The sequence below is a fragment of the Aquarana catesbeiana genome, linkage group LG03 (assembly GCF_042186555.1).
Source record: "Aquarana catesbeiana isolate 2022-GZ linkage group LG03, ASM4218655v1, whole genome shotgun sequence".
Classification (NCBI taxonomy): domain Eukaryota; kingdom Metazoa; phylum Chordata; class Amphibia; order Anura; family Ranidae; genus Aquarana; species Aquarana catesbeiana.
In genome coordinates this window covers 331,054,201-331,176,096 of record NC_133326.1, presented here as the reverse complement: position 1 = coordinate 331,176,096, position 121,896 = coordinate 331,054,201, and the positions used below count along the sequence as shown (strand labels likewise).

Below are 121,896 nucleotides of genomic sequence, written 5' to 3'. Positions count from 1 at the left end.
AAGGTGGGAATAATTGATGGGCAGAAAGGTGCCACTGCAGCCAAGGTTGCCATAGGGAAAGAGATTTTCCATAGGAACCTCTTCTGGATGCAAGCATCATTTCACCGGGACCAGATGGCTTGCATCCGAGGGTACTTAGGGAACTCAGTCAAGTGATTGCCAGACCGTTGTTCCTAATTTTTACAGATAGTCTACTGACTGGAATGGTACCAGCTGATTGGAGAAAAGCCAATGTAGCATCAATATTTAAAAAGGGCCCAAAATACATCCCTGGGAATTACAGAACAGTTAGCCTAACATCAATAGTATGTAAGCTCTTGGAGGGGATGATAAGGGACTATATACAAGATTTTAGTAATAAGAACGGTATCATTAGCAGTAATCAGCATGGATTCATGAAGAATCGTTCTTGCCAAACCAATTTATTAACCTTCTATGAGGAGGTGAGTTGCCATCTAGATAAAGGAAGGCCCGTAGACGTGGTGTATCTGGATTTTGCAAAAGCATTTGACACAGTTCCCCATAAACGTTTACTGTACAAAATAAGGTCCGTTGGCATGGACCATAGGGTGAGTACATGGATTTAAAACTGGCTACAAGGGCGAGTTCAGAGGGTGGTGATAAATGGGGAGTACTCAGAATGGTCAGGGGTGGGTAGTGGGCTTCCCCAGGGTTCTGTGCTGGGACCAATCCTATTTAATTTGTTCATAAACGACCTGGAGGATGGGATAAACAGTTCAATCTCTGTATTTGCAGACGATACTAAGCTAAGCAGGGCAATAACTTCTCCGCAGGATGTGGAAACCTTGCAAAAAGACCTGAACAAATTAATGGGGTGGGCAACTACATGGCAAATGAGGTTCAATGTAGAAAAATGTAAAATAATGCATTTGGGTGGCAAAAATATGAATGCAATCTATACACTGGGGGGGAGAACCTCTGGGGGAATCTAGGATGGAAAAGGACCTGGGGGTCCTAGTAGATGATAGGCTCAGCAATGGCATGCAATGCCAAGCTGCTGCTAACAAAGCAAACAGAATATTGGCATGCATTAAAAGGGGATCAACGCCAGAGATAAAACGATAATTCTCCCACTCTACTAGGCTCTGGTCCGGCCGCACCTGGAGTATGCTGTCCAGTTCTAGGCACCAGTCCTCAGGAAGCATGTACTGGAAGTGGAGCGAGTACAACGAAGGGCAACAAAGCTAATAAATGGTCTGGAGGATCTTAGTTATGAGGAAAGGTTGCGAGCACTGAACTTATTCTGTCTGGAGAAGAGACGCTTGAGAGGGGATATGATTTCAATTTACAAATACTGTACTGGTGACCCCACAATAGGGATAAAACTTATTTGCAGAAGAGAGATTAATAAGACTCTTGGCCACTCATCACAATTAGAAGAAAAGAGGTTTAACCTTAAACTACGTAGAGGGTTCTTTACTGTAAGAGCGGCAAGGATGTGGAATTCCCTTCCACAGGCGGTGGTCTCAGCGGGGAGCATTGATAGCTTCAAGAAATTATTAGATAATCATCTGAATGACCGCAACATACAGGGATATACAATGTAATACTGACACATAATCACACACATAGGTTGGACTTGATGGACTTGTGTCTTTTTTCAACCTCACCTACTATGTAACTATATGAGCAGTGTTTGTGGATCAGATCCAGGGTATCTGCTGCAGAGGGAGGTTGCACTTTTTTCCAATGTCTAGTAATATTAAACCTGGCTGCCAGAAGGATGTGTGTTATGGAGTTGCGAACAGATGGTGCCAAGGTTTCTACTGTCAGATCTAGTAAAGCTAACTCAGGTGAGGGGGATATTTGAGGGTCACCATTGAGATAATTCGAAATATCTCTTGCCAGTAAGTTTGCCAGTAAGGACAAGGCACTCCCAGAGGATATGCAAGGTGTCACCTGCTTGTCCACAATTCCTCCAACATAGGTGAGATGCTTGCTTGTAAAATGTCGCCAGCTGATGGCGATTTTTTTTAGTTTGTTCCCATAGTGCGGAGCAGCTTGTAGATCTGTATGTATGCTGGAGGGCAGTGGTCCACTGACGTTCAGTAAACATGGCTTTCAAGTCTGTCTCCCACTGTAGAAAGGGTTTGGATTTTACAAAAGTCTTGTTTGAGCTGAAGGTAGAATAAATGAGTGAGATACCTTTTTTTGGATGTGCAATTATTTTATTTTTTTTTTTTTACAAAAAGGTAAACTTAGCCTTTAAGTTACTTAAAGCTGCATCTGAGACACCTTTTTTTTAGGGGCTAGAGCTTCTATTGAGGTTTTATTGTTATCTGGGTCCCCATCAGGCAGATTCACTTACTTAACTGTTGATGCATGTCTCCGGGAGGACAGGGAGTGAGTGTAAATCTGAGGGCAAAAATAAATTTGGTTTATCCATTCCAAACTGAAATGAATGCAAAGGAGAAAAGATTAGTATTAGTCTGCTCTCAATGTGACCCTAACGTCTAATAAAGCCTAATTTAAGTATAATATTACATAAGCAGTGTCAGGACAAGGTCATGTGACACCAAAAAAGAATATGCCAAATGCACCCCCCCAGAAGCTGAGATGGATGAAACGTGCATGTTTATGTGGTTATTGGCTGGGCTGAAGCAGAAATTACAGCCATAAGTTTACATGTTTTGTTCCATTGGAAACCATATAGGGGGGAATGTGTTGTGAGGTGGTGAAATTATTGTAATTTAGCCATAATAAGCATTGAGAAACAGAACCAGAATTTTACTAACATAAAGATAGCCAAAATCTGTTCTTCCATCTGAGAAGTAAGGTATCCTATAATTCATCCAAAGTGAAAATGTCAATGAAAGTTGAAGGGATAAAGTGAGTTTCGTGTTAACTGGGGTATTATCAGAGTGACCCAACAAAGGGGTTAATAAAAACCATTAGGGTTAAGGTGTTAAACATATTCATTTGTTTAGTTATTTTTAATATGTTTACAATTCACACAGAAAGTGAAAAAATCCCAGATTTTGAGTGGTCACCAGAACAGGAAGACACCAGCAGGGACACTAGTTCTGCTGACTCTGGTAACTACCATGGATTTCCCTTACTTTGGAGGGGTTTTTATTCACTTCCTGTTGTGGCTACAGGGAATCTCCCCATGGGCCAAAGTTAGCAAAACAATAATAATTTGATAGGGACTATAATCCTTCCTCTACATCTAAAATGGAAAAAATAGTGTTGCCTTCAGCTGCTTTAATGAGGAGCAGGACTGGGTTGACAATTTAGCACTGTAGATTACACTAGGAGATTGGCTGTCCCAGTATAATCAATTGGGCTCTGCTATTCATGAGAAAGCTATTTTCTCCACTCTGAGAATTTGATAAGTGCATGGACATCTCTCACACAGACAGCAGAGCCCTACTGATTACACTGGGAGAGCTGATCCCCCAGTGTAAAGAGTCAGGAGGGTTGACATGTATTTTGACAGATCGTTTTTTCAGAACGCAGGGGATGGCTGGAAAGCAGAGGCAAGAGAGGCTCCAACCCCAGTTGTGTCCTCTACAGCAGAGTACCCAAGCTGCATGCCCCTTCTGCCACTAAGTCGGCATAACCACTACTATAATTTTCTGTAGTTAAATGTTATCCAAATGCTTGCATCAAAGTCCTTTTTTAAATACAGGGGTAGCTCAATTTGTACTGATCTTCAAGTATTGATCTTCGCTACATTAAGTATGTCTTATGTCCACTTACTTGACAGTAACGTCCCAAAAACATTACATTTCATGTATTTTTTTTTTTTCTCTTGATGTAAAAAAAAAATTGACACTAGTCATTTTAGTTTTAATATAGAAAATGTATTTATTGCGGCCCTCTGCTTGCCTTTATCTGGCCCATAAGCCATTACTTCTGCCACTGACACCAACAAAAGGGCATAATTCCTGCCACTGACACCACCAATGGGGCACAATTCTTTTCACTGACACAGACTATGGAGCATAAATCCTGCCACTGACACCAACAATGGGGCAGTATTCCTCCCACTGAGACCAACTATTTCTCTACCTAATACCGAAGATCGGGTATTGTTTACTCCCACTGGGAACAGTCCAGCCCCCCTAAAGTCTGAAGGACAGTAAACTGGCCCTTTGACCAAGTTTGGAGACCCCTGGGCTAGGCTATCAAACATCCAGAACACAGAATGATACCTCTTCAGCACCCTCTGCTGAAGGAAGCTCATACAACATGTGGCAGGAAAAATACACTCTACATTTAGATAATCACTCCTCTTGAGGTACAGATAGACTGACCACAACCAATGCTGGCTACAGAATTCACTAAATTACAAAAATAGAATTTAGCAAAAACACTACTCCCTTGTCCAGAATACTGCCTGGGGTCTAGGCCTAAGTTGAGCATTAGGTCCCTAACATGTATGATAAACTGACTGCCGGTAAGGGGGTTGACTGGAAAAGGCAGTAAGGGGCTGGAGACTGGCTGGCTGAGTAGGTGAGAGAGCAGATGGTCAAGGATTGTTACTGGGCACCAGGCGTTGCTGGTCCTGAAGAAGTTGATATCTACTCTGGGTCTGGTTTGTTGCATTTTGGAGACCGTAAGATGAAGGACATAATGGTTTGGGAAGTGTGTCAGCAGGTGTCTTTACAGTACCTGACTACTGGTACTATGAGAGGTGAACTCGCTAGGTCGTAGGAAGCCATAGAAAGGCCAGGTAGATAGCCGCCTGGATGACAAGGCTGGGCAAGAACCCAAAGGGGAAATGTGTGAGGATTTCGGACATGCCCCTGAAGATAGCACTTGTGATGGGTAAGCGTTTGCCGTTGGTAGTGGGCTGCTTCTGAATTCCGCACAGCAGGGCTTTCACTGTATGGGCTGTGAACACAGATGGCTCTCCGAGATTCTGTAAGGACAGGAAATGCTGAATACCGGCTAGGTACAGCCTGATAGTGTTATAAGTGAAAGCCAGCTGTGTATGGCAATAAGATATGAAGGCTAGGACGTGAGTGACGTTGTCTGCTGTGGTTCCAGGACACGCGGCTAGGAACCTGCAGTAGGTGTTCCAGACCGTGCGGTAAGCCTTAGATGTGTTGTTAGACAGTGAGTGGTTGATGAGCCTGGTTGCAGTGGTAAGTTGTGGCTTCAATCCATTGTTAGTTGAGACCAAAGTGGGATAGGAGTGGATGATGGGTCGGCTCCGGATTCCTGCTGGAAGAATGAGACAAAATTGAAGTGAGACAGTGCATCTGCTGCAGCATTGCACTTGCCAGGGATATGCTCAGCAGAGTAAATGTTAAATTGGTGATGTAGTGATAATTGCACCAGCCTGTGGAGGAAGGACATGACGGGGAGCGACTTGGATCTACCCTTATTAATAATGTCGGCCGTAGCCTGGTTGTCTGTGGTGAAGAGTATTGTCTGACCTGTCCATGTGTGGCCCCAGGCTTGGGCTGCTGCCATGATGGGGTACAGTTCGAACAAAGATGAGGATCGAGTGAAACCAGGAATCAAGTAGATTTCTGGGGGCCAGGGACCGGTGAACTAGTGGTGGCCAAAAATAGTAGCAAAGCCTGTGGAGGCTGCAGCATCTTTGACTACTTCTGACAACTAGGCTGATACTGAGGGAATAAACATGGATATGCCATTCCAGTTGTTGAGAAACTTGTCCCACATAGTTAAGTCCGCTATGGCTGCTGGGTCTAGTCTGAGGACTTGGTCGGGGTCCTGTACTCGGGTGAGAAAGACGAAGAGCCGTGAGATGAGCGAGCGCCCCTGTGGAATAATCCTCATCGCAAAATTGAGCATCCCTATCAATGACTGCAGCTGTCTTATAGTACAGTGCTGTGATCAGGTAAAATCGTGAATGACCAACCTGACACGGGCTATGTCCAGGATGATGCCTAAGAAGGTGATGGAATGTGCCGGGTCTTCCACCTTGTTCGGCTATAGGCATATTGAGATTGTTGAAGATCACTCTTAGCTTGTCTAGGTCTACCGGGGGTATGTCTAGCAGAAAGTCGTCTAGATAATGGATAACCCTGTGGCATTGGACCTGGTGTGTTAGGATTTAAGTGAGGGACTGGGCGAAAACGTCAAACCGCCTTGGGCTGTCTTTAAACCCAAAGGTCAGTTTGGTGAAAAATAGTAGGAATCCATCAGTTTCATGCCATGCCACCGCCATAGGGGTGGCTCAATAGGCAAGAGCTAGAATGTGTCTGCGATATCCGCTTTGGATAGGCAGGCACCGGTGCTTATCTTAATGATGGCCAACTGATGCGTATTTGAGAGGAAACTCCTCGGAAGGGGTCAGAGACTTCAGACTAGGGATATGTGAGAAATGAGGCGCAGACAAGTCATAGACTATGAAGGGGCGTCCCGTGGCTGCCTGAGAGCACCAATTTGTTGTATGGGCGGAAGATTGGCAAATCTCACAGAATGGGGAACAAAGACCAGCAAAGTGGCAACAAAACAGTTGCGTGTCTGTGATGCTCCAGTCAGTACTGATCTGGAACTGGGCGAGTCTTGTCGATGCTTAGGCTGAGAACGACCGATGGTAGTCGTAAAAGGCAAAAGCACCATATTTGTAATCAAGATGTAACACTGCATGAAGGTATAAGTCCAGCTCCTCCCTCCTGCTGGGGGAGGCTGAACAAAAGGACGTCTCTGAAAATCCCGAAGGTCAGGGTGAACGCAGTGGCTGACAGCTTCCGACTGAGCCCGGGGTCATTCAACTTGACAAGCAATGAGACGTCCCCCTAGTGTACCTGCAGAAGGAGAAGCTGTCACCGGGACCAAGACCGGGTCAGGGAGGGTCGAGGGTGGGCGAACTTTCCAAAGTGTGACTCTGGTCTGGATGTCCGAACTGTTGCGGTTAAGGAGGAGACCAAAGAATACAGCTGAGAAATGGCCCCGGAGATGGATTGCAGGGATGTCTGCTGGTGCTGGGCCAGAACAGCTCTGGTGATCGGCCTGCTAACACTTGCACTGCCAGCAAGCCTACTGTTTAGCGACCTTGTCTGCGAGGTGAACGGTCACCCTTCGAAAAGAGAGTGTCATGTATAGACATATGTGACAGAAACTAACACCTGGAGAACATGTTCGATGATGCATGTGAAGTAACAGTATAGTGAAAGGGTGCTGCAGAATGATGTGATAGAGAAACCCGTGAACTATGCATCTGACTGACGCTCTAGTAGTGAGGTACTGGTTAGGATCGAACTCAGTCGACCAAGAACACCTACAGTAGGGGTAACATAAGTGCAACAAGACTCCTTACTCCCCCCTTTTTTTTTTTTCTTATTTGTTTGTCCCCCTTCTATGCGACTGGCCCTGGTAAAGATGCAATCATTGCGTTTTTTTTTTTTTTTTTTTTTTTAGGGGGGGGGGGGGAATACGTCCAACCTGGTAAAGGATAGAACCTGAACTCGACTGACCTGAGGGAGAAAGACAGACGGAAAATAAGGAGTGGCTCGTATGAATGCCACTGGAGACGAGCGGCCGATTAAGTGCCACTAAAATGAAGTGTGGCTGGGTGAGTGCCACTGAGTGTGCTTGCAGCAATAGCAAGGAGTTTACGCTGAGATGCATGTTTTGCAGCGATTGCAAATGGGTAAATGCTGAGATGTGTGTATTTGCAGCGATTGCAAATGGGTAATTCTGAGATGTGTGTACTTGCAGCGATTGCAAGGAGTTTAAGCTGAGATGCATGTTTGCAGCAATTGCAAAATGGGCAACTGCTGGGATGCGTGTATTTGTAGCGATCGCAAGGAGTTTATGCCGAGACACATGTTTGTAACAAATGCAATGGGTATATGCTGAGATGCGTGTTTTGGCAGCGATTGCAAGATGCCTAGGTTTGCAGCGTTTGCAAGAAAGGTAACCTACTGATAGGTGAAAATAAAAGTATAGCGGAAATTGTATGTGTAGGAATGAACTGTGAAAATGGCATACGTAACGAATCATAGATTCATGATAGGGAGTATAAGGAATTGAGTGTGGAATACTCGTGATGCGAACCATTGTGCTGCCGATGTGAATAGGTTCGGTTTGGAGTGTGATGTATGTAGCTGCTGACACGATCTGAATCGGTCAGAACAATGATATGAATAACGAATCGTGGGGTATAGTCTGAACTGCTACGAATTGGAGCGTGGGATGGGAGTGATGCGAACCGTTGTGCCCCCAAGATGACTAGGCTCGAATTGGAGTGATGGTATGGCATGAAAGCGATATGAATCGTAAGTATGATGGCATAACAGCGAATCTTTTGTAGGTCATGAGGGTGAGCGGTATGAATCGTGCAGGACTAGTCTGATGTGAACCGTTGTGCCACTGACGTGACTAGGTTCAAATCGGACTGTGGTAGGTATGCAGCGTATCTGATATGAATCTGTAGTAGGGTAAATGAAATTGGTTGAAAAGTGTAAAGTGAAAGCGATACAAATTGGTTGCAGAGTGTATGCCACCCCTTACTCTAAACCGAACCCATACCAACCACCCAACCCCCCAGGCTAATTAAGTTCATACAAGGCACCAGGTGGGTCTAATTACTACCTCAATCAGCCACAGAACCCGTGCAAACAATACATGCTCATCTCCAAATGGATGAGATGGCATCCCCATATACTGTGAATCCTATGAGCAACAAAGCCTGTATCGAGTGAAATCGAACAACGACCGACAGTGGCTCGGAGGCTTGGATCTACATATGAAATGTATGTTTGTGGCATGGGACGAAAAGCAAGGCCGAGGGGATATACAAATCTACTACACCTGTGCCGAATGATAGAGAAATACAAAATGTAGCGCTGACAAATATACACAAATGGTGAACACCGTGTGTAGAAAAAAGGGGGAAAAACCTCATAAGGGGAAATCCCCAATTCTCAGACCAGAAGCAGTCTAAAACTCCGGAAGTGGTCCCAAACCTTGTATGCAAAGGTCACAAAAGATGTCTCTAATATGTGACGTCAAAGGATAATAAAAAGAGGATAAAAATATACCTCAAATAAAACAAAATCAAAATATACATGGAGGATGGAAAACATGGAGAAAATACATCTGGAAACATGATATCAATATGGTAAAGACAATAAAAAAGATGGAAGAATATATGAAATTACTCATATGCAAATGTGTAGGAAAATAGAACGCCAGAACCCTAAGATCGATTAATAAAAGTTGAGGTCCCACTCCACGTTCAAACCAAACGGGAAGGAGGACTTGAGCTCATATATCCAATAAGTCTCTAAAGATCCAGCCCTGATGGTTCTGAGATCGGGAGTCATCCTTTGTCCTCTTGGATCCTTTTCTGGAGGCTTCAAAAACCTGGCTATCTACACACTTGCCCGATGTGGCACATTGCCTGTTTGACTCTATGCCGTCGGCATTAGAGTCCATCCTATCCGGTAAGAGCATCCACATCTCATTCAGTGTTTTGAGGGTTCTCCCATTTGATGTCTTGTTCACGGATAGAGTTGTGTCCCCGATTTACCTCACCAACACCAGTTCAATGGACTTTTTCTTTTCACTTTGGGACACTATTGATTTGATTTTATTCTCATTTGAGGTTTACCACATATATTGTTTTGTTTGCTGATGGACGTTTGCACACACCACTAATTTTTCTACACACGGTGTTCACCATTTGTGTATATTTGTCAGCACTACATTTTGTATTTCTCTGTATTTCACATGTTTGTCACATTTTTATGTAGCTGCTTTTCATTTTTCCTTTATTGTGTTTGGGGTTTAGCGCAGTAATTATTTTCCATTTACAATGTGCCGAATGATGTCCCGACACGACAAAAGGGATGCAGGATAGGAAACATAACGAATCGTAACATTGCATATAAACAAAAAGGTACGAACCCTACCTGCAACAGCGAGAACCGCCGATGAAGAACACGTACAAGGAAGCTGCAAGACATGTGTAATCGAACGAACAGACTCACGAACACGAGGTGAGCTGGGAAGAGGCAGCCCAGCGACGTGTAGTATCTCGCACTGGAACCGACAGAGAGCAAGGGCGAACAGCTAGCTTAAATACCCACTGGGCTCCTTCCATAAATTCAGGCCACCATAGTGGCCATATATATATATATATATATATATATATATATATATATATATATATATATATATATATATATATATATATATATATATATATATATATATATATACACAGTGCCTTGAAAAAGTATTCATAACCCTTGAAGTTTTCCACATTTGGTCATATTACAACCAAAACGTAAATGTATTTTATTTGGATTTTATGTGATAAACCAACACAAAGTGGCACATAATTGTGAAGTGGAAGGAAAAAGATAAATGGTTTTACATTTTTTTTTTACAAATAAATATGTGAAAATTGTGGGGTGCATTTGTATTTAGCCCCCTTTACTCTGAAACCCCTAACTAAAATCTGCTGGAACCAATTGCCTTCAGAAGTCAACTAATTAGTAAATAGAGTCCACCTGTGTGTAATTTAATCTCAGTATAAATACAGCTGTTCTGTGAAGCCCTCAGAGGTTTGTTAGAGAACCTTTGCGAACAAACAGCATCATGAAGGCCAAGGAACACACCAGACAGGTCAGGGATAAAGTTGTGGAGAAGTTTAAACCAGGGTTAGATTATAAAAATATATCCCAAGCTTTGAACATCTCACAGAGCACTATTTAATTCATCATCTGAAAATGGAAAGAGTATGGCACAGCTACAAACCTACCAAGACATGGCTGTCCTCCTAAACCTAAACTGACAGGCTGGGCAAGGAGAGCATTAATCAGAGAAGCAGCCAAGAGGTAATTCTGGAGGAGCTGCAGAGATCCAGGTGGGAGAATCTGTCTACAGGACAACTATTAGTCGTACACTCCGCAAATCTGGCCTTAATGGAAGAGTGGCAAGAAGAAAGACATTGTTGAAAACAAGCCATAAAAAGACTCTTTTGCAGTTTGCGGGAAGCCATGTGGGGGACACAGCAAACATGTAGAAGAAGGTGCTCTGGTCAGATGAGACCAAAATTGAACTTTTTAGCCTAAAAGCAAAACGCTACGTGTGGCAGAAAACTAACACCGCACATCACTCTAAACACACCATTCCCACCGTGAAACATGGTGGTGGCAGCATCATGTTTTGGGGAGGCTTTTCATCAGCACGGACAGTGAAGCTGGTCAGAGTTGTTGGGAAGTTGGATGAAGCCAAATATAGTACAATCTTAGAAGAAAACCTGTTGTAGTCTGCAAAAGACTCGAGACTGGGGTGGAGGTTCATCTTCCAGCAGGACAACGACCCTAAACATACATCCAGAGCTACCATAGAATGGTTTAGATCAAAGCATATTCATGTCTTAGAATGGCCCATTCAAAGTCCAGACCTAAATCCCATTGGGAATCTGTAGCAAGACTTGAAAATTGCTGTTCACAGATGCTCTCAATCCGATCTGACAGAACTTGAGCTATTTTGCAGAGAGAAGTGGGCAAAAATGTCACTCTCTAGATGTGCAAAGCTGGTAGAGTCATACCCAAAAAGACTTGCAGCTGTAATTGCAGCAAAAGGTGGTTCTACAAAGTATTGACTCAGGGGGCTGAATACAAATGCACGCCACACTTTGTAGATATTTATTTGTAAAAAATTTTGAAAAACATTTATCATTTTCCTTCCACTTTACAATTATGTGCCACTTTGTGTTGGTCTATCATATATCCCAATAAAATACATTTACATTTTTGGTTTTAACATTACATTTCAAGGGGTATAAATACTTTTTCAAGGTACTGTGTGTGTGTGTGTGTGTGTATGTGTATGTATATGTGTATGTATATATATATATATATATATATATATATATATATATATATAATGTGTGTGTATATATATATATATGTGTGTGTGTATGTGTGTATATATATATATATATATATATATATATATATATATATATATATATATATATATATATACACGTGTATATATATAGTTCAAGGGAGTTTCTGCCTAGAAATAATATATATCTTCTATAGCTGCTGTTTTGCAGGCACATTTTATAGAATATAAAGCAAAACGCAAACAACGCAATATCCCTCTGTGCACTCTCCACTTGCAAAATTGCTGCTGACACAATAAAGTGATTACACAACACTTACAAATATTATATCAATCTCCATATAACAAACAAAGTGATATAATCGTGAAGTGACAACACAAATAAAATTAAAAAAAGTCAGTTTGGAAAATGAATCCATTTGAGAAATTTAAATAGTCCACCGCCAACGCCAAGTGCTGTTGAAGTTCACAGCCCTTGGACGTAAGGCTATATGATATATGCGAGATGCATCTCTACATGTGTATCGGCTCACTTGGAAGTTGACACTGAGATAGAGGAGATTTGGAGGCTTGAAGAGGGGATATTCCCACCATTGGGAATAGAATAGATAAAAATAGAATTGGGAAAAGTATAGAAAACTATACAGTATAGCACAACCTCTAATAAGTCTTGTTAATAAATCTCACAATATAAACAATCTGCTAAAGATTGAAATAAATAAGCATCAATCTCCATATAACAAACAAAGTGATGTAATTGTGAAGTGACATTACAAATAAAATAAAAAAGTTAGCTTGGAAAATGAATCCATTTGAAAAATTTAAATAGTCCACCGCCAAGTGCTGCTGAAGTTCACACCCCTTGGATGTAAGGCTATATGATATTTGCGAGATGCATCTCTACATGTGTATCGGCTCACTTGGAAGTTGACACTGAGATAGAGGAGATTTGGAGGATTGAGGACAGGATATTCCCACCATTGAATCCCATAAAGGGAACCACTGCTTGTTGTGACCTGACTGATAATGCAGGGGTCATGACATTAAGGTGAGCGGCTAGTGGAGCATGAGTGGTGGTAGACACTGAATACTGCAAGCATAGATACTTAATGGTCGACTATTTACATTTCTCAAATGGATTCATTTTCCAAACTGACTTTTTAAAATTTTATTTATATTGTTTTTTCACAATTACTGTATATCACTTTGTTATATGGAGATTGATGCTTATCTATTTTAATCATTAGCACATTGTTTATATTGTGAGATTTATTCACAAGATGAATTAGAGGTTGCACTACACTGTATAGTTTTCTTTATATAACATTTTATGGAATGGAGTAAATGATATCACTGATCACAGACATCATACTGAAGTGTAGTACAGGCCAATCTCACACTGTTTTTCTTGCTATTCAATGCTATCTTTATCTGTGAGTCTGGCACCAAAAATTCCAAGACAGATGTCCTCTTTCGGAGCTTTAAAAGAATCAATTTTCAAAATCTGACTATGAAAACTGTCCCAGTTTGAGCACAGGAAAACCTGGGGGTGTAAGAAAATGAACAAATAATTTTAATACCCACTGTGAAACACCACTGTTTAAAAGAAACCTTTCCTGAAAGAAACATGCAGACTGCCATGACTGTATTTACATTCTGCAATGGTAGTTGCCTGGCTGTTGCTACTTTTTCTTCAAGCCAAGCCCGAACAATTTAGCGGCACACAGTAAATTGTTTTTTTTTTTTTAGTATACACTATAGTATTGTAACACACCTGGGACACGTTTTGGTACTTTGGCATAGTAATGAGGTGCACATAGTGCCCCTCCACCCTCCTGTTAAGCCCTGTTCCGAGCCACATTCCTGTCCGAATAATGTATCTGGGTTTCAGGTGGACTGAAACCTGGACACACAATTCAAAACCCGGACTGTCCGGGTGAATCCTGGACAGGTGGCAACCCTAGCTGTCATGCCGACCTTCAACATCTTGAGCCTCCATTCAATGTACAGATAAGGACTTCTGCCTTCCCTCTGACTTTTTAGATAGGCTTGTTTTTTTTCAGGTCAGTGGATTGAATGTATCGAAATCGGCTTATCAGTTAGGCAACTGACATGTTCAGAATGAGGTCTGCAATGACAGCCTCCATATTTCTCTTACTAAACCCATAGATAAACCCATAGATTTACAGTTTCAAAAAACAGTTACATTCCCAGCATGTGCCAGGAATGTAATTGTCACATTGGTTGTGCTCGCAACCAAACTGTCAGACCATCAAATGGCTGGTTTCATAACTGATCAGGATGTACGTGGAGAGGTGCAGTGTGGTGCCACTTGCAGAGACGTCCTGTTGCAGAGAACTGAATTTGTATTAATGCAGAATCCAGGAATTCACAACAAACCCAGCAGGAAGGCACCCGACCGAGAACACTCACGGCATGTAACAGCAATGTGTAGCAGAACAGGCATCAGATGTGTCGACAGTCTTGAGGGGTGCAATGCAGCCTGGCCTGTCCAAGCCCAAATGGGGAGGTCTCAAGAAGGATGGAAGGATCTCCTGCTTTGTGTGGAACCTCTCCTTGCCGATAATCACTGTCCCTGTCAGACGGGTGACCTGTCCCAACACTACCCACATGAAAAATGCTTGCCAAGCCAGAGAGCCAGGGCCTTAAAGTGTCACTAAACCCACATCATAAAAAAACTATCAAATGCTGTGTTACATGCTATTCTTCATACTCAGTCAGTCACTATAAGATTAGTCTTCTGTATTCTGCAGAAAACCTGGTTGATCCTGCTGCTCTCTATCTCCACCTTCTGTTCATGTCCCCAATTCAGCTAGAGATTTTGCAGCTGTGGTGGCAACTCTGCACATGCTCGGTTTTCAGTGAGTTTCTATGCTGAGCATTTCCTCCCTATCACATCTGAGCAGCCCATGTGACTATAGAGTCACACATGTGGGTGTATATACAGTGGTAAATGACAGCCCTCTCCCTCCCTCCTCCTCCATGTCCACTAACCAGCGAGACACAATCAGGGCAGGATATATGTAGATTAATGGAGGCTTCACCTCCCTCTTATTCTAAGGCTACTTTCACACTAAGGCGCTTTACAGGCGCTATAGCACTAAAAATAGCGCCTGTAAAGCACCTCTCCTGTCACTCCAGTGTGAAAGCCCAGTGCGCTGGCAGGACGCTAAAAAAAGTCCTGCAAGCAGCATCTTTGAGGCGCTTTATAAGCAGTGTATACAATGGGCAGCACTGCCGAAGCACCGGCAAAGAGACGATCTACAAGGGCTTTTAACCCTTTTTGGGCCGCTAGCAAAGATTTAAAGCACCCCGATAGCAGCCGAAAAGCGTCAGTAAAACGACGGTAAAACGCCGCTAAAAATGGCTTTACCGCCGATGGCCCCTGCCCCAGTGTGCAAGTGCCTTAAGACAGAGGCTGAAGGGGCACGACACAGCCTGTGACTGTCAGAAATCCACGCACATCATGGTATTTCCACAAAGATTGAATTTCAAATACATATTTATATGCCAATTAAAAACAGTTTATTGATTATTATTTATTTATTTATTTTTACTCTGTATTCCAATGGCTTTTTTGTATTTATTTTTTAACATGTCACCAGCAGCCGAGGACTAGAAGCTCCTCCTGTTTGTTTTCCTGTGGACAGGCTGGGAAAGAGCTGCGTCATGTGACAGCTGTATATCGACCAGGAAAAAAGTATTGAGGGTTTTTTTTTTTTCATTAAAATAAGGGAAAATGTAAACTAAAGTGTGTTTAGTATCACTTTACAGGCTCTGCCTGACCCAAGATTGTTGCTAGAGTCACATTGGGTGGCAACATCCAATCGGATAGCTTTCCCAGTGACCCCAGAAAACATAGAGTAACCATGTTCCTCTTGACCACCCAGTACCAGGTGCCCACGTCCTCAAAAATCTAGCTCATGTTTGGATTCAAATTCTGAAGTAGTGCTTTCTGATTAAGTCTCCATTTCTATAGCCACAAATCAATCTAGTGACTCTGAGACTGCTGAGAACACCAAACAACTAATATCCATGCTAGGTATTTCTGGTTAAGATCTGTTGGTAGTACTTAAACTCTGAAACCTCATCCCTTTTTAGAACATGCACTTTCTTTAAACATGCAGATAGCACAGATGGTCCAATATACAGTTTGTCTGTAACAGCTCCAAGCTCTTCAGCCTACATGTACAAAGAGCCCATAGAAATCCCTAATCCCAGCTAAGCATTTTTGGTGTGTGAGAAGTTCACAGAGACCCAAAACTCCATTGTATAAGCCATCATAAAAACATTTATTTATTTATAGACAGTGAGAAAGAATTACATTTTTCTACACTTTGTGTTCTGAAGACTGGTTTCACCTGGGGTAGGAAATGGGTGGAAATTAATATGGGCAGCAATAACACTTTTTTCCTAAAGTATATGTTCTGGATACAGTAAGGAAAGATTAAAACCTTTGCCAGTTAATTTTTGATGTTTCTGTCCCATTGGGAAAATTTCCCTTCATTTTCTGTCCCAGAGACACAACAGGAAGTCAGAGGAAATCTCCCAAAGCGTAAGAAATTCCCCTGTTAGATATAGCTCCCCTTACGTCTTGTTCTGGGGACAGCTCTAAAATTTTGAGGTACTCCTCACTTTCATTCTCGGTGACAATGGACACCAGTACAAATAGAGAGGGGAATTTCCGCAATTAGGGCACAGACTAAAATATAAGCTTGACAGAGGTTCTACCCCATCTCTATCCAAAAAATTAAAATGATTTTACCTTGTGAGACACTTTATACAGAGTACAGAAAGGTTAGAACTTCCAGTATTTTTCTCTTCTATTGATGTCTGTGACCCATTTTTCCTAGTTTCTGAGTGGCAGTGCTAATAGTCTTTTCATTTTCAAGTCATTTTCCTTCTTGTCCTACATAAACAACTGGGCACATTTTTTACAACAGTTTGCAAACCATGATCAGTACTAACTGCACTTGTGACATTCAATAGTCTTGCTATTGCTTACATCAATGGCCCATTCCCCAACAGGAATGTTTTTTTAATATTCTATTCTATTCTATTTAAAAAGTCTATTTTATTTCATTGGTAGGTGACCCTACTATTGGACTTTTGGCCAAAATGTATGGTGATGGTCCCATTGTACCCTTGGAAAAGTATCTTATAAAAAAAAGGAAAGATGTATTTTATTTAATTGTCCAATGTCCCGCTGTGTCATTGTCAAATGTACATAGTAGCTGTGCTCACTGTAGTGGTGCTACTGTTTCCCAAGAAATAATCCATAAAAAATAAATCTTTCTTAAATCAACAAATTGTGATTGAAGTTTCTTAGGTTCTAGTTGAGAGACTCCTTTCCTTCTAATTCCTTTTAATCGTTGTCCTCCCTGTCTGAAATTTAGTTCATGATGCTTTTGCTTATGGATAAATATATATGCCCCTTTGAGTGCTTAAAAGACAATGACAAAAATTATTCAGCAGTAAGAAACATATCACATATCACCCACTGAGGAAATCTGCTGCATTCATTATCTAGCTCATGTTTGGTTTTCCACTGGCCTTCATGTTGTTTCCAACAAACTGTACCTGTAACTGTTATGTAAAGTCACAGGCTCTTTCTACTTTAGGTGTTTTCCTTCCCTCTTTTGCATAATCATTAGGTCAGTTCCATCTGGGGTTGCCACCTGGTCAGGGAAAAAGCTCATACAACCAGTATACTGCATTTTTCAACATATTCTGTACCCCCATATGCTCAGTGCATGAGAATCTAATTTTCTTCATGTTTCTTCGGAGCGGTGTCCAGAAGGAAGGCTTGTGCAAAGAGGAGTTGCAAAAATTGCAGCTGGGATTATACCCATTAAGGCATAGGATGCCCAAGCTATGACTTCCTTGCTACTAAGATTGCCAATTTTCTGCCACTGCCTGAGCTCCATACAGTAAAACCCAGCCGTTTTCCAATCACCAAAACAGCAACCTCTGTTTTACCACCCAAAATGATTCTGCCTGAGATGGACTTCTCACCAAAAGTGTAACAATCGCTATATCACTAATGGTTATTATGGCAGTTAGGCCCAGGTCGAGAAACCTTCCATCAAACCATCCTAGGCTCTCCTATCATGTTACTACTAGTCCAATCATCAAGAAAGGTTTTATTAAATATTTTCTTCTATCTTCCTGTTGTAGTGCTACACCTGCAAGGCCACTGATTGATAAAAACTGATTATTTCCCAAACAATGCCACCAGTCACCCAAGCAACAGTCCATGCACACCAGCTTCAATGAGCAGTCTAGGGGTTGTTTTTTTGTGGTTTATTGCTTGAAGAAAAGCTTGCAACAGGAGGGGGATTGGGGGCATAGAATACTTCAAAACGATTTACAATTGGAGGACAATTTTCTCCTTAAATGTGCACCAGTGCTAAACAGGAGAGATAAAAGCTGCATTTAAAAAAATATCAAAAAAGCTAGTGAAGAGTGCAATGTTGATCTTGTTGTGCACCTTGGCACAAATGATTTGTTCCAGAATGATGTGCATTCTGTACAGAAAGATTTTCAGAATTTGAGCCAGGATCTTCAACAGTTTGGGTGTACTAAAAAATGAATTGAAAGGTTGGAGTAAAGTCACAGGAGCAAGAAATCACTGGGCACATTTATATGTCAGGCAAGTTAGGAAGAATAAACGGAAGAAAAAAACAATGTGGTTTATTAAAGAGTTAAGTAGGGTAGTAAAGGAAAAAAAAATCACCATATAGTAGATTCAAGGAAACAGGAGGTGTAGCTGACAGAGAAGAGTATAAAAATAGACAAAGGGAGGCCAAACACAGTATAAGTTCTGCCAAGGACAGAAAGAGGAGGGAATTGCTAAATATATTAAAAAAGGAAATAAAACCATTATTCAGATACATTAGTGATAGAAGGAAAAAATACAATGGGATCATTACAATGAATACTGGGTACAACACATGTTGAGGGAGACTTGGATATAGCAAACCATTTTAGCAATTACTTCTGTTCAGTCTTCTCAGAAATAAATTGTATTAACAATAACAAGTTGGGAATCATATTGGTTCGTTTTTAGGATTTCTGGAGACAGAGGTAGCAGAGGAACTGGCTCGGTTAAAATTTCATAAAGCAATGTGCCCTGATTGTATTAATCCCAGAGTTCTAAGAGAACTTTGAGGTATAGTTGTTGGGCCATTAATATGTACAGTCTGGAGGAAAGAAAGGAAAGTGGAGACACGATTGAAACCGTTAAATTCATCAAGAGGGTGAATAAGGTTCAGGAGGGCAGTTTTTTTCAATATGAAACCAAAATCAAGAACACGGGGACATGACCTCAAACTAAATGGAAGAAAGTTCAAAACTAATCTTAGAAAGTATTATTTTACTGAAAGGGTATTTGATGTTTGGGATAAACTTCTGGCAGAGGTAGTGAGATAATCAACAGTATATGGCTTCAAACATGCTTGAGACAAACATAGTTCTATACTCAGACATAAAAGTTAACGGAAAAAAAAATTAAAACAAAGGATCAAAAACAAACAAACAAACAAAAACAAAAAAAAACTGGCAGACTCGATGGACTACTTGGTCTTTTTTCTGTCATCACTTTCCTATGTTTCTATGTTGTGACAATCCAGGATGATTAAGCTCTAGTGGTGCAAGCAAATTGAAGAAATCGTTTCAGTCCCGACTGCATTTTCAAGGGCATGGCAGCCCATTTTTATTCAAAAGAAACAAAGTTTCAAAAACAGCAGATTCCCTCACAGGGGGCTAAAAACCCAGCACCCCTGCTCAGGCCTTACACCTTAGGCCTTGGTCTGTCTTCCCCAGACCTGACGCTCAGCACCTCTGTGCTTGCAGCTTCGTGCTGCACTGGCTCCCTCCTGACTCCTGGGCCAGAACTTCTGTCTGTCGGGCGGAGCTCTCTCCAAAGATAAGCACTGACCTCTATTCCTGGGATTATTATGAAGCCAGCACACAGGTGTACACTTAGCAAGCCTACCAAAATCAGGCATATACTGCTCATATGCACCTGTGACATGGGGTCGCATCTCCACAATGTACAGTCTAAAACCCCCACAGCTGAAGACCATGAGGTGACTTTCAGAATAGACTAATACTTCACAGCTGAAGACCATGAAGCAAAATTATCTGGCATAAAATAGAGAACAGTGGACAGTCCCAGTCCTCACAGCTTAATACCATTAAGTAATTCTTTAAAAGGTTAGGGCCTCACAGCTGGGGACCATAAGGCAAATCCCCTTGGCATAAATGCTTCTTAAAACTAGTAGAATACTGGACAGTCTTGTTCCTCACAGCTGAAGGCCATGAAGCAAGTCTCTTGGATGCCAGGCTACCTTGTGCCAAGCACAGCAATTGGTAACCAGTGCAGATTCCCAACACACATCCTCGAGGATCAACTTAGGGTCATTACTCACAAGTCAGCTGCAGGATTCAAGCTTCCTCTGTACACAAAACAGTGAGTCAGATGGTGCCTCTTAGGACCAGATCCCTAGTGGTGTGGTTCTCCGAGCAGTTTCAGTGAAGGCCATTTACTCTTGGAGCTTCTGAAGCCTACTAGAGCAGCTGCATGGTCCATGGACTGCTTGACATCAGCAGCCCTGCACCTCTGGATCCCTCCTGGGAGAAGGAACTCTGCCCTTCAGTGTCTCAGACTATTTATCTCCATTCCAGCCTCCTACTGGACACTTCTCTCTAAGTATTGCCAAATACCCAAAAAGTATTCAGGCTAGCTGATTTGAATCTCCCACGCTAAGCTCTGGAAACTTCTTTAATGGCAGGGGGCGCAATCAATCTCTTAGCACGCAAGACCCTGATCAGGCCAGAATAAACAATCACTTCTCCCCTGTTAACAGAAGGAGTCAAAAACTAAATTTGCCTAGCACCTACACTGTCCTCTAGAGCAATACTTGATACCTTTTTTTCTAGTGCCCAGGCAAACAAATGGTTGAATTATGATTAGCTGGTTTCATGATCAGTCAAAATTGGGAGTGTTTGCAGTGCAAAAGAGGAAAAAGATCGGGTGATGCTGCTTATTGACTCCCTTCTTACTAAAAAAAAACATTTTCTTCTAAAGGTAGGGCAGGCAGTAATAAATGTTTGAGGCCTCCCACCTTGTCACTTCCTTTTTAAGATATGTGTTGTATACAGCCAAGGCTTAAAGTGTTATTAAAGCCTCATTTAAAAAAAAATTAACATAACAAACATGTCTTTACCTACCTGCTCTGTGCAGTGGTTTTGCACAGAGCAGCCCTGATCCTCGTCTTCTGTGGTCCCCCGCCGGTGCTCCAGGCCCCTCTTCTTCAGCAGGCTCCCTCACGGAAAACCACTTTCCATGGAGGCACCGGTGCGTGCTTGCTCCTGAGTCCCGCTGCTATGTCCATTGACACAGACAGCTGGACTCGGCTCCACCCCCCCAGCTCCCATGTCACAGTCTGTCCAATGAGGGAGACAGCGGTGGGAGCCGCTGCACTCGTGGACATCGCTGGATCGGTTCAGGCTCATGTAAGAAAAAAGGGGGGTTGGGGGTCTGAGGGGGAGCTGCAGCGCAAAAGGTTTTTTCACCTTAAAGCGACGTTCACCCGTAATTTCATCCTTATATGAATCAGTTCCTTTCTATCGCGCATAACAACATTTGGCCAATTTTTTTTTCCCTTGCTGTGTCTGTTGTATTGCTAGGGTGTCCCTTCTAATCTGCCATTTTTGGGCCGTGGTGATGTACGTCATATCCTGCGACGCCTGAGATCCTGGGAGATGTGTGTCATCGTTCCCAGGGGTCAGTGGGCATCGCCGCAGGATTTGTTGCCATAACAATGGGGAGGGCCCTTCCTCCATTGCCGCCCGTTGTCTGCGCTTCGCCCTGTCTAGATTGCGCATGCGCGAAATTGGGAGGTGGATGTTGGGTAGCCAGCAGAACCTTATCCCGGAAGAGAGTCCTAGTGGGCTTCACATGCCCACAATCAAGATGGAAGCGCTCGGGAAGATGAAAACTAAGGTAAGTAAATTCTAAAAAAGACGTACTCAAACCGGGATTGCATTATAGAGATGATTTACTGTATATTATTTATAGAAGCAGAGGGGATGCCAAAAAAAAAATAAAAATATGTGGGCGGAACTCCGCTTTAATGCCTAGAATGGCTTTAGAAACACTTTAAGCAAGCAGTATCAGGGGTATTAGACAAGAATGTCTATTTATAGAAGCAGAGGTGATGCCGAAAAAATAAATAAAAATATGTGGGCGGAACACCGCTTTAATGCCTAGAATGACTTTAGAACAACTTTAAACAAGCAGTATCAGGGGTATTAGACAAGAATGTTGGAGTAGGATGACACAAGCTGAAGGGTGCCCTGTTATTATTTTGCTTTGGGGCCCCATTATTTGAAGTTATGCTTTTCTTTGCAAAGCCAAAGAAATGGACAACCTTACTGACAAATGAAAATAGCCCTAAAACGCCATCATAACAGGATCACTCATCTCATTTAGCTGCTGTAACTGGGAACACTCTAAAAATTAAATACACATAGATGTAAAAAAAAAATGCTAAGGATAATAAAAAAGTGATAGGATGCTTTACCTAGTAACAAAGATTTGCTATACATTAAAGAATGTAAAAGCTAATGTTTTACTTGTCTGAGGCATGACTGGATACTGAGATGCCCATATTGTCTTTAACATATGGGATATGCAACCATGTAACACTGGGCCTGACATGCAGTCTGAAAGAACGACTTGTTTCCGATGCTTTCTCATGCAGAAAACACAAGACCGGACACAAAGCTTTCCATCTCTCCGGTAGTCCACTTCCCCTCCCAGACTAATTTTCTGTATATAATAAGACCAGTTATTAAAGCACTTTTCCCCTCAACACCCCCAACTGCCTTTCCTAAAGCAGTGCTGACACATTGTGTGCCTGTGAGCGTCGTGATTTCCTGGATACTCTGTTACCATGACAACAGCTGGGAGCAGTGTAATGAATAGGAATTTGGCAACACATGCCAACACATATACATTGCACGTGTGCACACACAGAACAGCACAAGCAATCATTACACCCACACCGTCATACCGCATAGGCACCTACTGTGCTCGTTCTGTGCCCATTCGTTCGTCGTACATCGAGAGTTCGATTAAATCGAAGATTTTAATGTAATCAATTAAGCAAGATGCTCTCGGTGTACTAATGGGAAGAGCGGAAAAAAGGGAAATTATTGCTGGAGGAGGAGGTGGGTTAGGAGGAGTGTGAAAGAAGGGAACCCAGGCACTGGGGACACAGACAGTTCATCCCTCAAGGATAAAGGAAAGCGTGTGTGGATGCGTGTAATCCTAAAGACAGGGAGCGCTCTCTGGTGTGACAGAAAGGTAAAGAGACAGATAAAACTAGAGGATTTGCGAGAGTGGCAAACTGCAAAGCTGAGGGAGGGAAAATAAGAAAGAAGAAGAAAAAAAAAAAAAAAAGCTAGGCAGGAGTTATAGGGGGAAAAAAAATGGAAATCGCAAACGAGACCAGGAAATAGGAGACGCTGTAAAGCAAAAGGAAAATTATCTTGCCTGGATCAATGAAACGCAATTTTGAGATCATTGAGTGTAAAAATAAGAATAAAGGTAAGAAATAGAGACTAAAGGAGGAAAGGAAGAAAAAAAGGCACTTTAACAAAACAGAGTGATGTCTACAAGACAGACGTACAGAGGAAGCAAATAAGAACTGACATAAGGCACAGCGGAAAATGAGTGAAAATCATAAGGAGGGGGAGAGGAGGAATCACAGAAAGCAAGAGTGAGAGGAGACGTGGTGCTGGCAAACAGGGCTGATGATGATGATGATGACAACTAGGCAGGCACACAGAACAAGGGGCATTAAATCAGGTGAGGAAATGGAAGCAGAAGGGAATTCTCTCTTCGTCACTACTCAGTAGAGATAGGAACCCCCAGCCGCCTGCTGCAACCCTTCACAATGAACTGGTTTAACTGGTGCCTGCTGATTCTACAGCCTGTGGGTGGACTTTAAAACAAGGTTTTTGGTGCCTGAAAGATACTGCCAGACTCCCCAGCTGTGGGCACTGAATAAGATGTTGCATGTCCCTTGGAGTGTGCCACCAACACCACACATCAGAGGAGCTGCAATCGTTTACTGAGACAAGAACGCAGCCCAGGGAGGCTCAAACCTTCACAAGCCAAATCTGGGGGTGGGAGTTGTAGGAAGGAGGAAGACAGACTGTCAGCTCAGTGTACCAGGCAACAAAAGGCTGGCACCATTCTGTCTGCCTGTCTCCTGCAGAGCTTTGCTTCCAATCACAAGGCTACCCTACAACCTCAGGTACCAGGGAACCTCTGCAAAGGGAGGGGCAATAGGATAAGGGGTGATATATCATTGGGGACACAATAAGAGGTGAGTCTGATGTATAACAGGATGTGAGGGGGGGATTATACCTATGTGTCATGCATAGATGTAGAGCATTGCATTGCATGCTGCATGGAAGGGTAGCTCACAGTGTACAATGTATGCATGATTGTTATATATATATATATATATGTGTATATATATCTGTGTATGTGTGTGTGTATGTATATATATATATATATATATATATATATACACATTTTTGGAGAGATAGCAGAAGTGTACACAGTTTTCTGCTACCACCATATGGAGGCAATATTAACTGTGTGTGTATAATGGAAGCAGCATAGTATGTATTGGCATAGTCTGATTATTAAATTGGGTTGTCCATAATGTCTCTATTTGTTATTCTGTAGATTTGATGCATCTCCCTGTTGCTTCTACTCTGTTGCTAACGAATGTGCTATGGATGTGGATCCTAGAATAGAAGTAGCATACACCATATGAATTAAACATGGATTTTTACTGGTATTTCAATAAACACTACATTTAAACTCTTTTCTTCCAAATGCATATTTATTTAAACAAACTCTCAATATGTACATAATACCTAAATGATATGGGCCTTATGCCATGCTGAATATCTTGATTTTACTTCATTATTGCAAGCTTAACTGTGCAATTGCTGCGGATGGTAACTCACACGATAGGCATTGCCTATACTGTAGCACACTTAGCTGCACCGTAAAAGCCACATATGGACGTTTCGCATTTTTGGTATACACCAGACACCTATATGCTTCTCTGCAGTCTTCCAGACACAACTCTAGCTAACTACTACACAGCCATTTAATACACACAATAAATGCAACTGGAGTAAGAAACAGGAACTTAAAATTTTCTTTGGTACTGTGTGAAACTTTCCTGTATGGTTATAGGCTACGTACCAGGGCAAGTATATAATCTTGCTGCCACGTGACATGGTATTCATATTGTTACTTTTAAGTAGTATTTTCTAAAAAAAAATTTAAAAAATGTATATATATTTGATAAAGTTTCCATAAAAATTGGGATAAAAATAAGAAAAGCAGAATAATTATGCTAAATGTGGAAATTAATTCAAATCAATTGTCTTTCAGATGTTTTGTTGCCTACCAGTATTGCATGTAAATATTAGTAAAAAATCTGTCTAAAAATTAACAAATTGTTTTAGGAATCCAAAGAATTAAGCAAACCTCATCTTGGAGGAATGCAAATGTTCGATTCAACTGAGTTTGCGCATGCAACTATACAGAGAATCATGAATCTTGATTGCTTGATTCCCACTGACTGGACAAATCTGAATGTACATATTCAGGAGAACTAAAAATGTGACTTTGATTCATCGAATTTGCTAGATTACGTCTATTGACACATTGATTTGTTTATGTGTTTATGTCTATTAAAGTTACTACTTTAAGTTTTGCCTTCAACTGCTGACCTTCTAAAGACATACACACACATGGATGATAGGCTGGTGGGCCTTGGCAAGTTCATCCATTCAAGTTAGAGGTTGTTCTCTTTTCAAGCCTGCTTATATTTTAAAATCCAGGCATATAAAGCTGGGGAACTGAAGAGCTAAGTATGATTTAGAACACCTCTACATTTGTGATCAAGTTAATTAGCCTCTAATTTTATATACTCAGATTTAAAGCTAAACTCCAGTTTAAGCAAATATTGTCTAAATACAAGAGGCATGCAAATTATTATTTAAATCCTTGTGTTTTTTCTTCTAGATCTGTAGAAAAAGAGGCGAATGTGACACTCTGCCTCTGTGCAGGATATTCCTGTAATAAAGACCAATCACTGCTGCTCTCTCTACTTGTGCAGGGTGACTGGTCTCCACCCCCTCCTGTAGTTCTCTGTGGGCATCCTGTAGTGGGTGGAGCTGTTGGGCCCCTCCCACAGCTCTGGTCTCTACACAGGCTGTGTGCAACACAGTGATGATGTCACTGATATATTTATAAAGTAAAATCTCGATTTGTAAAAGCAATTGGTGTACACAATGTGGGTTTATATCCTTTGTGGCTATTAAGTAATGTATTTCAATTAAAGTTTTTGTTCTTGGAGTTTAAAGCTTTAAATACATACAAAATTAGACCAGAGCTATGGTTTCTTATTTATTGTCAACATTCATTAGGATTATCTACCATGAAGGTAAATTGTTTCAATGACTGGGTTTGAGTGCGTTTTACAAGTAGGTCTTTTTTAATTGTGCACTGCAAAAATGAGTGATTTCAGGCAAACTGGTCTGGTAAACTGTTTGTTAGAACAGTCTGTGTTGTACATATTCAGTGAAAGTTAAGTAATTTTTTATTTTTTATTTTTGAGATTTGGATTGGAGTGGTGTGGGGTTTGTGCTCTTGTTAGGGAGATTCGCTCTTTCCAATTGTAATGATCACCAATGTCATGGAGAATGAAAGTGAGAGCGAATCCAAAATTTTAAGTTGCTACATGAACAGGAATAGATGGGAATTTTTCCAGTGGGGACACTTTCCTTGAAAAATGTCTAATGCCACTTACACACGAGCAGAAGGTCCAACAGAAAAAGTCCGACGGGAGCTTTTCATTCTATATTCCGATCATGTGTATGCCTCATCGGACTTTTTTACGTTGAAAATTCTGACGGACCTAGAAATAGAACATGTTCTAAATATTTCCGACGGAACCAATTCCTATCGCGAAAACCGCTCGTCTGTATGCTGTTCCGACGTACCAAAAACGACGCTTGCTCTGAAGCAAGTACGAGACGGAAGCTATTGGCTACTGGCTATTGAATTTCCTTTTTCTAGTCCCGTCGTACGTGTTGTACGTCACCATGTTCTTGATGGTCGGATTTTGGTGTGATCGTGTGTACGCAAGACAGTTTCAGCGGATTTCCGTCGGTACTCCGTCGGAAAAACCTTCAGAGTTTATTCCGTGCGGAAAAACGTGTGTACAGGGCATAAGAAGAATTTCCCACACATTGAAAAGATATCCTCTTACTTCCTGTTGAGTCTACAGGACAGAAAGTGAAGGGAAATCTCCATAATAAGACACAGATGGCAAAGAACTACTTTAACCAAATTCTATCCAAAATGAAAAAAAGTACTTTGATTTTGGCTATTCTTTAACTGTAATTTTACAGTGCAGGTTTGAAAATGAAATTGACCATCTGACTATGGTCTGACTATAATTCTTTTAGACATTTTAATAAAAAAATTAAATTGACTTCATATACATTTCAGGTAGACATATGAGAAAATATTATGAGCAGCACAGATAGTTATTTTTTAACACTACATAATTGTACAGTCATTTAAAGTGGAACTATCGAAAAATAGTACTTCGCATAAATCAGTAAGGCACATGAAAGCATGACAAAATTACATTGCTGTTTTAGCTCTCAGCCTAGGTCACGGTCATTGGCTACCAATCATCACTGCTGTTTTCAGTCAGCGGTAAGATAAGAGCATAAGAAAGAGTACCCTTACATACATAATGCAAGGAAGCCCTATCCAGCTGGTTGTGTAAGCAATGGGGGGGGGGGGGCTTAAACTGCAGCACTTCATTGTGAGTGAATGTGGCCAACTGGGCTTTTATAAGCCAATGCAAATCTTCATGTTTCACACAAAGGTGTTATCATTGTCAGAGGCATCTTTATATTTTAGTTTCAGAGTATTTTTAGAAATGTAATCTATTCATTCAGGGATGGCATTTTTGTGATTCTGAAATGTCTAAAAATAATATGACCAATAGCATGGTTCCTTTTGGGGAGGTTTCTTTAATAGATGCTATATGTCCTGAAAGTATCAGTAAGAGAGCTAATTTTGGGGAGTTAAATGTACTGTCCCTAAATAATGTGCTATGTGTACTGTATGTGTAGATTAATGGGTCCCAGATGACTATAGTTGTGGAGCATCATCCGCAGTAAGAGGGTATAATATAATGGCATTCTTGAAGAGAGCCTTACAATCTGAAAAAGGTTAAATTGGTTGTAAACCCTTACATATATCCAGTGAGGTGACTATCCTAAGGTGATATACAGAGATGAAATAAATCCTCCTACATAAGTTGTATATGTTTATCTGCAGCCCTCTCTTCTCTATAGTTATCTAAAACAGACAGATTAAAGGTTATTTTTCAGCTTCAGCAGGTAGGGGGTGGGGATCTGACATCACACACTGTACAGAATAGAGAGGAGAGCTAAATGTAATCTGAGACATGAGTGGAGGGAAAGGACACACCTGCCCTCTATACAGTCTCATGCACAGCTGAGGGTGTCAATCACAGGCTGTGTGCTGGGGGAAGGGGGCTTCTCCTGAGATTCTGTGATGCTGGAATAACATGTCAGAAGTGACTAATGCAGATAGCAGAAGAAAGATAGAGAAAACAGAAACCACACTCTGTGCTTTAAATGGAGGCTAGTACACACTATAGAGGGATATGTTCTGGTCATTTTTCATTTCAGAGGTTTACAGTCACTTTAGAGTGGAGAAGAGACATCCCTGCCCAACTCTTGGGAGACTGTGTCCATCTGACAGAGGAAGCAGAAGCATGTTTAATCCAGCTACGTGTCAGGGTTGACTCCTGGTTCCTTCTTTACTGATGTAGGGAGGTTAGTGGAGAACTCTCACCCCATCAATCATGGATATTGGAAGCTAAGGTTCTTCCCAGGGAAGACCCCAGTTCCATCTGGAAAAGAAGACTTTGAAACGTGGATGGACCAGGCTTCACGAGAACTAGAAGAGTGAGACATCCCTGAGGCTTTAACAAAACAGAGAATTAGTGAGAGTCTCAGGGGCCCTGCTGCTAAAGTGATTTGCAACTTCAACTTGGGAAAGCAGGACTGTGTAGCCTCAGACTATATTAAGGTGTTGTATGTTGTGTTTAGACAAGTAGAGAAACTCCCAGATTTATTATAAAAGTTCAAACACATTCACCAGCGAAGAGGGGGGAAGCTTTCTAACTTCATAACTCAGATAGACAAGATCCTACATCAAATCCTTAAAAAAAATGTATAGATCCATGAGAGGACTACATGGTCTTACAAGTGCTTACAGGGCACCCAGATCTGCTCCCACCTATCTGCAACTAGTGAATAAAATTTGAGAGGAGGAGGGAATGTTAGACAAGAAGAGTCAAAATCAAGCTACTTCGAGCAAGTCCCAACTTAAGAAAGAGGAAGCTTAACAGCTGACCACATCTAATCCCAGAGTCTCAATGGAATCTGCAGCAAACGATTTGCTGACCCAGGAGGCACAGATGAAAATGCAACAAATCATGATGCAAGTAATGGAGGCCCATGCAAGCATGCAAAAGTCTCTAACAGATATGAAGCAGACTGTGTCCACTCTAACTTCAGAGATAGGAACCAAACAAGAAGACATGTTCTCATCCCCTGTATGAAGATGTTATCATTGCAGGGAAGCTGGGCATTTCAGGGCACAATGCCCTAACAGAGAGACTGTGTCTGACTTAACTGCTGAAGTTCTGAAAGCATTGCAGAAACTGTTCCCCAGGAAGCCGGAAGGGAAACTTCAAAGTGTACATGCTAAATGATGTTCATCTTAAAGAGGAACTGCAGTCTGCTCATGTCATTTGTAATAAAAACATCTTTGCCATTCTAAAGCTTCCCTCCAACCACTTTGCATATTATTTTATATATACTGTGATTCTGTACTTGCCAAATATGCTGCAGAAATCTCCCTCCAGTGACTGGCTGCAACCATTTTAACCATTTTAACTGTGGGCAGCTGAAGCTGCTGCCTGTTTGCTTCCTGGATTTATACAGACACACAGAGGCACACCTCCAGCTCTGCAGTCCTCATTGGCCCTCCTATGACTCATCCCCTCTCCCTTCCTGGCAAACTCTCACGAGAGTGAGAGAGAGAGCTATGCATGATGTCAAAAGCCTAGGCTTTTTTACCCGACAAGAAACAGGAAGTGGGCTGTATAAGGTATTTACTGGCAGAAAAAAAAAAATGTTTTACTATCCAAAGTTAAAACAAGGGCCGAAGATTTAATAGATGGAAAGTTGAAAAAATGACTAAAGGTCCACTTTCAGTTACTTGTTCCAGTTAAGTTGATGTTATGGATGCAATGTGCTTTAAGGGCTTCGACCCATCTTTGGGGACCAAATAGTTTTAGTGGGGGGAGTATGTAGCCAAGTGCTGGGCTACAGCAATATGGAGAAGGAGACATTGCAGTTTTATTAATCTCTTCCTTTACTGAGATACTGATGCTATGCTGCACCATTATCCTCTGACCAGCAGGAAGAGAACTTAAGTCAAGCAAGCATATAGACTTCTATGCAGAGTGCTGGGAGTCCTGAGAGTTGTAGTTTAAGGCGGCAGCCATGTATTGGGATAAATAGACCCCTTACACTACAGATCCCAATAGGCACTGTGCAGTAGGAGGAGTAGAGAGATGATTTTAAATAAACTGGAAATGTTCCTCCTCTTGGCACCATGAGAGTGAGAGAGCACCTCTGTCTGGATATTTGCCTGCCAGCGGGAGACCATCCCAGTGGAGATCCAAGCCTGAGACTGGGAGTGAGGACACCTGGGGCAGCGCAGCACCATGTCACATACCTGGTTGGAGGTCAATCTGATGAGAGAGCTTCCCTTGCGTCTAAGCGACAAACACCCCTGGAGGTGAGAACAGGGAGCACTAGGCTCAAAGAAGCATGAGTGCCATATAGGTTGATGTGCTGGAAGTTGCTTGCAGTGAAGACCACAGGGTAACTGTCAGTTGGACTGGTAGGATTAATGACAGAAACAAGGTCAGGCTAGCAGGATCAGACTGAGGAGGCGTAGTCAGGATGGTAGCTGAGGTCATACACGGGAAGATATCCAGGGAGTAGGCAGAAGTGTGGTCACAAACGGAGACGAGGTCATACACAGGAAAGCAGAGAAGCAGGCGGGAGAGTAGTCAGAGAAACAAGCCAGAGTCATACAGGGTTGGACAAGAGAAGCAGAGTCCTTAGATCAAGCCAGGGTCAAAACCAGGAATCAGACAGCAGGAAAGTCCAGAGGCCAGCTGGGTCAGTAACAGGTAATCCAAAGAATACAGGATACACAGGAACAAGGAGTATTGATAGCTGAAGATCATCCTACAATCTCTGGAGTGCAGTCACTGACCACTATATAGGGCATTTAGCACCAATTCTGTCAGCAGATGCATGAGCCAATGGCAATGTGGCCTGCTCTGCCCCCCCCCCCCAATACTTAACTTAACCTGTGCTTGAGAGCAGCAACTCTCTGTCCTCATTAGCTGAGAGATAGCAGTGGAAGCCATTGGCTCCTGCTGCTGTCAATCACAGCCAGTAAGGCGAGAGAGGGGGCAGGCTGAGCCATGCACGGTGTGTCAATGACAGAGCAGGGCTCGACAGTGAACCCACACAAGTGCCCCAATAGCAAGCCGCTTGCTAGGGGGGCATTTGGCAGGGGAGAGGAGCCAGGAGCACCACCGGGGGACCCAAGAAGAGGAGGATCGGGACTGCTCTGTGCAAAACCATAGCACAAAGCAGGTAGGTATAATATGTTTGTTATTTAAAAAAAATGAAAATCCTAGGTTTACAATCACTTTAATCCATGTTATGCTTGTCTAGTTACAAACCATACTGGGTGACAGGAGTCAGGAGTGCCAAATGCACAGAGCACCGGAATCACAAGTGTAGTACCAGTATAGATCCCCCTCCTTAGTAGACATGTGCGGTTCGTTTTGTTCACAATAGGAACCAATTTAAACAAATCCAAAATAAACGATATTGAAATGAAATGTTGTTCGAATTCGAAATTAAAATTAATTCTAATTCGACAACTAATTTTCTAACTATTGCTGACTATTACTTTACATTCGATCACACCTGCCTAAAACGTTTGCAAAGTACTGTACATAGAGACAGCAAAATGTTGAAGTCAGATATTTCTTTTATAACTTAGAAAACTTCACATAATCTGAATAAACTTTATTAATACAAAGAAGATTAACATGTCAAAAATCAAACTATATCAATATTTCTGATGAATGAATAATTTTTGCATCATTGTGTCCAGCTCAACATATACTGTATTCCCTTTATAACCTAGGACCTTTCAATTTTTTCTGTTTTAATCCTTTTATTAAAGGTTTAAGCCTGTCATAGATGGTGTAATTTCCTTTTCTGCAACCACGGGTCACAGTCAGTGTTAATGGGGGAATTCCTCCCGCGAAGCTAATGTGTTCTCCCAGTGGGGGGTGCGAGGAGCCATCCCTACCAGGGAACTCTCAGTGATTATTGCTACCAGCTATAGCCACTGGTAATAATAGCCCAGTGGCTGTATATCCGTGTGAAACAAGCGCTGTATATCCGTGTGAAACGCGTCAACTATCTGTACCCTGCATATATGACTGGCATACGGCAATAAATGACTTCTTTTCAAGCATCTGATGGTCTGGTGTGCAACCAATTCCTTCTTTCCTATGTCTGGCTTTACTGTAAGTACAAATAGAGAACAGTATAGCCATAGAACTTTTATAGTAAAAGTAGGTAGAACTTGCAAGCAATGTGGGCAAGACACAGTTTGAGAATAACAAACAACAGTGGCGTACATACATAGTAAGTACAGCAAACTCTTAAGGATCAAACTAGACAATCAAAACCAAACAGGGATGGTCAAAAAAACAAAAAATATATTGGGTGCACTAATTCCAAGAGTGCTGGTCAAATAGGATAGAACCTATTTTCTGCTTCATACTGCTCCGTAGATCAACAGAAACAAGAAGACTAACATGTTGCTGCATGACTTTCACAATTAATAAAAGGAAATTGTGTGACATATTGTCATATACATATTTTTATACATTATTATTATTATTATGCCTATGATATTTTCTTCATGGTTATGAATAGCTGAATGGCTGCATATTCTGTGTTGTAATTTTTTTATTTTTTGCGAACATGCGCAATATTTCTCAAATGTGTATACACTATATGAAAATCTTATGATCATTCCAAATTAAGAATTTTCCCTCTGATTATCATATAATGTGTAGGCCCTTTTAGTGATTGACAAATCTTTTACAGGGTAGACTTACCATTCCACAGATATGGTCATACACAGTTAGGAGAAAATTGTGCCATTTTGGGCCAAATGTGACATTTCCAACTTGTTGTTGGAAATGTTGTTCCCTTTTGGCCACAGGGGAGGGGACAATGTTAATTGACAAGGCTTCCTCAGCTATTTTATAATCACCAAAAACATTATTTTTTGGGGGACATATGCAAATAGCAAGAATCAGTTATGATATACGAATTAAAGGTAATCCTATTCATATTAAACTTGAAATAACCATCCACTAATCTCTAATGAAAAATGAATGTAATGATTTGGCATGGGTTAGGGTTACTATTACGGCACTTTGTATGCTCATCTTATCTCTTGCACTAACTTACCTAATAAAACTGGCACCTTTATTTTCATAGATTACATTACTTGATGATGAGAATGCGAGCAGCCTTTAAATGCAGCGGAACAGATCTACTGTGCGTAAATTGTACCAAATATAAAATAGGTATCTTTTGTACAGTGCCTATTCCATCCATTGCCATTACCAGTATATAACTCATTGGATCTTCCTTAAATGGCATTGTATATGTATAGAATATTCATTTGAATGCTTCTTGACCCCCCCCCCAACCCTATTCTTGCAACAGTGGATAGTGTGCACAAGTGAAGGCATAACATACTTGTAATGACTATACTCAACTTAATTGTTATGCATGTGTGTGTTAAGGTATACAAAAAGATAGTATATTTGATCACGTGATATTCATGTTAGTAATAGTAATTACATTTTTATACAACTCCTAAAGTTGCCGCCATAGTTTCCAATAGACGAATTTGTGGTATTTCATGAATAGCATTAAGGTGTTTGAGGTCCAGCACACGTGGATACTAGTTCAACAATTTTTATAAATTATAATGATGATAACTTACCTATAATTTCATGTTACATATTCTGTTGGGCCCATAATGGATGTTTAAATGTTGTGAAAATGTATTTTTATCTGACCACAAATATTTAAACAGACTATGAGCACGTAGTACCTAACTAAGTTTCAGATATTCGATTCAAATCAATATTGAGTCAAATTCGAATCAAATTCAATTAGAATATAGACATAAAAATTTGAATTGAATCAAAAACAAAAACAAATCAAATTACAAAAACGAATCATTCTAACACAACAAATGTAACTAAACAAAATTTTAAACTTAAGAAATCCATACAAAACTAAACAATTTTTTTCATTCTGCACATGTCTACTCCTTATTACAGCTTCCCCCAGCACAGGTCTCCCTTCTCGCCTTAGTACACCTGCCTATCAGCACAGCTCCCCCTGTTTAGATCTCCCCCAGTACATACTGTATCTCTCCTGCCTGTACAAATCATCTGTACTAAGTACAGATCCTTCATTAAACACTTACCAGTCAAACCAAGCAGTTCAGAGTGAGGGGAAGCCCTCCCTCAGCTATGTAATGCCGAAAATCAGCTGAAAATGGTGGGCTCTACAGTTGCCAGCCAACTTTCAGCCGTGGGTTGAACGAAAAAAAAAAAATTCCTGTGTGTACTAGGCTTAATGTCACTGGAGTCGTGGAGAAGATAAGGGACTCTGCCCTCACTGTGAACTGTAGTTGCCTGTGTCAGACCTGACAGACCACTGGAGCTGTGGCTTATTCAGATTCAGAAGTGGCGCCCCGTCCATTAGGGGTGCAGGGGCGCCGCCCCCCCCATCCATGAGTTCGGCCTGCCTAATCTACATGCAGGGCGCCAGACACATGGATTCCAATGGGGTTTTTTTTTGAAGCATGTGATTAGAGCCAGAGGCTGTAATAGGCTTCAAAAAAGGGTGGGCTCGGGGTGCAGAGCACTGCGCCCTGATCCCACCCAGTTGTGTGACAATAGCAAATGAATATTCGCTATTGTTACACTAATTCTCCTCCCGGCCAATCGGGAAGCAGGTCTGAGACCTATTTCCTGATTGGCCGAGAGGAGAAGCAGTCCAATTGGTCTAGAAGTAGGAGGGAAGAGACGCATGGCAGAAGCTGCCGTGATGCTTGCGGAGGAGAGCAGGGGAAGGGGAAGCAGTCGATGTGATGCCTGTGGAGGAGAGCAGGGGAGGGGGAAGCCCCTGCCCATGATGCCGAGGAGGAGAACAGGGGAAGGGAAAACTGCCGCCCGTCGCCCGGTTGAAGCGTTGCCCGCCATAGATAGGGTAAGTGCCGGTGCTCCTGATGAGGAATGCCTTTGTCATTACCTTCCTCCTATCCTGTACTTTTCAACATAGACACTAAGGATTCCCAAAATAACAATTAAGAGGCTAGTTAGCCTCATTGAGGTAACTCAGGAAGTCTGCACAGGAGAAAGGACAGCTCTGAATTTCAAGACCTGATCATCAAGTGTTTTATGCACTTAACAGATGAAAGAAAAAAACTTCTATTCCTTTCTCATATTTTGGATGGGTAGCTGGGTCTGCTCCCTGAATCTACGATGTGTAACTCTCAAGGCAGGTTAGAATCTGTTTGGGAGCAGCAATGAAGCAGCTATGTAGAAGTGGTTGTAAACCCTCACATACAGTGCCTTACAAAAGTATTCACATGGATTGTTTGAGGATTTGCATCATTTCATTTACAGAACATGCCCACAACTTTGAAGATTTTTTTTTTATTTTGAAGCAAACAACAAATAGGACAAAATAACAGAAAAAGTCAATGTGCATAACTATTCACCTCCCTAAAGTCAATACTTTGTAGAGCCACCTTTTGCGGCTATCACAGCTCCAAGTTGCTTTGGATAAGTCTCTATGAGCTTGCCACATCTTACCACTGGGATTTTTGCCCATTCCTCCTTGCAAAACTGCTCCAGCTCCTTTAGATTGGATGGTTTGTGCTTGTGAACAGCAATCTTTAAGTCTGACCACAGATTTTCTATTGGATTGGGGTCTGGGCGTTGACTAGGCCATTCCAACACATTTACATGTTTCCCTTTAAACCACTCAATTGTTGCTTTAGCAGTGTGTTTGGGGTCATTGTCCTGCTGGAAGGTGAACCTCCATCCTAGCCTCAAATCACACACAGAGTGGTACAGGTTTTGCTCAAGAATATCCCTGTATTTTGCACCATCCATCGTTCCCTCAACCCTGACCAGTTTCCCAGTCCTGACTGCTGAAAAACTTGGATGGTGTTCTTTGGGTGATGCAATGTGTTGGGTTTGCGCCAGACATGGCGTTTTCCTTGGCCAAAAAGTTCAATTCTAGTCTCATCTAACCAGAGCACCTTCCTTCATACATTTTGGGAGTCTCCCACATGTCTTTTCGCAAACTCAAAACGTGCCATTTTGTTTTTTGCTGAAAGTAATGGCTTCTTCTGGCCACTCTGCCATAAAACCCAACTCTATAGAGCGTACGGCTTATTGTCGTCCTATGTACAGATACTCCAGTCTCTGCTGTGGAATGCTGCAGCTCCTCCAGGGTTACTTTAGGTCTCTGTGCTGCCTCTCTGATTAATGCCCTCCTTGCCCAGTCCGTGAATTTTGGTGTGCCATGTTCTTTCCATTTGGTTATGATAGATTTGATGGTGCTCCTAGGGATCATCAAACATTTGGATATTTTTTTATAACCTAACCCTGACTTGTACTTCTCAACAACATTGTCCCTTACTTGTTTGGAGAGTTCCTTGGTCTTCATGGCAGTGTTTGGTTAGTGGTGCCTCTTGCTTAGGTGTTGCAGCCTCTGGGGCCTTTCAAAAAGGTGTGTATATGTAATGACAGATCATGTGACACTTAGATTGCACACAGGTGGACATCATTTCACTAATTATGTGACTTCTGAAGGTAATTGGTTGCACCAGAGCTTTTTATGGGCTTCATAACAAAGGGGGTGAATACATACGCACATGCCAATTATCAGTTTTTAATTTCTGAAAAATAGTTTTATGTATATATTTTTCTAATTTTACTTCACCAACTTAGACTATTGTGTTCTGACCCATCACATATAATTCAGAAAAAAACATTGTACTAAAGGCTGTAATGTAACAAAATAGGCAAAAAAACAGGGGGGTGAAAACTTTTGTAAGGCACTGTATACCCAGTGAAGTGACTAGATTCAGGTGGTACACAGAGGTGAAACATATCCTCCTCAGGGCAGGATTCAAGTAGGGTCTATTGGAGCTGCAGCACCAGGCCCCTACCTTAATATAGGCCCGGGTTGGCCAGATTCACTGTCACCGCGCTTTACTGTCACTTGTAAACAAAGAAGCCTGGCTTCTGTGCTACTAGTGACAGCACACTTCTCCCAGCGGCTCCCTCAGAACCTCCCTGCACAGCACACAGGGCAGACACAGAGGGAGAGCTGCAGATGCATGGATGTGTTATGGGCTTCATAGAAGGTTTGCTGGCTGAACGATCCTGCTGGACGATCTTACTGCTGCTGCCCAGTGAGAGAGAGGCAGAACAACAGATGCACTGTGTGGGAGGCTGAGAATGGTGGCTTCTGAGTTGAGCAGATGGGGGGTTGTTTGTGCACAGGTGTGAGAGGCAATAGGGGAGCAGGGGTCAAAGCTGAAGCAGCTGCATGGAGAGATGGAAAGTTTAGCTGTTGTGGGGGAAGGACTAAGAGGTGGCTGCAAAGATCTGTGAGAGAAGAGTGCAGAGGTGAGCTTTGGATGGGGGGCAGAAGTGTCCTCTGTGCATAGCAAACCTCTGAACCCAGCGCTCTGTGTATTATGTAGTCCTGGACCCAGCGCTCTGTGTATTATGTATTCCTGTGTCCAGCGCTCTGTGTATTATGTATTCCTGTGCCCAGTGCACAGTGTTTTATGTATTCATGTGCCCAGCACTCTGTGTATTATGTATTCCTATACCCAGCACTCTGTGTATTATGCAGTCCTGTGCCCAGCGCTCTGTGTGTTATGTATTCCTGTGCCTAGCGCTCTGTGTATTCTGTATTCCTGTGCCCAGCGCTCTGTGTATTATGTATTCCTGTGTCCAGCGCTCTGTGTATTATGTATTCCTGTGCCCAGCGCTCTGTGTATTATGTATTCCTGTGCCCAGTGCATGGTGTTTTATGTATTCATGTGCCCAGCACTCTGTGTATTATGTATTCCTATACCCAGCACTCTGTGTATTATGCAGTCCTGTGCCCAGCGCTCTGTGTGTTATGTATTCCTGTGCCTAGCGCTCTGTGTATTCTGTATTCCTGTGCCCAGCACTCTGTGTATATTATGTACTCCTGTGCTCAGTGCACTGTGTTTTATGTATTCATGTGCCCAGCACTCTGTGTATTATGTATTCCTATACCCAGCACTCTGTGTATTATGTATTCCTGCGCCCAGTGCTCTGTGTATTATGTATTCCTGTGCCTAGCGCTCTGTTTATTATGTATTCCTGTGCCCAGCACACTGTGTTTTATGTATTCCTGTGCCTAGCACTCTGTGTATTATGTATTTCTGTGCCCAGCGCTCTGTGTATTATATATTCATGTGCCCAGCACTTTGTGTATTATGTATTCCTGTGCCCAGCACTCTGTGTATTATGTATTCGTGTGCCCAGCGCTCTGTGTATTATGTACTGCACCTATTCTCTGAGAAGAAAAGCCCTGGGCCAAGCGGTCCAAAAATAACAGGCCACGCACAGAAAGCAATGGGCTGACGGGGAGAGATCTCCCCTGGCCTGACCATCCGTGAATTCCGCATGAACCGCCTGGTCACAGCTGGATGGTGGGATTAATAACGGGCGCTTGGTGGGCAGTTCTAACGGAAGCCTGGTATTCTGCTTCCATAGTGTGGTATTATCCCTGCGTCGCTGCACCCTTCTACCTCAGGGTGCATGCCGACATATGAACCTTAAGGCCCACCAAAATGCTCAGCACCAGGCCCATGATGCTCTTAATCCAGCCCTGATCCTCCTAAATAAGTTGTACCTGTTTATCAGCAGTCATTTTTTCTGTAGATCATTCTAAAAAACAAACGCAGATCAAAGGATCTTTTCTCAGTTCTAGCAGCAGGGTGCGGGGATCTGAAGTTAGTTTTGCAGTGCAGATCTCAGTGAGGAAAGCTCTGAGCACCCCCCCCCCCCCCTTCACACAGTACAGAAGAACAAGCATTGACTTATGCTGGTAACAGAGAAACAAAAATCACACTCAGTGCCGTGGATAGAGGCAAATACACAGTATAGAAGGCTATACTTTGTTCATATTTCATGTCTGAGGTTTACAACCACCTGAAGTGGTTCTAAAGGCAGACGGTTTTTTTTTATCTTAATGTATTCTATCAGTGGTGTGTCACAGACCCAACTGGAACAGGAACTTTTGGAGAGGACTGCAGGGTAGCCTCTTGCCTACTGTCTATGGGCCCTGGCATTTGAGGGAGCTACAAGCATTCAGGAAGATGTCCTGTTATATAATGCAAGATGATATTACCACATTTAACAGTCAAGGAAGCCATGATGGCCTCTGCCAACTTAAAACTCAGTGAGAAGATGTATGTGAAAAGAAAGCTGATCAATGAGATTTGGATAGCCCTGGATCTTCTTGGATACTGGTGCTGAACTGTCTGGGTGGGCACTGACCCTAGTTACCTAGACTTGTCTAGGTGACTAGTTGTTAGTCTACTGTTTAATTAGATTACTGTTTATGTTTATGTTGGCTGTTCCTTAGATGTGCTAATGATATAACTGTTTACAGTTTGCATTGTTTACGATAATGTGATCAAGCTCTTACCTGATCTTGTGTGGTATATATTCTGTGTGAATTTACAGTAAAGTCAGTTCCAGCTTGCACCTAAGCTAATGTCGTCTAGTTCTTGGGTGCAATGCATAGCTATAATACCTGGTTCCTGGTTCCAGAGTGGAGGAAGCTGTAACCTGGCGGAGACACCCGGGCTGGGTGCCAGGCGGTCCGTCACAGGGCATATAATGAAATCAGTGGGCCCATGTGCAAGATCAAAAGTGGGCCCTAGGCATCAAGAAAGATAAAAATGCAACGCGCTGCCGCAAACAGTGGGCATGGTTTAAATTCTGCTAAATGTTGGGCGTGGCTTAAAGAGGGTGTGGTTAAATACATATAGATTTAGTGTTGTTCAGCCTGCAGGCTTCAATGAAAGTCATCTAACAGATTCCTCTAACCTGGCTATATAGAAGGGATGAACAAATCTGCTGTGGTTAATGTATTTTGACATCAGGCCTAGCCAGTTGTAAAAATACACAAACAGTGCATATGGTTGGATGTAGATGCTGTTTGGCCAACATTTTTCTGGCCTGGCTCCTTTGAATTTTTGCTCTGTGTATGGCCAGCTTTAGACAGATGTCACTAAAAGAGTTGTCCAATTGAAAGTATTCCCTTAAGACAGATCCAAACTGTTGCATTTTCCCTTACTTTCCTTTTCTGTAAGAATAGTCACCAGTACAAATAGAGTATTAAATCTCTCAAATGAATCACAAATGCATTGCATTTTGAACACAGTTCAGGAAACGTGCACAGAACAACAGATTTCCCACTCCGTGTTCTAGTGTGGCCCTAAATGTGCATTTTTGCTAGCTCCCAAACACAAGTGTAAACAGCCTCTAAGAATAATCATCTCACTTAACACCTGTGACCATCCATTATCATGATGATGATGAACACACAGTACAGGCCGTACTGTTTGATCATCATGATAATAATGATAATCACAGGTGCTGAGTGAGCTGTGGATACAGATAGTGTTTGCACTATATACTACCCCTATCAGGAGCAGTAATAGTATACAATGAATTAAAGGCCCTCAAAGAACACTATCTGCAGCCTGTGTACTGCAAGTGCCTCCTTCTCTAACAGAAGTGCCACCTGAGCACTATATTCCCGCTCTGAACCCTCCAAGACACTGCCGGCTACAACCCCGCCTTCTATCTGCCGATAGTGAGTGAGGCAGCTACAGTATCATTGTGCCAGGGCTGCAAGTCTGTGTACTGTAGATTCCTTCAACTTACCTAACAGAAGTGCTATCGCTGCCACCTGCACACTATATTCCTGCTCTGAACCCCCTGAGACAGTGCTGGCTACAACCCTACCTTCCATCTGCCGATAATGAGTGAGGCAGCTACAGTATCACTCTGCCAGGGCTAAAAGGAGTCTGCGGGATAGCTGGACCTTCGATCCAGGCATGGGCTAATGCAACGCAGGTGCCTCTGCCTCTTGGCTGAAAATTAAAAAAAGTACATCCTTGTTACCACCTCTTGGGCTCCTCTGGTAGAAATTATGGGGCCCAAGGACATATTTATGACTAACTGCTATTTACTCCGAGCCAATGTGCACTGGACACCCTACACACATGGATGATACACCACTGCATTCTATGCATTAAGGTAAAAAACCTTCTGGGTGCATCCTCCTTATATTTATCTGGGCCCCATATCGATCTAGCGATGTGCATAAGAGCTGCAGCGTTCCTGGTCTCTCCCTCCTCATTGGCTTACACAGCAGTGGAAGCCATCGACTCCTGCTGTTGTCAGCCACAGCCAGTGAGCCAATGAGGAGAGAGCAGGGTACAAAGCACAAATAAAGGTCTATAAAGACATGGATGAGCGAGTTTGGGGTGGAGGAACTTGACTGGCCTGCACAGAGTCCTGACCTCAACCTGATAGAACACCTTTGGGGTGAATTAAAGTGGAGACTGCGGGCCAGGCCTTCTCCAACATCAGTGCCTGACCTCACAAATGCACTTCTGGAAAAATGGTCAAACATTCCCATAGACACATTCTTAAACCTTGTGGATAGGCTTCCCAGAAGAGTTGAAGCTGTTATAGCTGCAAAGGGTGGACCAACTCAATATTGAACCCTACGAGCTAGAACTGGGATGCCATTAAAGCGGAGTTCCAGCCGTATCTGTGTTTATTAAAAGTCAGCAGCTACAAAAAGTGTAGCTGCTGACTTTTAATAAACACACACTCACTTGTCCCACGATCCAGCGATGCGGCCGCCTTAAGCCTCGGTTCTCTCCCCCGCCTCTCTCTGGCGCTGGCATCACTAGTGTGGGCACCTGGCTGTGACAGCTTGCGGCTTCACAGCTAGGTGCGCATTGCGCATGCGCGAATCGCGCTGCACGTCCTAAATGGCTGGGCAATCTTCTGGGACCTGTGACATGTCCCAGAAGATTGCAGGGAGGGAGCGGAAGTGAGAGCTGGGTACCTGTAAATATTTTATTATATCTTTTCATGTGACAACACTGAAGAAATTACGCTTTTCTACAATGTAAAGTAGTGAGTGTACAGCTTGTATATCAGTGTAAATTTGCTGTCCCCTCAAAATAACTCAACACACAGCCATTAATGTCTAAACCACTGGCAACAAAAGTGAGTACACCTCTAAGTGAAAATGTCCAAATTGGGCCCAAAGTGTCAATATTTTGTGTGGCCACCATTATTTTTCAGCACTGTCTTAACCTTCTTGGGCATGGAGTTCATCAGAGCTTCACAGGTTGCCACTGGAGTCCTCTTCCACTCCTCCATGAGGACATCAAGGAGCTGGTGGATGTTAGAGACCTTGCGCTCCTCCACCTTCCGTTTGAGAATGCCCCACAGATGCTAAATAGGGTTTAGGTCTGGAGACATGCTTGGCCAGTCCATCGCCTTTACCCTCAGCTTCCTTAGCAAGGCAGTGGTCGTCTTGGAGGTGTGTTTGGGGTCGTTATGTTGGAATACTGCCCTATGGCCCAGTCTCTGAAGGAAGGGGTTCATGCTCTAATTGAGTATGTCACAGTAAATGTTGGCATTCATGGTTCCCTCAATGAACTGTAGCTCCTTAGTGCCGACAGCACTCATGCAGCCCCAGACCATGAGACTCCAAACCACCATGCTTGACATGTAGGCAAGACACACTTGTCTTTGTACTCCTCACCTGGTTGCCACCACACACGCTTGACACCATCTGAACCAATAAGTTTATCTTGCAGACCTTAGAAACTTATTTATCTTACAGCCATGCAGACCAATTTGATGCAGTGTCCAGTGTATGGTCTGAGCACTGACAGGCTGACCCTCCACCCCTTCAACCTCTGCAGCAATGATGGCTGCACTCGTACGTCTATTTCCCAAAGATGACCTCTGGATATGATGCCAAGCACGTGAACTCAACTCCCTTGGTCGACCATGGCAAAGCCTGTTCTGAGTGGAGCCTGTCCTGTTAAACCACTGTATGGTCTTGGCCACCATGCTGCAGCTCAGTTTCAGGGTCTTGGCAATCTTTTTATAGCCTAGGCCAGGGATATGCAATTAGTGGACCTCCAGCTGTTGCAGAACTACAATTCCCATGAGGCATAGCAAGACTCTGAGAGCCACAAGCATGACACCCAGAGGCAGAGGCATGATGGGACTTGTAGTTTAGCAACAGCTGGAGGTCCGCTAATTGCATATGCCTGGCCTAGGCCATCTTTATGTAGAGCAACAATTCTTATTTTTCAGATCCTCAGAGAGTTCTTTTCCATGAGGTGCCATATTGAACTTCCAGTGACCAGTATGAGAGAGTGAGAGCGATAACACCTGCTCCCCATTCACACCTAAGACCTTGTAACACTAACGAGTCACATAACACCGGGGAGGGAAAATGGCTAATGGGCCCAATTTGGACATTTTCACTTAGGGGTGTACTCACTTTTGTTGCCAGCGGTTTAGACATTAATGGCTGTGTGTTGAGTTATTTTGAGGGGACAGCAAATTTACACTGTTATACAAGCTGTACACTCACTACTTTACATTGTAACAAAGTGTCATTTCTTCAGTGTTGTCACTACTGTAGTGTATATGGGATTTATTTTGACTGTCATAGTATTTTATATATTTATTCATACAGTCCTGCAAGTTACAAAACCCTGCCAGACGGGATATTGTCTGCCTGGACAATAAAAAACAGCAGATTGATGTGCTCATACTTTTGCTTTCTCCACCTGTCAGCATGTTCCCAGTCAGCACATGTAAAAGCAGCACACCTCATTGGCTCATAGTGCTGCCCCTCCCTCTCCGAATGCTGCTGTGCGTAGGATTTGATCTCTTATCAAGTCAAATTCATGTACTCACTCCTTTTTAATGAACATGTTACTGCATTCATTTGTGTTTTAATATCTGCCTGGGGTTAAGCTTTAGGAGTTTAATGCCAAACTGAAAATAAAATTCCAGTGTATACCACAGATTCTTGAATAGATCTAAATGGTCATATACTGTGTAATGTAATGCAATAGCACTTTTGAAAGAAAAAGGTACTGGGCCTGTAGCAAGAAACACATTCTGTCTGCAAAATGATCCTGCTCCTGAGCGTTGTAGATACAAATCAGTACTTACATAAATGGGGCAGCCGCATGATAGTCCCACATTTTCACTACAGAAGGCTCATTCCATCACAAAGACACGATTGAAAGTTATACACATTGCTACCCTGCACTGCACCTATAAGACAGCTAAAAAGATGTTCTTACTTAAGGTATAACTAAAGGCAAAACTTTTTTTTGTTTTGGATAGAATTAGAAAGCTTGTCAGTTTTTATTGCTGTCTGTGCACCCATTATAGAGGTTCACCCTCTCTATTTGTCCTGTTTACCATTATCATGATCATTATCATTGAACATGAAAATAAAATAAAATCACAAATTTTGGATTATCCCTAGAAAAGTGATAGAGGGGAAATCTTCCAATAGGGACACTAGTTCTGGTGACCTGGACTCTTAATTGGCAGGGATTTCCTCTCACTTCCTGTTTGGCTATGTGACAGGATGTGAAGGGAAATCTCTGCAATGGGGCACAAACGGCGAAAAAAAATCTGACAGGGGTTATAACCCTCCTATGCTTTATCCAAAATGAAAAAAAAAAAAACTTTTGGCTACAGTTCTACTTTACTGTCATGCACTGCTTGAAATCATTTTTTACATGTGAACTAGAATATATTTTATATAAGCAACAATGCAATCAATATGGCTTTCATAGTCTAATAGTAAATTAATACAAGTATTTAAAGTACTGTATAACTATAAAAGGATAGCTATCCCCCTGTTATCATTGAAAAAAAACTAGGAATGAATTAACAGACTGGTGATCACCAACCCATATAAAAAGGACATACTCGATGAACCTTTTCCATAAGATTAACTCTGGACATCTGTTACAAAGAACAATATGGTATACCTTCTGGTATACTAACCAAGGACACCTGAGAGAACATCCAGGTTTCCCTTCAGTGGATCATAGATCCAGTCAAGCATTGTATGACCTCCCTGAGTAAGGGGGGTCACCGGCTTTCTGATAAGCCTCCATTTCAGCTTTTTGGTGATGGGTGTCACACCGTTGGGTGTTTGATCATCTTTTCAACACACTTTTCTCTATGGACTTTGCACATGGACTTTAGTTTTATATGAATTTTTGCAGGGAACTGCACTTCTTTTTATACCACACCGTTATATATGCTTGAGACTCATCCTCAGCCTATATATCTTTTTGTTATGCACAATTGATGGCACAGCATTGGGTGGCACTGATGGGCACTCATAAGTGGCACTGATGGCCAATCATAGGTGACACTGATAGATGGCACTGATGGGCACTTATAGGCGGCACTGATGGGCACTGATGAGCGACACTGATAGGCAGCACTGATTAGAAGGCACTGGCAGGCGTCATTGACGGACAGAGAGTGCCATCCTAATGGGCACTGATTGGCACCCCTGGTGGGCTCACCTTGTGGTCTGAATTGGGCATCCCTGGTGGTCTGAAGTGGGCATCCTCGTTGGGTCTGCACTGATAATCAATGCGCAGATTATCCCAGCGCAGACCCCCCGTCAGGAGAGCAGCCGATTGGCTCTCCTCTACTCACGCCTGTCAGTGCGAGTGGAGGAAAAGCCGATAAACCGTTCTTCCTGTTTACACTATGATCAGCTGTGATTGGACACAGCTGGTCACATGGTAAAGAACATTCGTAAGCTCTTTACCTAGATCAGAGATGCTGCTGGATGCCATATGGCGCCCAGTCAGGATAATGAAACTACTTTCTGGCTGTCATTTTGCTATATGGTGGGTGGGAAGTGGTTAAGTATACCCTTAAAGCGGTTGTAATCCTCTGAGATAAAAAATGAACAAGACATATCCTCATATAGTGTGTACTTGCCTCAGTTCATAGCACGTAGTGTGCATCCTGTCTGCTCTCTCCTCCTTCTTGCATGAGTCATTTCTGACAGTTTTTCCAGACACCAGGCAATTCTTGGAGAAGGCAGGAGTGTCCATTCCCTTCACTCAGGTCTCAGATTACACTCAGCTCTGTGTTGTGCAGTGTGTAACATCAGATCCCTGCCCCTGCCTCCTGAAAGATGAGAAACACCATTGAATTTGTGTACTTTGGAAGACTGTAGAGGAGAGAGGGCTGCAGATAAACAGGTGCAGCTTGAGTAGAAGGATTTCATTCATTACTATGTATCACCTGAGGCTAGTCACTTCCGTGTGCTTATGTAAGGTTTAAATATAACTTTAACAATAATCTTTTCTTTAAATAATTTTGTTATATCTGATTAAAAACAATTAGCCCCCCCAACCTGTTTCGTCCAAAGGACCTGGTCAGGGAAACCTTTGGACGAAACGTGTCAGAAGCAGCTTGAGCTGTTATCCACCTTGTTAGTTATCCACCTTGTCAAAATTCCTCCTAAGGAGTGCTTTAAAATTAAAGTAGTTTTAAATGGTACATCTCTATCTGGGGCGTTTGTCTTATTTTATGCAATGTATTAAACCAGTGGTTCTCAACTCCAGTCCTCGGGACCCACCAACAGGCCAGATTTTAAGTATTACCTTGGGGAGTTGCAGACTAGAATACTGCAATCACTGAACAGCAAGTGATATCACCTGTGATGTATTTCAGCTATCTTGCAAACCTGGCCTGTTGGTGGGTCCTGAGGACTGGAGTTGAGAACCACTGTATTAAACTAATGAAATTAGGAAAAGTCTGTGGAAATGGCAGGAAGGACGATCTTTTAATATCAAAATTGCTTGAGGCATTTTCTAAAACACATTCACCTCTAGTGAGTTATATATGGAAACACTGGTCTGGGGGGAACATTTCAGGCCTTTGGAATGATCTTCATACTGTGGTGCTTTGAAATATAAAAAAAAAGGCAGAGCACTTGAAAAATTCTTTATTTGTATATTTTTGTACTAGTTTCAAACAGCATCTGTTGTTTTTTTTGCCAATTTTCTTTGTGTGTTTTTCTTTTAGTATAGAACCAAATATTTTGTTCTAATTTTGTTATACCTGTACAAAAAATACTTGTTGCTCCTGCACAGGGCTTTTTTTTCCGCTGGAACTTGGTGGAACTCAGTTCCACCACCTCTGGCTCAGGCCCTCTACTCCCTGCTCAGCACTGTCACTTGCAAACACAGAAGTCTGGATTCTGTGTTTACAAGTGACAGCTTGTCTCCCACAGATTTGATCTCCTGAGTGGCTCCCACCGAGTGCAGGATGGGGACAAGGGGGATGCAAGTGCCCAGAGTGCAGTGCAGATCCCGACACCCCCACTGGATTATCTCCCTGCAAGTGAGGAGACAGAGCCACCTACAGTGTGCGGGGAGGTACTAGAGCAGGCTGGGTGCTTCAGTGTAATAGAGCAACACAAGTAAGGCTTGTGGAAGATGGTGGAGCTTTTAGGGAGGGAAGGAGGGAGGGAGAAGATAAGGGCATTGGAAGGGGAGTTGCATATAAAGGTCATAGCTGAAGGGGGGTGAAAGAGAGATGTGGATGGGGGATGCAGAGGTAATGCCACACTACACTCAATATAGTTATCAAACAAATCCAAAGAAATTTCCCAGCTCAACCTACCGACCTGCTTGCAACCAACCAAATTATCCTGTCTAACAGTATGCATTAAAACAGGGGTTTATCTGTCTAGATCTTTATAGAACCAATTTTATAAAGATCTAGGGGTTTCGTTTTCACACATTTGCAAATACATGCGTAAGCTGCAGAGCCACTTCACAGTCTCCCAATATTATCTGCATTCCTAACTCTTAATTTTAAGACCCTTTTTAGCAGAAGCACATGGATTATAATGGATAGGCAGGTGAGCCTGGAGGGAGCCCACCCCTCATTAAAAGCACATAGGCACACTGGACACCCAGAATATAGCAAAATGGCAGCAAAGGTGTCCAGTGCATCCCCTCACCAGTATTCCAACAGTACAAACAAATGGCCACTGCCCCCACCTATAACTGGATTGCAAAATCACTTATACAAATGATGAAATGATGGTGAACACAATGTATGAAAGAACATCCCACGAAAATTGGTTAAAAACATGCCACACTGTGTATTCCCGTCGCAGCCAAATGGAAGGAAGGAACTGCTTGCACATGCAGAGATCCTGAAGGTGATGAAATAACATAAAGACAAAATAATAGATGGAAAAAAACAAAAAACAAACATGCCTCAACAGGAAGTGGAGGTGCCTGTGTTCTGACAAAATGTCGAAGCTGGCAGAATGAGCAACCAGCGTCACTTCCGTTTTCTTTAACCACTTCAATACAGGGCATTTTCACCCCCTTCCTGCCCAGGCTAATTTTCAGTTTTCAGTGCTGTCGCATTTTGAATGACAATTGTGCGGTCATGCAACACTGTACCCATATGAAATTTTTATAGTTTTTTCCCGACAAATAGAGCTTTCTTTTGGTGGTAGTTGATCACCTCTGTGGTTTTTATTTCTTGTGCTATAAACAAAAGAAGAGTGACAAGTTTGAAAAAAAAACACAATATTTTTTACTTTTCCTATAATAAATTTGCCAATTTAAAAAAAAAAAAATCCTAAGTTTAAGCTGATATATATTCTCCTACAAAAAAAAAAATCGCAAAAAGCGTATATTGATTGGTTTGCGCAAAACTTATAGCGTCTACAAAATAGGGGATAGATTTATGGCATTTTTATTATTATTTTTTTTTACTAGTAATGGCGGCAATCTGCGATTTTTATGGTGACTGTGACATTGCGGCGGACACATTGAACACTTTTGACACTATTTTGGGACCATTCACATTTATACAGCGACCAGTGCTATAAAAATGCACTGATTACTGTATAAATGTCACTGGCAGGGAAGGGGTTAACACCAGGGGGCGATCAAGGGGTTAAATGTGTTACATAGGAAGTGATTCTAACTGTAGGGGGAGGGGACTCACAAGGGGAGGAGACCGATCAGTATTCCTCTGTACTGGGAACACACGATCGGTCTCCTCTCCCCTGACAGGACATGGATCTGTGTGTTTACACACACAGATCCACGTCCCGCTCTGTTACCGGCAATCGCTGGTGTCCGGCGGACATAGCGGCTGCCGTGCACACACACCAGCTCCCGAATGACGCGGCAGGCGTGCGCCCCCTAGATGGCCAGGAAGCCCAGGACGTCATATGACGCCTGCCCAGGATTTATTTTATTTATTTATTTTTTAAAATGCTTAACCTACGCAGTCTTACCCGAAGGCCTCGATGCGCAAAAACAAAAGGACATTGACATTAAAAAACTTTAAGAGAACCAACAAACCAGCATAGCAAGATACAGAATAAAAGCCAGGGAGTCTGTACATCACACCCCAATTAAAAATTAGGTGACTCCAAAAGCTTGTACAAAAAGTACGGTTTTCAATTTCTTTCGAAATTTCAAAAAGTCATTCTCAAGTCTCAGTTTCAGAGGCAAGGAGTTCCAAAATTCAGCTCCTTGTACTTTACTCGTTCTCCCTCATGTTTTCTTTTTAAATTTTGGAATCTTCAGTATGGCCAAGTTCGCCGATCTCAGGGATCGGGTAGGCACATACTTGACACATTTTTCCTTCAGATACTCTGGGACATATCCATGCAGTGCCTTATGGACAAGACATCCGGTTTTAATCAGAACCCGTTCTTTCACGGGCAGCCAATGCAGGGCACTAAGGGATGGAGTGATGTGGTCACGGCGACCAACACCTGTCAGTAACCTTGCTGCGGCATTCTGAATCAACTGGAGATGGGGACATCATTTGAGGGTAGGAAGTGGTTAAACCATCATGAATTGCAGATTTTGATGAATTGCTGTTTATTTTCACAAATTGGTGTTTGGACACAACATCAGCAACCGAACAGAGTCCGATACACGATATTATGAGCCCAAACTAACCAAGAAAATGGCCGTCTCTGAGGCGGCGACAAATTTGTCCTAGTTAGCCGTTGTTCTGTGAAAACAGCAAAATCTTCCTGTACCGGATTGTATTCGGTAGCCAGTGTTGTGTCCAAACACCAATTCGTCCAAATCAGCAATTGCTGTTGGTTTAAAGAAAGCGGAAGTGGCATGGTTTGATTTTCTGCTGAGTTGCCTATTTTGTCAGGACACAGAAGCAGAAGCAGAAGCTGTGCAACCATATAGTCATGGACTGACAGCACACCTGACCACAATGCACACTGAAATCCCAAAACTCCAGGCTTTAATCTTTTAAAAGAGGGTACTTTCCTACATGATCTATTCACGTCTGGCATCCCCAGTGGTTACTAGAATACTCTAGTTCCAGTGGGGTAGCACTTTGTTTTTAAGCCTTGGATACCTCCAGCTCTTTTTCTGGAATACCAAAGTGACCATGGACTTCACTGAGTGAAATGCTGTCTATAATGAAAGGGCAAGTCGATATTTATGATTTGTACTGTTTTACTGAAGTAGTGATTCTCATCTTGACTCTCTGTTGCTATAGAGTCTTATAGAACCTACGATAAACATCCACATGTTACCTTGATTGAGCTAGAGACATTTCTGTGAAGAGTCCATGTTTGTGCAGCTTTCATAATCTGTTTTGCATTAATCTACAGTGTATGTTTGCCATTCTGACCCTGTTTTGCATAATTGATCCTATCTTTACTCATGTTTAGTAACTGCAAGTTACATTTACTCTCTGTCTGATCATTCCAAAGATGACGCATCCTGTTGCACTTACAGTCAGGGGTGTAAGTACAGATCATAGAACCCAATAGCAAAATTTTGATAGAGCCCTCCTTTGCAACCTATATACTGTCATTGATCTTTGGTTGTTGAAAAGTTTATCTATTTTAGGAACAGGTAGCAGGGTAGCTGTCAGCATAGTCAGCACCCTATATGGGACCAGACAGTGTCAGGTATATAGTAGAAAAAGTGCAGGAAATTAACCTTTAGCAATTTTTTTTTTAGTTAATCACCAGTGTAGTGCACCCTGGAGGAGCTGCCTTGTAACCTGCACCCTGTAGAGAGCATAACCCTGAAACCTGCACCCTGTACATAGTGCACTCCTGAACCCTGCACTCTTTATGTAGTGCACCCCTAAACCCTGCACTCTGTATGTAGCACATCCCTGAACCCTGCTCTCTGTACAAAGCTCATTCCTGAACTCTGCACTTTGGACAGAGCACACTCCTGGTATTTAATGTCCCTTTAAGGCCCTCCCACTCTTAGTGCAATTTGGCCAAACCCATAATTTGCTATAGCAAACTCTTCTGCTCCCCCACCCGGGAAAAAGTAGGGGGCATGGTTGAGTTCCTGCACCTATTCTCCAAGTAAAAAAAAGACAAATTTTGACGTGATTTTGTACAGGTCAAAAGGTCACTGAAGTAATCGGTGAGTCACCAATGTAAAAAGCAGAAAAACGCCCAAATCTGCCTAAAAAAAAAAGTTCCAGAACTTGTTTGAGCTTCAGGCGTTTTGGAGCTTCTGGCTTCAGGCGTTTTGGAGTGGTGATGTAAACCATCTCCATAGAGAATAATTGATTTTTTTTCCCCCTCCAGCGCTTTGTAGCTTGAGACTTCAAGCTACAAATCGCTCAGGTGTGAATGGGGCCTATTGCAATTGGCTGTGCACACCTGTGCACATGGTGGCTCTGGACAGAGAGGGGGACATCTAGGACCGAGAGAAGATGGGCCCAGACTGTAGCCAGGAGGTGATGGAGGAGATGAGGAGCCCAGATGGTGCAGGATGAGGAGCCCAGTTGCAGGGAGGAGGAGGAAATGTAAACCACTGTTCACTCATCACTGATCTACCATCCCTGATCACCGCCCAGGCATGGAGGGGATGAGGCGTTCAGGGATCTATCCTGTCCATCCTGCCCAGTGATTGCTGTCATGGACAGACCCAGGCCTCACACACCGGACTACCTGTCATATCTGTGTAGCGATGGCTGTCATAGATCTGTGTCAGTGATCACAGGAGACTGCCCTGGATAATAAGAAATCTAAACTTCAAGGCAAACTGCTTTAGGCTCCATTTATACTAGGCATAGTGGAAACGTGCATTCCCACCTTGTGCCAGAGGTTTATTTTTATTTTTTTACATGTTTTGCAGGAAGCACATGGGGCAACCCATTCACTTGAATAAGCTGCCCTACGTGTGACAAACGCGTCAAAGAAGCTCCCACACCTTTGGCACTAGACAAGACATACATCTTCTAGCTGCATTTGGGATGCAATAAAGAATTAAAAAATTAAGGGGGTGGGGGTTAGCAAGTTGCACTTTCACTTGTGTAGAAAAAAACCCTTGCATCAGCCCTGCAGCCCAGCGCAGGGCCTACAGTCTACTTTTATTGTAGGATAAATTCATGGTTTTACAGAGACATTTGTTTTATTAATCTAAGCATATTTTGAGGTACAAGAATGCTTTTGTTTTTTTTCAACCATGCCCTTTTATGCCTCTCCCACTGTTAATGCTAAGCGTGCCACATTACTATTCTACTTAGGGCACCCAAAGGCATCCTAGATCTTTTACAATCCTATAACATTCCTATAGTTTCAAGCCTCACCTCTGCAGTAGATTAGGAAAGGCATCACTGGGAAGGAAGAAGAGCGCACAGAAGCAAGCCTTGCCTTGGCTCACTTTTTTCCAATGACCCCCCTCCTAATCTGCTTTGGAAGTGAAGCTTGAAATTGCTCAAACCTCACCTATGCAGTGGTTGTGTAGGTCTTCTCTCTCAGGTGGGGGTGGGGGGTGCCAAACTGAGTTTTTGCCCCGGATGAACAAATGTCTAGCTTCACCTCTGCCTCTGACATACCAGGTTAAGCAAATAGAGATTGCAATACTGTTGAGAGTACAAAGAAGAATATTCTGCACACAGCTATAATCCAATATCAGAAAGTAGATACCAGACTGATTAGTGGAAAGTGAACCTAATATAATGGTACAAAATAGTAAGTTCATAAGTGAGCAAATAGAGAGTTCAATTTATCACATACTGTATCACTAGACTGTAGCAGTTTGGTGAGGAGTTCTTTATAGTTGATCTATACCTAGTAACCTACAAATCAGCATAGAACAATGGCTTAGATAATATTATCTGCAATGGTAAATGGTGCTGTAATAACTTCCCTACAACCAGTGTAGTATACTGCTGGAGTGCACTCTAGGAATGACTATTTTAAACCCCAATTCTGGCTACAGGGATACCAGAATTGCAAATGAACATAGCAAATGAAATCCTTGTAGAGCAGCTATCTAGAGAGAAAGTAATTTGCCATGTTTCTTTCACTTTGTTTTTATCGAAAGAGAGCAAAAAGTATGACACATAAAAAATATAGTGGTTTGCTTACAAAAATGCCCTATACGAACTCTCAACCCTCATCCGAATAGGATGATGTGCACAAAGGAAAATTTTGTTTAGTTTTGTTTCAGATTTGTTCGTTAAGTTATTAATTTCATTTGGTCATATTCGTTATGTTAGATTCATTTGTTTTCGGAATTTGTTTTATATATTCGGATTAATTTCTTATATTCGTTATTTTCTAATTGAATTCAAATTTGAAAATGAATTTGAATTTGAAATGGAAACATGTTAAATAAATACAGTAAGGTGTAAACGTGAATTAAGATGATGAATCCTACTAAGGCTGCTTTATAGAATGTAATAGAAAAGACTAGAATAGAAAAGACTAGAATAGAAAATAAAGGAATAGAAGAAAATAGAATAGAATAGCAAATATTTATTTTTTTATTTTATTATATTCTATTACTTTATTTTCTATTCTATTCCTTTATTTTCTATTCTATTCCTTTATTTTTCTATCCCACGCTATTTAAATTCTATTATATTCTATTCTGTTTTATTGTATTCTAGTTTCTATTCTATTCTATTTTCTATTTGATTCTATTATTTTCTATTTTAGTCTATTCTATCATTCTATTCTGTTTTATTCCAGTCTATTCTTTTCTATTCTATTCTACTCTATTCTTTTATTTTCTATTAGATTCTGTTCTATTCTGTTTTGTTCTATTGATTCCTTTATTTCTATTGTATTCAATTTGATTCTGTTTTATTCTATTCTTGTATTTTCTATTCTATTCCATTCATTTCAGTTTTATTGTTTTCCATTCTTTTATTTTCTATTCTTTACTGGTTTATTCTATTCTTTTATATTCTATTCTATCATGTTTTATTCTATTCTTTTGTATTCTATTCTATTCCAATCTATGAAGAAGCCTAAGTAGGAATCGTCATCTTATTTTACTTTATTACCTTACTGTATTATTTGCAATGTTTCCATTTTAAATTCAAATTAATTTTCAAATTCGGAAATTAATTTAAATTAAAAAATGAATTTGAATTCGAATAATTAGTTTCGTAAAATTTATTTTGGATTCGTTGAAATTCATCACTGTTATGATTAGAAAATTTGGCTTTATCCAAATCTCCAAATAATGAAAATTTCATCCTCATTTCCCTTCAAAACAAAACAAATTGCAGATGTCTAGATAGCATGAACATCAACATAATGGTTATCTCCATGATACAGTGCAAATTATAGATTAAATACCAAGTAGTGGAGAAGTCATCCCTGAGACAGTGGGATCTCAGTTTATTCTGACAAACTGGACCTTTGCCCTATTTTTTCTGCTGGCTAGCGTTGGGGCCACCCTGTCTGAATTTTACTCTCTCTCTTTTATAGACAGGCACCTGGCTAAACCAGTCTTTTTCAAAATGTCAGATCTAATGTTTTAATGTAAATTCCAAACCCTTCTACTGCAACAACAGGAAAGTGCTGAAAGAGGTAATGTAGAAATGTTATACTATGACAAAATTAATAATATGTTTACACATGTTAACGCTATAATCCTAATACAACTATGTTAAACTGTGGGAGAAGGGAGGGCAGGGCTGGACTGAGACAAAAATTTGGCACTGGACTTCATCATGACCGGCCCACTTTAATTTTGAGTGTCCCCAACAGTGTCCCCCTTACATCAGAGTGTCCCCGACAGCATCCCCCTTACATCAGTGTGTCCCCAACAGCGTCCCCCTTACAATGAGAGAGAGTCCCAATCAGCAGCTCCCTTCACAGAGAGCCCCATTCAGCAGCCCCTTTCACATCAGTGTGTCCCCATCAGAGAGTCCCCATCAGAAGCCCCCTTCACATCAGAGAGTCCCCACCAGCAGCCCCCGTCACATCAGTGTGTCCCCATCAGAAAGTCCCCATCAGAAGCCCCCTTCACATCAGAGTCCCCACCTGCAGCCCCCTTCACATCAGTGTGTCCCATCAGAAAGTCCCCATCAGAAGCCCCCTTCACATCAGAGTCCCCAACAGCAGCCCCCTTCACATCAATGTGTCCCCATCAGAGAGTCCCCATCAGTAGTTCCCTTCACATTAGAAAGTCCCCCATCAGAAGCCCCCTTCACATCAGAGAGTCCCCATCAGAAGCCCCTTCACATCAGTGTGTCCCCAACAGCAGCCCCCTTCACATCAGAGAGTCCTCCCTTTCCTCCCCCTCCCACATGTACTCACAGTTTTGAAGGCAGCTTCTCGTTCCTCTCTCCAGTCATGTGATAACAAGTGATAAGGGGAGAGAGGAAGGAAAGTCTGCTGTCTGTCTATCTCCCCCTGCAGGCTGGAGGGAGCATAACGCCTAATGCTCTCTCCAGCATATGACGGAAGCTGCTCCTCCTGACAGGAGTGAAATCACGATCACTCACTGTCAGAGAGGAACGGCTCCAGGACTTCACCGGCCCACTGAGGCATCGGCCCACCGGGAAACTCCCGGTAGTCCCGATGGCCAGTACATGCCTGAGGGAGGGAGTGTTGCAAAACCACAAAGAGATGTCAGTTTGTAGCCGACAAGATACCCTGGGGTTACATATTGAGGAACACAGCATTAGGATTGCACGATTAAAGCGGTATTAAACCCAAAACCTAAAATGTAATATATTGCAGTCTACCAATCCTTAGATGTGTTGGCTACTAGTAACAGACTTGTATTAGAGTGCCTACATTCTTTATGAAGGAACACAGGGGCACCTTTGGGCAGCACCATTAATGCCAAAGAGCTCAATAAATTTGGTTTGAGTACAGTGTTGCATGACCATTCAGTTTTCATTTAAAGTCTGAAAGTGCTGAAAGCTGAAAACTGTCCTGGGCAGGAAGGGGGAAAAGTGCCCTCTATTGAAGTGGTTAATAATGCAGTGAAGGGTATGTGTTATCATCCCATGCACACAGATTTTCTATATTAAAATTTCCTAAACAGACCTCCTAATGGGACCCTTTCCACCCAAAGGCCTCATAGGAGCTGCATAGGCTGCTATGGCTATTGTTACACTACTGTTTGCAGTCAAAACATTGAAAAGGTTGAGGATCCTTACACCTTAGCTGTACAAATCCATACTAGATTAAACAACTGCCTGCAAAAAAAGCTTCACTGGCTAAAAATATACACCTTACCTCACAAATCCTAATGTGCTGTCTTTTGTTCTATAAAACGAAATTTCTTACTATAATTAAATTAGCCTAAAAGCCTCAACAATTCATATATGAAGAGCACATTCATAAAGAAAGATGAATGTCATTGCTCAAAGAAGAGATGGATTTCTTTTCAGATGTCTGCAGTGACGTAGGCTGCATCTAAAGATCTAGTCTATTTGTGTCAATATATATTCATTGCATGCATCCTGTTTCTATTTACACACTGCCTCAATCACGACCTTGTGTAAAATGGTAAGAAACCTATCCCTGTGTGCTCGTACCACTGATTGCCTGCCTAATCCCAGAATCTATAAAAGCACAGCATGATCTCACAGCTACCTACTCAGTAACCTGTGCCTGCTGTATCTGTGCACTAAGCATGTACATATAGTGCTTTGTTGCTGTGGCTTCACACCTTTGGATGAAAAGGAATAAAAATAGGAAGTACGGGTCATAAGTAGGACCCCACTTGAACACAAGACGTATCTTATTGTGGGAATTACGCAATATGTATGAATCATTTGTACAATATCTTATTGACGTTGAAGAATTTTAGGTGTATTTTGTGTAACCTTAAGTGATAGAACACTATAGATAGATAGATAGATAGAATTACAGCTAAAGGATCTAATCCACTAATGCAGCCCTTTTCAAGCAGGGTGTCCAGGCACCCTGGAGTGCCTTCAGGTTATTTCAGGGGGGCCTTGGCAAAATGCCAAAAAATTGCCCAATTTATATAAACAAGCCAGCAAATGGATTAAGTCTGCCTTTTAGTTACACAAAGCCACACGTTTCCCATTTGCATCATTACAGTCTTCCAGCCACTGGCATCCTAACAACCAGTGACATCATTAGTTGATAAGAATTTCGGGAACCTACACAGCATGCTTGTTTCTTCATGGGGTCACATTAGCTGAGTGATGGAGAGAAACTGAGGGAGAAGAGAAACATTGGAATACTAGTCAGTACCAGTGTGCATGTGTATTTGTTTTGGAATGTGTGGATGTTGCCGTGATATGTAAAGCTATTAGTTTAGTTTTTTTTACATTTTAGAATGGGGTGCCTTGAGATGTGCATAATTTTAAAGTGTACCTTGACTTAAAAAAGTTTAAGAAACACTGATCGAATGGACTATACTTAGGTGCTCTATAACTCTGTAGGAGGATGATGTCGTTTTTAGAAGCCTTCAGTCCATCTCCTAGTAAAACAAACATTTTTGACTTGATGGCGTAATATTAACATGGGACTCTACACATTAAAGGGACATTACACTTTAATGTACGTTACTGACAGAATAAATTTTGCAGGGCAAATCAGTGGGAAGATCATCTTTGCAAACTGTATTCATTGCCAATATGTTTCTACTTCAATTAAAACTAATATTATAAATGTTTAGGCTTAACGGGTTTGTTTTTTTTTTTTTTTTTTACAAATTCCCATAAGCCATTTTGTCTGTATCAGTCTGTGGTGACTTGGAGTTGACAGAGTTGTGTCTTTTCTAATATTATCAGCTGTAGGTAATTGTGGACAGGCAACACAAGTACCAGTATGTAGAAAGATAGTAAGGCCTGGTTCACACCTCTGCATTCTTTAGTGCGTTTTCATTTTTGCAGAAACACTACAGTCAATTTAACATGGTTTCTTATGGGTCATGTTCACATCTGTGCATTTTATGGAAAGGGCCACGGACTTTTTTCGGGTTTTTGGTTCCATAGATTTCAATGGATCAAAAACGTGTATTGAAAAACGTAAATTGCACCCGGAATATGCAAACTGCAACCTGCATTGGTGTGAACCAGGCCTAACAAGCTATAGTGACTATTTGTATACTTTAATTTTACATCAGGTTGGTGGACACAGATTAATGGATCTAAGCTATGGCCTTTGTTGTCTTTAAACAGGGTAGCTTATCAGCTATTCTGAATTAGGCTTGCTCCTCATACGACCACACCATGTGTAAACTCTGGGGTCTTTCTGTGCAAACAGCTCTACTCTGGAGATGATCTTTTTCCCATGGGACGGCGAACTGTACCTCACTGGATATTCCACCATCTCTGTATACTGTGTGGTCTAGTTACAAGATGCATGACAAGTATATAAATTGAAATGCCTGAAAAATAATCCACTTGTGTGACCATGTACATTTAAGAGGTCCTGAAGAAACGCGTTGACACTAGTTCCTTATCTTGACGAACAGCTACACATGTTTGTGGTGGATAATGTTTTGCTGGTATCAGTATGCAAGCCATTGCAATTTGACACTTTTTAAATATTTTATTGCTAAAATAAAGATTTTGTACATATTTTTTCTTACTTAAGTGTACTTCTGTGATCACTGGAGGGGTATTTAAAATCCTACTACCTACCTTTTGTTGCAAAATATCAGCTATTCTGAATTTGACTCTACAAAGGTGGCTTCTGGAAGGTGGGCAGAGGACATCCTGCACTGGTTATCCTTGTTCCTGGGCACCAGAGCAGCAACATGGGATGTCCAAATAGGGTGTCCAAATGATCCTGTTAAGACACGCTATTTACAGAAGTTGGGGAGCTAATTGACTCTGACCAGACAAAATAATCTGCAATTCACCATTTATCTTCATTCTGTAATTAATCAGAACTTGTGGTTAACTTGCTTTATGAAATAAGTTCCAGCAGTGGTAGCCAACAGCATAAAAGTGCACATATGATATTTCAAAGTATTGGCAGGCCTGCCAGTCACTGTAGCAAATGTGGAAAAAAGTATTTGTTTTAATGCCGCGTACACACGAGCGGACTTTTTGACCAGACTGGTCTGATGGACTTTTTGACAGACTTTCGACGGACTTTCCCAACGAACGGACTTGCCTACACACGATCACACCAAAGTCCGACAGATTCGTATGTGATGACGTACAACCAAACTAAAATAAGGAAGTTGATAGCCAGTAGCCAATAGTTGCCCTAGCGTTGGTTTTCGTCCGTCGGACTAGCATACAGACGAGCGGATTTTTAGATAGGAACTGGGTCCGGCGGAGTTCCGACGTAAAGATCCAAATCTAAAGACTGTCAGATTTTCGACCGAAAAAGTCCGCTGCAGGTCCGATGAAGTCCACACACGGTCGAATTGTCCGCCGGACTCGCCAGTCCGGTCGCAAAGTCCGTTCGTGTGTACGCGGCATTAGAGGCAATGTAAACCCAATTACAAAAAAAAAGTCATTATCGACTTTTCAAAATCTACACCTTTCATTGAATTTTAATCTTACCATACAGGTCTTTGTTCAGGCACTTACTGTTTTGGGCAGATGATGCTTTCCCAGTTACAGGCTCTTATAGTGAAGACACTGAATTTCTTCATGTTCCTGATGAACTTCCTTAAATTTGCTACAAGGGCAGCCCTGTAATCCTCCTCCCTGCACAACAGGAGGAAAATGTGTCCGGTGAACAGTGGCTGCATCCAGTCAGATGCAGCCACTGTTTGTGTATTCTACAGCCACTGGTATCGGCCGTAAGAAGACAATAGCTGCAGTGGGAGATTCGTCCATTTGCCCTGTATAGCGTGAATAAAGGAATCAGTTAGGATTTTTTTATTTCAGCCTGAGGGCTGAACAGAAAAAAACCCAAATTGAGTATGGCTTAAGGCTGCTTTACTAAAGAAGTTAAGAATCTTCAATCAAAAATTGTGTGAATATTCACTTAAAATATGCAATCATATGAAAACCAAATGGCTGTCATTTTGATTACCCAGTCATGTGCTGATGCTTTTCACATGATTTTCACAGGATAATTGAAGTGGATATTCATACAATTTTTGATTGAAGATTCTTAACTTCTTTAGTAAGGCAGCCTTAAGCCATACACCATTTTCACCATTAAGGAGCCCACCCTGAGCAATGATGTGCAGCCACTGAGGAGCAGATGCATAAAGACAGGAAGTGGGCAAGAAAGGCTAAAGGAGATCAGCAGAGCTGAGATGAAAACAGAATGAAACCAAATTTTCTAAAATAAACATATAACAAATAACATGGCAGCTATTTCTCATACACAGTGCTTTAGCAAGTTAAATGTCAGACAGCTACGGTTTAGATCTGCTTTAAGAAACTATACATAAAGCGGTAATGGTCAAAACAGGGATCTCTGTTGAGAATAATTTCTTTTTATTTTATACACAGTATAACAAAATGCAGATAAAAATCCTGGCAAGTGTTTGAGCAATGAATATCTCTATGGCACTGTGAGCGAGAAGAGCAGATGCTACATTTTGCCAGTTAACAAGACCATCATATTGGTCTGAATTTTAACAACATGTAGAAGGAGGAAAGCTAATGCAAAAATACATCTACTACATTAAGAAACGTGTACCTGATAACTGCGTACAATGAATGTAGCCTTCTTATAGACTTGACCAGTTGATAATGCACCTGTTTAGGTATACATATTTTTAACACCTCATTAATATTCCTGAAAAACTGCTTGTGAAATAATTAGCTGCATTATTGCAAAATTGGCACATCCAGATCTGACAGAAGGGATATGTATCAAGGCTTTCCAAAGAAAAGGGGCCTTATTTACAAAATCTAGTATGAAGAAAAGTCATGTTTAAAATATATATCATTTTGTGTAGTATGTACGACATTAGGTAATATAAGTGAAAATTACTGTATTCTCCCTGCTTATCATTTCAAGGTGTAATAGCAAAATTAAGTTTTCATTGTGATGTCATAAATGAAAGTATTGGGTAGCACTCTCACCAAGCAGCAAAAAGGGTCACTGGTTCAAATCCCGACCATGACACCATCTGCCTGGAGTTTGCATGTTCTCCCTGTGCCTGCGTGGGTTTCCTCCGGGTACTCTGGTTTCCTCCCACACTCCAAAGACATGCTGGTAGGTTAATCGGAACCTGTCTAAATTGTCCCTAGTATATGTATGAATGTGAGTTAGGGACCTTAGGTTGTAAGCTCTTTGAGGGCAGGGACTGATGTGAATGTACAATGTATATGTAAAGTGCTGCGTAAATTGACGGCGCTATATAAGTACCTGAAATAAATAAATCAAAAATAAATCATTCAATATATCATTTTCCTACATACTGTTAAAAATCAGGTTGGAACAAAGTGTTGTAATATATTATACACCAGTAAAAATGATTGAATTTCCTACCTCTCTAATTGCCTCCTTATCAGTTTAACCCCCACAAATCAATTGAAATTGGTCTAAGTGCTTGCAGCTTTGTTTTTGCTTTGAGACCACATTCACACCTGTTTACTTTTAATGGTCCCTGAATACAGAAAAAAACACCTTTTCTACTTTTGAGCAACAAAGTTCATCAAGGAATTCACATTTGTGTGTTATAGTGTTCTCGAAGAGCATGCATGTTTGTTTTTACTATTCATATGCACTGAGATGCCAATCAGAATGACTGCCAACACTTGTATAGTGCATATAACTGCATGTTATCATGCAGCAGTTTTCAACACATATTACCATCAACACATAGCTGTGCTATCAAAGCTTAATTAAACAAGCTGAAGTTAGAAGCTGATTGGTTACCATGCACAGCTGCACCAGATTTTGCACTCTCCAGTTTTAGTAAATCAACCCCATAGTGTTTCTCCAAAATGAACTCTCTTCTGTTTGGGCATTAAGTTGTTCCAATAGCATGACCATGTTTTCTATAACTATAATCTTATTAATTGCCTTCTTCTTTTACCTTCAACTTTTCCAAGCAAAATTGTCGTTATGCTGTTGTTTACTACTACAGAACCAAGTGCAATAGGGGAAATTTACTAAAACTGGTATGCACAGAATCTGGTGCAGGTGTGCATAGTAATCAATCGGCTTCTAACTTCAGTTTGTTCAATGAAGCTTTGGCAATAAAATCTAGAACTGATTGGTTACTATGCAGAGCTGCACCAGATTCTGTGTGCACCAGTTTTAGTAAATACCCCCCTATGGGCCTAGCCACAGTTAGCATTGCAGAACATCCACTAATAAACCAAGACTGTGGTCAGCCCTGCATAATTTTTGTATACTGTATGTGCAAATTCTCAAATGGTTCCGCATTTCTACAAAATGGGTATACAATGAAAGATTGCTTTGTATGGTTTTTGGCATCCATGCACCTAACACATTGGTTTGTATGTTGTTTATATATACTTTTTGGGCCATCTCCAGCCAAAATTCATGATTTTCTTTTTAAACAGAATACAGATGGCTTGGATCCTTTATTGGTTTTTATTGTTGTTATCATCATTGGGGAGATTTCCTCTTTCCTCCTGTCTCAGTGACTTCCTGTCACATTTTGATGCTGAACTACAAAGTGGTACTTGTATTAGTATTCATGCATCTATTGGAGACATTTTTCCCAACTTCCTGTTCCAGTAAAAGGAGGACAAGAAGAGGAAACAAATCATTCTGAGGGAGACATCAGCTTAAACAAGCAACTCCTCTTCACTCCAAAATGAAAAAATGTTTGCCTGGAGTTTAGCTTTACGTTCTGGGAGTGTATACCGGTCCTGTAGTGTATAAGAATGTACTGTGTTTTAATGACTTTAATGCACAATTTAACATTTTATTTTTTCATAATTGAATATATATTCATTCTTTTTGTTTGCAGATTATACGCTAACAATAACGTCCTGGACAGAGGAAACACAACTTCAAGATAAATCTGAAATTTTATAAAAGAATGATATCCAGGGAAGACCTCTTTAGACTTTTCTAAAAGCCATATCCCTGGTTTCTACAAACATTTAATAAGATCATCCAAAGATAATTTTCCAAAATCATGCACTATGCTTCCTGACATAAACTGATTTCCACAATCTGCGTTCAATATAAAATAAACTTCAGGTTATGTTTACCAAATGCTAACTGTTTGTAATCTATTGGACTTCAGAAAGATAACCCCAAGCAGTCTGCGAACAAAATGATTAATGTACGGTAATCACCACAAGAACAGTGCACAAGATGAAGAGTAAATGAATAATAAGATTACGGAAAGAAGGAGCTGGGAATGATATGCCATCTTTGCACAAAGAATACCTGACCCTGGTGCCCCCGTCTGTAAATCTGCAGTGCGTGTTTGGGGGTTCGTGCCCCTCTGTATGGCAGAATAAGATGGTTATGTCTCAGGGCACATACACTTTTCTCAGTTGTTTCGCTGGTTTCTGGCTTATCTGGGGACTCATAGTACTGCTGTGTTGCCTGTGCAGTTTTCTAAGACGCCGCATGAAGAGACGCAGAGAAGAAAGGCTGCGGGAGCAGAGTCTACGTTCTGTACACATTGAACCACTTCAGTACGAGGAGTATGTCAGCAGCCCCCGTATCCCCGTGGCACATCGGATTCGGGCACAACAGGCTGCCCAACCACCACCACAACAACAACCAGCAGCAGCACAAGCTCGACCATGGTCTGCTACACGCAGGAATGGTAAGCAGGAGCAACCCACGCATAGCTATTGTCATCACTACTATATCTGCCCAAAGTCCGACTCTGGACCAAACTATTTTTACATAGAATGGGGGAAGATTAGTCTTCTGTCAGGTTTTTATTGCTGCCTGTAAGTGTTTTTTCTTACTTCCCATCTTCTCATCCCTTCTTGTTGGTTGGACAAGAAGTTATGAGAAACCTCTCAAACAGAGACACACAATGCAATAATATATCTTAAAAAAAAATGGAGAGGAGTTCTGCCTATTTCAGTGGTATGTGTGTCAACATTGGTGAGGTTTCCCCTCATAGGGTGTCATTGGGAGAGAAAGTTAACAAAGAGAGTCTCATACTCCCCACCTTATGGAAAACTAATAAAGAAAACAGTTTGGGCTGATATACCTGCCAGCCTTTAAAACAAAAATAAAACATTTATCCACAGTCCATTCAACTAAACTTTGCCCTTAGGCCGCCCATACACGATTCAAATCTTGGTCGGTTCAGCAGGAACCGGCCAAGATTTGAACCATTAATGGGAAGGCTGAATGTATCAAGTTGATCGATTGATCAACTTGGGTACAACCAACCTGCGGGATTCTCTTCCGTTTATAGCAAGTGGCTGCTATAGTCGCTAGTGCTAATCACTGTCTTCTCACGGCGGGCATGGCTTCCCCCGCCCGCTCCTAATACTAATACTAATAAAGAAAACAGTTTGGGTTGATATACCTGCCAGCCTTTAAAACAAAACATAAAACAAAAATAAAACATTAATCCACACTCCATTCAACTAAACTTTGCCCTTAGGCCGACCATACACAGTTTGAATCTCAGCCGGTTCAGCACTAACCGGCCAAGATTCAAACCATTAATGGGCAGGCTGAATGTATCAAGTTGATCAATTGATCAACTTGGATACAACCAACCTGTCGGATTTCCAAAATAGGGCTAGAATAAATATCTTTTGATTATGCCATAAATGCATTTTAATTATTAACCTGCCCATTTTCTGTGTAACGGAGATGAACAAAGAAAGACATATTTGTCGATGGACCACTTGAACTTTTACTGCCATCAGTCTTCTATACTTCTAAGAAAATGTGGATATTAGAGACCTTTGCACTGGATTTCAGTCATGTCTAGCAGAGCTGTCAATCTTTCCTTAAAACAACATTGCTAGATGCAAACCTTACTATAATTTAACCTCATGCACCTGCCATCAAAAATCTAATTCAAAGATAGGGATTTTTGAGTGAGTAAAGGGTATAAACTTAATTCTTGGCTTCAAATACTCATCATTTCCCAGATAAATTCGACCACTATCTCCGTTCGACTCTTGACAAAGGACAGTGTTCTCAACCTTATCACATTTCTATCAAACTGAAAATTGTTACATGAAATATCGTTGAGCATTTCAAAATGGAAACAGTACTACAACTATCTATAACTAAAGCCCCAGGCTGCACTCTGTGTTTATCAAGCACGTCTCAAATTGAAAGTACAAGCTTCAGCTACAGTCCCTGTCAATTGGCCTATGTCACACTGATGCGGTTCACTCAGATTAGGATTTATCGTAGAGTGAAATGCATAAGAGGGGCGTGGCCAATGAGCAGGGACTTTAGCTGAAGCTTGTACTTTCACTTTGCTACACACAGAGTGCAAGCCTGGGCTTTTTGTTGCTGTGAAAGGACGGAGCTAAATGTGCTCCTTGAGGAACCAGCACCTGGAGCAAAGAGAGAGCCAGTGGGATGATATGAGGGATGCTTTGAACAGTGCCATATGGGTTCTTTTACTCCAGCGGACTCCGCTTTGCTCAGCAAGGGAATCAATCCGCTGATCCCCGCTGAGCAGGCGGATGACAGGTCTGTCTCCGCTCACTGTGCTGAGACCGACCTGTCAGAGTCCTGCTATCTTCTATGGGGAGATTAGATGAAAACGGACCGCCTGTCCGTTTTGATCCGATCTGCCAGACGGATGCAAAATAGGGTCACCATCCGTCTGGGTTTCACGGACAGGATCGGATAGCAACGGGTGTCAGCGGACATGTCATTGCTGACATCCACCGCTCCATTGGAGTGAATAAGGGGCCGATTAGGTCCACCTTAAAAACTGACAGGCGGACCTGATCGGAAAGCCCATGTGAAAGAGGCCTATCTATTAAGCATTGGACGGTACAAAACAAAAACCAAGTTCACTGTTAGAAATCGGTTCATTACAGAAAAAATTTCCATCCTGAATTGATGTGCCCATCAATTTGATGGGCACATCCTTTGATTTTTCAAATGTTGTTAAAATGAAGATTTTTAAATAAAATTCTATTAGTGTATAGCCAGTTTATAGTGGTTGTAAACGATCACCTTGTAAAGCAACCTATTTAGTTTGAAATATAAATGAAGGGCAAAACATATAGATTACATTTTTTTTTTTTTTTATAAATACCTTTTTTTCCCTTTTTTATAAGTGATCACTTTTCCTCTGTTCTCAGCAGTATAAGAGCGGGGGGGGGAGCAGCGGGACACTGAGCTTCCCAGTGAAAGGCTGTGCAGCGGAAGGGTGTCAGGACAAGTCTGATCATTGGAGGAGAGCAGGCTGAGTTCCCAGCATAGCTAGAGAACTGACCACGCTGTGCTCACCTGCTTAGTGTGGTCAGTTTTTAATAGGAAAGCAGGGGGGCTGACAGGAACGCCAGGGATTTCATACAAAGGAAGCCATACAAAGAGAACAAGATACTTTTTTCATACAAGTACACGGTACAGCAGGCATTTATCAGGAATATGAAATGTTGGGGTAAGAAACGCTTTAATGCACTATGTAGAAAAGGCTTAGTGACTGCTAACCCTGTGTATTTTTAGATATTTCTAATATAATATAATTATAAAGTGCTAATCCAAAACCAGCCCTGATTATATCCCAATAATAAAATAAAGGAGCAAAATAAATACATGTGTATATGTATCTTACAATATGTATAAATAAAACATTAACATTTTTTATAATATGTAAGTATTGTAATACAGCCTTGATCCCAGTCCTATATATTGAGCTCCCTTACATCGTCATGTACTCTGGTCCATCCGATTGAAAGATTGACAAGGACATCACCACTACTAAGCCAATGGATAGCCAGAGTTTATAGCTGGTCAGCCAGAGATCATAGTTATTAGCCAATGGGTCTGGCCAAAAGGCATCAAATTTCCATATGTGTAGGGAGCTAATATAAAAACACATTCAGGTGCATTAAGTAACTGCGCATGAAAATATATGTATTCTTTTCAGTGAACGCATAACACAAAGGAGTCTGTTTTGAAGGCCTCACTAACACTTGTGGTTGGGGGGTTGAGCTGTGTTTTTATCACTGCACCAGCCACTTCCCTTTGAGCTACAAAGACAGCAGACAGGGGTATACACGTGCCACGGCCGTGATGTTTTGCATCATATCACGGCTATAATGCAAACTGAATTGTGCAGTGTGTGTGGTTGGGGCTCAATGGTGTCATGTCATGTCCTTACCACCCGTCAAATGCCCTATGAAAAGCAATCCACTGTGGATCCCTCTTCACAGGGTACCTCAAGTGTATTGGCATCGTTTTACGACCAGCAAAACTGCATGTCCACTAGTTCTGTGCAAATTAACCAGCTGTTGTGAGAATGGGGCAAAATTGAAAGTTCTTAGGGTACTCTAAGATGTTTTTCGGCTATTAACTATAAACTCTAATGTAGTAAAAGGTAGTAACAAAATGTAGTAAAACAATAATAGAAATGAGACATCTGCCCTTGTATGTGTGTAAAAGAAACAGGGAGAAGAAAACATTAATTGCAAAATGAATCCCTCAAAGTATTGCAGGTATGTGGTTGCGGCACTTCTCTCCAAATGTACAGCAGTACAAAGATCAGCACAACACATATATGTTCTTTATCCCACATTAATGTCTAAAGAACTGTCATTGACTGAGAAGTAACCATACAGAACTAGCAATAGTAATCAGAAAAGAAATGATTGCTGCCTGCTAACTTCCAGAGATAAAGTAACTATGTATACATTACATACAATGTATCTGGGAGTGACTGACTGCTGCAAATGTCAACAAACTGTAGGGTTGAGTTACTTATTTAAAGTGATTGTAAAGGCAGAAGGTATTTTTTTTATCTTAATGCATTCTATGCACTAAGATAAAAAGCCTTCTGTGTGCAGCAGCCCCCCTCAGCTCCCCCTAATACTTACCTGAGGTCCACCTTAATCCAAAGATGTTGCAGGAGTGTCTTGGCTGCCCGAGACTCCCCTCCTCATTGGCTGAAACAGCAGAGCATGTCCCAGTTGGCTCGCAGTTCTGTCAAAGTCAGTCAGCCAATGAGAAGAGAAAGGGGTTGGGGCCGGGCCGCAGCTCTGTGTCTGAATGGACACAGGGAGCTGCGGCTCGGCTCAGGTGCCCCCATAGCAAGCTGCTTGCTGTAGGGGCATGTGGCATGAAGGAGAGGCCAGGAGCGCTGGTGAGGGACCCAAGAAGAGGAGGATCTGGGCTGCTCTGTGCAAAACCACTACACAGAGCAAGTAAGTATAACATGTTTGTTGTTTTTAACAAAAAACAAACAAGACTTTAGTATCACTTTAAGGAGTAAAGACTGTTCACATTGCAAAGAGAATGTTGGTACATGGGTAAAGCTGTGTTCATTTTGAATGCCCAAATATGTGCACATTGGGTATTCAAAGCGATCACAGGTTCACCTTGGGGAGGATTAACTAAAACTGGAGCACACAAAATCTGGTGCATCTGTACATACTAGCCAATAAGCTTCTAACTTCAGATTGTTCATTTAAGCTTTGACAATAAGTCTGGGTTCACACCTATGCCAATTCGCATAGCAGGAGATTGTAACCAGCTCTCTACGGAGCCAGTTCACACATCTCCGCAGTGGCTCCGTTGCAAATTGCACAGGAGCCCTGTGCATCTTTTGGTCCATTTCAGGTCTGAATTCAGCCAAAATTGGACCTTATTCAGTGAATGGAGACGCACCGGACTCCTTCTGTGAGCCTCTGCGTGTTCTAGTGTGAACCCAGCCAAAAACCTGGAAGCTGATTGGTTACTATGCACAGCTGCACCAGATTCTGGGTGTTCCAGTTTTAGTAAATCCAAAGTGTGACTTAAAGTAGAACTATAGGCAAAACTTTTTTTTTTCATTCTGGATAAAGCAAGGGAAAGTTATAACCCCCGTCAGGTTTTTTGTCCGCCATCTGTGTCCCATTGTGGAGATTTCCCTTCACTTCCTGTCCCATAGCCAAACAGGAAGTGAGAGGAAAACTTTGTAAATCAAATTAATTCCTTGAGGACCCCCAAGTTATCAGTGTCCCCTACAAAAAGAGCGACCTATATTAACATAGAGATTTCAATAAGTATAAGTACCATCACCCCAAATGTCAAAATCAAGGAAAAAACGCCCTACCCTCTTTTTTCCTTGATTTTATCAGTGTCTCCATTGGAATATTTCCCCTCTATTACTTTTCTGGGGACAACCCAAAATTTGTGATTATCTTTTACTTTCACTGTCAATGATAATGACCGTGATAATGGTAAACAGAACAAATATAGAGGGTGAATCTCCCTAACGGTGGCACAGACAGCAATAACAACTGACAAGGGTTCTAATCTCTTTCCACTCCACTCTATCCAAAACTAAAAAAAAAAGTTTTGCCTTTAGTTATACTTTAAGCCTCGTTCACACAATGAGAATATCAGACGAATGATCATCTGTTTTTTTTTTTGCATGCTAGTCTCTATATGGAAAACCAATAGGTTACTAAAGATACTAAATTTCTCATACAACAGAATACACCTTTGGAAGTGATGTAATGTATTGTATTGTAATGTATTCTTTCATTTCTGAGCATGTGTGTTCTTTTTTGGGAGGAATACTGTACTGATTAAACAAAAGTTGTTCGTTCTGGTATCGTACGAGAATATTTTTTGTGTTTGTCCCCTTGGATATTTTTGCATTAATTGTCATGATCAGCTCTCAAAAGCTGTGTACTAATGATCAGATTACCGTAGAATTGCTTAAAAAGCGGTAATTTTCATCTAATTTTCTCACTGTGTGTACTAGGCATAAGAAGCCAATTTGTATAAGTATATATTTGCAACTAGGGGTGCACTGAATGGAAATTTTGGTACCGAAACTGACAGTTTTTAAAAAATAGTACAATTTTGATATATACAATTGTATTATATTCAACTTTTTAATTTATAATGAATTTAATGAATAAAAAATACAAGCTAGTAACGTAAGATAAGTACTTTAATAAAAAGTAACCCACATAAATTGGACACAGAAAATAAAATAAATACAAAATTAAATAAAGAAACTTACAGTACATATGCTGCACATTAATAATAATAATAAAAAAAAAATTAAAATAAAAACAGGCAATATAAAATGTCAAAGACTAAGAGACTCTATGTTTGTGTAGACATGCACTGTTTATTGTTCAAAAATAGAAGAACCATAAAACAAGACAGAGGGCGCACGGGCTAATATACACATCATACTACTAATAAGCCGTCAGGTCAGTTGTATCAAAGCTTGTTGTCAAAGTAAAACATCAGCTGCCAGTCCACGTGACGATACATCATCATTCACATCACATAATGGGAGTGGGACAACTGGAAAATCCAACAGGCTAACGTGTTTCAAGGACTTGCCTCTTCCTTAGAGCCAGAGCTCTGAGGAGAGGCAAGTCCTCAAAATGCATTAGCCTGTTGGGTTTTCCAGTTGCCCTATAGGTGATGTGATATGAATGATGTATCGTGGACTGGAAGCTTACTTTGATGACAAGGTTGATAGAGTACACCTGTTGGTTTGTTGTATAATACTTACCACCGTTTTAAATTTAACAAAGAGAGGTTTTTCTTAAAAATAATGCACTAGGCTGGTGCGCCCTCTGTCTTATTTTATTTCAGACAGTGTATCCACTGACTTCCCTAGTCATAAGAGGACATCAAGGCGAGCCATGTCCAGTGAAGCCAGCAGGGAAAAATGTAGGTAACAGTCTGGGGCTCATTTCCAAGCACTGGAGATTGTGGAATTGATTTACTAAAATTAGAGAGATTGAAAAATTTAGCGCAGCTGTGTATATTAGCCAATGAACTTCAAAGTTCTAACTTTGGCCTGTTCATAGCTTTGACAAAAAAACTGGGAGCCGATTGGCTGCGCCTACTTACATAGTCATACAGTATACCGCACTGTGTTCCGGGTATGGGTGGAGACTTCCCGGAGCATAGACTAGTCACAGTCTGGTCTACAGCAGTGGCGCTGCTGTAGACCAGACTGTAGACTAGTCTGTGTTCCGAGAAGTCTCCGCCCATACCCGGAATACAGTGTGGTATAATGTATGTATATAGCCTGCCACAGATGCATACAGTTTTGCACATGCTGACAGCTTAGGGAGAGATATGGTTTGGCCCAACAAACTATGAAGTTCAAAAGCTGGAGTTCTCTTTACATTGAAAAAGTGCAAAAAGCAGTAGAAGTAGAACTAAAATGAGCAACCAAAAAAATAGCAAAGGGCCTGTCCTACCCTTTCTATTCTGTTATATAAGTAAACTAAACTTATTTCAAGTTTGAAGTAAACTTTACAGTCCACTGTAATTGGTATAGTAAAAGTGGCACAACTAGACAATTCGAACACGAACATAGTAAATTAATTGGACTGTGCTACTGCTTTCTAATCTATTTCAGTAAAAGTGGCAGATTTCGCTTTAAGAACAAAAGTTGTTCAGCTTTCTCACAGGAGATGGTTCCTTTTCTCATTAAGAATATGAGATGCTAGACTGAATAGTCTCTCACTTTCTGTACTGGTCCTTGGGGCAGATAAATATCTGCGTGCAATCTGTGCAAGCAGTGGAAAACGCTCTTTGTTCATGCGCCAGTACTCAAGAGGATTGTCACTTCTGGTTATAGGCTGTTCAGCTAAATAAATCTCCAGCTGTTGAGTAGCTGCAGTTGTTGTGGCACTGCTATGGACCGGGGTGCATTCATATAAAATTTCTTCAAACATATCAGATAGCGAAGGAGTGTGTTACTCTTCACTTGTATGCGACCATTTCTCTGGTATACTTTCCTCTGTGCTATGCCTCGAAACTCCTTCACCAGATGCATCCATCACCTCCATTTGTGCCTGTATCATTTCCCATGCACGCTGCTTTTTCTCCACATTAAAATAATTGCTCTTTAAATCGAGGATCTAGAACTGTTGCAATGCAGTACAGAGAACGGCCTACATTGGAGTGGTTTTAGCCATTTTTACACCATGATCTGTTTCTGCCTCTTTTCCTAGCAGGTGCTTCAGTGCAGAAATCAAGGGAATAACTTCAGGCAGGGCTTTTTTTCAGCCGGGAACGGGGTGGAACGACGTTCCGCCACCTATGGCAGCCCTCTTCTTTCCATGCTGTCACTCAACACTGAAGCCAGTAGAGGAAATTTTCTATATTACTTCCTCCACCATCTGTGTGCTTACGCTGGCGCCCAGGGCACCTTCCCCACATCTGTTAATAGGTTCACCAGTCTAGTTTTTTCTTCTGGGGCTTCCAGAGGTATCTTCTGTCCCCGCCTGCTGCCTGTCAGATCTGTGTAGCACGGAGTGAGGCGCTGTGAAAGTCTTCCTCGGCTCTGTGTACACTGATGATCTGACAGGTGACGCTGCACAGAGGAGACTGCACAGTAGAATGTTCTACCTAACAGAACGGAGCCAGCTGCACTGTTCTATTGCCGTGAAGATAACCTGTGTGCTATAAACTATGAAGAGGTGAGGGAGCTGCGAAAAGAAAGGGGGGAGGGGTGGCTGTGCAGAGAGACAGTTGTGGAGACGCTGAGGTTGTTCTGCAGTTGTCAGAGCTGGGGATGAAGATGGGGGGGATTTAGATTGGGTACAGTGAGAGCTGTGGGGGGAGCTATGGATTAAGGGGAGCTGTAGATAGGGGTGCAGAGGTGACATGTGGAGGGGCAGAGAGATAGTCTGTGGATGGGGTGCAGAGGTGAGATAGTCTGTGGATGGCTTGTGCAGAGGTGAGATAGTCTGTGGATGGCTTGTGCAGAGGTAAGATAGTCTGTGGATGGCTTGTGCAGAGGTAAGATAGTCTGTGGAGGGGCAGAGAGATAGTCTACAGATGGGTTGTGCAGAGGTGAGATAGTCTGTGGAGGGGCAGAGAGATAGTCTGTGGTTGGGTGCAGAGGTGACATGTTGACAGAGAGTAACCTGTGAATGGGGAGGAGAGGGTGACCTGTGGATGGGAATGCAAATTTTTGTGTGATACACACTCCTCAGCAGTGCACAATATGTACTCCTGTGTGTTATGCACTCCTGAGTCCAGTACTCTGTGTGTTACACGTTCCTGAACCTTGAATTGTGTGCAAAACTCAGTTCTGAGCCTTGGCCACACCCTTTATTTGGCATGACTTTACTTCTCTTCCTCGAGAAATGGCAAGATTGGGGGCAGGAGGGGGTGTGGTTTGTAGGCAGGGGTGTGGGGTCGGGGGCGGGGAGTTGACTGGGGAGGGTGGGTTCCTGCACCTATTCTCTGAGAAAAAAAAGCCCTGACTTCAGCAATGGAAGCATTAGCTGAGCTTATTTCTTTTATTATCTGTTCAAATGGAGATAGAAGAGACAAACTATTTTCTTGTCAAGTAAGTTAATTTGATTAATAAAAAGCAATAACAGATATAATATTTAGATGAATTATGACAAGAGGAATGACACTCATTACTGTATAGATATGTGTACATAAAAAACGAATAATGGATATTAATTATAAACAGGAGTGTAAGATAAAGAATTCTATGAGAGAATAACCTAAACTAGGAAATCCTACTATAACAACTGAAGTCATTATAGTTAGTATGGGAAAGAGCGTTCTAATCTGTAGAGTAAGCGCTTCAAAATCATAAAGAAGGGAAAAGAGGGGGATGCAAAAAAGGGAAAGAGAGAAGAAAGGAGTCCATTTGATCGATCCAAGAGCCACCACAAGACATAATGTAGTCATTATGTAGAACAGCTACCATGGTAAAAGAACATTATCATCAAAACTTGATGGTAGGTGGTGTTTTATCCAAGGGTGCCATAATTTTTCAAATGTAGGTAATTGGTTTAGTTCTATGGCTACCATTTTAGCGTGGATCATGGAATTTTGCATCTTGTGTTTTGTCTCAGCTACCACCAGTAAAGGGGATTTCCATGCCTTCGCTACTGTTTGATTTGCAGCTGTAAGGAGTCTGACGAAAAGTTTGAATTGAGTATGTGTTAAACACTGAGGTTTCAAGTTAAGTAGTGCAATGGTTAGGTCAGGTGATAACTTCAAATCAAACATTCTGGAGGCTATTACAAAGATTTCCTTCCGAAAGATCTGAGCTATTGGGCATGACCACCAAATATGAAGGTGTGTGCTAAAGTCCAGACAGCCACGAATACAAAGAGTGGAGTAAGAAGGCATATATTTGGCCACTCTGGAGGGGACAGGATACCAGCGAGTTAACACTTTGTAATTGGTTTCCATTTCTAGAATGTTAGTGGAGGATGATTTAGTTACTATCCAGATCTTAGACCATTCTGCAGTATCAAGAGTATGACCCAGGTCTGCCTCCCATTTTTGAGTGTAAGATGGTTTATCTGAGTTGGAGTTAACTAAAAGTTGTGAATATAAGGAGGAGATTAGTCCTCTAGTTGGAGTTAACTAAAAGTTGTGAATATAAGGAGGAAATTAGTCCTCTAGTATGAGGATTTCCATTACATATCGATTCAAAGCTCGAGAATTGGGTCGGGAGAAGTTTTTAATTTAAAGATATCTGAACAATTCCGATTGCGGCAGACCATATGTTTCGCAGAGGGTTGGGAATGGGATAAAGGATGAAGTGACAAATTTGTGTAACCTAATGACTTCCAGAGAGGTCCATTCTTTAAAGCGGGGTTCCACCCAAATTTTGAACAATATCTGTATGTATTCTCTTCCATGCCTAGATGCTGACATGCCGTTTAAAAAAATTTAAATCGCCGTAATTACCTTTTATTTTTCTATTCTTCTTTGCACTTCCTGGTTCTCCTCCCGTGGGAGTAGGCGTGTTTCTAGCCTCTCCCAGACTCCTGGGAGCTAGTCTCAGGTTTCCCAGGATGCCACTGAGCATGTGCAGGAACGAGCAGTGAATGCTGGGAGCACAGCATTCACCACATCCAGGAAATAAATGCTTGTGGGCTTCAAATGCCCACAATGAAGATGGAAACCGCCTGCAGTGAATAATATCAGTTATTCTTTCCGACGAAATCTGACACAGGCGGACATATTACACACAATATGTGAGTATGTTATGCTGAGAAGAAAGGTTTGTGAATGAACTAAAAAAAACCAAAAACGATAGATAGGTGGACCCCCGCTTTAAATGAGGAAGAGGGGATCCATGCAGGGTAAAAAAGCGGGGTTTTATGAAAGGAGAGTAGAGGTTTGTGCGGGGATTGTAGATGATGCTTAAATTTAAGTCTGCCCCAGAGGGAGATAAAGTATTTGGTGATGGGGTTATGTATATTTGGGCAATCCTTGGGGTGGAGCCAAAGTAAATTGGAGATCGATAGAGGGTCACAATCTATAGCTTCAATCGTTACCCATAAAGGGATTTCCTGCGTTGTGTGGCATTTGGAGAGACTAGCAATATGTGCTGCTTTATAGTAGATTGCGAAGTTGGGGAAGCCAAGGCCTCTATTAGTTTTAGGAAGACATAATGTGTGCAAAGGTATACGTGGTTTGGAGGAGCCCCAAACAAGTGATGAGGCCCTTTTCTGTATTATTCTTAAAAAATAGGCAGGGATTGGAATCAGAAGAACTCTAAACAGGTATAGTAATTTGGGCAAAATCGTCATTTTTATTTCATTAATTCTTCCTAACCAAGGTGAAGGTGAGACCATTGCTTCAACAAGTCCGATGCCTTTCTCAAGGCTTGTGGATAGTTGGCTGAATATAGATCAGAAATAGAGGCAGTAAGGTGAATCCCTAAATAGGGGATTGATTTCTCTGCCCAGGTAAAAGGAAGAGCAATTTTAGCAGATTCCAGTTCCATGTTGGATAGAGATATATTTAATACCATACATTTCTTTGGGTTTATTGTGAGGCCTGAGATGGCAGCAAACTTGTTGAGAATGGGTAAGAGATTGTGGCCTGAGACTTGTGGAGATGATAGGAATAACAAGATGTCATCAGCAAACAGACAAAGTTTGTGACGTCATCCCCCTATCTCTATTCCAGTGATCGTTGGGTCTGTCCTGATTATTTGCGCAAGTGGTTCTATTAAAAGATCAAATAAAAGAGGAGAAAGGGGGTATGCCTGACGTGTGCCATTTTCTATATTAACCACTTCCCGCCCGGCCTATAGCAGATTGACGGCCAGGCGGTGGTTCCGTTATCCTGACTGGGCGTCATATGATGTCCAGCAGGATAACATGCCACCGCGTGCCTGCGGGGGCGCGCATCGCAGCGATCGGTGGAGCGGTTTGTCGGCCTGATACACCGCTACACCGATCTTGGTAAAGAGCCTCCGGCGGAGGCTCTTTACCACATGATCAGCCATGTCAAATCACGGCTGATCACGATGTCAATAGGAAGAGCCGTTGATCGGCTTTTCCTCACTCGCGTCTGACAGGGGGGTCTGCGTTGATTGTTTATCAGCGCAGCCCCCCTCAGATGACCACACTGGACCACCAGGGACGCCACTAGGACCACCAGGGAAGGGGGCAACATGTGGATGGCCAGGTATGTACCCCATGGCCATCCACATGTGCCCAATCTGTGCCAATCAGTGCCCACAAATGGGTACTGATTGGCACCATTATATTTCAGTTCTGCCCAGCAATGCCACCAATCAATGTAATCAGTGCCGCCAATCAGTATCATCAGTGCCACCTGTCAGTGCCCATCGGTGCCACCTGTCAGTGCCCATCAGTGCCCACCTATCAGTGCCCATCAGTGCCCATCCATGCCACCTATCAGTGCCACTCATAAGTACCCATCAGTGCCACCCATAAGTACCAATCAATGCCACCTACGAGTGCCCATCAGTGCCGCCTATGAGTGCCCATCAGTGCCATCTATGAGTGCCCATCAGTGCCGCATACCAGTGCCACCTATCAGTGCCCATCAGTGCCACCTATCAGTGCCCATCAGTGCCAACTATCAGTGCCCATCATCAGTGCCTGTCAGTGCCACCTCATCAGTGCCACCTCATTGGTGCCACCTCATCGGTGCCCATCAGTGCTGCCGTATCAGTGCCCGTCAGTGCAGTCATATCAGTGCCCGTCATTGAAGAAGAAAAAGTACTTATTTACAAAAAATTTTAACAGAAACAAAGAAAACCTTTTTTTTTTCAAAATTTCGGGGTTTCTTTATTTGTTGCGCAAAAAATAAAAACCACAGAGGTGATCAAATACCACCAAAAGAAAGCTCTATTTGTGGGAACAAAATGATAAAAAATTTGTTTGGGTACAGTGTAGCATGACTGCGCAATTGTCATTCAAATTGCGACGAAAGCTGAAAATTGGCCTGGGCGGGAAGGTATCTAAGTGCCTGGTATTGAAGTGGTTAAAGGAATCTGTGAAGTGAGGTTCAAAGCACAATTTCTGTGAAGAATAGTGTAGGTAAGGCCAGGAAACGGAATCAAGGGCTTTTTTTATATCAAGGGAAAGAAAACAAGAGGGGATACGTCCTGTTTTTGCAATATTTGCTAAAAGGACTGCCTATCGTATATTGTAATTTGCTTGGCGTGTAGACATGAAACCTACTTGATCGCGATGAACAAGAATGCCAATGATTCTGTTGAGGCGAGTTTCTAAAATTTTTGTTAAGATTTTTACGTCAAGGTCTAGAAGGGAAATAGGGCAATAATTCATGTGAGAGGTGTCATCAGAGTGAGGTTTAGGGATCATGCAGATGGTTGCTGTTAAAGTTTCTTGTCTGAAGGAGTGGTCATTTAATACAATATTAAAAGCTTCAGCCAAGATCAGGGATAAAATTTCTATAAATGTTTGATAATATATGGCGGAGTATCCATTAGGACCTGATCTCTTGTTTCTCTTTAGCACTTTAATGGTTTTAGTCTCTTTTTCTACTAGTATAGGTTCGTCAAGTTGACTTTTTTGGGTTTGAGTTAACCCAGGTAAATTAATACAAGTTGTGAAGAGAAATGCCGCTCCCAGGACTGCCACACCTGGATAAATGCTACCGCCTTACTCAACCTCCAGATGCTAGCTCTGCACTAGTATGTGAAAAAGGAAAAAGATTCTGGACAGCCGCACTCAATGAAGAAAGGCATCTTTATTGGACAAAAATAAATAAAATCCAAAATACAGTCACATCAGAGGTGAATGACAGAAGAAAAAATAGATAACGCGTTTCACATCAACTGATGCTTACTCATAGCTCATGAGTAAGCATCAGTTGATGTGAAACATGTTAACGATTTTTTCCTCTGTCATTCACCTCTGATGTGACTGTATTTTCGATTTTATTTATTTTTGTCCAATAAAGATGCCTTTCTTCATCGAGTGCGGCTGTCCAGAATAAAGTAATACGGGAAAAGAAGGTGTCAGCTTCAGTAGGATTAAAATTATTTGCTGCCTTTTATAAGAAGGCTAGATGGGATTGGAATGTAAGTACTATTTTAACAGGGTTACTAGTGTAGCTATCCTTTGACAATGTGAGTCGGATTGGTTTGGGTGAGTAGTTTGTAGATTTAAGTGCTTTTGCCAGAAAAGTACCGGGTTTGTTGGATTTCATATAAAAGGCGTGTCTAGTTCAGTTAAGATATTTTTCAGCTGATTCTGTAGGAATAAATCGTATTCTAGATGGGCCTTTTCTAATCAAATTTTAGTGTTTTGAGTGGGATTATCTTGGTAAGATGCAAAGGAAGCGTTAAACTCAGATTCCAGCTTGCGAGCCAAATTTCTGCGATCGCGTTTGAACAAAGCGGACTGTCTCTGGAATACTCCACGCATTACTGGTTGTGTGCCTCTCAGAGTGTTAATGGAGATATGTCAGGGCTGGTGTTGTGTGTTAAATAATCTTTATGGGCTTGTTCAATAAGTAAACAGTGGGATGGGTGTTTAAGCATTTCATCTGGTAGGTACCAGGTAGGGTCATTGGCTTTAGGGATAGGTGAAGCAATTGTAGTGTAGACTGCATTGTGATCGGACCATGCAATAGGGATTATGTCAGAATTAAGTATTTCTGGTAACATTCCCGTAGTCAAAAAGATATGATCAATACGAGTAAATGTTTGGTGAGGGTGAAAATAAAATGTGTATCTTCTCTTAGTCAGATTACTTTCTCTCCAAGTGTCGACTAAATTGTATTTAGAGAGAAGCTGTGAAAAAGATAGCTTATTTAGGTGTTTAGGTGGGTTATAGGGTGATTTATCTAGGAATGGGAGGAGGACTTGGTTAGAATCGCCGCACATGATAATTGTTCCTAATTTGTGTGAAGAAATTACCTGCATCAGGCGTGAGAGGAAAGGTGTAGGTTGTACAGTATAGTATATTTACTCAGATGACCAAATGATAACTGTATAACATTACAAGAGGATTTGACTACTAGTATATCTAGAGATAACATAAGGTTAGGGTGATCTAGGTGGTTGGGAAGAATAGAGATTTAGGTATCTGTAGTAGTAATACTCAGGATTAGAGTATAGTGTGTTATGGGACAATACATGAGTATTGGGTATCATACTCAATTTTAAAGTGTATCAAACCAATCAAGTATCCAGAAGTGAATAACTATTGAGGGTAATAGGGATTCTAACATGGGTACAGAAAAGGCTACAGAAAAGAAAAAAAAAAAACATAGTAGCCTGTAAAATTTTAGAGTATGTAACATAGTTAATATTGCATAAACATGTCTTATTAAGCCAGTTAATAGCCTTTCAGATGTTTCTCTCAAAGTAGGAGATTAGAAGAGGGTTCAGGGGAATAGTATGTTATTAATCCATTGAATCTTCTTGATCCATAGGAGGGGATCCAAATTGACCTCTCTTATGGGTGTGTTGATTTTCAATTTTGCCCAAGGAGCGGGATCAGTTGTGTGGAGGAGGAGAAGAGGCTGATCTCCTTCGTGAAGTATTTGTGGTGGATGCTGCTTCAGTCAGGTGAAGATCATGTAGAGTCTGTTGGAGTTCTGCCGAGGATTTGCATATGTATTGTGAGCCTTGATAAACAAAATGAATGGAGAATGGGAAACCCCATTGGTAGGTGTTGCTGTGTAATTGATAGTTGTGACCCTGAAAGGACAGAGTATTTTTGTCATGAGCTGCAGCCAAAAGTTGTTCTTTTGTTCGATAATAATGGAACTTTGCGATTATATCGCACGGTGGACCATCCATTTTTTTGGGTGTGAGGGCACGGTGGACTCTGTCCATTTCAAGGCCTTCAATTGGTATAGCCGGTTCAAGTTCTTGAAATAAAGCGGTTACCGTAGATTGAATGTCAGTAATTGTTTCTGGAAGACCTCTGATGTGCAAATTTGAGCGCCTGGCTCTGTTCTCATAGTCTTCTAATCTGGTTTGTAGTATTAAATTCTCTTCCTTTATATTTTCAAGTTCAGTCATAAAATCTTGTGCAGTATTTTCTATTTCTTGCACTTTGAGTTCTAATGCTGCTGTACGGTTGCCCAGCTCCCTTTTTTCTTTAGTCAGACTGCTAGTAATGTGTTCAGATGTTTGTTTTAATGTTTTATGAAGCATTCTTTCAAATTTTTTTAAGAGAGCTGGGGCAGCAGCGGAGTCTTGAGAAGTACATTGTGAGGGGATTGTTTCTGTGTCAGATTCGCGTTGAGAGTCTGGCAGTAATAATTTTGGCTTGTGTGAGCGCCCTGAGGTGTTTGAGGTAGAGTGGGCCCGGTGCCATTTTAGTTGAAGCCCACGCCTGTGCCTCTTTACTAGAGGATTTCTTAGCCTGAATACGGCTACCTCCTAACACCATTTTCGTTCCTCACACAGCCCTGGTATTCCGAGGGTAAATGGAGGAGAATGTTTAAAGAGATTACTGGTGGGTTCGTCAATTACAGCGGCTTTTCTTCCCCATGGAGCGGGGCTCTAACAGTGCATGACCGTTGGGTTAGACTCCGCGCATGTACTCTGAGACAAACTATTTTCAACTAACATCCACTGATGTGCGCTCATTGTTGCCGGCAGCTCATAATCTGCAATGTACACAGCTAAAATACGCTTTTGTTCGAAAAGACTTTGCAGCATGTAGTAGGTGCTGTTCCAACGAGTGGCTACATCTTGCTGCAGTTGTTTCCGTGGCATTCCAAACTGTATCTGCAAAGCTTGTAATCTGGAATAAGCAAGCGGAGAATGCTTAAAGTGACCCACAATTTTTCTTCCTTTACAATATCTGATATGGTGTGCTGACTCAGCAATCCCTCATTCACAGGCAATTGTAGCGTGTGTGCCATACACGGTATGCTTTTAAGTTCACTGTTCTCCATAGCCTTTGCCATGTTTCACGCATTATCTTGGACAATCAGATGCACTTTAGACTTCTCAACGTGCCAAGTGTCAAGCATGGTTTTTAAAGCATCAGATATTGCTGCTGCAGTATGTGATCTAACAAACTCACGTGCGTTAAGTAGGATGTTTTGCAATTGAAATTTGGCATCTATCCACTGCGCTGTCAGGCTAAGCATGCTTGTTGGACTGATGTCTGAACTCCAAATTTCGGTAGTAAAAGTGATTGCTATGATGTCGGCAGTCATGAGATCATGAACGTGTTTTCTAACACTGCCAACCAATTCAGGTAGACAGGTATCTGCAAAGTAGCATCTGCTTGGTAGTGTGTAACGAGGCTCACTATGTTGCATGAGCCTAGGGAATCCAATGTCCTCCACAACAGAGAATGGCTGGTCGTCTAATGCAAAAAATTCCATAATTTTATCTGTAATGCCTCGAGCTTTGGGACTGTCACTTGTAAATTTTTTAACCTTTTCGAAGACTGTGGCCACAGATATAGGTATTGAGCCTGAGGCACTTTTTGGAAGCAGTACGATATTCTGTATGCTGAACTGGATGACGTGTTTTCAGGTGGTGTATCAAACCTGTTGTTGAAAAATGCCTTGGCACTGTACCCCCTCTTGAAATGTCTGCTGAGCAAAGATTGCAGATTGCAAATTTGGGGACTTGATCAGAAACTTTAAAATATTTTCGCTCTGCAGACATGGTCCACCTTTGTTGGTAGTGCAAAAGAATAGCACTGAATGATCTATAGTGGAAGTGAAATCTGAGGGGGGAAAAATCAATTTTAAAACTAAACCCCAGGCAGCTATAAAATAAATAAATAAATAAATCTAACCTAATGTCTGCACTGCAGTACATCTTGTACCAAATAATATATTGATTGATTGCATGCTATTTGTTTGAGATATTCAGTAGTATATTACGTACTGTCTACTACTACTAGTAGCAGCATGTTTAAAAAAAAATCATGTACTTGTCAGTGCAGTATAACATACTGAAATGTTATCTCTCTCTTTCTAAATAGCAGTTAAAATATGCATTAACTGGTCAGTTAGTTTAGTAGTAGTAGTAGTTACATACAACTGAATATCTCTTTCTAAATAGCATGCAATCAATGTTTTGTATTTTTATAGAACTAATTGAATTGTCAGCTAGTTTAAGAGGAAAGATCTCCAGCGACAATGCTCACTGGCGAATAGTAGTAATAGTAGTCATCCAGGAGGGACGGTGCCCACTCTCAAATGCAGCCCTGTATGCTCCCGTCTCCCGAGTCCCAACTGCATCTCAACCACAAGGAACGTGCTCTCAACTCCAGCGTCCATCCATGGGGAAAGTGCTCCCAACTCCAGCTTCTCAACCACAGGGAACGTGCTCATGAGCCCAGCATCTCAACCATGAGGAACGTGCAAGCCGCCCACACAGAGAGTGACGTCTCCGCTGACCCACCCCTATTGCCCATGCGCAATTTTCGGCGCCGTTATCTGCAATTTTTTTATTTCGGCAACACAATTTTCGGACGATATGTTTCGGTGCATTCCTACTTGCAACTGATTGCCTGTGCTGGTGAAGGTATAAATGGAGATTCATTCTTGCATTTCAGTTGGTCCTCCTCACTAGGGATGGGGTTTGAGTTTGCAGTGACACAGGGTTTGTTGGAAACTCTTTCTGTTCACTGAGCATGCAAACCATGACCCTAGCTGCTGGGAAGTCATTCATTCATTCAGTGGCGGTATTACTACCACCACTAAATATGACAGCTTCCCACTCAGGGTTTGTTGGTTGCCAAGACACGGACTTGTCGGTGACCTAGAAACCAGTGGTGCATCCCCTGCTCCATTCAGCTGATGCCCGGGAAATGCATACTTTTTGTGAACTTCCAGGCTCATTTGCACATGTGGATCGACACACATGTTCAACCACCACTATTCCTCACCAGCACAGGTAATTCTACAAACTGGCTTCTTTAAGTGGTTCTAAAGTCAGAAGTTTTTTTTAACTTAATGCATTCTATGCATTAAGATAAAACACCCCCCCACAATACTTACCAGAGCCCCATCTCAGTCCAGCGATGTTGCACGAGAGTCTCCGCTGGCCAGGACTCTCTCTCCTCATTGGCTGAGTAAGCAGCAGGGCACCATTGGCTCCTGCCGCTGTCAACCAAAGTCAGTGAGCCAATGGGGAGAGAGGGTAGCGGGCTGCGGCTCCATGTCTGAATAGACACAGAGAGCAGCGACTTGGCTTGGGTGCCCCCGTAGCAAGCTGCTTGCTGTGGGGGCACTCGGCAAGAGGGAGTGGCCAGGAGTGCCAAAGAGGGACTCAAGAAGAGAAGGATCTGGGCTGCTCTGTGCAAAACTAGTGTACAGAGCAGGTAAAATATGTTTGTTATTTTTAAAGAAAAAAGTATCACTTTATGCAGGGTATACACATATCGAAGTTCGGCCGGTTCAACAGGAACCAGCCAAATTTCAATGTGTGTGTATCCCTCCCTGCTCAACAGAAGCCGGTCACTAAAAGGGGTAGTAGGGGAGATTCCTACATCCACATCGCTTGAGTGGATGTGGGAATATGTCAGTTTTTTTTTTTGTTTTTTTTTTTTTGGTTGAATGAAAAAAAAACTCTCTGTGTATCCATTGTATACAATGGATACAAAGTTACTTTATCTCTTGAAGTTGATGGCAATCACTGCATTACTGATTACAATTGTTATTTTTACATTGGCTACTTCTCAGTCCATGACAGTTCTTTAGACATTGATGCAGAATAAAGAATATATGAGTGCTGTGCTGATGATTGTACCACTGTACATTTGGAAATACGTGCCGCAATCATATGCCTGCAATATTGTGAAAGCAGTTCTTCTGGATGAACAAGCATGCACATTTTTTTACTTTTATTTTAAAAATACATCTCTATTTCCCTATTTCCTTACGCTTTTTGAGTGCTTTAAAGAAAATTCATATTTGCACTATATTATATCCTGCTATTCAGGTGGCAACACAAGCTATTTACAACATTTTAGTAAAACAGAGAAATAAAATAATAATTTCATATTTTTATTTTTTATTCCTGATCCCGAACATAATAAAGAAAATACACTATATTGTCAGAAGTATTGGGACGCCTGCCTTTACACACCCTGAGATACAACAGGGAATATGATTGGCAACCTTACTTGCTTATGGAATTTATGGCATTGTTGTATATACTCTGTATTGTGAAAAGTATTGTGACACCTGCATTTACACACACATGAACTTGGCATCTCAGTCTTCGTCCGTAGGGTTCAATATTGAGTTGGCCCACCCTTTGCAGTTATAACAGCTTCAACTCTTCTGGAAAGGCTGTCCACAAGGTTTAGGAGTGTGTCTATAGGAAGGTTTGACCATTCTTCCAGAAGCGCATGTAAGAATGTCATAAATTCCATACGCAAATAAGGATGTAAATCATATTCCCTGTTGTACCTCTAGAGGGAGCATATAAAAATCTAAAATACCATAATAAAAATACTGGATAAGAATGTGTGGGGGTAAAATTTTAACATTCCTAATATTTGCTTCTATCTAGAAATCTCAGATTTCAGCCAGGGATGATATACAATCTTTAAGGAGTGGGCGGATTATGGGTTCTCAAGACTTTGGGGGTTATTTACGAAAGGCAAATCCACTTTGCACTACAAGTGCAAACTACAAGTGCAAAGTGCACTTGGAAGTGCAGTCACTGTAAATCCTAGGGGTAAATCTGAAATGAGGGGAAGCTCTGCTGATTTTATTATCCAATCATGTGCAAGCCAAAATGCTGTTTTTTATTTTCCTTGCATGTCCCCCTCGGATCTACAGCGACTGCACTTCCAAGTGCACTTTGCACTTGTAGTTTGCATTGGATTTGACTTTAGTAAATAACCCCCTGAGATCTTTCTTAGGTATAGATGTGGAACTGATAGTATCTGAGAAACATTGAGAAAAAAAATAATATAGCTGACAAACACTTATTCTCACAATTGAGACTCACATTCTCACATTAAAACATTCTGATTAAATTAAAGGGGACTATTCATTAAAAATTGGCATAGCCATTTATCCAGTAAATCTATATGTACATTTGTTCTGTGCAAATCAGGCAAAATCGGGCACAAATGTTCTTTAGGCTATTTTCTCTTCCCAACAAATGTTCTTTTATTTGAAGTAATACCACATTATGGACCCTAGATAGAGCTGAGGAGCATTAATGCATATGTTGTTGTAACAAGAGATACAATGTAGCAATTCTAGAGAACACTAGAGCCAATTACCAAACAAATGTAACCAATGGGAAAAATAAAAAAATAAAAAATCTGCAAGTTCCCCTTAAAATATAGCTATTTACAATATGCTTGTTATTTACATGTATTAAACTATGAACAAATGACCTGTTGATCCAGTCGTTTCTGTTATTATGTGACAATTTCCTGTCCCAATCCAACACTGCTATACAAATGGTTGACACGCCTAGCATACACTTAGCAGCTGAGCTGCTTCATTACCTATGCAAAAATTCTGTGCAGATAGGATGATACCTTTCCTTAAGCCTAGGGTCGAACGTCGGGCGGCATTTCGACCCATGTGTACCGGAGTAGGTCCGAGAGAAGCCGGCCATTTGTTTTTGTTGGGTCCTGAAGACCTGCAGAACATCTGTACACATGCAGAATCCATTAACATGCATGTACCCATTAAAATAACTGCATTCTGGGATGCATAGATGTCCCATGAGGCAGTGGGGTGCTATGTGTTATTCTCTTCTAGATAAAAAAGAAGGAAGTGCTGCATTTCTTGCAAAGTCAGAAAACTTCAAAAAAATAAGGAATTTTTATCGAGTTACGGGAGAGGTAGGAAAAATGTCGTATTATTGGGTAAAAGTCCACTGGTAGTTGTAAACTCATACATATATCCAGTGAAGTGACGGGCCTCAGGTGATACACAGAGGTGAAACAAATCCTCATATATATGTTGTACCTGTTTATTTGCAGCCATTTGTTTAGTACATCCTTGTAAAACTCAGCACAGTAACAGAGTTGAGGCTGTCAATTTACAGGCATGCTAAACCAAAATATTAGAATGGTGGGATCCTCCAAATCTCCCCCTCAGGACACTATTCCTTCACTCTAAACATTGCATTATACGACCCTCTCTCTCTCCTCGTGTAAAGGGGGAAAAAGAGGGGAGTCAAAAACGGGACTTCCTTTGTGCCACAGGGAGGATACACACTACAAATATGATAAAAACATCTTACAAATCTTTATTACATAGTTAAAAGTCACACAGTATTCAGACTGCCACGTAGATTTTGATAACTCGGTGCATGAATCAAGTTTCCAAAATAGTGTAATTGATCAACGTGTTTCACCGTAACACTTGCTTATTCAGGATCCATGCCTTTTGGAAGCAACCAATAAATCTCTCCTGATGATGGTGGCTTTCTTTCAGCTGTAGGGGGGCAATTAGTTTACCAGGATACAGTCCACGTGTACCTTCAATCCATGGCAACAAGGAGGCACAAGGCACCACTTAAATGCTAAAACATCCTTATCACTTGGTTATGAGAAAGCACTATTGAATATATAACAGCAGAAAACATGCCATCATACTATAATGCCCCTGGTGGGTTCGACTTTATTGGGCAGAGAATCTATGGTGCCAGTTCTTGAATGTTACCAGTGCAGGTCAAATTCTCCCCAGCTAGGGCCATATGACATAAAAAACTGCAATATATCGAAGTTTCTCTAAAAAATGACATCCATGGCATAATGAGGATGTTCTACACTATAAATGGTGTCTTGTGCCCCCTTATTGCCATGGATTGAAGGTGCACGTGAACTGTATATCCGACTGCCCCAGCCTCCCCACACACACAGCTTGGAACCACCATCGTCAGGAGAGATATATTGGTTGCATCCAAAAGGCATGGATCCTGAAGAAGCAAGTATTATCGTGAAACGTCAATCCATTATGCCATTTTGGGAACTTCATTCATGCACCAAGTTATCAAAATGTCATGTGACAGTCTACTGTGTGACATTTAATATGTTTTAACTATGTAATAAAGTTTTGTAAGATGTTGTTATCAATTTTGTAGTGTGTATCCTCCTTGTGGCACACTGAGAGTCCTGCTTTTGAAAACCCTCTTTTCCCCCCTTTACATGAGGAGAGAGAGGGTGGAGTATTGTAAAGTGTGCTTGTGTCATGAAAACTTGTCAGAAGTAACTCATGCTGATAACACAGAAACGAGACAGCAGGCAGAAATGATACTTAGTGCTTTGGAGACAGGCAAGTAAACACTATAGAAATATTTGCTTTGTTAAGATATTACATCTGAGGTTTGCAAGCACTCTAAAGCATTGTTAAAGCTAGCACAGACTGTTCAGTATATGTTGCATTTCAGTCTATTTTAGTAAGAAAGAAGGGAATAATCTATAAACGATATAAATGACATAAACGATATGGAAATTCCAAAAGAACCTACATCCCATCAAGGTATGAAAGAAATTTGATGATAAAGTTTTATGTTTCTATAATATAGTCAGTCTTGGGGCAAACAAAGTCACAAATGGGCTTCAGTGTGAGTAAAAATTTTGATTTTCCAAATCAAAAAGAACAAACACTCATTCATGTCCATTTATAGCCCTAGCACAAACACAAATTGTAAACAGATAGATGTTAGATAGATGTTACAAATCAGAATTGTTAAGAGCATCAGGAAGCATATGTCTCACTTACCAGACACCCACCCAGGCAGGCAATGTCAAGATCAACTGACATGATTGACCCACATTTAGTGTAACACCACCCCCCGCAGGAGCCGCTGGTTAAGACGGGACCTCTGTTCTTTGCCCCGACTTTCTCAAGGGTCTCAGGCCCTCTGACACACTAGGTGGAGTATAAAATAAGCAAACACAATGAAAACACTTAGTAATTCCTAATACCCAATAGCAGTGCTATATCAAAGAGCAGGCATCAAGCCAATTAGCAAGGGTAATCTTAATGTATTGTCACTCAATAAGGTTGATAAGTGAACAAATACACATAAACTGGCAATTGTAACAACACAGTTTACCATACAAGGTGGCTAACAATAAAGGCTAAGCAATAAATAACATGTAGCATCCAGATCAGCATAAACAGTAGCAACACCAGCCAATTATGTAAAGGTGGGCCAGTGGCCCTCTCATCAACTTCCAGAAGGTAGTAGTAGGCTCTGGCGATGGATGAGGCCCCCTCAGTCTTGTTCTGGTGATTCTGAAGTTCAGCTTGCTGAAGTGGAGAGTCAGGTGAACACTCCAGTCTCCCTGCTGCTTTCGAGTGAAGGAAACAGGCTATCGGTGTTGTTGAACCTTCAGTGACTCTGCTCACAACCTCAGGCTCGCACCTAACTGGCTCAGCTTCCTGCTTGCAGCAAAGTATACTGGTAGCTGTGTATGCACAGACGGCCCCAAGATAGCCGACTGTTCGGGGACACACAATAAAAAATCCCTCCTGACTGCTCGTGCTGCCCAGAGTCTATTGGAGTCTGTAGCCCAGAAAGTCAGTCAGTTCATTACATGGCTGCATCCTTGGACTACAGCTCCCAGGGTTGCAAGAGCACTGCAAGCCTATGGGCTCATCTGACTTTAGCTCTCCCCCTGCTGGCCAGAGGAAACTAGTACAGCACAACATTAATATCACAGTAGAGGGAGAAGGAGGCAAATAATGTCTCCATGTTGTTGTTGTCTCCATGTTGTTGTAGCCCAACACCTGGCTACATACCCCCCCACTAAACTCTTTGGTCCCCAAAAAGGGGAACAATGTCCTTTAAGCATATATCATCCACAACATCAACTTGACTGGAACAGACAACTTAAGGTTGAACATTAAATAGCATTGTAAATAGACTTAAATAATTTAAATTTATACCTGAGATCAACAAGGGAACCTCCCACTAGTTGAGGGGTGACTAGGTGTCCCCTCCCTCTAGTTGTTAGGCAGAGAAAGGTTATCCTGTTTATTAGACATTGATGTAGGAATGGTCTACCTGGGTGTGTCAGGGGGTCAGTACAGGTCAGTTCCTACCACATTTGTGGTAGGGAGAGCAGTAGATTGCGGGTGTCATGCAGAACTCCTACAGACTGTCAGTGTAAGCTGTCTGCCCCTACATCATAGTGGCAGGCAGTTTCACAAAGACAGGAAGAATCAATGAACTACAGTACCTATAGCGCTCAACAGTGTCCAGTGTCAACTGGTAGTAAGCAACCCATAGCATCATTTTCAATGCTGTTGTAGGCATGTTCTACAGCTGCAATGTGTCTGCTCCAATGCTGCTTATTTTCTGTAGAAAGGGTCTCAAGCATAATCAGAAGGGTGTGATTGAACCATCCAGCCCGGGGGTCCCTGTGAAGGTATTAGGGGGTTGTCCTTGATTTCTGAATTCCCAGTACAGCTAACAGTCTTTTAATGAGCTTGCTTTCAAAGTCACTTCCCTGGTCGGAATGGATGCATGGTGGCAGGCCATAGTGGACAAAGAACTTCTCTATGAGGGTTTTGGGCATACCTTGTAAAGTGGTCGCTTACTACTAGAACGTTTCCCTTGCCACTCAAGTCAGGCTCCAGGCACAAGAAATCAATGCACATCAATTTCATAGGTCCCTGGCTTTGAAGGTGGCCCATAGGTACAGCTTTGCTTGGCAAAACCTTTTGATGAATACACCTCAGACAAGAGTGAGAGTAATCCTTGACTTCTGCTCGTATGCAAGGCCAATAGAAATGGTCTCTAATAGGGATGAGCTTTGAGTTAAATCGAACCTATGTTCGACTCGAACATTGCATGTTCGACCGCTCGTCAAATTGCAAACGATATGGGCTGTGCGCACCAAATTCAAGTGGCGCGTCACGGCCCATAATTCACTGCGGCATTGCAGTGCATTGCTGGCTGATGATTGGCCAAGCAAGCACTATGACGCATGCTTGGCCAATCACAGCGCCGTCTGTACAGAGAGACGTAATTGGCCAAAGCCAGGGTGGCTTTGGTCAATTATGGCTCAGGGGGTTTAGTACAAGCCCCACACTATATAAGGCCGCCTGCACGTCGATCCTGTGTAGTGTGTTCCGGCGTTGAGAGAGAGATAGAGAGAGACAGTGTCATTTGATTTAAGTTAGAGTAGACAGGAGAGTCAGTTAGCTGCACTTACAGTGTATTGTATATATATATATATATATATATATATATATATATATATATATGCATCCTAGGTGTTGTATATTTTTTTGTATATTGTTTTCCAAAAAGCTTAAAAATAGATTTTTTGGCTGGAGCTACACTTTAAAAATGTACCAGTTCAAACTTACAAACAGATTCTACTTAACAACAAACCTACAGTCCCTGTCTTGTTTGCACCTCCTGTATACTGCTGTTCAGAGTATATAGGGGCCGGCGGGCCACGCCTTTCCTTTTTTTTTTTTCCTTTTTTTAATATCCATACAAGACCCAAAGGGCCTGGTAATGGACTGGGGGTGGGGTGGGTACCCATGCCGTTTGTCTCATTGATTTTCATCCATATTGCCAGGACCCGACATTACATTAAAGCCGCAGGCAGTTATAAATTAATTTTATTCCTATAAAAATGTCATTTTGTGCAGGGACTGTTCTAAGCACGGGAAACACACACCACTTTACAGGCATGCTATAGACACCCCCCCAGGTACGATATTTAAAGGAATATATCACTTTTTTTTTTCACTTTAACCACTTCAATACCAGGCACTTAGACACCTTCCTGCCCAGGCCAATTTTCAGCTTTCAGCGCTGTTGCAATTTGAATGACAGTTGCGCGGTCATACAACACTGTAACCAAACAAATGTTTTATCATTTTGCTCCCACAAATAAAAAAAAAAAAAGCTTTATTTTGGTGGTATTTGATCACCTCTGCGATTTTTATTTTTTGCGCAACAAAAAAAAAAAGACCGAAAATTTTGAAAAAAAAACAAGTTTTTCTTTGTTTCTGTTAAAATTGTTTGTAAATAAGTAAGTTTTCTTCTTCAATGATGGGCACTGATATGGCTGCACTGACGGGCACTGATACGGCGGCACTGATGGGCACCGATGAGGTGGCATTGATTGGTACTTATGGGTGGCACTGATGGGTACTTATGGGTGGCACGGATGGGCACTGATAGGGGGGCACAGATGGGCACTGATGGACACAGATGGGCACTGACAGGTGGCACTAATGGGCACTGACAGGTGGCACTGATGACACTGATTGGTGGCACTGATAAGACTGATTGGTGGCATTGCTGGGCAGAACTGAAACATAATGGTGCCAATCAGTGCCCATTTGTGGGCACTGATTGGCACAGATTGGGCACATTGGGCACATGTGGATGGCCATGGGGTACATACCTGGCCATCCACATGTTGCCCCTTCCCTGGTGGTCCTAGTGGCGATCCCTGGTGGTCCAGTGTGGTGATCTGAGGGGGGGCTGCGCTGATAAACAATCAGCGCAGACCCCCCCTGTCAGGAGAGCCGCCGATCGGCTCTCCTCTACTCATGTCTGACAGACGCAAGTGAGGAAAAGCCGATCAACGGCTCTTCCTATTGACATCGTGATCAGCCGTGATTGGCTGATCACGTGGTAAAGACGCGCAACGGAATGTTATCCTGCTGGACGTCATATGACGCCCAGTCAGGATAACGGAACCACAGCCTAGCCGTCATCTGCTATAGGCCGGGCGGGAAGTGGTTAAACATCATTAAAATCACTGCTCCCAAAAAAAGTCCCCAAACCCTTTTTAGGACAATAACTTGCATATTTGCCTTTAAAATAAGCACTTTTGATTTTGAACGTTCGAGTTCGATAGACTTTAATGGGGTTCTAAAGTTCGCGCGAACTTTCGGTCCGTTCGCAGGTTCTGGTGCAAACCGAACCGGGGGGTGTTCGGCTCATCCCTAGTCTCTAACTAGCTTGAAAGTCCTCTCTGGGCCTAGGTGGTAATGCTCCTGCAAAGCTGTTAACATAGTGTCTCTGTATTTCTCTGATAGGAATAGCTACCATCTGTTGTCAGGGTCATCCAAGGAACCCCATCTCTCAACTGCAACCGATTCCACTCCCTGTGGACTAATTGTGCTTCTTTCAGAGTATCTGTTAGTAGCAAATCTGGGTTTTGACTCTCTAGAGCTGGGGTCTCCAAACTTTCTAAACAAAGGGCCAGTCAGACAGAAGCCGATGGGAGTAGAAAATGTCCTGGTGTCAGTAGGTGTAAACAATGCCTCATCGTTGGTATCAGTGGTAATAATAGTGCCCCGTCGTTAGTGTCATTAGGTAAAACTTTGCTCATTCGTTGGTGTCAGTGGGAGGATATATGTCCAATTGTTGGTGTCAGTGAGAGAAATAGTGCCCCATCATTGGTGTCATTGGTGAAGAATTGGGTCTCATCGTTGGTGGTATTGGGGGAATTGTGCCCCATTGTTGGTGTCATTGGAAGCATAAATGTGAAGGGCCACATCTGTTCCCTGGGCCACAGTTTGGAAACCACTGCTCTACAGCTTTCAGCATTCAAGTCTAGAGGGGATCTTCTTATTGGTTGCTCTGTTAATCCTTCTTTGACAACCTGGGCAGGCCTCCACCTCTTACTTTGAACAGGTCATAGTAATATTTAGGAACGCCAGCTGTGGTGACACTGACAACTTTAGCTCCTGTCACCCTTTTAGTGCAACGCTCTGCCCCTTGACACAGGGCTTGTACTCCTCCTGGAGTTAATTGCGTCCAGCTGACTGAGGCATCTGAACCCTTAGGCCTTCTGGAGTGAGCACTGGCACCCATGTTCTCAACCCCAGAGCAATACTTCAGGCTGGAGTGTAAGAGCAAGAAGCAGAACAAGGATCCAATAAGTTAAAGTGCTGACAAGAATTATGCTGATAGGAAGAGAAAGCAGAATGATGGGTAGATGAACTCATCACTGTGCTACTTCTCCTTTCACTGTCCAGTCACAGGTTGGGGCAGGTCAGCGACATCCTGGGCTAAGAGGGTTGGTTGAATAATGCAAGCTGTCAGATTGATAAGATCTTGTGGCAGAAAAGAATTACTACAGAGCAGTGGCGGCTGGTGGTATATTTTTTTTTTTGGGTGGGGGTGGGGGGTGGGGGGGCGGCAATCCAACCAATGCTATTTGCAAAAAAAAAAAAAAAAAATGATCCTGTTTCCTTAAAGCATGTTATAAACAACAGTGCTTGTGCTGTGTAATATTGCCCCCTGTATCACTTAAAAAACCTGGCTGGTCCTGCCTGGCTATACCATCCCCTCTGTAAACTGACCACGGTATATCATGGCTGCTGAGCCCTGACACCAGGGTCGGTTTACATGCCTCCATCATCCGCAGCCCTTCTCTGTCCTTCTCTGTCCTCTCATATCTAATATAAAATCATCCAATCCCCCCTGTAATATAACAATAGGTGTCCATGTGCCTGTGTTATATAGAAAAATATGCTGATCTGTACTTATATCACAGCGGCTTCTGGCAATCACGTGACTCCTCGGCTCTCTCTTTCCTCTCTTTCCCTCCTCCCCAGCTGAAGTCAGAAGGAGTGCTCGGCCCCGCCCGCTGGAGCTGTCATTCGGGCAGAGGAGAGCCGAGGAGTCACGTGATTGCCTATAGGTACAGATCGGCATATTTTTAATATAACATTGGCACAGGATTTTATATCAGTGGCTTAACAACCACTTTAAAGCCTTTTTGTCTCTTAAAAGAGGTATAGTACGTTCAAATGATTTTCAAGTGTTCAAAAGTTTCTCCAAGTGCAAATGATTATAGGGTGCGAAATCCACACATCTCTCCAGGGAAAAAACATACATTCTGGACTTATAGAGGGAAAGGCTCTGGGATTGAAGTGCTCATTGGACATAGGCCTTTACTATAGCTTCCCTTTAAATTATCCTACACCTACTGTACAAGAGCTGTGTGAAGGATCTGTATTCCTTTTAACACAACCAAGGCAAAAACCTCCCAACAGATGTCGCTGGGAGACCTTTCTCCTATATGTCTGCTTCATCTGCCACATGAGGGCACCAAAGAAAGGTGATTAAATCAGATAATCCTATGCAAACCAAAATGTTCAGTTGGACTGGAGATAAGAAATGGTATGACAGAATGAAATACAGATACTCCTTGTTTAATGAGCTCTCCCCACCCCTACAACGCGTTATACATCATTGTATTGTACAATACAGAATTTACATTTGTGTTCTGTACTTATGCAAATTAAAACAACGTTATTGAGCTGGGGGTTTGTGTGTTGACTTTTTTTTTTTACAATACAGTACAGTAATGCTTAAAATATTGATTACTTCTCGTTTAACAACCAATTCTTTAACAACCTTGTCGTTGGAATGGAATCTGGTCGTTAAGTGAGGAGTATCTGTAGTACTGTATATCCTTTACTAACATGGCAATCATTTTTATAGTGAAATTTCCCGAAGGATTGGGGGGGGGGGGGATCCTCAAAAACTGATCTGTATAGTTTTGTATAGTCTGAGCATATGATGTGAAGCATATTCTGTACTTGTTGGGAGCTATGATTCCTGCTTGGAAACAGACACTTGTGGCCTGGCTGTCTGTGATCTTCACAATACTTGCAGAACTATGGGCCCTGGCAACTCAAGCAGAAATGAAAAACAGGGAATCCATCTGTGCAAGGGAAGGTAAAGGGTTGGAAGGCCAAATCCACCCAAAGATATGTATTTTTTTTATGATTGCTGGCAAGCAAAGATCTGCCTATCAGAATTTCCCATTTGGCCAATCTGCTACATCCATTTTAAAGTCAATTGAGAATGCCAAATTCCATCCATTGATTTTTCACTATTTAGAAATAATTTTGGAATACAACTACGAAAAGGTTTTTATTATGGCTTTGCAGGAAAAGGTAACGGCACTAACATCTATAGGAAAATCTTGTGCCTACTGAAAAGTGAGAAAGCAGTTACATGTGCAAACAGTTAGATGTGTTGTTTATGATCCAGAGTATAGCCTCAGGTATGTTTTTTCTGTGTTATGGTCCTTGCAGAAATACAAATTGAAGTGTTAAGTAATGAATGGCAATAACATGGAAGTTGACACATATTGTTTTTGCATTATACCTGCAGAACCAGACTTGTCTCAACCACCTTGTTATGAAGAAGCACTACTTATGGCTGAACCCCCACCACCATACAGTGAGGTCCTTACTGATACTAGAGGCATCTACAGGAAAATCTTCAGTCCTTTTCTCTCTGTTCAGGATGAGCTGGTGAAACCAGAGCAACCCTTGAGCCATAAACAACATCTTACAGGACAACAAAATACTCAACCACTACCTGGCGCCCTAAGCTCACAGATTCCACCCAATCCCCCTCAAGAAGCACCAAGCCGAAGACGGCCATCTTGGTCAGGCTCTGAAATTGGAAGTGGAGTACTGCCCGGATTGCCAAGGGGCTGCCAACTGATATTCCCAATTCCCCTGCTGGGCAGGACTACAGCCGTTTAAACCAGCATGGAAGTTGCTGTGGTCCAAAGAACTTGAGGAAGTTGGATGTGAAAGTAATAAAATGACAAATATATTTCTGAAAACTGCATTTAAAATGACAGTGCGGCCATTTGGTTACCTGAACATGACTAAACAATATGGGCCATATCTGTATCTCTGAAAAATGGGATGAGAGGAGCTGCAAGACTCTTGAATGGATTATATAAACTTGTATAACTCACCGACAAATACTGATGTGCAGTCAGATTGGGTCTGATTCTGACAACACCCATGCTCTGCTCTCCAGAGACTGACAGACTACAGGCCCTCTTTATATATTTACATTTTTAGTTGCACTTCCTGTTTGTGGGATTAAAGTTTGGCAGCCATAGCCTGTATGTGAGCTGCCAGCTAGGTTATGGTGTCCATTTCTGTATGTTGTACATACTGAGAGGATCCTGTTCTCTGTATTAAGATATTCAATACAATTAATCTGAAAGGGCTTCACATTGAACATTCTGGAACACTTTCAAGTTGTGTATGGTGAATGATAAAATGTCTTGTCATATGCCAAGCTAACACTGTGGAAACTGAAGTCATCTGTGCAGTGATACGTAACTGTGCGCTTCATTTATCCTGAATCGCAATTTGATCTGTCAGCTTATCAGCATCACCACAAATACCTATCAATTCAAGGGGGGATCAACACTAAGCACACAATACAAAATGGGTCCAGGTGTAGGCCATAGCAGCAAATTGCAGGTGATCTTTTTTAGTTCTACAAGTATAATGACTTTTAAATGGTATAGACAGATTTTTTCCAAGCATCTCTGGTCCTCTAAGATGGAGTTTAAGTCTATTTTCTAAATGAGTACATCTTTCACAAGTTTAGAATTTACAATTCACAAACTAATTACAAAAATCGGTTGAGTACCAGAGACACACACATAAATGTATTTAATACATCTTCTCAACAAAGTCACAGCATAGTGTAGAACTAAAAGATTTCATGGAAATATTAAAGCTGTTTTTAAAAGAAACCTGTCCTGAGAGAAATTTGGGGCTGTTGACTTCCTTATAAAATGCAAGGTGCTTGTCTGTTATTCTCATTCTCTAGCTTCAATACTTTGGATTTTATTTACTAAAGGCAAATCCACTTTGCACTACAAGTGCACTTGGAAGTGCAGTCGCTGTAGATCTGAGGGGGACATGCAAGAAAAATTAAAAAACAGCATTTTTGCTTGTACATGATTGGATGATAAAATCAGTAGTGCTTTCCCTCATTTCAGATCTACCCCTCAGATCTACAACGACTGCACTTCCAAGTGCACTTGTAGTGCAAACTGGATTTGCCTTTAGTAAATCAACCCCTTTATGTCAATCACCCAGAAAAGGTAGAAAGCTCTTGTTAGTAAATGAAAGTACTAAAGACAGAGAATCACTATCAATCATTTAACACGACCAAGCAGCTTTCCTGAAGCTCCCAGGGCTCATACTTACTATAAATTTAAGTAGCCAAGTGATTGGATCTCTGCTGATCTCCTCCCAAACACCATGTTCAGGTGATTGTATTGGGCTAAATGGCTGGGCACACATGCTCATGTTTGATTGACACATGCATACATCATCAGGGCATATAAATACATTGAATGTTCATTGTATGCCCAATACAACATTGGTGACATATACTCTTCCACACAGACAAGCCCTTTAAGCACCTTTCAGCTCATTATAGGAGTGTTGAACACAGACAGCAATTGCATAACGTAGCTTTAAACAAGTTTTTGAAAGCCTTCAGTAGACTTTCAGTAAACTTCCTTACTGGGTTTAGTTGAAGATATGTGTGTAGTACTCCCAGATTGAAACTGACAATGCTTTAGGAACTTCAAGAAAGTTCAGGATTATGTGCAGGTGTTTTCTTTAAAGATTTTGGAATTTTCTGTAAATTCTTATGAGTGGTTGTACAGCAACAACTGTTAGCAACAAATTGTACATCTCACTGACAGTTAAATTATTATCTACTACATCATTTTCTGTTTAAAGGAAAACATGGAGGCCAGCATGAATTGTCTGAAAATGCCAGAAGCCTACCTATTGTGACCCTCACGCTTGGATGGTTTGAGCCACTGATCCAGACAGAATATGCAGATAACTCTTGAATACAGCGCTTGCATTTTCAGAAGAGGGCAGCCTCCACATTTCACTCTTATGGCAGGTTTATTTTAAGCAATTTACAAATACTTCCAATTATTTTTAAAATATCTATATTTTTTTTTTGCATAGGCTGTAATAGAAATAAGGCCAATAAGCAGATACCTAGGTTGTGGCCACTATTGCTAATGGTAAAGGAGATCTGCATAACTGGAAGTGGTACAAATGGCAATGGTTTTAGGGACCCATTGCGGTGTGTTAATGCATGTTACAACATGTGTTAACATTAGTTATCAAAGCACCCCAATGAATGAAAAAACACAGCACCCTATTTAGCAACATCAGCACATCATTTGTTCAATTGTGTTAATGTGGATGTGCACTTATCTCTGGGAGTTTCCTTCTCTAGAGAACCAATGTGAAAATGCTCCAGGTGTAAACAATTATTGACAATCAATCTAAGAGGTAAGTCTGATATCGTGGTAATAATCATGTACTCCATATAATTATGTAATTGCAGCAGTAGGAAAATTGTGCGAACCACATTCTCCATCAAACATGTTTACCCCTAGCAGGACTAGAGATCTAATAGGCAGGACTACTAGAAATTTCATTTATACTCCTCAGCTGTCCCAAAATTTCAGATCCCAAATGGTATTGAGCGTGCAAAATATAGCATGGTCTTTTCATCATAATGACACATTCAGTTGGATCTAGGAGTAGAATGTCTAGGTTGGTGGCAGGGCTGAGGTATACCACACTGCTGAAACCTCTGGCAGAAGAGCACAGCAGTTGTTTTTATAGCTTTATCTGTAAGGAATATCCTCATGTTTTAGTAGCTGTCAGCAAGATATAACTATAAGCAAGTTTATACATCATATGCCTGCAGGTAAAGCCAGAGGCAAGACACTAAACGTGTGTTGAAACAATAACAGCCAAAACATATTTTTGCTAACTTTTCAATAGTTACTGAACAATCACAGTGATCTGTGACTTCCATAAGTAACCATTAGCAGTAATTTCTATTTATTTCAGGTACTTGTATAGGGCCGTCAATTTACACATTGCTTACATATACATTGTACATTCACATCAGTCTCTACCCTCAAGGAGCTTACAACCTAAGGTCCCCTAACACACATTCATACATACTAGGGCCAATTTAGACAGGATCTAATTAACCTACCAGCATGTCTTTAGAGTGTGGGAGGAAACCAAAGCACCCGGATGAAACCCACCCAGGCAGAACATGCAAACTCCAGGCAAATGGTGTCATGGTTTGAACCAGCAACCCTTTTTGTTGCTAGGTGAAAGTGCTAACCACTATACCACTGTGCTAACAGTTCTAGGCAGGTTTTAAAACACTTTGAAGGACTAGTTAGCCATGTAAAAGTGATAGAGAATGCTAAATGTGCCTACCACTATTGGGTCACACCGCTTTTAATTCCGCCATGACAGCAGAACTTAACATATAATGATTTGAATGCAAATATAGAGAATGCATGCACAGTCTTAAAACTGTGTCTTGTGGCTTTTCGAGAATATGCCCACCAGCTGTGCAGACATGGAATCTCAATGGATTTTGGCTTTAGCTCTGCAGGCTCCATAACCCAGAAGTCATAGGCTTTCCACACCTCTGTTTTAGAATGTCACCATAGTCCTATAATTGCATAAAGGGTGGAGACCATTACTACACAGAACAGTGTGGCTCCTCCAATTCAACTTCACATTGACATTTAAAATTGCATCTAAAATAAATAATAGGTGGGTGATGGGGGAAAAAAAATAAGGAGACAGGGAGGTTTAGGTTAGGGACAGAACTGCCCTATTACACACACAGTTCCTGGCAAAGAATGCCAATAATTGATACAAAAAAACTTCCAGCGAGGGGATGACGTGCATGAACTAATCATCCCGGGAATAAAAGCTCTTCCCTGTTCAAGTTTCGAGCATGTGCGGTGCATTTTCCCTCCCATGTTGCAGCAGTGCTGTGCATATGTATTCCAGTGAAGCTGCAGGCTCATCCAATGTACGGGTGTCACAGATCACAGACAGGAGAGCGCAGATCAAGCCCAGTAGTATTTTTTTTGGCCGGGCTGTGGTTACAAAAAAAAAATGAGCCTACAGGTATGGTAATGAAATTAAACTACTTTTTTTTTTTTCTTTTTCTTTCTGTTTCAATCGTTTTAATTAGTTTTACAAATAATTTGAAAAAAAGGAACAATACAAAATAACATAAACTTGTACATTACTGGACATACTGCAGAAGGATTACTAACTGCAACATTTCAGTACACACTTTTTTTTTTCTTTTCCTTCAACCCAGCCCTGACAGCTTGGCAGGAGTTGCTGTACTAACCATGCAATGTTAGTACAGCGATCTCCCTTGCTGTGCTACTGTGTTCTGACAGGGGGACAGGTTCCCCCACCAGAACACTCAAGTCAGTGCTCTCAGGACCCATTGGCTGAGAGCGTGATCGGGAGCCGATTGGCAAACCCTTTTTCGGTCATCGACAGAAGGGCCGGATGTTGGGCCGACTGTCAGCCACTTTCTATTGAACCAGCCAATGCCACTCAACATTCAGGTAGTGTGTACTAGGCTCAAGGGGCTTTGAAAAAAGAATAAAAAAAGTCGTAAACTACTTATTTTAAAGCTACACAGTTAGTTTTCCCTTTTAAGATTACCTGTTCTTCTGAATCAGTACAAAAACAGATATAAAAGCAGTATGCTAAACTTTTACTTCTTATCGAAGATCAATTTAAAAAGGACACTGCCAAGGAAGCCCATTTCCTATGGCAATAAAATGTTAATTGCCTGTGAGACAATGTGATCTCTGACTATGCATCAGAAAGTGGGCACTACATGCCAGTAAGGAAATTCTGTTGTATTCCATGTTAAATAGTCTGCATTATCCTTATATCCATATACAAATAGGGCTTTATTTAGGCATCATGCTGCCCTAAGCACACATTATTATACAGGATTTATTTTAGTCCACAGGATTTATTTTATTTATACATGAATAATGACACCCTTTTGTACAAGCTCAGCTCCTTGTGTCATCTCATTATTGCAGTAACAAATAATAGAATGCACTATTGAAGGCAGCATGCTGTCTGTTTTAAATGAAGAGCTACTTTTTATCTTCATCGGGTAACAAACTAGATAAAGGGGGGGGGGGTGATTCTGCATTTTTTGAACCATAGCTCCCAACTGTCTCTGATTTGGAGGGACTGTCTCTTTTCTGGAACCAAATCCCTCTGTCCCCCTTTCCTCATTTGTCCCTCTTTTTGGTCTGATGTATAGACCTCTATAAAGAAATTTACTAGTCACCAGAAGTGTTATACTGTAGTAAACCGTACATCCAATCACTACATTATTGAATTAGTTAGTTCGAAAAGCCAGTATAAAGAAAAAGCAGTGGTGAAAAAAAACACTTTGGTTAAACCAATCATTTTTTGCCTACCAATTCTTCATGGTTCACGTAACTGGTGCATCTCAGGAATGTGTCCTAGGTCTACATTCTTTACACTAAAAGGCCCCTTTTTCTCATCTCAAAAAGTTGCGAGACATGTTTGAACTAAAGTAAGACTTGTGACTCCACAAAACATTCCTTACAACCCTAGCTGTTCTCTTGCTAAAAACAGCTACAAATGTACAGAAGGGAACAGATGATGGAAACAAAATAAAGAAAAATTATCAAAATGTGTACATTTCGTGGCCTGATGCCCTAGGCACTGACCCTTGGGTTCCGTTATGGTACATACAGCTCTCTCAGTGTTGCCAACCCTCCGAAGTGAAATATACTGGCAGGATGCCAACATTTACAAACGGCACCAAATTACTCACAGAGCCGCATTTTTTTTACTGACACTGCAATAAAGTAAACTAAAATTACCGTTTTCAGTACTAAACAGTGCAAATATCAATAATTAAACTATAAACATTTTGCTTGTGCTATTAGCAATGTGTTTACGTTAAAAAAAGTCAAAAAAACATATTTCTCCATGTACATGAAGGTCAGGTTACTATAACCCAGCAGAGAGTTCCTCCTTACATTAGAGTGTGCAAGATTCCCCCTTACAGTAAAAGAGAACTCTTATGTAAAGGGGAACACTGAAGATCATGATCTAAGAGGGAACTCTGATATAAGAGGGGGGGCTCTGGTGACCAGAGACCCCCTTATATCAGAGTCCACTGCGTTCCCACTTACATCAGGGTCAGCAGACTGATTTCCCCTTGCACAGTAAGGGGGAATCCTGCAGACTCTGATGCAAAGGGGAACGCCGGGAACTCTGATGTGGGGGTCCACCTTCCACAGAGTGAATACACTAAGGTAAGGGGGGAACCTTTATATCCATGCCCCCTTACATTATTGTATTCACTCCCCCTTACATCAGCAACCCCCTCCCCCCAGATTGGCCTGGCGGCACTCCTTTTTCCTATAGTCTCCTCTCCACAGTCCACACACGTCTGACTCCTCCCGTGACCCCCATCCTGGCGGCGCTCCCGCTCTTGACTCCTCTCCAGCCTCCCCCTCAGAGACCTCAGATATGATAAAAGACAAGAGATGGTCAGAGATTGCGGACATGATACAAGAGATGGTCAGAGACTGCAGACATAGTACAGGAGACGGTCAGAGACTGTAGACATGATAAAGGAGATGGTCAGAGACTGCAGGCATGATACAGGAGATGGTCAGAGACTGCAGACTTGATACAAGAGATGGTCAGAGACTGCAGACATGATACATGGGAGACAGTCAGAGACTACAGACATGGTACAGGAGACGGTCAGAGACTGCAAAGAAGATACAGGAGATGGTCAGAGGCTGTGGAAATGATACATTAGATTTTTAGAGACTGCAGATATGATACAAGAGATGGTCAGAGACTGCAGGCATGATACAAGAGATGGTCAGAGACTGCAGGCATGATACAAGAGATGGTCAGAGACTGCAGACATGATACAAGAGATGGTCAGAGACTGTAGACATGATACAGTAACAGGAGATGGTCAGAGGCTGTGGAGCGGACAGGATACAGGAGATGGTCAGAGGCTGCGGAGCAGACAGGATACAGGATATGGTCAGTGGCTGCGGAGCGGACAGGATAGGGAGATGGTCAGAGACTGCGGAGCAGAGGAGATGATAAGAGGCTCCTGAGCGGACAAGATACAGGAGATGGTCAGAGGCTGCGGAGCAGACAGGGTATGATCAGAGGCTGCAGAGCAGACAGGATATGATCAGAGGCTGCGGAGCGGACAGGATATGCTCAGAGGCTGCGGAGAAGACAGGATGCAAGAGATGATCAGAGGCTGCAAGGACATGGTAGTGTCCTCCTCACCCCCTCACAGTAGCTTCCTCCTCTGTTCCCCTTCATATTACTTCTCCACATCAGTGTCCTCCAGACTCCTCCTGTGTCCCTTTCACCATTCAGTCCACACAGGCACATCTGTGTCCTCCTCTGCCCCCTTCATGGCTACACCCCCAGTAATGTCCTCCTCTGCCCCCTTTTATTATCTCCTCACACAGGTGTCGCTGTCCTCACTGCTCCTCGGCTCCTCCTCTGCTGTAGCAACTGGTGGGGTGCCGCTGCTACAGCAATCAAGAATGATTGCCTTCTATTTAAAAATGGCATTACGTTACTGTGCATGCGCCGCCCGGCCAGGCGTGTACGAGCTTTCCCAAGTCCGACAGGCTTCGGAATGGCACCACCCGGAAAAGGGCTAAAATTTACGGGATGCCCGTAAATTCATGGGCGGTTGACAACACTGTGCTCTCTCTACAAGAGCGTGCAGAGCACCTAATCATTTCTCATTAAAGTAGTAATAAACCCAAATGAGAAAAAAATATAACATATTGCAGTTTATCAATCATTAGATGTGGTGGCTGCAATTCTTTTCTTTTCTTTTCTCAGCCTTTTCCCCCTCTGTTTTTACCTGGTGATCTGGCCAGGTAAATACACTTCCTTTATTAGAGTGCCAACACTGGATGAAGGAGCACAGGGGGCACAGCAGACTGCAGCATTGTCAGCCTGGGGGGTGCTGGCATTAGATCTATTGCAAAAAGAACGTGAAATGTTTACCCTAAAGAGCTTGCAAAGAGAGAACAATTTAGAGATTTGCTGATATTGGTAATAATTTTTCAAATCCATCAGTTTTTCCAATTGGTAAGTGTTATATACATCAATTTGGTTAACAATGGGGTAGCCTAAACAACCTTTTCTTTGTTTAATCTACTAATCTTCGCCAGTATTATGTAGGGAGGATTACTCATTGGCCATTCAGTAGGCAGTCAGATATTGAACAGGTTGACTCTACATTTTCTGTAGCTGTCATCAAAAAGCAATTTCTATTATCACCAACAAAAAAAAGAAATTCCATGCAGATGCGTCATCTTCCACTACCCTAGATACGTTAATGTACCTGTATGGCTGACAATGATTGAGCTGTTTAAAGGTTGGGTCAAGCTGATGCATATCACAATGCATTGAAACTTACACACATCCCAATCTGATTGCTCATATACTGGTTATCGCAATTGTAAATGTGAATTTTATTTTTAAGCTATAAAGGCCTCTGTCAACAGGAAATATATAGTTAAGACTGAATCATCTTTTTGTGCATTCTTACCGAGGCAGATTTTCAGCTTGAAGAAGACTTTAATCTAAAACCCACACTACTGATAAGTGACTCATTAAAAATAAAAATAAAGCTCTGCTATGTCTGTTTAGCTTTAGAGAAGAGAACACTTTTGAAAGGTCTCGGCGAGCAATTAGTAAGTGGCATAATGTGGAAGATAGCAACAGAAAACAAAATGTCCTTACAAGAATGTGATTGAAAGTTCTTGTCCTCCAAACAAAATCATGGAAAATCACTTTGTGACAACACACATTATATGTGTGTGTGTGTTATGTGGGTTAGTCTAACTGTAAAACAGTTAACCCTATGTGTCATTGCACACCTGTATACATCAATTCTAGACTGTCCGAGGCTATCAGTCTGAATACAGGACTTCTTCTGAACAGTGGGGGTATCTCAAACCCCGGGACCACCCTGTGGCCTCACATTTAAATCTGCTAGGGGGCACCAACTAAGTGCAGTATTAAAACACAAGTTTAATAAAAAGCCAATGGGCCACTCACATGTAAAAAGAAAAAGGCAGGCATGTCTGATTTGTCTGTGGTATGATGGTGGGCACAAGTTAGGGGTTTCCGACTGGACTGATGTTTCTGCTCCTCACCGTGCTGAAAGACCACACAGGATTGCGACCGGAAGTAGCTGGGCCAGTGTGAAACAAAACCAGAAGTAATGTCAATGAGGAGACGCAGGAAGGGATGTGGTTACGCATTTTAAAGCTTCTGCTTCTTTGTCAAACCTAGGTTTGATAGGTTAGCAGTGCTTGTGACGCAAGTTGTGAACTTTTATATCACACGTACACCCAAAATGGCTGCCAAAATTTTACGGGTGATCAGTGCCTAACTGACACAAAATTACCCCAGACGTGGGTAATGGAGCCTACAGCAGAAGACACATTAGTCATATACTGGACTCCCTCTAGTGCCAGCAGGAAGAGGGTGGGATCTCCCTTGAAAGAATTCTACACAGTTGAAAGAACATCTACAGGCACCAATGAGAACTACACAGAAATTCCACCAAGGAGATAACAATGGGCCCTAACGCCCAGTTAACTGTACATGTGTATAAAATCAGTTGCATAAGTATTACTTAAATGCAAAACTCCTAAGCAAGTTATGGTGCAACTATTGAAATCAACAACTGATCCACAGGTGAAACTGTCCCTGAAATAAATATAATCTAGATGCTCCATTAGGCTTTGCTTTGGAAGATTGAAAAAAAGACAGACAAAAAAAAACATACATTGAATCCCATTTGGAGTTTGCTAAAAAATTTAAAACACCAGGATGATTATTCTTATTTGCAAAAAAGTGATAGTGGAGTTCAATAGACATGTGTGGTTCGTTTCGTTCCGAATAAATATCTGGGCAAATTTTTCAGTTTTGGAGATTCGGATATATCCGAATACCTATATTACAGTATAAACTAAGTGTACCAAATGCTCCGAATAACGGTACAATATTCATCCGAAATTCAAATTGAAATTCAAATCTAATTTTACATTGAATTCAAGTCGTATTCGAATTTGTAAACTTGTTTCTGAAATCAAAGACTGTGTGTGTTATTAAAGTACCATTTAATGCTGTTTTAGTTAAGCCAAAGGTGATTTAACAACTTCAGACCTGGAAGGTTTTACCCCCTTCATGACCAGGCCATTTTTTTCGATATGGCACTGCGTTACTTTACCTGACAATTGTGCGCTTGTGCGACACTGTACCCAAGTAAAATTGATGTCCTTTTTTTCCCACAAATAGAGCTTCTTTTTTTTAAACAATAGATTTTTATTGAAGGAATTTTCTTAACAATATAGACTGACATTGTCACGATAGTTATTGTAACCAACTTAGTTGCATTAGTTCTTATGATTATTCTTATAGAAATACAGTAATTGATAGACTGTACCAGCCCTATTGGGTTCAAACTGTAGGCATGGATAGGCCACCAATTGTGTTAATTAGCTGAATACAGAAAATTGTAAAGAAAACATAAAAAAAATATGTAATTAAATTAACTGAACAAAACTTGCTACACAGATTAATAAAGTAGGTCCAGGATGATATACTACATCTGCGGTATGTATATATATGACTTCAGTGTACTTCAAACTTGTCAATAGATTATATATTACACTCTTTTAAGTAATTGGATGCTCTGGGTTGGGAGAACCAAGCAATCCATTTCTTTCTGAATGTAATGGTGGAATAGTTTTTATAAGCCAGCATTAATTCGTATTGGGCCTGTGTATTGATTCTGGCTATAACCGTCGATAAGTTGGGTGCATTACTGGATTTTTAGAGGCTGGATATAGTGAGGCTTGCTGCTATTAGTGTATGGAATACAATTGTTCTGAATCCTTTAGGATATATATCTAAATGAATACCTAGTAAAGCTGTGGTAGGGTTTAGTTTATTTAGGATACCTGTAAGGAAGTTATTTAATTCCAGAAGCTTTGCAGACTTTTACAGCTCCATAGAATGTGTAAAAGGTTACCCGTCTGATCATTGCATCTCCAACATAAATTAGATGTTGAGGGATATATTTTCGATAATTTATATGGGGTCAGGTACCACCTATTGAGTATTTTTTGTGCATTGTCCCAGTGCTTGATACATGCTGACGACTTACTAGATATATGAATGGTTTTTTTCCATTGGTCCCAGGTAAATTCTTGTTCTAGATCTCTATCTCCCATTTAATCGTGTGTGTGTTTTTGTTGTCAAATGGGTGAGTCGATAATAGATCATGAAAAAGAGAAATTCATTTTACTGATAGTTGATTTTGACGTGTGAAAAATTTCCATATGGTTAAAGGGATTTCTACAGGGTTAGTCGGGTTGAATTCTTTTAGTCTGGTATGTTTCCTCAGTTTGTTTAGAGTGATCTCTTTATATTGCAAGGGTAGATTTACGTAAAGATGATAACCTTCTTTAACCCATTCATCAACATTTAGGCGTATTTTACAATAATTGATTGCTCCTGTCGGTATCATTAAGTTGATTTTATTTTGGATATTTTTAGTTTTCGAAAGTATATGTTTCCAAGCTATTAATGTGGATCTAATACTGAGTAGATTAGGTATGTTAATGTTTGGTAGTATAGCGTAAGCTATTGCTAGGGCATATAGGTCGTGTCTTTTTGTGACTTGTTTTTCTATGTTTAGCCATAGTTTATCTTCTGTGTTGTAAAACCAATATCTCATCTGATCTAATAGGGTTGCATAATAGTAGTTCTTAATGTCAGGTAGGTTCATTCCTCCTAAAGATTTTCTGGTAGTTAAGATGGAAAATGCCACTTTTTTCCCATTCCATGTGCATTTTCTAAGTTTTGTATTCAGTTGCGTGAAAAATTTGGTCGGGATTAGGATGGGTAAACATCTAAAATTATATAATATTTTAGGGAGAGTTTGCTTTTTAAATGCGGCTATTTTCCCTATCCAGGAAAGTTGTGTTTTTTGTATGTTTTGTAAGTCTTTGTTGACTAAGTCTAAAAGGTGGGGGAAATTAGCTTCGTATATTTTGGTTGGTGGGTAGGTAAGTTGTGTTCCCAAATAGCTTATTGTGGAGTTATCCCAATTTAAACTATTTTCCTTGCGTAGTGTATTGATTAGTGTCATAGGAATGTTCATAGGGAGAGCATAGCATTTGTTTTGGTTTATTTTGTAATATGACACCTCCCCAAATTTATCTAATAATTTTTGAGCTTCTGGCAGGGAAGAGGTAGGATTGTTAATGTAAGTATGAAATCGTCTGCGAATAATCCTATTTTATGTTCATTATCGTCCTATAGTTATACCTTTGATGTTGGGGGTTGATCTTATATATTCCGCAAGTGGTTCTATTGCTAGTGAGAAAATTAATGGGGATAATGGGCATCCTTGTCTGGTTCCATTAGTAAGGGAGAAAGTTTTAGAGATTATACCTGATGTGAAAACTTTGGCCGTAGGATGAGAGTATAGCGCCTTAATTGCCGAGTGGATGAATCCTTGAATTTCAAATTTGTCTAGAGTTTTGGAAATGTATACCCAGTGCATTCTGTCGAACGCCTTTTCTGCATCTAATGCTAGAAGTAAGGAGGGAGTTCGATCAGTGTGAATTTGGTCAATTATATTAAGAATTCTTCTAGTGCTGTCTGGTGCTTGTCTCCCCTTAATGAATCGTACTTGGTCGGGTCCTATTAGGTGGGGGGTTATGTTTACTAATCTGTTGGGTAGGATTTTTGCATAGATTTTTAGGTCAGAATTTAATAATGAAATGGGTCTATAATTTAGAGGGGTCTTTACCCTGTTTCGGTATTGTTATTATTATTGCTTCCAATAGTTCTTTGGAAAAAGATTTAGAGTTAGCTAGATGGTTAAACATGTTAGTTAGATATGGAACTAGAGTTTCTTTGAAGGCCATGTAATATTCCTCTGATAGGCCGTCGGCACCTGGTGTTTTGTTTTTGGGTAGTTCTTTGATTACTTTAGGGGTTTCTTCAGGTGATATTGGTTTATTTAATCGTTCTAGATCAATAGGGTTGATATTTGGTAATTTTATGTTATCTAGGAATTTTGTTATATTTTCTAGGTTAGGTTGGGGAGTATTGCTTTCATCTTTTAGATTGTATAGTGACTCATAGTATTGTGCGAATGTATCTGCTATTTCTTGGGGGTTGATCACTACTTTACCGGAGGTATGATGTGCTAGTTTATGGATTTTATTCTTTATTTGGCGTTGCTGGAGTTAGGAGGCTAGTAGTTTCCCTGTTTTGTTGTTCTGGGAGTAATACCTTATTTTCATTTTTTTTTTACATTTTGTCTTGGTCTGATATTAGGATGGCTCTTAATTCAGATCTTAGTTGAGTAAGTCGTTGATCTAGGTTAATGTCTTGAGGTTTTTTTTGTGTAATTCTTCTAATTTGGCTATGTCTTTTAAGATATTATTTACCATATTGGTTTGCCTTTTTTTCCCCCTTGTTGCTGCTTGTATAAGGAGGCCTCTAGCATAAGCCTTGTGTGTACACCATAGAGTAGTGCAGTTTATCGGTTCTTTATGATTAATTACAAAAAATTCTTCCAAATTTTTTCTCAGAGCCGACAAGTGATTCTCCTGCGAAAGAATAAAGGTGTTATTTCTCCATATGTAGCTATTAGAGCAAGGTAACCCTTGGTTGATTTCTAGTGTGATTGGTTTAGCAAAAAGGGAGGTGGAAAAAATGGACTTTATAGGCACCAATCATAAAATTAGATATAAATATTTTATTATACACATAGTACACATAGTACACAAAACAAAAACACGAACATGTTAAAACATTGCAATTAAAGTGCAAAAGACCAGCTAAGGCCCCTTTCACACGGGACGGATCCGTGTTGATCCGCCCCGTGTTTATCCGCTGCTCAGTGGGGATCGCTCCGCTTTCCCCAGCTGAGCAGGCAGATGACAGGGCGGGACCCGCACACTGTGCAGGGACCGCCCTGTCAGATCTCCGCTCTCCCCTATGGGGGATCGGACGAACACGGACCGTCTGTCCGTGTTCCTCCGATCCGCTCTGCAGACAGATAGAAAAATAGGATTTTCTTCCGTCCGCAGAATCGGACGAGAGCGGAGGCGGACGACATCGGGTGTTAGCGGATGTACATCCGCTGACACCCGCTATCCCATAGGGATGCATGTATGTCCGTATTTCATCCGAAAACGGATGGATGAAATACGGACATACTGTCCGCATGTGTGAAAGGGGCCTAAGTCTCTCTCAAGGGGGTCATAACTTAAAACAGGGACATATTCCTCTAATCAGATATAAAGGACATCAAACTCAAAAAGCTCTACATGTTTCACAATTGAATGCTTCTTCTGGAGCTCGTTTGAATGGTCTATAGAGAAAAAGAGAGAGAGAAAAAACACAAAGGCAAAAAGTACATACAATTAATATTGAATTTGAACCTCTTGGTAGTACATCTCAATCAATAGCGGGGAGTACCACAAAGAAACCAGCGGGTGGACTTCACATGGGACATGCAAAGGGTGACAACAGCTCACATGTGGGGACGTGCCTGGTAGCAGAACCATAAGAAGTGTAAAAAGGCAAAGCGGACAGAAGCAGCAGAGAAACAAAAGGGTTGTATATCTCAACTACCAAGAATGAGGGAAAAATAATGTGTGACACCCCACCAAGCGCAAAATGGGGTAAAGTAAACAGTATCACTCCATGCAGGAGGGGAACAGGTATGATGGTAAAAAGTAAGCATATAGAATTGAGCCTACCTTAGAGGAAACGATTAAATATTGCCTCTAGATGACTGGAAAGTGTTCGTTACAAAATATAGGCTTTTAGATGGCGAGACTGTGCTTGATGATAGACATTGCTGCTTCTAGAGAGTATATGTAAATAAATATATATATATATATATATATATATATATATATATATATATATATATATATATAGGTAATAATGGAAGACTATTGTAAGGGGTAGCTAGCTATCACATAAGTGAAGTGATATTAATAAAAGCATACAGGGTCTCACCTTATTAGAGGTAATTTAAACTATATAAACCTTATGGATCAAGCATAAGAATGTTCCCTTCAAAAAGCAACCAGCAAGAGAAGGGAGGGAAAAAAAGCTTAGTAAGGGTTTGTATGCAGCAGCACAGTCAGTTTGGCACAAGCCAGATGAAAGCCATCTATAAAAAAAAAGATATATATGTATCTGGATAGCAGCAGTGCATAAGGTATAGCAGTTAATGTCAAGTGTACAGCAAGCCAAGTGTAAAAACAAGGGGGGATCTTACCAGGAAGGATGTGATGATAAGGATAGGTATGTCCCAGAAAACGAAGCACCATAGAAGAGGAATGGCGTGGTAGAAGGCTGAAACAGCAGCCTTAAATACACGCCCCAATCAGGTGTGCGGCTTGCGCAACACCTGAATCGGCCGGGCAGGGCTGCGTGCGCACTCCCACACGGCCGCGCATGTACAGTGCACAGAAAGCATCTGCCATAGACACGGCCGCGCGAGGAGAGCGCAGTCCTAGAGGTAACAGGGCTGAGAGCTCCCTCCAGTGGATCATCCACAATATCAGCGTGAAAAAACGCTGTAGAAGGCAGATGAAGCAGGCCTGGAAGGTGATGGTGAAGCATAGGGGAGAAAAAACACACAGGGGTAGAGCAGCAGGCCTGGACCTAGAGCCGCAAAAACCATCTCCAGGGGGAAACAAAATGCGGCTACCCGGCCGCACATGTGGCTAGGTACACCAGCAGGTCAGCAAAGTCCAGAGGCTGGCATCAATGGGGTCTCCACCGCAGGCCCGAGACAAAAGGCCGATAATCACAAATGGATAAAGTAGATAACACCTAGAGAAGATAAAAATAAAAAGGAAAAACAACCATAAATCCATAAACATAACTGCAAGCGCTTTTTTAATATACAATGTAACATGGATTGAGTATTGGATAGCAGGAAAGTATGGAAAGAGGAAATAATCAGAAATCAGGAGTCACACCGTTAGAAGTATACGCAGTGAAAGAGCCCAAAGAGGGGCATCAGAGGAGGTGAAGGTACAGTGGGTCGCCAGAACATGAGGAAATAGGATGCGGCAGTCCAGATTTTTCATTGCACCTATACCATGAGGAAATAGGATGGATTACAAATGTATGCTCCACAATAAATTTGTTGAGTAAACAGACAATTTAGCACATAGGCCGTTATTAGAGAAATGACTTATAGGATTGTACTTCATTAATGCCTGGCCAACGTGTGGCATTCAAGCGCTCAATCCACTTTGCCTCATGCTGGAGTATCCTCCTATCCCAATCACCTCCTCTTGGGTCCCGCGGAATCACTGCCAAAACAATAAAAGTGTGATTGGTGCATGATCGGACCAAGTTATATTGTGGATGCAGGCTTTGGCTATCTTTGGCAGGAGAAGCCTGTTGGCAAGTAAATAGTCTATTCTAGAATAGGATTTGTGAACATGTGAAAAAAAAGTGAAGTCCCTTTCCATGTCTTCTGAGGAAAAAATGGGAGATAAACCCTTCCTGGAGATAGTTCCTTCCTTGGAGGTGTCCATAATGGGGTCCATAGGTGTAGTGAAGTCACCGCATAATATAAGATTTCCTTTCACAAATAGAGCTTTCTTTTGGTGGTATTTGATCACCTCTGTGGTTTTTATTTTTTGCGCTAGAAACAAAAAAAAGAGTGACAAGTTCGAAAAAAAACCCAATATTTTTTACATTCTGTTATAAAACATATCCAATAAAAAAATGTAAAAAATCTAATTTCTTTTTTTAATTTAGGTTAATATATATTCTGCCACATATTTTTGGTAAGAGAAATCCCTAAAAGCGTATATTGATTGGTTTGTGCAAAAGTTGTTGCACCTACAAACTATGGGATATTTTTATGGCATTTTTATTTTTGTATTTTTTTTACTAGTAATGGCGGCGATCAGCGATTTTTAGTGGGACTGCAACATTGCAGCGGACAAATCGGACATCTAACTGACACTTTTTTGGGAACCAGTGACATTCTTACAGTGATCAGTGCTAAAAATATGCACTGCTATTGTACTAATGGCACTGGCAGAGAAGGGGTTAACACCAGGGGCGATCAAAGGGTTAAGTGTGTCCCTAGGGGATGCTTGTTAACTGTGTGCTTAGCAGGAACACAAGATCACTGTGTTCTCCCCTGTCAGAACAGCAATCTGCTTTGTTTACATAGGCAGATTGCCGCTCTGCCTCTCTGGGGAACGATCCAGGCGGACATTGCATCTTCCAGACCCGCTGATTGGCTCCCTGTCTGGCCAATCAGCTTCCCCTTGCACCTCAAGGTACAGCGTTTTGCACAATAGAGCCACCCAGCCGCAGTATATCTGCAGTAGGCGGTCTTTAAATACTTAAAAAATCATTTGATGAAGATTTTTCTTTTGTTTGTTCACTTTGCCACATTCTAATCGAAAAGTTTTTGATTTGGACAATTCAAAATGTATCGATTTGTACGTTTCAAATCGAAAAAGAAACGTTGAATTAAAAAAAAAAACGGTTCAATTCAAAAACGACATAAAATCAATTCCGTATACGAATCCTGAATACGAATTAAACGAATCGACTGAATTTAACAAAACTAAATAACTAGATTAACGAATCTAAACGAAATGAAACAAAACAAATTTTTTCGTCATGCACATGTCTAGAGTCCAATGAAATTTGAAAAGTTTAAAATTACAGTCACAATCCTGAGTAAATCATAGTTACAGTGCTGCATCGGAACTGAATTCAGATTCCAGGTATTTATATGTCCTCCCACCTCCCAGTTCCAACTGTGGTGAACCATCTACCGGTCTATAGGGTGATGTCCTCCCATTAGTTCTATATAAACACAGAAAAAAAAGTGCACTTAGTGCACAAGGAGGTGACACAGCAACTTATAATCCGGACACAAAGGAATTACAAAAATATTTCATCTTAAAGGTGCCCAAAACCAATATCTCTGTAGTGATCAATACAAAATTATGTGTGTGAAAAAATTGGTAACTCATATTTAGGGTTCCACAGATACCGATACTGGTATCGGTCTCGGTGCCGGTACTAGGCATTTACACAAGTATTTGTACTCCTGAAAATGCACTGATACTTAAAAGTGATACCTTCAGGCTCACTTGTCAGTGGGATTAGAGGAGGAGGAGGATGTAGGATGACAACATGGTCCTCATAATTGTGGGGCCAACAGTACTGAGTGTTGGGAGTGCTGTGTTTCTTCATCACTTGGTCTCATCCAGATGGTAAAATTACACAGCACACTGATAGATGATGGAGACCCCCCTCCCTGCTCCCCCTCATCTTAATCTCCCTAAATGCTGGAAATAAGGTATCAGTAATTGGTATCAGCGAGTACTTAAAAAAGTATCGGTACTTGTACTCTGCTAAAAAAGTGGTATCGGTGCATCCCTACTCATATTAAACCATAACGAACAACGTGCATCACATAAATGGTAAAATACCAGTCCCATAACATATAATACACTTATGCACATCAAAGAAGTAAACTTCAAAGAGTAATATATAAAGTCCAAATGTGAAATCTTAAAAATGATGAAAGTCCATGTGCAAGAATACCAAACCACCTAATAGACAAGTGTGCCTGTTCCCTTACCAAACAGTAATGATCTCCAAATGATAAGAGATCAATCAACAGCACAGAAATCATCCAATTGAGGGGGAGGGGGTACCATTTAGGATACCACTGACACCTCCACTGTTCTTCACTGGTTATCCAAAGCCAGCACCTCAAAGTAAAAATGGGTAGGAGAAAGAACAAAGGACCACAATGTAGTATGCTAAAACCATATGATTTATTAAAGGTGATATACTCACAAAAGATAAAGTAACACAGGCAAAACACACAACGCCAGGAATCAACAGCGGATGTACAACATCATATACCACTGGTCTCACCCTACGCTAGTTTCATCTGGTGCAATGGACATCTTCAAGGGTCTCCCATTAGTGCTGTCTGTAGGCAGCTGTAGTGCAGGGCAGCCAAGTTGGCTGCAAGAGGTAGTGGGTTAGCAACAGTGTTAATTTCGTCGACTAAAACGACTAAAACATTTTAGTTGACTATATGAATACTATTTTAGTTAACTAAAATATAACTAAACATAAAAACATTGAGATGACTAAAATACAACTAAAACTAAAATGCCATTTTAGTCAAAAGACTAAGACTAAAACTAAATTGAAATTTGACTTCAAAATTAACACTGGTCTGTAGCGCATGTTCATACCTCAATACCATAAATAATAACATATTAGATTTTTTCACTCCAGCAGTATATAATGAGTTTGGAAAGTGTAGAGAAATGTTTAACTATTAATTACAATTTAATGATACCCATTCGATTTTAGACGACTAAAATGTACTGGAGATTTTAGTCGACTAAAACATAGGACACTTTAGTCGATTAAAATATACTGGAGATTAAGTCGACTAAATACGACTAAAACGTAAACAATTGCAGAAGGCTAAAATGGGGCTAAAACTAAAATACCATTTTAGTCCTAAGACTAATGCCCTGTACACACGGTCGGATTTTCCGACGGAAAAAGTGCGATCGGATTGTGTTGTCGGAAAATTCTGATCGTGTGTCGGAATTTCTGACACAAAGTTTGAGAGCAGGATATAAAATTTTCCAAAAACAAAATCCGATCGGTTAAATTCTGATCGTGTGTACACAAATCCGACGCACAAAGTGCCACACATGCTCAGAATAAATTAAGAGACAAAAGCTATTGGCTACTGCCCTGTTTATAGTCCCGACATATGTGTTTTACGTCACTGCATTCAGAACGATCGGATTTTCCGACAACTTTGTGCGACCATGTGTATACAAGACAAGTTTGAGCCAACATCCATCGGAAAAAATCCATGGATTTTGTTGTCGGAATGTCCGATCAATGTCCAATCGTGTGTACAGGGCATTAGACTAAAACTGAATCGAAATTTGCTGCCAAAATTAACACTGGTTAGCAAGTGTATATGCTCACTTTCCAGCCTATTTGATATGTTTATGTGTACATATGTTCAGAGTTGTTTGGCCTCTATATTGTCTCCAGCACCATTTTGGAGAAGCCTGGTGTCCTGATTTTTTTATTTTTTTTTTATTGAAAGCCTATGGCATGCAAAACACATCCAAAAACTTCACCCGGTCCATAAAAAATGTGCACACACATAAAGAGTGCTCACAAAAAAGTGCAACGGGTACACAGACGTGCAAATTCCCCGATCCCCCGGGGCGTTAGGCTCCAGATGGGGACAAAGGTACTTACTGTGGTCTATCTGGCCGGAACCAGACAGACCCCGTTCTCTGGAGGTCCTGCTGAGACAGGACCCACCCAAGTACTAGGTGGGGCTCCCCCAAAGGGAGACCCCATGACAGAGGGCGAACTAAGCCAAAAGGCCATGTCCACCCCTTCCCAAGACTTTCAGGGCTGGCCCGAGGACCCGCATCCTTACTTGTCACACAGTGGGACAAACGTGAAAAACAAGACGTGACAACACAGGTTTCAATCAAAATAAATAAAAAGCGGGGGAAGGGATAGTGGAGAGCAGAGTGAAAGAAGTGGCCATTGTGTAAAACAATGACCAGGCCCTCCGGCCAGGAATAAAAAATTCCTCTGGTCCCAGCCAAAAGGCCCGGCCCAAGAGGCAGGTGCTAAAAAAAAGCGTGTTATGGTGCAGTGACCGTGGTGCCTCAAATCAAAGTGATTGCCACTCACAGTGATTATTTGGCACCCCTGGACTGCCACTCCAGGGGCACATACTCCATAGGCTTTCAAGACCAACCCTGGCCCACAACCTAGACCATGGCAGCCCCCACCGCAGACAGAAAAGGCATGAGGTTCAGGAGGCTTGGTGAGAGCCCTTGCCCCGAAGGCTCCACCGTCACTCCAATCACCCCTTCCAATTTCACATTCGGGTAGATACTAACCACTCCCCCCCTCCAGCAAAAGGGGAGTAAGCGTTCTCTTACCCAAATAACTGTCAGCAGCTAGAGCTACCACAATCTAGGCCAGAAGGCCAGGGACCCGCCCTCCGGCCAGACCAAAATGCAGCACCCATCCTCATCAGGAGCACCCTTCCAGACGGCTCAGACTCAACCATTGGCTGGTCCCCAGTATACTGTCGGGCAACACGGCGTAGTCCCTGCTGAGTGCCGCCCTTCCAGGCACTATAACACCATTGGATTTGCTGGCCCTCCCCAATGAGAGTGACACAGCGCCTCCTCTGGAAACTGATAAGAACAGATACTACACTTGATCTTAGCCAAAAAGCAGAGAAGCGATAGGACAAGCAAATCTCGGGAGATATGGTCGGCCATTTTTGGGTGGATACTTGTGCACTGAGAGAACCCACCTGTCAGGGAGCGTTAGGAGAAGATAGGGAGAGTGTTCCGGCCTGTGAGGAATAGCTCAGCCCATCAAATGCTGCCACTGTGCTCAGGGTTCCTCCGGAGTCCTGTATCAGCAATCCTGGTTGGATGTAAGACTCCCCATTGCGGATCATAAATCCGATGTCCATGCTGTGAGGGATAGACAAGCGGATCAGATGCCTATATCCACCTGCTGAAGGAATACCGTTATACCGGGTAATGTGTGTGAATATCAGCCTCTACAGATACGCGCCGCGTGCTTGAGTTTATACTGTGTTAGTAAGTGGAAAGTGCCTATACTGCTGACAAGTACAATTACCACTTACATCAGAAGTGACTGTGCTGTGTATTTGTGCCTCCATGCTTGGAGTGAAACTGTGTGCCTTACTGCTGTAAATACTCTTTCTACTACCGTCTCTCCAGTAATAAACGTTGCCTGGTTTAGAAAGTCGGTACGTGTGATTCCCTCTGTGAAAACGCTACACTCTACCCCCACTTACATGCCTACCTCCTTTATCAGGACCAATGCAGAAGGCATCGTATAAATGTGTCTATTTAGAATACAGATGTTGGTTGACAGCTTCTCTTACCAGTGACAGCTGAGTTTCCCACTTACCCGCAGCAAAGACATGTCTGTTCTATACATCTGGCTGCTATAGAGAGTCAGATTCTTGATATGTGGAAGTATTTATTTGACAAATACAATACAATAACAATACAATAACTGAGGTACTGCAACCAAACATAGGAAAATGGTGGCTTTATGATTTGCATTGCAGATGGGGACAAAAATATTGAGGGGTATTTACTAAGACTGGAGCAGACAGAACAGACATATGGACCAGCTGTGCATATTAACCAATTAGCTTATTTCATTTTCAAATCTTAACTGAACAAGCTTAACTCCAAAACTGATTGGTTATGATGCACAGCTGCTCTAGATTCTGTCTTCTGCAGTTTTAGATAACCCCCTTTATTATGTTCTATTGCTGCTGCTAAGTCTCATAGCGGCACAGAGAATCCATCTGGATGAATGTGTATATACAGGGCTTTTTTTCTCAGGGAATAGGCACTTCTCCCTCCCTCCCCTGAATACCATTTATCTCCGCCCCCTACCCACTTCTGAGAACCTTCCCTTGTCACCTCATCCTACCAACCTCTCAGTACCTGTGGAAATGGACGAGGTAATCTGGATGGCCACACACTGGACAAGATAACAAGTGCCTTTATTGATAAATCTGGATCATGGAATACACAAGACACTGTGACAGGAACGTACAGGAATCAACTGACGCGTTTCACACTTACGACAAGTGCTTACTCATAGCTCATCCACTATGAGTAAGCACTAGTCATAAGTGTGAAACGCGTCAGTTAATTCCTGTACGTTCCTGTCACAGTGTCTTGTGTATTCCATGATCCAGATTTATCAATAAAGGCACTTGTTATCTTGTCCGGTGTGCGGCCATCCAGATTACCTCGTTCATTTCCACTTGTCTCAGCATTAGCCAGCACCTGAGGCTCTTTCCATTGGGAGGATCTGAATTCTTACATCGGTCTATCAACCTAGACCTTCCTGGAGTATCTTTAACCTCTCAGTACCTCCCATTTTAGAGAATACAGAACTAAGTATTATTTTGCGGTCCTAAGTAATTTTGTATGGAGTTTGGCAATCATAACAAGCAAGGCAGTAAAATAGATTCCATGCAGCCAACAATAATGGACCCCTCCCAGCAACAATAGATCCTTCCCAGCAACAAATGATCCCCCATCAACAATAGATACATCCCCCACCAGCAACAATAGACCCACCACAAGAACAATATACTTCCCGGCAACAAATGACCCTCAGAAACAATAGATCCATCCCGGCAACAGTAGATCCATCCCAGCAACAATAGACTCTCACCAGCAATAATAGATCCCCCAGCAGCCAGAACACTAGACCCCCACAACAGTAGATTATCCCCCAGCGACAGTGCACCTAACCAAACAACACTCCCCCTCCAAAAATAGACCATCCACCCCTTGCCAGTACATTCAGTGCCGGAGGTGCCGAAACCATTCCACCGTATTCCTGCTAAAAAAAAAGCCCTGTGTATATACATTGGAAAATGCCAAAAAGATACAATTACAAAAAAAAAATGGACCCCAACATCATTCCAGGGAGATAGAGCATGTGCTGCAGTGAAAGAAAGAGATAAATGTTCAGCACAGACTGAAGCTGCTGATCCAAAGGATAGAGGCCAAGGGAAATGTCAAGGGGCACACCAGGCACAGAAAACACTTTTCTAGGCACATGTGAAAGTAGACCTGTCATGACAGAATTATGGAGGCTGCTACTGGCTTTTACTGAAAATGCTAGTTGCTTTGCTGCCATGCCTATCCTCCTGCTTAGTACTTTAAATCACTGGCCCAGGACAGTTTTCTGACTTTTCTTGAATTTTCTTAACCCATGTGCTTGTGCCAGAACTGTGATTAAGAAAATATTAAAGCCAGTAAGTGTATCGGTGCCCCCCATAGGGGCTGCTAAGTGATGTGGCCCACCTGTCACTCTGCCCAGCCCAGCCCAGCCCAGCATTCACTTCCCAGTCACTTTGAGACAACGAACAGTCCATTTGCTTTTGTTTGTTTTACTGAGGGAATTTAACTTGGATTGGATTGTATATGAATCAATTGGTGTACATTTCTCTGTACAAGTTACTACTTCAGTCTCCTCCAGCACTTTCCTTGCTTGCAGTCTATTCTTCTTCCTTCCTTCTGCACAACTCTTAACTTCCAGGAGCAGCTAGCACATTTAAAGTTAGGCCTGACACTGGCTCAGATAGGCCTTAGCAATTGCCTTTTGCAGGCGGGGACCACGGGCCCCTATGGTGTAGCAAGAAATGAAATTTCTTTAGTGCTAGCTGTCCTACTGGTGGACTATTGCCCCCAGTCAACCCTCTTCAGTCTTCAGGCCCTGCCCGCCCTCCTGACTACAGCTGCCCGACTCCACTGCCCATAACATTGCAGTCCTCACTACTGGCTCTGCACCCATCTCTGACTGACGTTGCCACTGTGCCATCAAACGCTGTCACTGTGCCATCAAACACAGCCACTGTGCCATAAAACGCTGCCACTGTGCCATCAAACGCTGACACTGTGCCATCAAAAGCTGACACTGTGCCATCAAATGCTGCGACTGTGCCCATCAAATGCTGCCATTGTGCCATCAAATGCTGCAACTGTGCCTATCAAATGCAGCGACTGTGCCATCAAACGCTGCCAGTGTGCCCATCAAATGCTGCCACTGTGCCAAACGCTGCCAGTGTGCCCATCAACTGCTATCAGTGTGCCAAATGCTGCCAGTGTGCCCAATGCTGCCAGTGTGCCAAATGCTGCAAGTGTGCCCAATGCTGCCAGTGTCCCAAATGCTGCCAGTGTGCCCAATGCTGCCAGTGTGCCCAATGCTGTCAGTGTGCCAAATGCTGCCAGTGTGCCAAATTCTGCCAGTGTGCCAGTGTGACAATGTGCCCAATACTGCCAGTGTGCCAAATGCTGCCAGTGTGCCCAATGCTGCCAGTGTGCCAAATGCTGCCAGTGTGCCTAATGCTGCCAGTGTGCCAAATGCTGCCCGTGCACCAAATGCTGCCAGTGTGCCAAATGCTGCCAGTGTGCCAAATTCTGCCAGTGTGACAGTGTGCCCCCCACCCGCTTGCCTTCTGCCCGGCACTTACCCTGTCTTGTGGGGCAGCAGGTGAAGGCGACGAGCGGGGTCCTTCATGCGCCTCCTGCACTTCTTCTCCCATCCTCTCCTCCCGTCAGGCATCCAATAGCGGCCCCTGTT

At 41.8% G+C, this 121,896-nt stretch overlaps 1 protein-coding gene and 1 pseudogene across 4 annotated transcripts; one reads left to right on the top strand and one right to left on the bottom strand.

Annotated features, from left to right (window-relative positions):
• Window positions 1-22,532: 22,532 nt before the first annotated feature.
• PRR7 (proline rich 7, synaptic) lies at window positions 22,533-97,596 on the top strand. 4 transcript variants are annotated; one of them, XM_073620516.1, is made up of 3 exons: window positions 22,533-23,206; window positions 63,533-64,348; window positions 96,014-97,596. In XM_073620516.1, exons 2-3 carry the CDS (start codon window positions 63,937-63,939, stop codon window positions 96,391-96,393), a joined length of 792 nt encoding a protein of 263 aa, XP_073476617.1. In that variant the 5' UTR covers window positions 22,533-23,206; window positions 63,533-63,936; the 3' UTR covers window positions 96,394-97,596. The 4 variants fall into 4 exon arrangements, with proteins under 4 accessions (XP_073476617.1, XP_073476616.1, XP_073476614.1 ...); XM_073620515.1 differs by lacking the exon at window positions 22,533-23,206 and adding an exon at window positions 23,213-23,710; XM_073620513.1 differs by lacking the exon at window positions 22,533-23,206 and adding an exon at window positions 23,213-24,161.
• A 20,283-nt stretch (window positions 97,597-117,879) lies between these two features.
• LOC141135827 (U2 spliceosomal RNA) lies at window positions 117,880-117,984 on the bottom strand (annotated as a pseudogene).
• Between the last annotated feature and the right edge of the window lie 3,912 nt (window positions 117,985-121,896).

Coding starts and splice junctions, on each gene's coding strand:
- PRR7 (XM_073620516.1), top strand. CDS start 63,937: ATGCCATCTTTGCACAAAGAATACCTGACCCTGGTGCCCCCGTCTGTA. Junction 64,349..96,013: donor GTCTGCTACACGCAGGAATG/GTAAGCAGGAGC, acceptor TTATACCTGCAG/AACCAGACTTGTCTCAACCA.